The sequence below is a fragment of the Populus nigra genome, chromosome 1, assembly GCF_951802175.1.
Source record: "Populus nigra chromosome 1, ddPopNigr1.1, whole genome shotgun sequence".
Classification (NCBI taxonomy): Eukaryota; Viridiplantae; Streptophyta; class Magnoliopsida; order Malpighiales; family Salicaceae; genus Populus; species Populus nigra.
The window spans coordinates 49,801,340-49,940,395 of record NC_084852.1 but is presented as its reverse complement, the minus strand read 5'-3'; the positions used below and the strand labels follow the sequence as shown (position 1 = coordinate 49,940,395).

General features: G+C 33.9%; 17 protein-coding genes, 1 non-coding gene and 1 pseudogene across 37 annotated transcripts; 8 read left to right on the top strand and 11 right to left on the bottom strand.

Annotated features, from left to right (window-relative positions):
- Positions 1 to 5,378: 5,378 nt before the first annotated feature.
- On the top strand, positions 5,379 to 10,397 carry LOC133694612 (uncharacterized). 5 transcript variants are annotated; one of them, XM_062116317.1, is made up of 9 exons: positions 5,379 to 5,439; positions 6,172 to 6,532; positions 6,856 to 6,981; positions 7,094 to 7,133; positions 7,218 to 7,300; positions 7,970 to 8,047; positions 8,193 to 8,246; positions 8,464 to 8,598; positions 8,750 to 10,397. In XM_062116317.1, the coding sequence occupies exons 2-9, from the start codon at positions 6,212 to 6,214 to the stop codon at positions 10,217 to 10,219; spliced, it is 2,307 nt and encodes a 768-aa protein (XP_061972301.1). In that variant the 5' UTR covers positions 5,379 to 5,439; positions 6,172 to 6,211; the 3' UTR covers positions 10,220 to 10,397. The 5 variants fall into 5 exon arrangements, with proteins under 5 accessions (XP_061972301.1, XP_061972220.1, XP_061972388.1 ...); XM_062116236.1 differs by having other exon boundaries at positions 5,390 to 5,477; XM_062116404.1 differs by lacking the exon at positions 5,379 to 5,439 and adding an exon at positions 5,483 to 5,573.
- A 187-nt stretch (positions 10,398 to 10,584) lies between these two features.
- On the bottom strand, positions 10,585 to 18,363 carry LOC133694310 (E3 ubiquitin-protein ligase BRE1-like 2). Of its 5 annotated transcripts, XM_062115836.1 has the most exons (19): positions 18,057 to 18,363; positions 17,235 to 17,396; positions 17,056 to 17,143; positions 16,682 to 16,912; positions 16,362 to 16,529; positions 15,975 to 16,168; positions 15,753 to 15,836; positions 15,537 to 15,656; positions 15,274 to 15,460; positions 15,032 to 15,192; positions 14,276 to 14,347; positions 13,903 to 13,979; positions 13,111 to 13,305; positions 12,792 to 12,864; positions 12,549 to 12,635; positions 12,055 to 12,192; positions 11,773 to 11,975; positions 11,088 to 11,250; positions 10,585 to 10,983 (listed from the first exon to the last, which is right to left on the bottom strand). In XM_062115836.1, the coding sequence occupies exons 1-19, from the start codon at positions 18,165 to 18,167 to the stop codon at positions 10,852 to 10,854; spliced, it is 2,646 nt and encodes an 881-aa protein (XP_061971820.1). In that variant the 5' UTR covers positions 18,168 to 18,363; the 3' UTR covers positions 10,585 to 10,851. The 5 variants fall into 5 exon arrangements, with proteins under 5 accessions (XP_061971820.1, XP_061971881.1, XP_061972022.1 ...); XM_062115897.1 differs by lacking the exons at positions 17,235 to 17,396; positions 18,057 to 18,363 and having other exon boundaries at positions 16,682 to 16,869; XM_062116038.1 differs by lacking the exons at positions 17,056 to 17,143; positions 17,235 to 17,396; positions 18,057 to 18,363 and having other exon boundaries at positions 16,465 to 16,529; positions 16,682 to 16,697.
- Positions 18,364 to 26,055: 7,692 nt separating this feature from the next.
- Positions 26,056 to 27,490, bottom strand: LOC133683088 (uncharacterized). The gene has a single exon (XM_062106606.1). The coding sequence runs from the start codon at positions 27,315 to 27,317 to the stop codon at positions 26,373 to 26,375; it is 945 nt and encodes a 314-aa protein (XP_061962590.1). The 5' UTR covers positions 27,318 to 27,490; the 3' UTR covers positions 26,056 to 26,372.
- Positions 27,491 to 32,270: 4,780 nt separating this feature from the next.
- On the bottom strand, positions 32,271 to 33,536 carry LOC133703400 (uncharacterized). The gene has a single exon (XM_062127886.1). The coding sequence runs from the start codon at positions 33,466 to 33,468 to the stop codon at positions 32,518 to 32,520; it is 951 nt and encodes a 316-aa protein (XP_061983870.1). The 5' UTR covers positions 33,469 to 33,536; the 3' UTR covers positions 32,271 to 32,517.
- Positions 33,537 to 40,579: 7,043 nt separating this feature from the next.
- LOC133701137 (dirigent protein 19-like) lies at positions 40,580 to 41,360 on the top strand. Its single transcript, XM_062124960.1, has one exon. It carries the CDS (start codon positions 40,665 to 40,667, stop codon positions 41,250 to 41,252), a length of 588 nt encoding a protein of 195 aa, XP_061980944.1. The 5' UTR covers positions 40,580 to 40,664; the 3' UTR covers positions 41,253 to 41,360.
- A 10,076-nt stretch (positions 41,361 to 51,436) lies between these two features.
- LOC133693315 (uncharacterized) lies at positions 51,437 to 52,055 on the top strand. The gene is made up of 2 exons (XM_062114541.1): positions 51,437 to 51,656; positions 51,786 to 52,055. The coding sequence occupies exons 1-2, from the start codon at positions 51,525 to 51,527 to the stop codon at positions 51,861 to 51,863; spliced, it is 210 nt and encodes a 69-aa protein (XP_061970525.1). The 5' UTR covers positions 51,437 to 51,524; the 3' UTR covers positions 51,864 to 52,055.
- Positions 52,056 to 52,846: 791 nt separating this feature from the next.
- LOC133693221 (DNA (cytosine-5)-methyltransferase CMT3) lies at positions 52,847 to 59,115 on the bottom strand. Its single transcript, XM_062114430.1, has 20 exons — positions 58,375 to 59,115; positions 57,570 to 57,607; positions 57,352 to 57,451; positions 57,136 to 57,243; positions 56,926 to 57,042; positions 56,746 to 56,845; positions 56,443 to 56,648; positions 56,228 to 56,293; positions 55,852 to 56,136; positions 55,365 to 55,423; positions 55,205 to 55,271; positions 54,792 to 55,121; positions 54,645 to 54,713; positions 54,448 to 54,534; positions 54,277 to 54,364; positions 54,090 to 54,181; positions 53,895 to 53,999; positions 53,764 to 53,807; positions 53,506 to 53,679; positions 52,847 to 53,166 (listed from the first exon to the last, which is right to left on the bottom strand). The coding sequence occupies exons 1-20, from the start codon at positions 58,990 to 58,992 to the stop codon at positions 52,998 to 53,000; spliced, it is 2,922 nt and encodes a 973-aa protein (XP_061970414.1). The 5' UTR covers positions 58,993 to 59,115; the 3' UTR covers positions 52,847 to 52,997.
- A 7,826-nt stretch (positions 59,116 to 66,941) lies between these two features.
- LOC133693033 (casein kinase 1-like protein HD16) lies at positions 66,942 to 73,618 on the top strand. The gene is made up of 16 exons (XM_062114217.1): positions 66,942 to 67,702; positions 68,368 to 68,496; positions 68,588 to 68,661; positions 68,757 to 68,826; positions 68,903 to 68,958; positions 69,283 to 69,354; positions 69,492 to 69,586; positions 69,671 to 69,737; positions 69,827 to 69,956; positions 70,111 to 70,329; positions 70,413 to 70,555; positions 71,062 to 71,236; positions 71,420 to 71,510; positions 71,752 to 71,909; positions 72,570 to 72,758; positions 73,263 to 73,618. The coding sequence occupies exons 1-16, from the start codon at positions 67,286 to 67,288 to the stop codon at positions 73,320 to 73,322; spliced, it is 2,145 nt and encodes a 714-aa protein (XP_061970201.1). The 5' UTR covers positions 66,942 to 67,285; the 3' UTR covers positions 73,323 to 73,618.
- Positions 73,619 to 74,699: 1,081 nt separating this feature from the next.
- Positions 74,700 to 79,077, top strand: LOC133691368 (protein PHOTOSYSTEM I ASSEMBLY 2, chloroplastic). Of its 6 annotated transcripts, none has more exons than XR_009841668.1 (6): positions 74,700 to 74,883; positions 75,287 to 75,393; positions 75,806 to 75,971; positions 76,141 to 76,277; positions 77,431 to 77,561; positions 77,794 to 77,886. XR_009841668.1 is itself a non-coding variant. In XM_062111865.1 (6 exons), the coding sequence occupies exons 1-5, from the start codon at positions 74,799 to 74,801 to the stop codon at positions 77,559 to 77,561; spliced, it is 582 nt and encodes a 193-aa protein (XP_061967849.1). In that variant the 5' UTR covers positions 74,704 to 74,798; the 3' UTR covers positions 78,888 to 79,077. The 6 variants fall into 6 exon arrangements, 5 of the variants coding, with proteins under 5 accessions (XP_061967859.1, XP_061967849.1, XP_061967828.1 ...); XM_062111865.1 differs by lacking the exon at positions 77,794 to 77,886 and adding an exon at positions 78,888 to 79,077 and having other exon boundaries at positions 74,704 to 74,883; positions 76,141 to 76,233; XM_062111844.1 differs by having other exon boundaries at positions 74,704 to 74,883; positions 76,141 to 76,233; positions 77,794 to 78,055.
- LOC133682821 (metal tolerance protein 4-like) lies at positions 78,527 to 80,389 on the bottom strand (annotated as a pseudogene).
- Positions 80,390 to 81,571: 1,182 nt separating this feature from the next.
- Positions 81,572 to 84,145, bottom strand: LOC133701281 (metal tolerance protein 4-like). Of its 3 annotated transcripts, none has more exons than XM_062125147.1 (7): positions 83,739 to 84,145; positions 83,442 to 83,611; positions 83,083 to 83,281; positions 82,644 to 82,822; positions 82,398 to 82,548; positions 82,194 to 82,324; positions 81,572 to 82,092 (listed from the first exon to the last, which is right to left on the bottom strand). In XM_062125147.1, the coding sequence occupies exons 1-7, from the start codon at positions 83,938 to 83,940 to the stop codon at positions 81,913 to 81,915; spliced, it is 1,212 nt and encodes a 403-aa protein (XP_061981131.1). In that variant the 5' UTR covers positions 83,941 to 84,145; the 3' UTR covers positions 81,572 to 81,912. The 3 variants fall into 3 exon arrangements, with proteins under 3 accessions (XP_061981131.1, XP_061981144.1, XP_061981138.1); XM_062125160.1 differs by having other exon boundaries at positions 83,809 to 83,934; XM_062125154.1 differs by having other exon boundaries at positions 83,725 to 83,882.
- Positions 84,146 to 87,375: 3,230 nt separating this feature from the next.
- LOC133680810 (metal tolerance protein 4-like) lies at positions 87,376 to 90,490 on the bottom strand. The gene is made up of 7 exons (XM_062103807.1): positions 90,188 to 90,490; positions 89,483 to 89,649; positions 89,166 to 89,364; positions 88,676 to 88,854; positions 88,436 to 88,586; positions 88,192 to 88,322; positions 87,376 to 87,831 (listed from the first exon to the last, which is right to left on the bottom strand). The coding sequence occupies exons 1-7, from the start codon at positions 90,393 to 90,395 to the stop codon at positions 87,658 to 87,660; spliced, it is 1,209 nt and encodes a 402-aa protein (XP_061959791.1). The 5' UTR covers positions 90,396 to 90,490; the 3' UTR covers positions 87,376 to 87,657.
- A 1,707-nt stretch (positions 90,491 to 92,197) lies between these two features.
- LOC133692801 (GTP-binding protein BRASSINAZOLE INSENSITIVE PALE GREEN 2, chloroplastic) lies at positions 92,198 to 95,290 on the bottom strand. Its single transcript, XM_062113979.1, has 3 exons — positions 93,906 to 95,290; positions 93,516 to 93,683; positions 92,198 to 93,135 (listed from the first exon to the last, which is right to left on the bottom strand). Exons 1-3 carry the CDS (start codon positions 95,151 to 95,153, stop codon positions 92,746 to 92,748), a joined length of 1,806 nt encoding a protein of 601 aa, XP_061969963.1. The 5' UTR covers positions 95,154 to 95,290; the 3' UTR covers positions 92,198 to 92,745.
- Positions 95,291 to 96,473: 1,183 nt separating this feature from the next.
- On the bottom strand, positions 96,474 to 99,428 carry LOC133692886 (E3 ubiquitin-protein ligase SINAT2-like). Of its 2 annotated transcripts, none has more exons than XM_062114084.1 (4): positions 98,857 to 99,428; positions 97,838 to 98,159; positions 97,334 to 97,720; positions 96,474 to 96,967 (listed from the first exon to the last, which is right to left on the bottom strand). In XM_062114084.1, exons 2-4 carry the CDS (start codon positions 97,988 to 97,990, stop codon positions 96,647 to 96,649), a joined length of 861 nt encoding a protein of 286 aa, XP_061970068.1. In that variant the 5' UTR covers positions 97,991 to 98,159; positions 98,857 to 99,428; the 3' UTR covers positions 96,474 to 96,646. The 2 variants fall into 2 exon arrangements, with proteins under 2 accessions (XP_061970068.1, XP_061970138.1); XM_062114154.1 differs by having other exon boundaries at positions 98,873 to 99,428.
- A 3,537-nt stretch (positions 99,429 to 102,965) lies between these two features.
- Positions 102,966 to 107,765, bottom strand: LOC133703449 (serine/threonine-protein kinase GRIK1-like). Of its 3 annotated transcripts, none has more exons than XM_062127972.1 (12): positions 107,625 to 107,765; positions 107,063 to 107,429; positions 106,815 to 106,889; positions 106,688 to 106,732; positions 105,549 to 105,623; positions 104,853 to 104,940; positions 104,615 to 104,739; positions 104,447 to 104,545; positions 104,169 to 104,235; positions 103,552 to 103,667; positions 103,395 to 103,473; positions 102,966 to 103,220 (listed from the first exon to the last, which is right to left on the bottom strand). In XM_062127972.1, the coding sequence occupies exons 2-12, from the start codon at positions 107,273 to 107,275 to the stop codon at positions 103,132 to 103,134; spliced, it is 1,071 nt and encodes a 356-aa protein (XP_061983956.1). In that variant the 5' UTR covers positions 107,276 to 107,429; positions 107,625 to 107,765; the 3' UTR covers positions 102,966 to 103,131. The 3 variants fall into 3 exon arrangements, with proteins under 3 accessions (XP_061983956.1, XP_061983966.1, XP_061983975.1); XM_062127982.1 differs by having other exon boundaries at positions 104,447 to 104,542; XM_062127991.1 differs by having other exon boundaries at positions 104,447 to 104,518.
- Positions 107,766 to 108,767: 1,002 nt separating this feature from the next.
- Positions 108,768 to 108,840, top strand: TRNAA-AGC (transfer RNA alanine (anticodon AGC)). The gene has a single exon. It is a non-coding gene; the product is annotated as a tRNA-Ala (tRNA).
- Positions 108,841 to 109,981: 1,141 nt separating this feature from the next.
- LOC133692522 (formate--tetrahydrofolate ligase) lies at positions 109,982 to 114,906 on the top strand. Of its 2 annotated transcripts, none has more exons than XM_062113577.1 (5): positions 109,982 to 110,263; positions 110,494 to 110,643; positions 112,058 to 113,233; positions 113,898 to 114,044; positions 114,473 to 114,906. In XM_062113577.1, exons 1-5 carry the CDS (start codon positions 110,102 to 110,104, stop codon positions 114,746 to 114,748), a joined length of 1,911 nt encoding a protein of 636 aa, XP_061969561.1. In that variant the 5' UTR covers positions 109,982 to 110,101; the 3' UTR covers positions 114,749 to 114,906. The 2 variants fall into 2 exon arrangements, with proteins under 2 accessions (XP_061969561.1, XP_061969631.1); XM_062113647.1 differs by lacking the exon at positions 109,982 to 110,263 and adding an exon at positions 111,296 to 111,408 and having other exon boundaries at positions 110,504 to 110,643.
- Positions 114,907 to 115,611: 705 nt separating this feature from the next.
- On the top strand, positions 115,612 to 118,037 carry LOC133692639 (protein trichome birefringence-like). The gene is made up of 5 exons (XM_062113763.1): positions 115,612 to 116,468; positions 116,664 to 116,856; positions 116,948 to 117,141; positions 117,225 to 117,383; positions 117,470 to 118,037. Exons 1-5 carry the CDS (start codon positions 115,729 to 115,731, stop codon positions 117,846 to 117,848), a joined length of 1,665 nt encoding a protein of 554 aa, XP_061969747.1. The 5' UTR covers positions 115,612 to 115,728; the 3' UTR covers positions 117,849 to 118,037.
- A 2,783-nt stretch (positions 118,038 to 120,820) lies between these two features.
- LOC133696641 (peroxidase A2-like) lies at positions 120,821 to 122,487 on the bottom strand. The gene is made up of 4 exons (XM_062118887.1): positions 122,160 to 122,487; positions 121,880 to 122,071; positions 121,473 to 121,641; positions 120,821 to 121,382 (listed from the first exon to the last, which is right to left on the bottom strand). Exons 1-4 carry the CDS (start codon positions 122,370 to 122,372, stop codon positions 120,925 to 120,927), a joined length of 1,032 nt encoding a protein of 343 aa, XP_061974871.1. The 5' UTR covers positions 122,373 to 122,487; the 3' UTR covers positions 120,821 to 120,924.
- Between the last annotated feature and the right edge of the window lie 16,569 nt (positions 122,488 to 139,056).

Below are 139,056 nucleotides of genomic sequence, written 5' to 3'. Positions count from 1 at the left end.
AAAGAATTATTAGAATCTTATAGTTGGCTTGAATTAAGAGAGACTACTTTCCTGAATCCAACATTGGCAATCCAATAGGGAATTTTGTCCTCTATAGATGATGGTTTCTTTCTAGAATCGAGCTCAGTTTTCAAAAGAGAGATGGGTGTGAGCACAGCCCTTTATTTTGTTTGGGCAACCCGTGATACAACCTGGACTCTCTTCTTACATGAATCCGTGATTACATGGATCAAGTCTGTGATTAAAAACAAATTATTCAAGCTCACAATTTGTCTCTTTGCCTGCATGATCATGTGTGACAAAGTTAGACAAGAAATAATGCATGGCATGCTTTATCTGTTTCATTGCTAGAATCCCAGTGATAGGACACAGAATTCCCTTCTGTACATAAGGTATTAAGTCTAAAATAATTAGGTTTACCACCACCTCCCATGTGATAATAACCAATTTCTTTTGTTTTTCTTAACTTAGCTTTTACAGGGGAAGTTATGCCGATAATTGTTAATCTAGCCTGACAGGTCTTTCGAGTCCAAATTAATAATGTGGATAGCAATGATTTAATTATTATTTTTTCAAAATTATGAAAAATATTATTTCTTTCTTTAAAGTCTTGTTGTTTCTAACTTTACCCTCCACTAATTTTTTTTCAATTCAAATATAATGATAACATGGATACCAAACCTAACCTAATAACTCTATAAACCAAGTTTTCAAAAGTCTTATTGTCGTTGTTAACATCATGCTATAGACAGAGTTAGTGATAGATTAAGGTTGTTGTTAGTTAAAATTTTGTTCATTTGCTTAATATCACAGTTATTAAACTTAGCTAATTCAATGGATCGACTCCTGGGTGCTTAAGAAAAAGTTAGCCATGAGTTGATTCATTTTGACATGGTCCACGTGGCGAGACTTAAAATATAGTTTAAATTCTTTTGGGTTTTTTTGAAACCATAAATGAGTTTATTAAATTGTCTGAGATGTTTTTAAGATGTTTTTTTATTAAAAAAATATTGAAAATTTGAGAGAATGAAAACAAAAATAAAAAAAATTAAGAGCCAAGCATATTATCCTACTTTTGTAGGCCTGTGCATGGGCCCTTACTAGATGGGGCAAACATGCTGTTTGGCTTACTAGGTCCAGTAATGTTTAATCTTTTTTTTTTCATTGTTTTTTTAAATTTATATTTTCAAAATAATTTTTAAATTTATATTTAAAATAATACATCTTCTCTCTTTTATTTTGTTTATCTAACATCTTTTAAATAACAATTATTTTTTAGTTATCTTGTGTATATTTAATTTTTTGAGAGATTGTTCTAATTCATCAGTAATTTTTTTATGTTTTATAAAAAATAAAATTTATTTTAAGAAATAAAAAATATTTATTTTCAGATATGTGTAGCTTTGCATGATATGTTGTTGGCTTTTGTTTTTTTAATCATTTTTTTGTGTCTATTTTTATTATAATTGAAATAAAAAAACTAATTTTTGTGAACAAAGTTGTCAAACAAAATTGTGTCAAAGATTCGAGATACGAGGCCAAATATCTTTGTTTATATCTGACTCTTAATTTTTAATTTTTTTATTGTAAATGTATTTTTTTTTATTAACATACATAGTTCTTAATTTATTTTAATATAAAAAACACATTGAAAAAGCTTGCATGTTTCATTTTTTTTAAATCCAACCTACAACACAGCGCGGTCAAATAACAAGTTTCCTTTAAGAATTGATAGATATAATGGTTATCACGTCAAAAATAATGATACAATGTGTCATTAGATTTTCCTCAAATTTTAGAGTTTCGTGTTATCCTCACTTTCTTATTAGTGTTATTAAATTTAGTTTGATTTGACAAGTTAATTTTGTAACTCGTAAAATCAAAGCTAGGTTTTATATTGAATCAAGTGAGAGTTGATTTGATTTGATTTTTTATCAAAATAATATTATTTTAGCTTTTTTCTAAAACATAAAATTTTTAAATAACACTATTTTAAATTTACTCTAATAATCTCGAGTGACGTCATGGCTTGGAATTTTATAAGTATCTTCTTATCCCCACCGCAAGTTTTGATTTAATTTTGGATGATTGTAATATCAATCATCTTATCAACATATTGTTCATCGAGAGAATTGTTCATATGGTGTCTATTTTGGATTTTGTACGTAGTGGGAAGCTTTAGGAGTTCGATAATGAGAAAAAAAACTATTATATTAGCCTCACAACTTTTTCTAAAGTTTTTGCGTGATTAACGTTAATTTATATTTCATAAAATGATGTCTTTGCCCACAAAGATAAGCTGATCAACTGTTAATTATAATAGCAATAATCTTATCAACTTTAATTTAATTTATCTCCCCACCAGTGTTCGTGTATTGATCCTTCCTTGGTCAAGTTTTCGAAAGATCGGGTGGTGTATTTTATCATAAATTTGTTTTTAATATTTTCTTGTTAATCTGAATTTGAACCCAGAGAGCAAGACTCAACATGCAATCTCAATCATATCATACTGCTGTTTATTGCTATAATTAAGCCTTTGCTTGAGAATACTGGTGTGAACTGGGAATGGCTAGACTCCAGCTAATCGACATTGATTTGATTAAAGCAAAGCCAGTTGTGTTCAAATTTATTAATTAAACTCAATCATGCCTAACATATTTATTCGAAAAACTCATGATTTGAAGTTTGATTTATATCATGTTTTAATTTAAATAAAAAACATTAACCTGGATGACCAACTAGGTTGATCCATGATCTATCTAGATTCAGTTTTTATTTTTTTTAATATTATTTTGATAAAAAAAAAATATAAAAGCTACGACTGCTGTGATTATAAGTTCTTAAAAATTATAGCTCCTAAAAATAATATTAAAATATTAAAAGCCACCGGACAAAGACAGGCACAATAAAAACCGGTGATTGCTACATGGACACTTAAATGGGGCCAAAAGCTGACGTGGGGGACCCATTCCCCCTTGATGAAGCATGGGGAATGCAGCCATGCGAACTCGAGATTTCAAGGAAATATGGGAGCCCCTTTTTAATGCAGCCTCACATCAACTTGATGGCAAGCAGTGCACAATGTACAGCAATTAAAACTCAACAACGCAGCCAAGAATTTCCAAAGGATGATGATGCCATTTGTCTGCACTTTGCTATACTGTATGTATGGTGAAAGAATCATGACGGTTTGAATTCACTGATTATATTATCTCCTTATTAGAAATTTAATGTTGTCCCATTACATTAGATGTGATCATTGCATCCATACGCACAGTTGGTTTACCATTGTTGGCAAATGATAGAATCATAGACAACGATTTTCAAATCTCAAAGCTTGGTACCACGGGTTCTAATAACAGTGTTTCTCTGTTGAATAAAGAATTACGTATCATAATGTCAACTCTGTTGAATTTTTTGTCCATGAATTAACAATATTGTGAAAGATCATGCTTGTAACAAGATAACATAATTTTAGGCAGAGGAGGCAGAAGATCAAAGGGGATGATGATGATGATGCACTCCTGTCCTGAATGAATATAAGTTATATAACCCTTTAAATAAGCTAAGCTAGTCTGCCTTCATCCTCCCATGTACTCCGCGCTTGGTGTTCAAAGTAGCCACAGCACTTTTTGTCATGCATGAACAGGCTAGACTGACCCAAACTCACCATGTTTTGCATAATTTGTGGCCCCTGACAAATGGATCAAGTTTTCTAATGTAACTGTGAATCTTTTTGTTCCTGTTGCTTGATAATTAACAGGTTTCCACTCGTTTTTTGTCAGCCAGTCCTCCTCTCTACTGGTTTGCTTCACATTTAATGATATCTCCTGGTATGAGTAAGACATGGCCGGGATACATGATCTGGGCGTATTCAACAGCGTACGTCCTTCTTGGCAGTTTGCTCTTTTCAAACCTCTACCCTTTCACTTAAAGCTTGAATGGAGTGTCCTGTTTAGCAAGATGAAAGCTTCTCTGACTCGAGAATTTTTTCCATTCTACTTGCCCATTAATTGATTCTCTGGGTGCAAAACCACAGTGGAATGGAAGTGCCCATAAACCATCGATCAGGTTCTCGAAAATGGCAGTTGCAAAACTCCCCACGGTTCTTTTTCTGCTTTTCTTGTAAAACCATGCTGTGAGATGCATGAATCACGAGCAGTTTTGAATAGAGCTCTGGCATGGGATTTTTTACATTTTTTGTGGGTGAGAGCAACTTTTGCCAGTGCTAGTGTGATTCAAAGAGAGTTGCTGATAGAACAGTATTGATCAGAAGTTTCATGGGTTCAGATTTAGTTGATGAACTGAGAATTTGTGTTTCTCTGTCACCATCATGGTATAGAATAGTAAATATTGCTGTGATTTCAATCAATAATTTCCCCTGCTTTATTGATAGATATTCTGTGTTATACACAGTGGCAGAGAAGTTAATTTAGGAAACATGTAAACGGTAATGCTAAAACTACGCTGCTATTACAATGTACAGCTATAGAATTCAAATTTAGAATCAGCTCCAAATGTAGAAAAAATGACAGAATATTTGACATGATTTGAGGCTAAACATGCTCTGTTTTGATTTGAGTAGAATCACCGCATGTTTCCCTGATACATGGAATCCATAGCTTTTGTATTAGAAGAAATCAAAAAAACAAGTTGAATTGTAAATCAGTGTTCATTTTCTCCCCATAAAAATTGCTAAAAATTGCCAGTGTCCATGAAAATCGAGTTCATGTGGTAAAATATTTTCCTTTTGGTTCACAGCAGCAATGTGATTTAACTTGCAAGTGTCCTTGATGAGATCAGTTTATTAGGTCTTGAACCATATAATGGAGGAGATAGCATAGCATGTAACTGCTTTGACCAGTTAAACTAACAGTGATTTGTCCTGGATTCATACATTTGACAGGAAACCATAATTATTAAATCCGAACTGAGTTAACTCGGAAAATTTGTTACTTGAAGTAAGTTTTACTCATGTAGGGTTATAATTTAACCAAAAAAATATTGATTTGGTTAGATTCAATTCACCTGTCGAGTTGATACTTGATATCTTAAATCCAGAAAAAAACTTAATTAGGTCAATTTCTAATATTTTTTTTCTAAAAAAAAGAACGAAACAAAATCTTTCTGATAAAGAAATAATTAATAGTGGCTGAGATGGTGATCCAATAACTATTTTTGGACCAGAAAATGGGCCGGGCCGGATATGCATGAAACATTATTGCACCTCTCATCTAACAGGGCCAAAAGTTTTTAAGGAAAGAAGATTATTGTAGGCCCATAGTTTGTCCCAATCAAGAATGATTCACATAGTCCAAGCCCAAAGTCTCCAACGAAATGAAGATGTAGCTTGAGTTTGCACCTATAAAAACCTTACGCGTCTGTTTAGCTCTGCATCGAGCTTTATCAGTGGGGCTCAGACTGTATAGTCTCTCTCAGGTAATCCACCTTTTTGGAATCATCTCTTCCATTTGAAGGTACCCTTTGACTCTGCGTAGATATTTTCTCAGGGCTATGGAAAACAAGTTTTTTTTTTCTTCCTTGAGAAAATCAAATAGTAATTAAGCAGTGAAGTAAGAAGGTTTTTGGCTCTAAATTTTGCAAAGAAACGGTGTAATATTGTTGTTAGCTAAATAGTTTAACAAAATTTCTGCCCTTTTCTTTTCTATTAAGAAAAAAGAAATTTAATTAAATATATATTATGGGATGCTTATTTATTTTTGGTATTTTCCTACTTGCTCTTTTGAATCTCTCCTTTTACATCAAGAAAGAAAACCCAGATTGTGAAAATTTTGAATTTTTTTGGAAACCTGGATATTTTCTTGATGCTGTATTGTAGAATCATGAAGGATTTTTTTTTCTTTCAAGATAATCTTTTTATTTTTTATTTTTTTGTATTTCCATTGATTGAAACAAGTGTAACTTACACATATCTAACAATTTTGAGTTGAGAGTATAGTCTGTATAGCTATTAACTTTGTGGATATAGGGTAAGGATTTAGTTTAGAATCTTTAAGTGGTTATAGTGTCTTAAGAAATGAATTGACTTGCTTGTGAATTTGATGTTTTTATCCTTTTTAGTGTTTTAATTTAGAATTGATAGACAATGTCTTGCTTATGTCCGGGAGTATATTGTCGTTTGATTATAATCAGTTTGTATATTTGTGGCAGCCATGTCTAGTTCGCAGTGCAAAGGTATCCAGAGAATGGAATGAGTGTGAAGAAGGTAGACCAGACATCTGCAGTTGAGCTTCAAAGTATTAAGATGACTGCAACAAGTTCTTCATCCGGTGCGTCGACAACTAGTGGTCCAAAGGTGTCTTTATTTGCAGCCAAGTCAGGGTTTGTTATCCCTAAAAATAAACTTTTGGGTTCATTAGTTTCCATCGTCAAAGGAGGTAAAAAGCCGGGTAGTAAAAATGCAGTGAATGGAGAAAGTACCAATCAGGAACAGGTTCAGAGGAAAACCAAATGGGGTCCTGATTTAACACAAGATGCTTCTGTTAAAAGGGGAAGAGCCTTGGCATACCAGGTAAAATTTGGAATTCATCGCATGTAATATGTTCATTTTTATCCTATTCTTTTGAAGATTATAACCCCCTCATTTGAGTTTTTAATTTCCAATTTTTAGTTGCCTGGTTTTTCATTTTTTGAAATATTTAATCTCTTAAATTTAAAATGGCTTCAAAGTATTTATCGCCTCAGTTTGTGGGAGAATATATTGCTCAGTTGGAGGCAATTGAAGATTTCCCTTTTTCCCATTGTGTGCTAAAATGTCAGTCTTCCCTGTGTGAATGGCTGACATTGAAGCTTCCCATTCCAGGTGCCACTAAGTGATATAAAAATTTTGGGCAGATTCGAGTGGATCAAATTGTGCAACAACTGGAATTGGGAATTCCAGAACCTGGGAGGGATGGAGACTCACATGACTCCAATGAGCTTGAAGATCCCAAATCTTCGATTCCACAAATCCATACTAAGGTAAAGTTGCTATTGATTTTGCATTGATGCTCATCTTCTATTGACCTTATTTAGTACTTTAATTACTCTTTGTTTGACATCAAAAACTTATTGTCGGACTTATTGTGTGTAGAACTCTGAGATCTTGGAACTTGAAAAACAGGAAGCTATAGGCATGTTTGATGTTTCTCATCAAATCATGTTACTTTTTCCATTTTGTTATGTCTGGCTTGATTCTATCTTTCTTGATTTTCCAGGTGAGATACTTATATTGAATCCAAGCTACAAGGCTCCACCCAATTATAAGCCTTTGTTAAGAGAGACCACAGTTCCCATCCCTGTAAGTCATGTTTAGATGGTTTGGTTTCCTGTCTCTCCTTTTCCATACTTCACATCAAAAGATGCCCTTTTTTATGACAAATTTGTAAACTTTCCTGAGAATAACCATGAACATTTGCTTTATCTTATATATTTTATCATAGAATGAAGATAAGGTAAGGAGTTTGGATTAGCAGGAATTTATTGGCAATGGTTTAGCAGTAGGTATTTTTTAGTTATTTTTGTTTATTATTACCTGTCATGTTTGCTTGCTTTCCTATTTATAGCTAGTTACTTGATGCTACCTATTTTTTGGACATAATGTATGTGCCAGCTAGGGTGTCAGACTTTAAGTTATAAACCTACGGATATTGAGAGTAAATTACTTCAAATTTTGAATGGGTACTTCTGAAGCCAGATTGGGATTTAATTTGAGGTCTGCAAAATTCCCTATACAGTCATTAGAAATTAAGCATGCACTAGATATGCTGGACGCCAGTTGCTGGATTGAGCTACCATTATGTCTGTTCTTTACTTTGGTCAATCTGTGTGCTGTTATTGTTTAAAGCCAGCCGCCCATCTGCTATGAGTTCTTTTATTTCATAACCAATCTGTTGCCACAGTCACTTATTTTGAGAGTAATATTGCTACATCATGACAAGTGTAAGGTTATGCTATATTGCCTCTGCAGGTCAAGGAGTATCCTGGATATAATTTTATTGGTCTAATATTTGGGCTTGGAAGCGAGACTCAGAAGCGATTAGAAAAGGTATATCCTTTGGTTGATGCCCCTGTCTGCTTCTGAGAAAACATGGGATTGTATTTTTTTCCTCATCTTTTGAGGGTGGGGTGGCCTCTTTGATATTAGGTGTGCGTTTCAGTTATCCATGTTCAATTGCTGATTTTGTGAATAGGAAACTGGAGCCAAAATACAAGTACATGGTTCCAACGTGCATACAGGAGAGAAGGTAACACGTCCTCTTAGTATGAAGTTATCTTCCTAGGATGATTGGTCATAAACTTGCTCTTCTTGCTCCCCCTCTAATTGTTCTGTTCATTTTAGTCTCCTTTTTGTGAATAAGATTTTTACTCTTATCTAACTGCTGAAACATCTGTATCTAAATATCTTCCTTAAAGTGTAATGTGTTCGGCATTTGTATCCATAATTCTGAACTTTTTTTCCAGGTTGAGATTTCTCCATCTGATGGCAATGAGACTCAGGTTGCTTATGAGAAGTTGAGTGTTCTTGTAACAGCCGACACATTTGAGAAAGTTGACGCAGCTGTTGTCCTGATTGAATTGCTAATCACCTCAGTATCAGTGAGTTTCACTGAACTGAAGATCACGGAAAACTACTTGTTTGTTTGTTTATTGTTGTCCATTTGCATCTTAAAGCTGGATTGTACATGCGTTTTTTCTTTTAACTTCTGCAGGCAATTTGGTCTTGTACTAATCATCACCTTTTGTGTAGGGAAATTTAGCGGCTGGGGATAATGCAAATGTTAGTCAGAATCAGGCGGCCTCTACTGCTTTTATGGTCTCTACTGCTGTAAACCAAGGAGTGGTGCTATCTTTTACTCCTCAACAAGGCCAGTTCCAATATCAAAATTCATGGCTCCCTGCTGCCACACCTCTACATCCATCTCCGGGCTTAATTTCCCCTCAGACTTCTTCAGCACCAGTTTTAAACAATCCTATACATTTACAGTCAGCATCTTTCAATTCTTCAACCATGCCTTCATTATTCGGGCCTAGACTGGCACAGGCCTTTTCAAATCCATATCAGCCTAGAAATTTTCCCATGCCTACTCCACAGCCTCAATCTTTTACTGGTAGCCAGCCCCACCCAACAGGGCTGTACTCTGTTGCAAGGCCACCATTACTTCAACCCTCGTCTAGTGGTTCACATGATGGGCTTTTAGTCCCTTCTGGGTGGTCTGGATCTCCTGCAAGTGTTCCGGCATCATTAGGTTTTGTCAACATGGGACAAACAACAGCTCCTATAGTTCCCTCACCTGGTCCATGGCCTCCTGTTCCACAGCTAGGTTTTCCATCCAATGCACGACCTCCAAATGCAGCTAATATGGTTTCTCCTGTAACCTTCCCACCGGGACCATCCTCTCTGCAATCACACAGTGTTTCTATGAATCATCCTACCCTAATCCAATCTTCACTGGTTGCACCTTTGCCAATTTCATCCATAAACCCGGTACTTGGTTCCACGCCAATTTCAGGAGTTGTAGGAGCTTTTTCTGGAACTACCTCAAATTTTGCTCCCATGAGATCACCCACAATAACAGATGCAAAAATACAGCACTCTGGTCCTGGTGATTTTACTTTTCAACCACATCATCTGCAGAATCCAGCTCCCCAAATAGCTCCCAGGCTCAGCAGTCATCATGCTACTCAAAACGGTCCACTTCCTAGACTCATGATGCAATCGCCAGCACCTCAAGGACCACCTTTCCACTTTGAGGTCCCTAATTCAACTCCTCTACCTGGCAGGCAGATGTTTCCTAGACCACAGGTCAGCAACCAAATGGGTCAAGTTCCCTTTGTTGGAAATCCTACTGGTCCCTCGCTTCCCCCCAGCCTTCCAGCATTTTCAAATGCAAATTCATTTGGACAACCAGTCATGCAGATGGTGTCGAGGAACTTAAGTTCAACTCCCCACATACCCTATTTAACAGGTCCTTTACCTCCCAGACCGGGAAACCCCTTGCAACTTCAGCAGAATTATCCAGTTCCAATAGCTCCTCGAGGACAATCATTTGCTCCGAATCAGCAGCCTTTCATCTCCTTGGCATCTGCTAGACCAGCTTCATTCCACGGAGGTCAGCATGTTTATGATCCATTTTCTCCAACTTCTGTGTCAACTGCGTCTCAACGGCAAGGAGGTAATCTAGGAGAGGGAAGAAGGCCAGAGAATGATCCACTGTAATTTTGCGTACCTTACAGGATGTCCTAGGAGAACACGTGAGGAAATCATGTCACGTTAGCTTAAAGAAGATCGTGTGACCGCCAATCCTAGTTTCTTCTTCATTGAAATAAAGATAAATTGGGCATTCCCCCTCCCTCCGGACTTCGACAAATTTATAAATGCATTTCTTTTCATCTAATGTTCGAAAGGGTAATGGATTGAACAATTTCATGCATAACTCCCTGATGACTAGACTGGGAGATAAAAGAGCTGATCTCATGGTTAGACCATCTATGGCTCAAATTCTACATTTCCCAAAATGTCTACCGTTGCCTATTGAGTCAAATCCACTTGTCGTATACAAGGAATACCTCTACAAAGCCATGAGAACAAAACAAACTGCGACGGTGAGGCCCGGCATCTAGCATTTACAAATCAACTATTGAAGAATAGCACCTAGGGCTTTTCTTTTTCGTGTTATATATTTACAGACACACGATCGGTCAAATAATTACATCGGAACATAAATTCATCTTCAATCTTGTTACATGAGACCAATAGTTCTCACATCAGATAATTAACTCTTGACGTCAAGCTTCTATGACAAGCAATAAATGCTAAACCTAACTTCAAAAACAAAATAAGAGGCTTGTTCATATCTTAACAAACCGAACATCATTCTGACCGAATGCAGTTCCACATCCAGGGCATTTCCGATGGCGAATCTCTAAATTCCTCTGGATACATGGATTGCAGAACAGATGATAGCATTTCACAATCACAACCTGCCGCATATAAAGCGAGTCCAAAATAGTCAGCCTTTCAAATCATCTATAAGAATAATGACAAGGTCATCAGGTGATTAAAAACAGCCAGAAAGTTCACTCACCTCCTTAGGCCGGTCGGAACAGACACTACACTTGAGAATACTTTTACAATCTTTTATCTCATCTTGAAGTCTCTGTATTGCAGCCGCACCAGTTTCAGAAGTCAACTCAGCAACTTTATTGTTCACCTCCATGAGCTCTTCCTCGAGCCTTCTCCTTTCACTCCTGGCATAGCAAAATTCCCTTGTCAGGTAGATATTAGGTTTGCAGAAAGTTCTTTTTCTAAAACATATAAAGGGAAGAGAAGACAAAGAAAAGCAAGAAGGCACAGAAAAGCCAAGTAAAAATACAAATACAGTTAATATGTTACAGTACCAAATGCTTAATGTGCATTTTTTTCTCCTCACACAATTAACAGAACCTACCACACCTTCACCAACCATTAAACTTCAATCATAAACTGTAACACACTCTTGTGAAGTGTAAGAAGTGCACAACAATTACTCAAAAAGCCCAATACATCATCAACTAGACCACAAAATTCAGCTTAACCAAAACTATAATCCATATGCAATGCAAATTATAATTACCTACATGAGCACAAGGCAAAGTTGTTCCCAAAAAAAAAGTCGCATTCTAGAGCAAAAACTATACAGCCCTTGTCTTCTATCCAACGTATAAAACACCATGCTACTCTGCAATGCACAGAAGTTTCATATCTAACTGTCAAAAAGAAAGACACCTCACCTTTCACTGTCTAGTTCTGTTTGGATTTCATTTATCTTCTTCTGGACCTGCTCATACTCCTTTTCAGAAGAAGAAACAGCATACTTAAGCCACTTCAACTCCTTCTCGGCATCCATCAATTCCCACCGTGCACTTTCAAGATTGATTGCAAGACGTCTGTCTTCTTCAGTAGATCTAACTGCCTCTATCAAACAATGCTTCATCTGCAAGATTCAACATCTAATTGATAAGAGAAATTAACAAAAAGACAAATCCTGCAGGATGTTTTCAAACAAAAATTACCTGCTCTTCACTTTGAGCAATCCTCAATTTTAATGATTCCACTGACGCATTAACTTGTTGAAGGTGCTTTGCCAGTGCCTGCTTCTCGGAGAGTAGAAAGTTTTGAGTTTGCTTTGTCTTCACACTCTCAGATACCAGCTGCATGTTTAAACCTCAGTCTAATTAGAGATCAGAAGTCAATATTTCAACTAAACTACTTTGTTTTTTCACCAAAGCTAGCAGTTAGCATTAGCGGTTCAAAGTAGTTGGCAGGGCATGCATAGGGGTGTGACTGGCTTATACTGCCACGGAAGGGACCAAACCGACCACTACAGCAAACTGAAGGGCTAGCTTGGCCACCTCTGGCACGTGACAAAGAAAGGCTGAACATGACATACTGCAAATTTCACTACCACTTAGCCTAGAAGGTCGTCTATTTTTTCCCCAACCAATTAACAAAGTAATAAGCAATGTTTTGATAATCAACAATAAAGACAGATAACTATAAGACAAACCTTGATATTGTAGTCGTCCCTCTCACCGACTTGCTGCAATAAGTGTTGGTTTTGTGTCTGCATATCTTCATAAGCTTGGCCAATGTTCTGGATGAGTAAAGAATTAAGTATCAGGGTGGTGAGATAGGTGAGTATGGAGATTAGAAGGGGAAATGATAGTGGCAAGTACTAAGGAACCAAAATTGCTCGAAGTAACAAGAACTTATGGCTTCATGGGAAACAAACAAGACATTAGCAACATACCTCGATTTCAGAAATGTATGCCTCAGCCTCCTTGTCTTTACTTTTGATGGCTTCTTTAAGCTCTGAAACATCTCTGCATGTAATAGTTTGCAGAACATTGTCAGGTACAGGCAAGGCAATTCCTAGTGGATCTCTATAAAAAGAAGAGGGTGAAATTGTATTTTAAAAGAGAAATGTAGATGTATGAGCAAATACTCCAGGAACAAAAAATGAGGGACTGAGAATTTATTTGTAAACTTAATGCGAAATTTGACCATAACTAAATGAAAATATAGATCTTCCTGCCAATCAAAAGATTTATGATGCAATAGCAACCAACCGCTCAGAAGCATCCAATTTGGCTCTTAATTCAGCTATTTCAGCTTCAGTAGCAGAAAGCCTTTGTTGGCAAGCAGCCTCAGCTTCATTAGCAGCTTTGACTCTCAACTCTAGACTGTGTTCATCCAATGCGCTTTTCAGAACTTCAGCTTGGGTACGAGCTCTACGTTCTGATTCTTTTATTTCATTAAGATTTCTACAAACAACAAAATTCAAAAATTAAAATCATGAGATTTAAAGGACTCAGTGAAGCACAAACAAGATCAGGCATGTCTCAAAAGAAACAGGAAAAAAAAATCCTAAACTAACCAAATTAATATTTGAGCTACCATCATATTTCTGAACTTCTTATTTATGCAGTTAATCAAGTGGTTTTATCCATTTAATTTTGCAAAAATTAAAAATCCAAACAAGCAAACACGCAAAGAGGTACTCTTTTAATTCACCAATTCAGATGAATTGCCAGGTAAACATAATTGTGAAAAAATAGAAAGTTATGCTCTGTTTCTTTAATGGACTATACTGCAAATTAATAATGTCACTAAGGTAAATTGGGAAGGGAGCAAACTGTTTAGCAACAATTATCCGTTGTTTCAAAGGGTTTTAATATCCTTTTTAAATGATGACACTAAAAAAATGTACCATACATGTCTGTCAAATTTAAGTGTTTTAGCCTTCATTGGCTAGAACCAAAAATAATGTCTTGCTAATTTTCAGCTTAAACTATACAGAACCCAAAGGCCATTAGCTTGTTGAATAGGTTGCATGATATCACACTCTCAAAACAATGTACCTGTTGTCATAGCCCTCCTGTCCATACATGTCCAAGACTATTTGCAGTTCCTGTTTCTCCTTCTGCAACTTCTCAATCTGCAACATTAATACCCTTCAGTAACTGTTGTCAATTCAGTCATGAGTATCATAACACATGAATGTTTTTAACATTATTGCCCTAAGCTTTGAATATTGCATTCATCTTAACTATATCTTAATGATCTAGAAGTACACAAATTCCTTGCATGTGCACTCAATTATATGATTCCCCAAATTGGTTGATTCATACAAAGGATATGAAAAGAAAAGGTATTTGTTTAGGTTCATGAGAGAAACATAAACCTTTGAGAATTAGAGATGAAGAGGAATCATGTTCAAAATAAAGTACTTACCAAAGTCTTAAGAGATTTTATGTCTGCCACCTGTTCAGCACATTTGCCTGCTAAGCATTTTTGTTCATTTGTCTGCATCAACAATGAAATGAAAATCATAAATTTCAAAGACGCCCATTAAATCGAGACTGATAGTAGAAGGTAACAGACAAGCAATAGTTTTAGCTAAAAACAGTGAAGGAAAACAAGACAGGCTTTATTTTATAAATATTTAGTAGACTGTGGATTAAGTATTGACTCATCCATGGGAAAACAGCTCACTTTTAATAGATTATTTTCCATTAAAAATATGCAGGCAGTTCCTTCTTTTTCTATAATCATTTACAACACACTTATATAGAAACTCCTTGTGACTTGGCAGTCTCCTCATCAAGCTCATCAGATCAACTAACAAGGAAATTGCCTGGAAACACAAAAACCCATTCACATCTTCTCTTAAAGAAAGCTCACATGTAGAATGCTCAACCACTGAACTGAACAAATAAATGAAGATAGATTCACTAAGTAATCAAAAAACAATTGAAGGAAATGGCTGACCAAGCAAATGGCATTCATCATGAGACATTTTCAAGGGCTCATGTGAATGTCCACCATCTTCAAACTCAGAGCCCTATATTTATAACTATAAAGCCACCTTTAGAATGAAGTACAGAAAACGAAGGGCAAATAGAAGAAATTTAAATCAAGTCATTTCTCTCAATTTTTGTATTGTAATAATTGAAAAGGATATGGCCAATACAAAAAATAGCAGGGAACCTTTTCATTTAACAATGCTTTTAGTGATTTAGATTCTTCACGCAAGGAAACTGCTTCGTGTGCAGTCTGTTTCCATCGGTTCAACTGTGCTTCCATCATGCCCATTTCCTTAGACAAAGCTGAGGCCATAACACGAAACTCTTCTTTAATATCCTTTCTCCCTGCAGCAGGTAACATCTTAATAAACCAGATGTCCCATAAATTACATCTTCCATGGGAACAAATGTAGATATTAAAATCACCTGAATCCTGAACAGCTTCTTCCATTTTAATTTCAAGATCATTTTTTTCAATAATACACTTGCGCAACTTAAGCTCGAGCTCTTCAATCCTAGGCACTGCAGTATCCATGGTATTTCTTGCAGCATCTGCTGACTCTACTTTTGCTTTCACTTCTTTCTCCCTTCTCACAACAAAAGACCTGTCGGCCTGAAATCATACTTTTAAAAGAGAAGTACATGTGACGAAATCATATGGAAGACAAAGGAAAAACAAGGTAAATAACCTGCAAAGAATCTGTCAGTGTTTTGTATCGTTCCACTTCATCATTCCAATGCTGGAGCTGATCATCTACTAAACTGTAGAGACGAGATGAATATATATGTTTGTCATCCTTGAGTTCATTCTGTGCAAAAATAATATCATGAGTTAGGTCCACCGAAACAACAGCTACTTTGCAAAACAAGTACATCATTTATCCTATCAAATCATATTTACAGACTTCAAGATCTTCCAATTCTTTTGATAAGGTCTGATTTTCATCTCGTGCATCTTCAAGCTCGGAAAGACGGTCAGCTGCCAGAATCTGCAGCATTTCCTCAAAAGCATATCCGATCAGTTAGTTAGTTAGTATTGGTGTGTTGTGTGTGTGTGTGTATGCGTGTGTGTGTGTGTGAGAGAGAGAGAGAGAGAGAGATGAATGGACAGATGGTTCAACTAGTACCTTCGTCTCGTCAAGGGAATCCCTCAATTCCCTTAAACGCTTCGACCTATCTGCAGTCTTTTCAGGTGACAAGTTTCCATTTACTGCACTTGGGGCTGGCATATGAATCCCAACCGCTGCATCCTTTTGCATTTTCAAATTGACTAGTTTTCTTCTACTTTCTTCAAGTTCAGCCATGATCTCTTCCAAATCACCTTTAAGCATAAGAAAAACATATGCACATTCAACAGATACTCATCATGTGCCATAATATAGAAGATGGAGAAATTGGTTACTGACCAACAATAAGTTAGTTTACATCCTAGAGTTGTATTTGTGTTTAACTGCATGCATTTGATAAAATTCTTAAAATATATACAAATTGATTTGAAAACCTATCTCAGAGACCTGCAACTCGTTTAATCTCAGATTGATCTGTAGAATGGTTGCTTATACAAGTCTGAATCTCATCAGAATATTCTTTATGCTTTGAGTGGAGAACATCAATCACCTCACGCAGATTCTTAGCCTCATCTTTCATCATATCATCAATCTTGGACAACTGGATGATGGCATCTGAAAATCGCAAAGATGCAACAAAGTAAAAATTAAAAACTTCTGAAGAAAGAACTAAAAAATCAATGAACAAAAAGACTAACCTAATAAATGAAATAAATATGAAGAATGATCAAGTAACAATTGGACTCCACATCAAGATTTCTTCTGACCTTCTGTATATAGCTTTCCATTCAAATTCTCTACTATGCTCTCAGTTTTTGCCCTCTGAGCATCAATAGTATCTTCAAGAAATTTCATCAGCTCCATAGTAGAAGAGTGTCGTGAGGCAAGGGCTTCTTCTACAAATCTAACAATTCCGTCATTTCCATTGCTTTGAATAGAATCAGTCTTTAGCAGTCTGCAGAGAAATATCTGCTCAGCAGGGCATGGTGGAATTGAACCTAGAGATTGTCTCGAGTTAATATAACATATCGTAACATGCAAAATAAATAACTACACACCCATATTCAAGTCTAGTAATTGTATAGATGTGACAAAGACAATAAATAGTCTCATAAAGAGAACCAAAAATGCTGATTAGTACCTCCTGAATGATCTGCATGATCCAAGATTTGCAAAAAATCTTGGCCTCCTCCAGCTCGTATGCCAAGTAGTACTAAATCATCAACCAACTATACAACAGAACCAGGCAAATTAAATACAACAGTAACAAAATGGAGTGAACCATTAGCAAATGTACAGGTGTAAAATTGCTCTTCGAACCTGATTCCATAGTTTGTTCACTGTGATCAACATGCCATCATATGAAGCTTGTTTGTCTTTTAGTTCTTTAATTTTGGCTTCAAGACCATGGAATTCATGTTTCTGAACATCTAATTGCTGAACAAGCTTTTGATTCTGGCATTGAAGAACTGTAACATCAACCTGGATGGAAGCAAAAAAAAAAAACAAAGCTTTTAAATTAAATTTTCTGACAGCCTTTGACATATCATAAAAATGAGAGAGCACAAACAACGGTGCCAACTGACAAAAAAGACTTCCATTTCAAAACCCATAATCCAAAATCCTTTCCAATTACTAACACATGTAATGTCCTTCCATTTTCTATCTTTCCATACAAACCACTTCAAGACTCCTTTTTCCACCATAAGTGCTTGACAAGCTAAAGGGATTTCATCAATAGTTTCATAAAATCTGCCCTAAAAAAACCAATCCCGATATTACTTCAACAGCTCAGCTTAGAGTAAGCTCCGAATTTCCTCAATAATCTATCACGTGATGATCAATCACCATCACAACAACAACAAAACTCAACCCCAGTAGGGTTCAGCTATAAGCATCCTTTTGCACCATTCACAGCGATTATTTCAAATAATGGGTTTCATTCATAAGTTCTAAATCATCTAAAAATCATGGGTTTCATTCATAATCATGCCCTGACATGACCAATCCCAATTACTTCAAAAATTCTAAACACACAAGCAGCAAAACTTATCACAATTACAAGAAATTTATTGAACAAACTGAAATTAGCAAGCAATCATGAATAGAAACAGAAAGGGAGAAAGGGAGAGAGATTTTTACAGATTTGTTATCGGGAGGAGAAGTAGAAGAGTTACGAGCCATAGTAGGCGAAAGCGGGGAATTCAAGTGAGTTCTCTTCTTCTCTGGCTCTTCTGATTCTGAGCTTTCCATTTAAGGGTTTCTTCGTTTACTAAATTACTATATGAATATTTAAGCAGCCTGAGAATTACTGTATGATTCCATTTTTTTTCTTTTGTGAAGAAACAAACTGCAAGAACACAAACCCTAGAGGAACAGCGAAATTCTAAGAGATAAAGCTAAGGTGGAGACTGGAGACTATTGGGACTAACCCGGCAGTAACTTGGCTTGTCCGGTTTGGAAGAAACCTAATCTATTTTTTATTTTTATTTTAAATTAATATTTTTAGATTATTTTAATATAGAATATCAAAAATAATTTTTTAAAAAATAATAAAAAATTATTTTAATATATTTTAAATAAAAAACAGTTTAAAAAATTACTGTTATACTCTTAAAATTAAATGTGATTTGATATATCAACTTAGTGATGCTACCAACAAATCTAATTTAAATAATCCAGATGATATTTAAAAATGTAATGAAAGTATTTTTTTAAAAAAATAATTTTTATATGGAAAAATATTAAAATAATATTCTTTTTAATTTTTTAATTTTATTTTTTAGTATATCAAAACCATTCAAAAACATTAAAAAAATTAATTTAAAATAAATAAAATTAAAAAACAAGAAGCTGGTTCAACTTCAATGTGTAACATATTTTTCTGAGCCATCGACCGAAAGTCTAGCTAGGGTTTAATTTTACATTGAGTTATTTTTTTACCAAAACAAAGTTGTTTTTTTGTTTTTTAAATATAAAATAAACGTGACTGTTTCATGAATTTAAAAAATATAAATTTGAGTTGAACTACTAACTTTACAGTATACTCGTTTAATCCACAAATTTATTCTTGGATGTAATGAATCCTCAAATAAAGTCTTGTAACTACACAAGGGTTGGCTTTGATGAGTGCAATTTTTGTAAGCAGAAAGGTTATTGGAAGGCTCAGTGTCCTAAGTTGAGACAGCAGAATCAAGCTTGGAAGTCTAGCAGTCAGTCACAATCTAATGCTCATCGACCACCTCAGGGTTATAAACCACCACACCACAATACTGCAGTAGTAGCTTCCCCAGGCTCTATTACCGATCCTAATACTTTGGCTGAGCAATTTCAGAAGTTTCTCTCCTTGCAGCCACAAGCAATGTCCGCTTCTTCCATAGGTCAGTTGCCTCATAATTCCTCAGGTACGTCACACTCTGAATGGGTCTTGGGTTCTGGTGCTTCCCATCATATGTCTCCAGATTCCTCATCTTTTACCTCAGTGTCCCCTTTGTCCTCCATTCCTGTTATGACTGCTGATGGCACTCCCATGCCCTTAGCAGGTGTTGGTTCTGTTGTCACACCTCACTTGTCTCTCCCTAATGTTTATCTTATTCCAAAACTCAAATTGAATCTTGCGTCTGTTGGTCAAATATGTGATTCTGGTGATTATTTAGTCATGTTTTCTGGTTCTTTTTGTTGTGTACAGGATCTGTAGTCTCAGAAGCTGATTGGGACAGGCCGTAGGGAGAATGGACTATATATTTTGGATGAGTTAAAAGTGCCAGTTGCTGCTGCTACCACTGCTACTGCTACTGCTGATTTGTCTTCTTTTCGTTTGAGTCTTTCATCTTCTAGTTTTTATTTATGGCATTCCCGTCTAGGTCATGTTTCATCTTCTCGTTTGAGATTTTTGGCATCCACGGGAGCTTTAGAAAATTTGAAAACTTGTGACATTTCTGATTGTAGTGGATGTAAACTAGCAAAATTTTCTGCTTTACCTTTTAATCGAAGTATTTCTGTTTCATCTTCACCATTTGATTTGATTCATTCTGATGTATGGGGACCTTCTCCTGTTTCCACAAAAGGAGGGTCTCGATATTATGTCTCTTTTATTGATGATCATACTCGTTATTGTTGAGTTTATTTAATGAAACATCGTTCTGAATTCTTTGAGATATATGCAGCTTTTCGAGCTCTTATCAAAACTCAACATTCTGCTGTGATCAAATGCTTTAGATGTGATTTGGGTGGGGAATACACCTCTAATAAATTTTGTCAAATGCTTGCCTTAGATGGAACCATCCACCAAACTTCATGTACAGATACTCCTGAACAAAATGGTGTAGCTGAAAGAAAACATAGGCACATTGTTGAAACTGCTCGTTCTCTCTTGTTGTCTGCCTTTGTTCCTAGTGAGTTTTGGGGAGAAGCTGTTCTTACTGCTGTAAGTTTGATTAATACAATTCCATCTTCTCATAGTTTGGGTATATCTCATTTTGAAAAGTTATATGGGTATGTCCCTGATTATTCCTCATTTAGAGTTTTTGGTTGTACTTGTTTCGTTCTTCGTCCTCATGTAGAACGCAGTAAGCTATCCTCTCGATCCGCTATTTGTGTCTTTCTAGGTTATGGTGAAGGTAAAAAGGGGTATCGTTGTTTTGATCCAATAACTCAGAAACTTTATGTGTCTCGTCATGTTGTCTTCCTTGAGCATATACCTTTCTTTTCTATTCCATCCACTACTCATAGCCTGACAAAATCTGATCTTATTCATATAAATCCTTTTTCTGAGGATTCTGGTAATGATACCTCTTCCTATGTTCGATCAATTTGTACTCATAACTCTGCAGGTACTGGTACTTTACTCTCTAGCACATCTGAAGCTCCATTCTCATCTACAGCCCCCAAGCTTCATCTGAGATTGTGGATCCACCTCCACGTCAGTCCATCCGCATTCGTAAGTCCACAAAACTACCAGATTTTGCTTATTCTTGTTATTCTTCATCATTTACTTCCTTTTTAGCTTCTATTCATTGTCTCTTTGAGCCCTCTTCCTATAAAGAGGCAATTCTTGATCCGCTTTGGCAGCAAGCTATGGATGAGGAACTTTCTGCTTTGCATAAGACAGATACTTGGGATCTGGTTCCTCTACCTCCTGGTAAGAGTGTTGTTGGTTGTCGTTGGGTGTATAAGATCAAGACTAATTCTGATGGGTCTATTGAGCGATACAAAGCTAGGTTGGTTGCAAAAGGATACTCTCAACAGTATGGTATGGACTATGAGGAGACATTTGCCCCGGTTGCAAAAATGACTATTATTCGCACTCTTATTGCCGTAGCTTCGGTTCGTCAGTGGCATATTTCTCAGCTTGATGTTAAAAATGCATTCTTGAATGGAGATCTTCAAGAAGAAGTTTATATGGCACCCCCTCCTGGTATTTCACATGACTCTGGATATGTTTGTAAGCTTAAGAAAGCATTATATGGTCTCAAACAAGCACCTCGTGCTTGGTTTGAGAAATTCTCTATTGTGATCTCGTCTCTTGGCTTTGTTTCTAGCAGTCATGATTCTGCTCTTTTTATTAAGTGCACTGATGCAGGTCGTATCATTCTGTCTTTATATGTTGATGACATGATTATTACTGGTGATGATATTGATGGTATTTCAGTTTTGAAGACAGAGTTGGCTAGACGATTTGAAATGAAGGATTTGGGTTATCTTCGATATTTCCTGGGTATTGAGGTAGCATACTCACCTAGAGGTTACCTTCTTTCTCAGTCGAAATATGTTGCAGATATTCTTGAGCGGGCTAGACTTACTGATAACAAAACTGTAGATACTCCTATTGAGGTTAACGCAAGGTACTCTTCTTCTGATGGTTTACCTTTGACAGATCCTACTTTATACCGCACTATTGTTGGGAGTTTGGTATATCTCACCATTACTCGTCTAGATATTGCATATGTTGTTCATGTTGTTAGTCAGTTTGTTGCTTCTCCTACTACTGTTCACTGGGCAGCTGTTCTTTGTATTTTGCGATATCTTCAGGGTACAGTTTTTCAGAGTCTTTTACTTTCATCCACCTCTTCCTTGGAGTTGCGTGCATACTCTGATGCTGATCATGGTAGTGATCCCACAGATCGCAAGTCTGTTACCGGGTTCTGTATCTTTTTAGGTGATTCTCTTATTTCTTGGAAGAGCAAGAAACAATCTATTGTTTCTCAATCATCCACCGAAGCAGAATATCGTGCCATGGCATCTACTACCAAAGAGATTGTTTGGTTACGTTGGTTACTTGCTGATATGGGAATTTCCTTTTCTCATCCTACTCCTATGTATTGTGACAACCAGAGTTCTATTCAGATTGCTCATAACTCGGTTTTTCATGAGCGCACTAAGCACATTGAAATCGATTGTCATCTTACTCGTCATCATCTCAAACATGGCACCATTGCTTTGCCTTTTGTTCCTTCTTCCTTGCAGATTGCAGATTTCTTTACTAAGGCGCATTCCATTTCTCGTTTTCGTTTTCTGGTTGGCAAACTCTCGATGCTTGTAGCTGCTGCATCGTGAGTTTGAGGGGAGATGTTAAATAATATTTATATGGTCTTATTTATTAAGGGTAGAATAGTACTTTCAGTTTGACCTATATATACTCTATTTGTATTTAGGTTAAGACAATGCATTCATAAAATACAGATTATTCAGAATTCTAGCCTCCTTTCTCTATTTGATCTTAATTAATTTAACAGTTCATGTGTCCAGATTGTCTCCATCCTCTCGTAGGTACATGTATTTAAGTTTTTTTTTTTTAAGTATGTAACGAGGTTTAGCATAGAACAAATGAATGTATGATGGAGATTTGGTAGTCTATGATGAGCTCAAGAACAATTTTCAGATCAAGCTCACGCTTGTAGTGAGCTTTCGAGCTGAACAACAGAGCTCAAACAAGAAGCATTTGTTTATTCGTTAGCTTGAAGACATTAATGAATACTGAAAGAGAGGCCATTTTAGGCCTAGAAATATAGGCAATTGTGGGTTCTAGAGAGCTGGAGTGCCTGAATTTGCAAAGGATTTTTTTTTTTTTTTTTTTGTGCGTGGCTTGGAGGCAATAGGGTTGTCTTGTTCACACGCCAGAGGCAGCCCAAAATTGAAACTTTAAGGCCTCCCCTGATAGTGTTCCTCAAGCCCATTTTAAGAAAAATATAAGCATTTAGAATATTTTTTTTGGAAAGTAAATTCCTAAAAAATAAATTATTTTCTATATTTGGTAGTGTCATGAAAAATAAATTGGAAAATACTAAGAGAAAAGCAAAAAAATAAGGAACAAATTTAATAGATAAAAATTTTCAATTAAAAAAATAATAACAGAAACGTAAATAACAATCATAAAAAAAAAGAACAAAGTTAATATAAAAATTAAATTAAATCAAATTCTAAGAGGTGAAATTGAAAAAAATTTATATATAGCAATCACAAGTTTTAGGACTAAATTTGTTCTAATTAATTAGCAAATAATATGATATTTCTAAATTTTTCACAACTTTTAGAAAGTGTTTTCCATTGACTAATTTTTCTAATGGCAAACAAACACGGGAAAGTTTAGAAAGTGGTTTCCAGGAAACCACTTTTCGCTAGACAAACTAGGCCTTAGATGCGTTTGTGTTTAATTAAAGACTTAAAATAGAAAAAAACAGAGATTATAGAGATATAGAAAACATATTTTTTGTATTTTTTATTTTTAAAAAAACATAAATTTACTATTATAAAATAATATAAATCATATATTATAACCTCACCTAACAGCTTAAATTTTTAAGTTGAAGTGGTTCTTTAACATAATATCAGAATCTTGAAGAGTTCAAATCTCACCATCTTTATTCTCTTTACAAGGTAGTATGAGCTTGTATAAGTTTCAAGTTCAAAAAACTTTTACTTGAGGGATGTGTGTTAAAAAATAATTTAAATTATATCTTGAAATCTCACATAACAACTTAAGTTTTTAATTTGAGATGGTCATTTGATACAATATCAAAGTTTTACTAACCAAATGGTCACTAGCATAATTTTAAAATCCGGTCTAATTCGGGGTTGGAACCGGGCCAGATTTAAAAGAAAACAAGGAAAGGTAAAAACTCGGGTTAACCCGCCAAAACAAGTTTTTATCCCTTTTGCATTTCTTAATTATGTCATAAAACATTAATCAAATGCAACAAGATATTCTCTTAACATAAGAATAAGGCCCTGAACCGATAGTTGTTTTTCAATTCAGATTGATGTTGATTTAGGAAAAGATCATTTATAATGGAAGAAGCTTCCTTGATATTTGTCTCTATGGAGAAGAAAGAATTAATGCAAGTCTTGGTCATTTCTCAGGCACCATCTTCTACACTATTATTGAATTTTTTACCATTCAATCTCGTGTTCCCATTTCCCAGCTACCCTCTACTTCTGGAGACTTCCTATTTGTTAATTTCATCGCAAGAAAAGAATGTGTGGAAAGATAATTTTTTTTTTTTTTAGTTTGTATGCCACTTTTTTTTAATGGAAGGATAAGACTAGCAAAAAAAAAAAACTCTCAAAAGTTTCAATTTGAAAATCTAAAAATTAAAATCTAAATTATGAAATAAATAAAAACAATATTATTAAATTTGCTTGGTGTGTTAACTTGATAATTTATTGATTTAAAATCTGATTTTAATTAGATTTTTAATTAAATTATGCACTAACTCAGTGTGACCTAATTAATCCATAATCTAGTTAAAACTTAATATAACTTTTTGTTTTTTTCAATATAGCATTATTTTACTTTTAAATTTTTTTTTGATAAGATACTATTAATCATTACTGGAGAAATTCCTAAAAGCGTTGTTTGAAAACTATAACCGGCTCGGCATAGTTGATTTGGAATTTATATTGATTTGAAAAAAAAAACATAAAATAAAATCTTGTTCATCCGGTTAAAATTCCAAGTTAATTTAAATTTGATCTCATCAAAACTCTTAATTAATTACTAATTCATTAACTATTTATTTTTTAAAAAATTAAAATTAAAATTTCAAAACAACGCTCAAAAAGCTATATATGTAATTGAATACGAAACAATGACCTTGCAAATAATTTTTAAAGATTTTCTATAAAAAAAAAACATAATTTTAAAGATTCTTAATCTAGTCATCTATTTACTTTTTTATAGTCATATTTCTTCAAGCAATCAAGATCTTATACGGCTAGCTATATGACCTTTATAAAAAGCCATAGCATGGAATACATGCATGAGAATAAATGCGCCCTACCTACCTCAAAGCATATATCTTATACTAGCAAAATGAAGTTTTAGGCTCAGGGTAAAGGCCACGGGATATTTGGACAATGAATCAAAGCCCCTATTTAATAAAAGTTTTAAAAATAAATAAGAAATATTTATTAATTATACTTTATTAAATAAAAAGTCCTAATTGCGAAATGAAAATTGCCGAAAAACCTATTTATCAAACATCCATAAAAAATAAAAAGTAAATACATTTTTTAAAAGATTTCTATTCACTCAAGGTCTTCATTCACCTTAAGCCGACTCGGCCTAAATGTCTATTTGTTTTCGTGTTAAACATTAACCGTAAAAAATATAAAAAAAAATTATGCTTTTTATAGTTAATTTGTAATTTGCAAAATAGTTAACGTATGGACAAATAAATACATGCTTAACCCTCTTGTAAAATGCAAGTGGGACGTACCATCATTTATGCTACAACCATGCATCATCATCACAAAGGCTTGACTTGTATATAATATTTATAACTACAATAAATTAAATTTTGTTTTTAATACTACTTCTATTGTTATAATTAAGGTATTTAGGGTTTGGTGTGTTCCAGTAGCCAGTGCATGTCATTTTCAAGATACACAATGTGCTTAGTATAACAAGTATATATATGTCTGAGTCCACGGCAAGGTGGTAGAAACAGCCACCTTTCTGAAATACATGGGGGTTTTATTAATTACTACAAAAATGTCAGTGAAAGCTACTGTTTTAAACTAATCTTTCAACCGATCGTGATCCAAAGTCTAATACTTCAATTAAGAATTGATTAAAAAATAAGGAGATTTGTAGGGCCAAATCAAGTGAAGATCATTTCTGGGAGGATTGAGGATGGTATAATTAAATAAAATAACATCTCATTTTCTTTCAATTTGTTTTTTTCACTCTACAAACAATCAAACACAAACCACTCACCTATAAGCTAAAAACCTTGAATTAATCAATCCAAGCCAAACAATTTTCACACCAATTCCCAGCTCTCAATAACACAATACAACCCTTTCTTCCCATGTCATTGTTTTTCATCAAGCAGACATTGTTGAGGGCTTAAATTGAACAAAATGGGACACCACAAACCTAAATTATCATTTTTTTTTACAAATACCTAATAATCACATTTAGCCCATCAATTTTGATCCCTCCGGTATATCTTTTCCTTACCTTTCCATGTCAATTGGTGCAAAGCCTTTTTCGAAATCCATAAAACTCTTCTTGCCACCAACTTTCTTACTCTTTTGTGATTCTACATCGTCCAAGTCGTCATCTGGAATTAGGTCTTCTTCCCTTGTCAATGTTGAGTACTCAACTTTGTCCCCATAAAACTTGACCAAGACCAAATAAAAGAACATCACAAAAATGGTGATTGCAATCAATAACCAGCTAAATTGAATATTCACCAGTGATTTAGCACGATGCAAAGCCTCGTTATCATGACATTTGACCACCAGGTGACCTTCTTCTAAGTTGAGGAAGCAACCTTTAGGTATCAAAGAAGGGGTCCATAATGCATAGCCCATGACTATGAACCAAACACCTTGGAACATGATACTAGCTGACCTAACAAAGCTAACCATGAAACTTTTAGGGATGCCAATTCCCATGAGAGTGGTGGCTAGAGAAACAACTATGACAATTTGTAGAAGCAAGTGGTATTGCCCTTCAACTCCCATGTGATCAGCTGAGTGAAGGTGGAAGAGGAAAAGTTGTTGGCCAAAGGCTAATGCTCCAAGGAGTTGAGTTAGACCATATTGAGCTTTAGGCCCAATTCTATCGAGAAGAATAGCAAACGCTGCATAAACAAAGAAAGTCATTGATATCGAGGAGTGTTCAAAGTTGTGAAGGTGGTTTGATGGTATGGTTCCATCAGAGTCAAATGGTTGATGCCTTTCAGGACCAATAAAGAGTTCCATGGATATAGAAAGAGAGCTGCTTAACATGATGAGAAAGAGCTCCAAGTACCTAAATTTTGAAGTTGGGAACCATGGTGAAGACGTGTAGGAGTTTGGTTGTTGAGCATGGAGTTTGGTATGGCTAAAGAGGTGCCATAAACCAAGAGCAAGGAAGGCAAAGCCTGGTGCCACATGACCAACTAAAGTACCCATCGTATGTTTTTGTGACACAAGTAGTACAACTATTTCCTTCTTGGTATGTTTTGTCCTAAGGGAAAGAAGAAAGAAAAACAAGTGTTGTCGTCGTTGTTTTTGGATAGAGAGAAACGGAGAGGAGAAAGAGAAGCACTGGCCTGCTAGAATTGGGGGAGAAAGGAGTGCAATTTAAGAGGGAGTTTTATGGTCGAAATTTTTAGAGGCCTAGAGGGTTCTAGCTATAAGGATTAAGCTTTGAATATTTGTCATGGCTTGGGGAAGAATTTTGAATCCATGGTTGACCGTCATGGTACATTGGCTATTGCTAGGATGAGCTAGCAGCCCGTCTTCTAGAATGGAAGTCTCATTTGACAACTATAATCCCTTCACTAATCCAATGACAAATCAACCCCTTTCACAAGTCTAAAATGTCACATCCATGAACTTAATTACCATTGAGATTAATTAATGCCTAAATTTTACAGCATCCATTTATGAAAAGATATACAGGTACCTCAACATTCAAGCACATATTAATTCCAGGACGTCCAGCTACCTCTTGATCATTTAAAATAGAAGAAATATACTATTATGGCATCCATTCAAGCATTTATTAACTGTGATTTGGTAGTTGATCACCAAAGCCCTCGTGGGAAAATCTTTTTCGTAAAGGAGATGATCCTAACCTGGAAAAAAAAAAAAGCTGAAACAATTTTTTTCTATTCTGTTGTCTCTGTATGAAAAATAAATTTCCTAAACATTGTAAAATAAATTAATGATTCTCGAAAGGACACTTAATTACATCGTTATCATGCTATAAATTAATTAGCAAGAAAATCATGTCAAGAAAAATGTTAAGGAAATATACAGCTTACATGACATACCATTAATTATACTCAATGTGTAGAAAACTGGAGTATATAATAAATAGATTGACTTAGATCGATGATCATCTTGCTAATTAATACTAATTGATTGAATGTCAAGATAATTAATTACTCCATAAAAAGGGCTAATCTTTAACAATTATCCTCTCAAGTAAATTCTTGGTCATGATGAAACCTGAAGTTGACTCCTTAATTTATCCATGCATGATTCAATTAATAAAAAACTGTTTTATATATGTGTGTGGTAAAAGGGCACTTTCGTCCATTAAACATTCGATCCATGGTCAAATTGGTGGTCAATTTCCGGCTTATTTATTAATTTCACATGCACTACACAAAAACTAATTTGTTTTTGCCTTTTCTTCTTGGATTAGCACACAATCTATACCTAACACGTATGCAGAAGAAACTCTCAAATAAAATAAAAGGATAGAAAAGTAAAAAATATGGAAAGTTGAACTTGCCAAAAGCATGAACTCTTGAAAGAGACATACCAAAAGGGAGCAAAAACAAATATGTATAGGAAAAAATTATGGATTTTCCAATTTGTTGCTGAACTTGATGAACAAAAGGGATTTAATTCCTAATCATGGTGCTTATGATTTTATTATAAAAACGTTGAAGTAATTTAATATTTTAAATAACGAGGCTATTAATTTGTTAAATGGCTTCTACTCAAGTTAATTTTCGGGGAAAAAAAATCTTGGTGGAATTAATTAATTTGTTCAAAAATTGCCTTTTTTTTATTTCACTTATAAACTTTCTAGTAGATGCTTAGTTCTCTCCCAGCATAATTAATCTAAAAAAAGTTGATAAGTAAGAGATATTTTTTCTAAAATTTCCATTAAAATGCATACATGTGATTTACTGATTTAATGGTTTAGTGTTTACTAGTTCTTTAATCCAATAATTAATTGGTTAACAAATAGTTTTATTAAGGAACCGTTTGTTTTTCTAATACACTGCTAGAGTTTAAAAACCGAATATTTGATATAATTTTTCTAGTAAGTGATCATTTTAGTTAGCAATCATTGATTAAGTAATTCCTTTTATTTCTAGAAATTTTAATTTTTTATATTTTTAAATTATTTTAATGCACTAATATTAAAAATAAAAATAAAAAATATGTTTTAAATAAAAAATATTTTAAAAAACAATAAGTTTCAATACCAAATTAAAGTCACTAAGTCATCAATGATCTCACATTAATGCTTTGTGGAGCTAAGCTTGACAGTGTACATGCATGAATATTCAAGACACAAATTAATAACACCATTTATTTATTATGTTTCTTTTCTATGAAACAAAATTTTAGCAGGATCTGCCTTCATTCCGTGCGTCATCTGCCTGTAATTTTGTTATAATAATAATAATAATAATAAAGAACAATTCGAACTGTATTTTCATTAATTTTCATCCTCATGATTTCCCAGCATGGTTTATTAGATCACGTTTCTAGGGTATGTGTTTGATTGTAGGTGGACCGAATATTATAAGATTATATTAAACGGAAACAATATATATTATTCTATAAATTAAGAATGATAAGATAAAAATATAGTTTAAATTAATAAAATCATTATTGTCTCTAATACAAACGCCAAATTAAATATCAATAAATTAAAGTAAAGTTTTTATATAGAATTTGGTTCAATCTCATGCATCAACGCTATCTCAGAGAACAAATTAATAATTATATTATTTCATGATATAATTAGTTGATTTTTGAGAACAGATTGAAAAATATTTATTGAAGTCCTTCTCTCCAAAAGCGATAAAAATCTATTTCTAAATATTATTTAATTAAATGCAATCAAATTCTTCAACCCTAGCAGGTAGCAGCTAAATTTTATTCTTCTATCTCTATCTATTTTAAAAAAAATTGATGTCACTGAAAATGTCATCAAAGCAGATCATGTGTTTATTTGCTTGCTCAGCCACCGTGGAATTGTAAAGGATTAGGCTCTAATGTGAAAGGAACTTGACCTCAAACCAGCTCCTATCAATTATCTATTTTTCATGGAAATTAAGAAGAATAATAATTCAAGATAGAAAAGAAGAAGAATCATAATTAATTCAATTATTAATTTCAGCCTTTTTTTCCCAACTTTCTTTTTCAGACAATTAAAAGTAGTATTTTTATAATTTTTTTTTTTATCTGTAAGCTTGTTTTAAAATTCGATCTTATCCGGTAAGTTAATTCGTGACTTAAATAACATCAGGTCTAGACTGAGTCTAGTTTCAACAAAAGTAAAAGAATAATTAATTTGATATTACTCAGCTCGGAAAAAACCTATTAACTCTTTTTATTTTAAATGGTATTATTTTTATTTTTAAAAAATAAAAAATAAATAAATTAATCTGAATTAATTAATCCAAATAAATCTATTTTACCCGTGATTCAAGACTTACCTGAATCAAGATGTGTGAAATCTTGATTTTAAAGTCAAGAAATGCCGTGGACTTGATGATGTTAATTTCATAGTTGTGTGATCAAGTAATGACGATGTTCAAAACTGAAGATTTTTCAACCACGAAAAAAAGAAAAGGCACCTTAAAGAGTCAAGACTCAATCCACTTGATTTGTGCTCCCTAAGCATTATGTTAATGTCTTGGACACCAAACTTTTCTGTCCGAAACAAAATCTAGAAGAGCTGTGCATTCCAATTTCAAATCCCATGAAATAACCAGGAAACCCGAACGTGAAACGACCGCAGCAATGTAGGAAGAATGAGGGATCTTGTTTTCTTTTTTTTTTTAAAAAAGAAAAATTAAAGCTAGTGAAATTTAACGAAATTCATACAAATTAGTCTGTGTAATCACATTAATAAAAAAAAAAACAAAAAACAGAAAGGGATCTAGACTACATTGACTAGTTCGGAATTATAACTTCTAGAAAAAAAAAAAAATACAATCCAAAATGAAAAGTTTTTGGGGGTGACCAAAAACTTCAATCAGAGATAGCCAGAAAGTTGCAAGCCTCGAAAAGTTCGTCAACTTTTGGTGAAAGTGAACAATTCTTATAGTTTCCCTTCTTAATTCTTTTAATGATGATGTCCAGTGATTAATTAGGTGCTCAAAATGAAAGAGATGTGTGTGTGTGTGTTGGATAATTGTTTTTTTGTTCATCTTTATTTTGTAATTAAGGATATTTTTAGATCAAACTCTCATGTCAAGAATAAATTCATAATTTTAATCACATAAAATAATAATTATCTACATCTCGATTTAAAATATTCATAAAATTCATAATGCGACCTATTAACATGGCAAAGTATTCATGAATCTTCAATTTGTCAAAAGGGGCAAGCCCGCTTTTCACATCAATCAAACTGATGACCTGCAGGTCGCCCAATTTGTTTTTCTTTGGTGATTCAATCTTCTTCAATGTCTTTCTCATGTTTATTCTAGAAAAATATTTCTTATATTTGTTCCCGTAAAATATTTTTTTACAGGAAAACTAATAAATGTTTTTTAAATTTTTCAATGAAAAAATAAGAATAATTAAAGGCTGATTTGAGGCATGAATATTCTGTTGATGGTGTGTAATATTTCAAAAGATAAAAATCCATTCTCTTTTTAAAATTAATTGGGATTCTCTCTGTGATGTAAAAAAAAAACTTCATTTGTTTTTCTTCTCGTGTAAAATTGAAAATCAAGTTGTAATTACGAGATTGGAAATTTTATATATATATAAAATAATCTTAGTTGACGCACAAACATGACCTAATGATATCCTTATATACATCCAACTAAAAAATATTTTAATGAGATTTTTTTTTCTTGAGAAATGGTTTTTTTTTCTTAAAAAAATGAAAGGAAAGTAAAAGAAAGGGATATAATATTAGCACAAAGTACGTATGGGAGTGAGCTATTTTTGGATGGGCTGATCCCAATATAGGAATCATTTCAAAGGAAGCAGAGAAAGGGCTAGGCCCCCAAAGCTCTCTTTTTTTTCCCCCATGAATTCGATAAAAACTAATTCATTTTTTTCAAACAAAAGTGTTATATTTAATTTTCTGTAGCAAAAGGTTGAAATCACCAATTACTTGAAATTATGGTAACAATCACCAAGAAAAAAGGCTGGTAAAAGAAAAATTATTAATTATGATGGATCCATTACAGAAAACGAAAAGCAACAAAGCTCGTGATGTAAATTATAACCCCTAATGCACAATTAGCCATTAGTGCAAACCATACACTTAATTTGCACCCTACCAGCACATATGTATATATCATTAATTAAATAAATAATATATAGTATACCATTAAGCTAGAAACAATTTGAAAGCATAAGGAAAAACACTATGACTTCAATTTTTCCACATCCTCTACCCATCCATGTCAAAAGGGGCAAACCGGCCTCTTAAGCTTTCCCCACGAACCAAACTCTTCGAGTCGCTCAAATTGTTCTTCTTTTCTGTTTCAATGTCGCTAGAGTCTTCAGGCATTTCTTCAAGTTCCTTTGCCAATGACGAGTACTTGACATTCTTGCTATATTTGTCAACCAAAGCCAAATACAAGGTTATAGCAAAAATGGTGATTCCAATAACAAGCCAGCTAAATTGAATGTTCACTAATGATTTTGCACGATGCAAGGCCTCTTCACTAGCGCATCGAACTATTTTGTGACCATCATCGTTGTAAAGTGAGCAACCCTTGGGGATCAACCTTGGAGTCCATAACATAAAGCCCATGACCATGAACCATACTCCTTGGAACAAAATACTGAGAGACCTAACAAAGCTAACCAAGAAACTCCTAGGGAAGCCAATTCCCATAAGAGTGGTGACTAAAGAAATAGATACGACGAGTTGTAGAAGCAAATGGTATTGACCTTCAAGACCTTTGTGGTCAGTCGAGTGGAGGTGGAACATGAGAAGTTGTTGGCCAAAGGCTATTGCCCCTAGAAGATGTGTTAGACCGCGTTTTGCTTTAGCTCCAATTCTATCAAGAAGCAGAGCGAAAGTTGCATAGACAAAGAAAGACATTGATATGAAAGAGTGTTCAAAGTTTCGGAGATGGTTTGATGGTATGGTTCCATCAACATCGAAGGGATGGTGTTTTTTTGGCCCAATGAAGAGTTCCATTGAGATGGAAATGGAGCTTCCTAACATGATCAAATAGAGCTCTAGATACCTTGGTTTTGTGACCGGGAACCATGGAGAGGAAGTGTAAGAGTTTGGGTGTAGAGAGTGGAGTTTTACGTGGTTAAAGAGATGCCATAAACCTAGTATGAAGAAGGCCATGCCTGGTAATACATGCCCTATCAAACTGCCCATCTCTGCGACTGTGAGTGCAACAAGTTCAGATTCTTTTGGAATGGGGAGGGAGACGAGTGATCTACAAGTGTTTTTATACTATTTTTCTTTGAAAGTTTTATATGAATTGTTTCATATTTAATAAATATAACAGTACCAAATAATATGAAAAGTCGAGAATGGATCTTTCATGAAAAGGTTTAAAGTTTTTAATTTGGATTGAATTCAAAATCAACTATTAAATTCAATATGATATATGAGAGCTTAATTAAAAAAACTATTAATTAGTTTCCGTACGTAGTCTAGTTTGCTTAGCAGATTTTAAAACGTTTGCCTTGATTCTATATGCCATATGCATGTAATTTTGTTACGGTATGGCTACTTTCTAAGTTTAAAAACCCATTATTTAAACCATCTAGATGGTGGTCCAGTGGTAAGAGCCTGAGATTAAGAGGTTTGCTTTCTCTGTAGTCTCAGGTTCGAACCCTGTAGTTGCTTATATGATGGCTACTGAAGGCTTACATGGTCGTTAATTTCAGGGCCCGTGGGATTAGTTGAGGTACGCGCAAAATAACCCGGACACCCACATTAAACTAAAAAAAAACCCATCATTAAAAAAAAAAACAAAATCGTGTTAGATCGATCTATAATTGTTTTTTAAATTTAGTATGATATCAAAACTTTAAAATATTCATTACATTCTAAAGTTTAATTAATTAATTAAATTGCTTGATAAACTTCAAAAAATAGGCTGGGAGCGAAGGAGAAATAAGAAATAGCAATCATCCCATTTACAAAGTAATATATAAGTTCTTAAGGGTTTGATCTTCATGTGATCTCAGATTCGAACCATATGGTTGCTAATATGATAACCACTGAAAACTTATATAACTATTAACTTCAAAGCCCGTAGGATTAGTCGAAGTGCACGTAAGTTGGCCCAGATACTCGCGTTAATAATAATAAAAAGTAATATATAGGGTTGAGAATAAATTACAGAAATGAAATAAAGCAATATGATTCATGAGTTATCAAATTAAAATATTTTGAAAAGAAAAAAAATCAATTATTAAATTTAATTTAAAGCATAAAGAACTTGAATTTTAATCTAGATTTTAGAATTAAAGGTATTTAATAAATTTAAAAAGTTCTATAAAAAAATATATTTTGTTGAATATTGGCTTAATATCATATGGCCGTGAGTACTTCACATGTTTAGTGGTATGTATAATAGTATAAGGGAACTTAAGGCATTATATCTTGAGTTTTTAGGATTGTAGTCTAAGATTCATTTTAAAATAGTTTTTTATTTTAAAATATATAAAAATATATTTTTTAATTTTTTTAATAGTAACGTATTAAAATTATAAAACAAATATTAAAAAATATCAATTTAATATATTTTTAAGTTAAAAATATTTTTAAAAAACATCTAAAAATTAAAAAAAAAAATGCAACTTGATTGCTGTGATGGCTAGCGAGCAGGAACGCCACCTAACAGACTTGAATATTTATTGTTATTAGGCAAGTCTTAAAGGAAATTAAACAAGCATTAAATCTTGGTGCAGTAACAAAGTCAGCCGTGTGGTCATAAGAGGAATTGAGTTCTGTTTGAGTTGCTCAGAGGTTTGTGAGTGCATGAAAGGTTGGGTAATTTTATATATAATTTTGTGTGGATTCTCTTTTATATTTTAACCTTAGATTTTTCCAATATATTTGCAGTCTAAATTGAAGAAATTAAAGAGCTTAGCAATCCCTAAAACGCGTGCTCCTGCCTTCAACCAATTGTATAAAGTAACATAGAATATTTCAAAGAGCAAATATGTGAAAGCAAAGTACTCCCTCTGGACTTCTCTCGCCAGAACCTTACCTTAGTGCTAATAAATCTTCTCCTCATCATATTCCTCTACATGTAGTTGCAAGAACAAACTGTTCAACAAGTCCACAAGTGCTCATTCCTTAATAAGCTAACTGATTAGCTGCAGCTTCCTAGCAGCTTCCTAAATCATTTTCCCCCTCTTACTTGCACAAAAATCTCCATCATTACCCTTTGCCCAGCTTAATTTTGTGTTCAATTTGTTGTCATTGGCCTATCATTATATATATATGCATGTATAATGTGCAAGGAATTAAAAAGATCGAGCAGGGGACTGACTTTCATGAAGATATAAACAGCACATGAGGCCTAGCTTCTTCTTTTTCTGTCTTGAGAATGACGATGGCTTACTAGTTACATCATCAAGTGAGCTACAAAACAAGTTTCATGACCACACGAGATCAAATATCAAACCAGCTCACTAATGGGTCTCTGATCCAGTGATAATAAGTTCTTTTCGTACTTGCAAGAGGCCATTGATTCAGATAACTTCTTTATAGAATCTGAGCTTAAAAACTTGTATGTTACAAGAGGAGGGATCGAGGTCATGGTAACCCCTCATCTTGCTGGTGAAGTGAAAAGCTTGCTTTTGTACTATAGATTTTTCCTCTCGAATTGGACGATATCTCACTTGGAATGTAGTCGATTTGGATGCTCAAGGGATTGAAGATACACTCTTTCATGAAACTTGGTGTTCATATTTGAAGATATAAAGCAAATCAATGAGAGAAGACTTGTTGTTGAAGTAAGGGCTTGAAATCAAAGTACAAAAACTTGTTCGTGCACCATTTTAATGGGATTTTTTTCCTTCGGAAGAAACCACCGTATGGCTGGTGTCAAATACAAAATAAAAATGTTTCAAGAGTGGCCATCACAGCTGGTCCGTTGTAACCTTCCATATGGGTGTGCTAATGATCTTGAGCCAGGAAGCGGCCTGGTGATGCTGGGTCTTGAGAGAATGGACGGTCCCTGAAATAAATAAAGGCTAAATTGTTAAGGAGAAAGGGCTTACTGGCTTCAGTCCATAAGGCATCACCCACCCACTAATGTTGACATATGGTCCATAAGTATTATTTAAATAAAATCAAACAAGATTCTCATTGTTTTTCTCAACAAATAGTACACAGAAAACAAGTGCTTTTACATAGAAGTAGAATTAATTTTTATATTTATTCGGTTTCCTTTAATTGTATCATGGAACAATTATTTATTAAAGCAATCCTTAATTAAAATATGCGCATTTTGGAAGTCAACTAATGGAAGGCAAAGTCAGAGACGGTGTTTGCTAATTTAACCCTGTTTCTCAACATAATCGTCATGGTCATGAAGTCGTAATTTCTTAATGAGAAAATTAAGATTACCAAAATTGACTTCCAAAATTGCACACTTAAACAAGTTTTGCCCGCTCTTAAGGTCCTATATATAAAAATTGCACCACGCTATTGAACAAAGCACCGATTTCCATGGCTGGAATTTCCCCAGCATATGGTTTCAAATTCACCGTTCTCACCCTTTTTTCTTCCTTTTCCATTATTCACGCTACAAAAGAAATAAAATCAATGTTTTGTAAGAGCCTAGACCGGAAGCTACATGGGTACAAGAAAGAAAAGCTAACCCATTTTCGTGTTCTTTGGCATGATATTTATAGTGGCTCGAACCCCTCGGTCATGGCCGTAGTGAAGAGCTCAAACAACTCATCAGCAACTCTTAGAGAAATTGGTAGGAAGGGCTCAAGGGTTTTGTGGATCAGCATCACAACAAGAAAAATTCCCAGATGATGGCAGAATAGAATGAAATATTTGTCAGAATAATTAATAGATGGCAGGCAGCCTAATTAAAGTCTAAATCATTAACAAATAGCACAGCTCTTAAAATTCCCTTCCCTCACAAGACAAATTAATCATGGCAAGATAGCTTCCTTGCTATTAATTAATACGACTTTGACAAATTGGAGAGTGTATATGTATAAGTTGGTAAGCGGCGTCTTGACAAGGAGTACCAAAATATGGAAACAAGGCAAGTGCTTTCGCTTTTGCAAATTGCCTTGCCATTACTAATCTTGTCATTCATTTTTAAACAAGAGAGAATCTAGATGAGTTGTAACATATCCCAATACAGTAAAGAAATTGGTAGGCCTAACATGAAAGGCAAACGCTCTGTAACCCTGCTTCTGCGAGCTCCGACCATATTGGACCCAGTGGTTTCAGTCATGTACCCTCCGGGCCTTCCACAAACAGTGAGCAATGTCCGAGCTCAATTCATCGTCAAGGGGAAGAAGGGGTTATTTTCCTTGGATTTTGTTTGTGCCCTTCTTCATCGCTATAAAGATTAGACTTGCTGGACCTACTGCACTAGCAATCTTGCGTAAGATCCCACGATCGGTTTGAGATTCCCACTCTCCTGCAGCCAGTTGAAAGTGGTGTAATCATTCTTGACATTTAGTCCATTGCCTACGTATAATAAAGGAGTATACGATACCGAATCAAGCTGTGAAGTGGTTGAATTTTCTGGCAATTGGGTCATGTACAAAGTTCTTGAGAAGTGTGGAATAAATAAATAAACAAACAAATAAAAAAAACTAGTCAGACTTGAAAAAAATAGCAGTAGTCTGTGTAGGCAGCCACTGAAATTTCAAGTGATTAGAAAGACGGAGGAGAGAGTAAAAAATAAGTAATGTTCTTCTAAATTAGAAGAAAAGAAAAGGCCTTACTGAAAATGATGGAAATAAAAAGAAAATTCAAGAATTTGGTGGATCTACATTCCTAATCTTCTGTCTTCCATGAAGCTGGGCAATAGCCCTTTCAAGGTTATGGTATTCCTAGCTTTCGTGATTGATTCCAAGAGTAAAACAGCACAGCAAAAGGAAAGGGGAAATGATAGAATATTGAGTTGTAGAGTTTCAGCAATAACTTCATCAAGTTTGCGTAGGCTTTGGTTCAAAGCCTTGTCAGCCAGCCCTGCAAGGATGACTGGTTAGAACACTTGCAGCTTCAGATTATGTCATAATTTGAGATCTGGTTGGACTTACTTTATGGGCTATCATTTTAGCTTCAAATTTAAATCAAAATAATAAAAAGTAATTTTCCCATGAATTTATAAATTCAAATACAAAAAAACCATATTAAGTTTGATTAGAAAAATAATTTTATTTGTTAAAAAAATCATTTCAATTTAAAAACTTAAGTTATTAAGTAAATTTTTAAAGTATAATTTATATTGCTCTTTAACATATTCTTTTAAATTAAAATTTACACAAATTCTTTATGAAAATATTTTAATTTTTGATTATTTGATCATTAAAGCTTTAATACTATAACTAATAACTATTTTCATTTTAAAAAGTTGAAAGCATGATTTATATATATATTATTGTCGGGATTGCATGAGCTTTTGTTTTTTAATGCTTTTCAAGAGTGTATTTGCCTTGAAAAAAGTTAAATTATGTTTTTTTATAATTTTAATATGTTGATATAAATAAAACAATAAGAAAACACTTTTAAAAAGTACAATTACCAAACACACATTAAGATTATCACACGAAACTACGATATCATTTAACATTACGATTCAATTGTGCTTTTTAAAATTAAAAAAAAAAATTTGAAAAAAACTTCAAATTACTTTTTTTATCATTTTTACATCCTCATATAAAAAAAACATTTCAACATACATTCAAATAAAAAATTACTTCAAAAACAAATCTCAAGAATCTCATACAAGCTTTGCATTAGAATATCATATCATTATGGAGAGAAAAAAAAGGTTAAAAACAACACGTCAGAAAGTGATATTATGATGTCCAACCCCACATCCCAGGAAGTTGCTTGAGCTTTAATGCACCGAGTCCTCGCCCTGGGTTCAAAAGACTCGAAAAGTCACCGTATGATCAAAGGCCACAAAATTCACTGTACGCACCAACCATAACGTACTGATTGGCTAAAACAGCTAAAGACACAAGGACAATTACCAATAGAAATGCAGCAGTGGTATAAATTAACTTGAGCATGGACAATTCTCCAGAAAGACAGCAAGAAGGTTTGAACAGATTCTAACGTCAATTGCAAGACTTGTATGAGAAACCAACATGTTACTCCGGCCCCGATTGCCTGACGTGAAGGGCTGGCCGGTGGGTCCCCACTGGCTGGAACGTCTTGCCCCCCCACTTCGACAATGGAATCATCAGACCCTTCTGAATGTTTTACCACCGACATGGAAATGTTTGGTCCAACAAACGAGCCCCTCGAAGTACCATTACATTTTTGTCAAGTCAATCTGATTGAATTAAATTGTAAACAAACCATGATGAATTTGACCTACAATACAAAGATCATGATTTGTTTGCAATTCACGAGTTCAACTGAGTTGAATTAATGAAATGTGACAACAATAAATTAAATAAATTTGATGAGAATTTTTTTTATAGACTTGATTGTTATTGTGGTGCATGGTATTTTTTATAAGTGTTTTTCATCTAAAAATACATGAAAATTATTTTTTGAAAATAAAATATATTTTTAAAATACTTTAAAAAATAAAAGTAATTGATATGCTTCCGAACACTCATGAAATAAATGATTGAGATACATAACCTAGATTGGTGGTGGACTTTTCCAAATCTAGCACTGATATGTTACCATATTTCCACATGATTTTGAGAAAAATCCATCTCTACACCTTAATTTGTTGTTATGCCAAAACTTGGAATATATAGAGCCATAAATATAGACAAAGGGCCGGGGTGAGATCGAAAGTTTGTACCAAATCAAACAATTGCTGGCACCAGTTTCAATGTTTCACACTACAATAAACAAGAGTCTATATATACTTAACAAACCCATTAGAATTGACAAAAATCATTATTTAGGGTATGATTTAGAATTATAATGGTAGGATTTCACGTGTAATATTGTAATTGTTTTTGTGGTACTTATGGTTTAAGAATATAAAAAAAAAATTAAAAAAATATTTTTAAATCAAAATTACTGAAATAAAATGCAAACAGTAGCATATCCAGTATAGAACCAATTAAGCAATCATAACCTTAATTTCAAGTCATTCTTAAGAAAACTAATCCACTTTTTTCCTCTCTGTTTTTTCTTCTTAACATCATCAAGACATCAATATGGCAGTGGAAGTCAGTCACGAAAAGTTTGTGGTTGGTAACTACAGTGACAGGAAGGAAAAAAAAAAGAGTTGCATAATAGTAGATCAACAGTTCTGGAAGAATTTATGCAGAATTCACTATATATATATATATACAAGTTTTAGGCATACACCAGCTACTCCAACGTCACCCCACTAAGATATTTTCCCAAGTTTTTCAATTCCCACAATTTACTCCATGGCTCGATCAGTTCCCATCCTTGCTTCCAAATTCATCACTCTCTTACTCCTCTCTTCCTTTGCCACAATCTTGGTCACTGGAGACCAGGATCATGAATTTGTGAGAAGTTTGGACAGGAAGCTACTAGGCCTCAAGAAAGAAAAGCTAAGCCACTTCAAGTTATATTGGCATGACATCCTTACTGGCCAGAACCCCAGCGCCGTCCAAGTTGTGCCACCGCCATCGAACACATCAAGAACAGCTTTTGGGTTAGTGAGAATGATCGATAACCCATTAACCTTAGGGCCTGAAATGAGCTCAAAGTTGGTAGGAAGGGCACAAGGGTTTTATGCACAAGCGTCGCAACAAGATATTGGGTTATTGATGGCCATGAACTTTGCTTTTATTGAAGGTAAGTATAATGGTAGCACTATTACTGTTCTAGGGAAGAACGCAGTGTTCTCGACGGTGAGAGAGATGCCGGTGATCGGAGGAAGCGGACTTTTCCGGTTTGCTAGAGGTTATGTTCAGGCGAGAACTCACAAGCTCGACATGGCCACAGGAGACGCTACAGTTGAGTATAATGTCTACGTTTTTCATTATTGATGGTCGTCCTTTTTTACCTCTTTTTCTTGGTTTTTATTTAACTATTTGCTTTAATTTATGAGGTCCTATTATATATCTATTTCCAATAATAGTGAACACTTTTGATCATTACTTCCATGTTGGTGGGGAGAATTGATTGTCACTGTCAATCGGTACCTGCAGTGTTTTTACACTTTCCTTTGAGAATTATTAAAAGACAAAAAAAATAAAAATAAAAATAAAAATCAGTTTTGATTCAATATTATTCTGTCTAGCTAGATATGATCCGTGCATGCTAATGAGATCCATCAACACATGTAATGTGTTGGTTATATAATTGTAATAAAAATTAAATGCTACTGATATTTGTTTGGCAATACAACACCAATGCTCTAGTAAAAACATATATAAATAAATAAAATTATCAAATTTGTTTTCATAGATTTTATGTCAGAGTTATTCAAAATATTAAAAATTAAATATATATTCTATTTTTTTTTCAATTATGTTTTAAAAATATTTTCTGTATTTAAGTCAAATTACCATTTATAATCATAGACTTATGAATGATGTTATTATATATGTTTTGGTAGTGTTTAGTATTGGAGGTTATTTTTCAAAATATTTTTATATATAAAATGTATTTAAATAAATTTTTATTTTATTTTTTAAAATCTATTTTTAATATTAGTTAGTATATAAAATGATTAAAAAAACAAATTATGTTATTCTTTTTTAAAAAAACTAAATTTTTAACAAAGACGCGGCGGCGAACGACGTTGACATGGGGTTTTTAAAACCTGCAACTTGCATGTTTTCTCCGACACACTCGGTCTGGAGAGTTAAAGTGGATTGTTACTGGGAAAATGACGTCATTTTGTTGGCAGACATAACCATGAATTATGGGGAAATGGGAAACACGTGGCAGTATGAATTACACCTCGGATTCACTCAATTGACATTGCAATTACATCATGAGCCTGGTCTGGGCCTCACATTATGGGCCTCAATTCTACCTATTTCTCAGGTTCAGGTTGGATCCAATCTTCTTGAGTCCAACTCCCAGATTAATTTATATTTATGTAAGCTTAAAATTTTTAAATTTTTTATTTAAAAATATATCAAAATTAATTTTTTAAAAAAATTATTTTTAATATTAGTATATTAAAATGATATAAAAATATTTAAAAAATAATTTAAAATTAAAAAAAATCAAAATATAATTGGACCATAATACCAAAGGGATATTAAATCACTTTACTTATGTTTCTTTTATAAAGGTTATGGATGTACAATAGATTCCCAGTTATGGCAAAGTAGCAGCTGGTCCATGATGTATGCAATCATAGCAACCTTGAGCTTTCCAAACATTTGTTTTTCTCTTTGCTCTTTCCTCCTAGTAATATATATGATCTCGGGTGCAACACAAGGAACAATCATCAAGCATGTTTGAGTTTTGATTCGAGGATCCATCTTCAAGAAAGTTGAATAATTCGATCATAATTAGCAGATCATCTTGAATGTAATGAGATGCTAATCATTGCTTAAGATCCTTGGCATGTAGAATTCTTACAAAATGTATGAAATAATCACCACATTCCCTCTCCTTCATCTTGAAAGTTCGTAGTTATAAAGTGGCTAAGGAATTTCATTAGAGTTCGGTTCAATTGGGCCATTTTAGGGAAAAAGAAATCTCATGTGGACCATCAAAGATCATAGTACGTCGTTACATGCTTGCAAATGGGAATAAATGTCGTGTAAAATGTATATAATCATCACTTTTTCATTGATCGTGTTGATGATGCCGAAAGTGGATCAATAATCAGGAGTTTAATTATGGGTTTAATACTATACTCGAAAGGAGAGCGAGCATATTGCATGTGAGAAATATCCTAATCCCTCAAGCATACGGCGGCATCCCATTATTTGTACCCAACAAATTAACAAACAAATAGCTTTAATATATAGTTCAAAAACCAGGAATATATATCCACATCCCTTTCCTTGCAATGGCTTTAAAGAACTCAAAGTAAATAGAAAAAGCTAGCAAAGCTGATGTGGACCACCATGACAACTTTCCCAATAATATGACCCTTCCATATTTTTTCACTAAATTCTATGCTTTTGCTTCAATATTCTTCTCATCAACCCATGTTATGGTCCATGGTCGGCTGTAGGTACTACTTTCCAATCTTTAAGATTAAGCGGCGGTTTGTTTTTATATTTTAAAATACATTAGATTTTAAAAAAATATTTTTTAAATTCTTTTTTTATGTTTTTAATATGATGATATTAAAAATAAAATAAATTTTCAAGTAAAAATTATTATATATCATAATACCAAACACACAAACAAATCTTGCCCGTAAAAAAATACACACTTTTCTTGGGATTATCTTCATGGTTAGGCAGAAAGGGGGAAGTATCCCTGTAATCCAAGTAAAAAACTACACATCCCCCCATTTTTTTCCCCTTTCCATGGTTGCTAATGACCTTTTAGTAAAGTATTAACTACAAATAGAATTGCTAATCAATTCCAAGAGTGAGTGTTATGCATGCTCTTGGCTTAATTTGCATAATTATCCGCCATCTCCTCCCTATAAAAACTATAGTCACGTCTATCAACTTTCTTCCTGAAGCAAAAACCAGCTCACTCTAGAAAAATACACTTCAAGAATTCAACATCTCTCAAGTCACGTCTTTCCCACATAATAAATCCACATCCAAAAAAAAGCCATATTCTCCAACCATGGCTAGGAGCTACAATAATCACTCCTTCTTAGACTATATTTCCTACTTCTCCATGCCAGTCCACCTCTTCTTTTTTATCTCCATCCTCTTTTCCATTCTATGTCTCTCATGGTACATAAACTATGAGGACAAGTTTGAGGACTTGATCAACCAAGTGAAACTGTTCCTCATGCTTTCTCCTGTAGTTTTACTCCTCCTTGTTCACTGCTTGTCTAGTTGTTTCCCAGTTTTCTTGCCATTTCCGGAGAGGGATTCGCTTCATAGAGCTGGAGGGTCTCCATGGGGTGTTGCTCTTTTGCTTGTTTTCCTCATTTTCATGATCTCTTACCAATCTTCCTTTCGTGAGCTTTGGTAATTCCCTTTGTACACAAAATAATGTTAATTACAGTGTTACATATGTACAAAGAGGGTGTTGTGTGCTAGCTATAAGTGCTGGCAGCTTGCCTTGTTCATCATGGTATATATACAAGACTTGCTTTTGTTTCTGTATTTTTAATTAACTTAATTTCATGTGCTTTTGATATGCTGTTGCATTAATAATTTGTAATCAAATTATTCACAATTTATGACTTCATATGCCCACTCTCATCTTAATTGTTCTCTCTCTCTCTCTCTCTCTCTCTCTCTCTCTCTCTCTATATATATATATATATATATATATATATATATATATATATCAAATTGATTGTGCTACCCTTTGCCAATGATTTTGTTGAAAAATATAATATCAAATCATATTTAATTCTTTACTGGCTTGTTGATAGTCAAGGATTTGTAGCAAATCCCAAGTCTGGTTTGAAGCTTGTAGGCATGAAGTGGTCCATGATGAGATGTGTGGTCACAGCCCACCCCTGACGAAAAGAGAAGGAAAATGGCATGAAGCATCTCTTCTTTAGATTGTGATCTTCATCTGTTGTCAACCTCAAGTAAATGTACCAAACAGAAAGATTTGACACACTGAGTACAATATAATGGGTAGGCAGAGCAGCTGTGTCTCCGCTTCACATGGCAGTGCATAACAAGTTTAATATTTCACTTTAGATTTCAACAATATGAAGAACATTGATAAATTGAATTATTCTATTATCAATATGCGTTGTTATATAAATATTTCTACCATCATAATATTATGGAAATATTTAGAGTTTTAGTCCCTGCGTTTGGGTTGGCCCGGCAAACAAGAAAGATTTTATTATCAATTTAAAGTGGTCCTCTCTACCATTACCCCACTACTGGTATGCTTCTATCAGCTATATGATGAGTGGTCACACCTCAAAAGGATGAAGCGCTTCTTCAAATTATTTCCAATATTAGTATGCCATAGAGAAATTAGAGTCCAATATGGCATAGGCATAGGATTTGATTATAACAAGTTCAGGTATTAACTGAAGGCAAGAAGAGAGACAATAATGGAGGGCGGGGGGAGGGGAGGGGAGGAGATGGCCCAAGAGGTGAAAAAATCTTCCAATCTTGTGGTTCAGAGGACACAACACTTCTGCCTTATTCTATCTTGTTAAAATGTGGTAGACATGGAGTAGCAAGAAATTATAGCAATAAGCTAGAAGGTTTGGGTGAAAATAGATTCGAGAGTGCTTAAAACATTTTCATGGAATTGAAAGACCCTCTCTACCTCTAGCTATGAGACGGTATATATTTCAAGACTTTTCTTGTGCTACTTGTTTCTAGGAATTGGCATTGGGGCAGAAGGGCATGGAATTGGATTTTTCCATATTTAAGTACTGAAATGCTCATACTTAAGCTCTCCCATGCTAGATTGTGTTCTAAACCTCAAATTAAAGAGGCTCAGACATGTTGCCAAATTCGAAGAAAACACACAGAAAATTATTACATGGAAGACCCTCTAACATTTTCAGCATAGATTGCAGTAGTTTCTTAACAACATGCCCTGCAAGAAGAAAGTACCTAAGAGGGCGAAAGATCATGAACCTGTTATGCTAATATGAAAATAACAAGAGGGCATTTTGACTTCATTAAGTAGGTTAAAAGTTACACCATATCTAGTAGAGGCCAGCTTGCATAAATTAATTCTGCACCCACCCTCGAAGCATGCTTAACTATGCTTGGACAGGAGTACTGTCAAACTAGAAGATGAGGCCGTGCAAGGAAGGCTGGTAAGATATGAGGAAGACAAGAAGCAACAGCACAAAAGCTACACCCCAAGGTGAGCCTCCAGCTCTATGGATGGCACCAGGCTCCGACCCTGGAATAGGAATGTTAAACTGGCTGCCCGCAGAGAGCAAATGAACAGCAATAATCAGAATCAAAGGAGAAACGACCAGTAACCTTTGCAGCATCTCAGATGCTGTGGCCATGACCGCATCGTAAACTACATAGCCCAAGAATCCACAGATGAGCAATGTGGCTGTCATTAGGAGCCATTGTTCCGAGGGGGTGAAAGTTGAAGGTCTTGGTCTTGGAGCTGAGACCATCATGAGTAGAAGAAGAACAGCTCTTTAGTGAATGATGCTAGCTTGAAGTTCTAGCCAAAACACTAAGGCTCGATCGAGGAGTGACTGTTGTGTGGGAGAATAGAATACATGGATCCTTGTCCTTTTATGGACATACTATCCACTACCTTGCTAATTTAGTGGTAAAAACTATTTGCATCTCTGACTCTTGTCCCATGCTCTAATTTCTTATGGGGTCTGTACAGATTCACAAAATCTAGAAGCCAGATTTTGAGTCTCCCAAGTCCCATGGGAAGGAAGGCATGTGATCATCAATTTAAGCAAACTCAGGTGTTAGTACTAGTTAAATAAGTTAATATTAACTTAAAATCATTTAAATCTTAAATTATTATAAAGTCTTAAAAATCATCATCATTTTGTGTTTAATTTTATTAATTTAATTAAAAAAAATAGATTGTAAGATTTGAATTATTAATCACTTGGCTATTAAAAAATTTAATATCATGTAAAAAAATAATCTTAATTAAAAATGTGGAATTGATAATTTAGATTTGCCACAAAATAAGACTCATTCAGCATTAGTAGTTTCCTCTGGGGTGATGAATTATTACATGGCAATCCATTTAGACTACAAATTTAGAGGTTTTAATGGAATTTTATATTTAAAGCTATCTTAAGTGTTAATAATTAAATTTTAAATGAATATTAATCTCTAAAAATAGCACAAAAGTAAATTAGAAATCAATTCTCATATTGCTAAACTCAAAATGAGAAATTAAAATTAAAATTAGTATCTCAAAATAGCTTATTTTTTTAATAGATCTTAAATGTAATAAAATGAAAGTAATAAGAATAATATAGAAAACAAAATCAAATGAGTTCTATTTATTATGCCTCAAGACAACATTATTGAAGCTGCAAATTATTCCAAAACATAAGCCATTACGTACACACAAGATAATGTACTTGGAAGCATAGCAGGTGGCATAGCTTAAGAGGAAGAGAACTCAGAATCTTCATGAATGTTTTGTCTTGAGGAATAACTGTGAGATGCATGTGATCTCACCATGGCTCTCATCGCCAGCAACGGTCCTTCTTCATTGTTCCCCTCCATAAACGACAGTAAATCAACCTCAGGCTATAGGATCTGCTGTCAGATCTCCATCTTCTGTTGTCGTCAAACAAGCAAAATATACTGACTAAAATTTGAAAAAACAGGAACATTCAGTAAAATTTATCTGCCGATAAAAACTAAAAACTTAAAATAATATTAAAAATTAAAAAGTGAATTCAAATAACATTTATCATACATTTTAGATATTAATAATTTACAAGTTTATATATCTTGATATAAATATATATACTAAACATATTAACATAAAATAATAGAATATTACATGTCAGGGATCAAATGATACTCGAAAATAATTATTATAAGAGAATCAGTTATCGCAGGTTGATGTATCTCTTACTAGTTAGGTACACACAATATTATGTGCACCTAAATTATTTATTTTTTTTTTAGCATGGAGTCACTGACAAATATAACGATATTAGAACATGATAGATGCTCGTATGATTATCAAAACAATGTACATCATATCGAATGAAATTTAGTTCAACAAAATACGAGTGCAAATTCATGAAATGATGAGTACTAGGAAAATAAAAAAAAACATATATAAATATTCAAGCAATTAACTAGTTAATTGTACTCATCATATAATCAACATACATATTTATTTATATTACATGCATATTAAAGATTATTTCACTCACCTTAAAAACAAAAACAAAAGACAAACGGATGCAAAACTAGAAACTACTAAAGATCATTAAAAGAAACATCATCAGAATCTTAAACGTATACGGAAAGCACTTAAAAACAACTCGAAGTAAAATAACATAAAAGATTTAAAACTCTAAGCTTAAAAACCAAAACATAATTATAAAGCCAAACTAATTCACCTGATCGATCTCAAACATAACCCAAATTAATCAAACCTTAACAGACCTGAAAAAACTCTATTGCTAGGTCAATCAATCGACCAAAATGTCCAACTAGACAATTGTCATCACAAATCAACCAGTCGGTTGGTTTAGGCCAACCATTCGATCGGCATCACAAATCAATTGGTTGGTCAGTTTAGAACAACCGATCGATCGTCAGCAACTAATCTACCGGTTAATCACGATTTTCAAAATCTCATATATTGGTCTTCAAACCTGAAGAATCCATAAAAATACAATTTATTCTTCAACAACCCATAATTTCAGTCATCTAATTAATTCGTTTAAGACCAACTAACATCCTAAAACATCAATTATAACTCTTAAATCATTCAATCATTAAATCATAATAAAAACCCTCACTTTTTAAAAAAACCTTGTGCAATCAATCCCTAATCAAAAATAGCAATAAGAAGTGAGATACTTACGTGTTCTTTAACCTTTCTTTTCTTGAAACCAAAACTTTAAGTTCAAAACAAATATCTTTGGTGTTTTTAGAAAAAGTTACGGTAGAGAAAATAAAAAAGGAAAAGAAAGAAAAACAATTCTCTAAAAACTTTTATTTAAATACTTAGGTTGGTTGGTTAGGTTTGGATTGAATTTTGGGTTTAGGTCTGATGGGTCAAGAATATGGATCTTGTAGTCATCATCGCCAAGAACAGCATCAGTAGATGATGAATTCTTCTGCTTTGGTGAGTTCATGATGGAAGAAGGTAAGGAAGCCATTCATCCTGTAACGAGTTTGCAATTGTCTAGAGCATTTCTTTCTCTTTCAAGGTTAAAATTATTGTTCTAAACCCCTAGAGAAACAACCCAAGAAATAAAGTTGGTGGCATTTTCTATAATGTCCTCTTATAAATATATATACGAGAAACATGAAACCTATATGTCAAGTCCTGGAACTGATAACACATATTTGGAGCAAACGAAGGTGGTGGCGGGATTTGCCTCGTCTTTCATGCTAATATAAATGGATTTATTTTCCTGAATACTAATTTACTGAAGCTAGCTGAAAAGAATTGCAAGAGATGTTGGACAACAGCAAACACATACACCATTAAACACAAGATAATGTCTCCGTGTAGTTGAAAGCATAGCAGGTAGCATGCTTAAAAGGAAGCCTCAAAATCTTCTTGAATGTTTTGTCCTTGAAGCAGTAAGATATGATCTCACCAAGGATCCCCATCACCAGCAATCACCCTTAATGTTATCCCCGTCGTTAAATGACAATAAACGAACCCATCTTCATCTTCTGTTATCTCAGGATATGCCATTACAATAGCATTCATATGGAGACAGTACTTAACAAACCATGAGAAGCCTCTCTCCATGGTATAGACTACTATATATGGATTGATCAGTACTTTGGTCATGAGACGTATCAGGGGAGACAATACCTTTGTTCAAATCATCAGGATTCTGGTTTCCTGCCAGAACCCCAATAAAATGCAAATGCCCATCAGACTCTCCAAAGTACCTAAAATTTTGCTCCTGTCAATTCTCAGGAAGTGGAGGCCTCGGAATTGTCTCGAGGCATTCATTATCAAGCAAGAAACTGAAACCATCCCCCAAGGACTAACCAATGAACAGCATCATTCCAAGAGACGCCATCCGTAAAGTTGACAGGTAAAAAATCATAACTTTCTTGGCTCACGCAAAGCTTCCTGTCCTTGGTCTCAGATGAGTACACATAAATCTTAAGCTCTGAGGTAAAGAATTGAGTGCAAACAACCCTGTAACAAGATGATTCCGAAGGATCAAACACCAACTGAATCGAATCAAAAAATTGTCCATCGTCAGGTGGTGGAGGTAGCATTGCAAATTGCCTTGAAGTAGGATTGAATATATAATTTATTGGTTGAGACCGCTCTGGAAGATCCCATCTGCATTTAGAACACAAAAGCAAGCCATTGCAGGACTGAGAAACATAAATACATCCCGGGTTATTGCTGGGGTCAAATTAAATCAAGGAAATATATCGTAGGAAAAGTAAGCTGATGATTTCCCATCAAGAGAAACATATTTGTGGGTTGGTGGTTCCTTGGAAAAGAAGGAAACTCTGAGGAGAAGAGCTGAAACGGTATGGGGATTGAGGTGAGTATGGCGGGTAGCAAAACTTGTGTTGGAAATGATAGAAAGCCATTTCTTGGAAACTAACTTGAATCTCAGGAGTACTGCTTTTGCGGGCACACGCAATAGAATCTCAGTGACAAGGTCATTATTACCGAGAACAGCATCAATGGAGGGTGAATTCTTCTGCTTTGGTGAGGTCAAGATGGAAGAAGAGGAAGCCATTGATCCTACCATCGATCAGCTTACAAGTACTGTCTAGGAAAGCATTGCTGGGATACATGGACGGCAGGCACATTCTTTTCAAGAAAGAAACATCAATTACTTTATTTAGAGATTCAATTATTGTTTTAATCGCCTGGACTAATCTAACAGATAAATTCAGTGGCGTTTTCAATATTTCCCTTTCGTGAAAATACAAGGAACTTGAGCGTTACATTTCATGTTATGCGCAAATAAGGTCATGAATGACAGAATTATAGGATGTTATTATTGAGACTGACGATGTGATCAAAGGCCTTCAAAATGAATCCACGGCATAATTAGTTATTAAACCAGCCTGGGCAAGCCCAGTGAATCTACTCGGAAAACCTATTATCCAAATCCCAGCTTAATCCGGATTTTTATTTAATTTAAATTAATATCAATTTAGTCAAACTCAGGTTTTAAATAAAAAAAATCTTAAAAATAATAGCAATTTTATTTATTTAGTGATGCGGTGCATTTTTTAAAAAATATTTTTTAATTAAAAATATATTAAATATTTTTTTATATTTTTTTAATTTCTTACACCATGACGTTGAAAAACACATGGAAAATAACTTGATTACCTAGTTTTCTTTGCTTCCTTGAGCGACATGAGGATGCACCAGTAAACTACCTGTCGTTTTCGCCTTGAAGGGAACCATATTAGATGGCAAACTGAAAAACCGACGACGTTTCAAATCTATATTTTATTCTCACACCGCAACAATCCTCAGTGAAAAGCCACAGAAAACAAGAGCTTGGGTGGGTCACTGTTGAGAGGAGGCAAATGGAAGGGCCAGAGATGTCTTCATCAACACCAACAGCAACGATCAAGACCAGCAATAACAATGATTTTAAGCCACAAAAACCACTGTTCAGGCCAGCTCAAGATGACACCAAGCCTCCACTCAAAGACCCAGTAAGTAATCCCTCTCTTTCCAATGCATGCGCACACACACACAGAAAACCATAGGTCGGAGCATGTGGGCACTTTTTTTTATGGTTATGGTAACACCTTTTGCTTTGGGTTTTTTTTATTTAATGTCAGATTCTGAGATCAGACCCAATTGAGACTGAAGAAGCAGTGCTAAAGCTGCCTCCTTTCCCATTTTGCAAATCAAAATGAGGGGCTTGGTCTTGTTTCTGTTTCTGGGTTTTAGGAATTGGGTTTATGAATGTAGACTATGATGATTTTGTGATTGTTAACATGTTTAGTGTTAAATTGGGGATGATTTCTGTATGTTGGCTTGGAATTCATGGTTTTTTATTTAATCCTTGTATTTCTTTTTATGAAAAGAGAGTAACACTTTCCTGTAAACCACGTCGCCCAATTTCTCATTTTCGTTGAAGGTAGGTAGTTATCATCCAAACAAAAATGTTTTTTTTTTTCTTATCTTGAAAAAATACTCTTCGAAACATCATTTTACTTTTTATGTTTTGTTTTTTTTTTTGTTGTAAATTATTAAATAGTAATATTTAATGTTATACATGTTAGCTAAATTTATATGTTAAGTTCAACTTATTTTTTCATGACATTGTCAATAATATACTTTTTCATGTTTTAAAAGCAAATTACTTTCGAGCTGTTAAGCCGGTCTTAGATAGGATATGCTATTCAACTAACTTTGAAAACAATAATTCCATAAAATTTAGACGCTGTTTCAGAACGTAATTTTCACATAATGTACCATCCATCACACAGCACTTTTTACACCAATGCATTGTTTAATCTAGGACATGGGAGGATCGAACAAGAACCATGCCAGATCTGACCTCACCCAAAACACAAGGTCTCAGATCATGAATTTGCTAGTTGATTGAGAACTACATTTTAATAAAACAATTTAAAAAGAAAAAAAAAAACAAACAAACTCTGAAGTTGATTAATATTGTGGTACAAAGTATATTTTAAAATTGTTTTTTAATTAAAAATAAATAAATAAAATAATTTTTAATAGCATAACATTAAAATTATCTAAATATATCTATAAAAACATTTACCAAGCAAAAACACTCGTCAAATCATTAACCAAGTCAACTAGTTTGTATAAATCATTAAGTTTCAAGTTAACAAGTTGACTATTCAAGAAAAGAGTTAAATAAATATGATGAACCCGCATGGAAATGTTTTGACATTTTCATTTCAAAATAATCTGAAGTTTACCATATAAGCCTTTTAACGAGGGAGCGAGGATATGGTAATCATAAATATTTTGTTGAGTACATATGGAAAATAATGATAAATTACTAATATGAATGTTTAGCATTGAGCTTCAGATGAAGAAGAGGGATCTTCGGTAATCCTTGGGAACTTTTTTGGCAAGCTAAACACAGGATCATCACCGGCAAATCCTTGAAATGCCCTTCCTAAAGCATAACCGAGAGCCCTGGCTACAGGAACCGCCACTGCATTCCCAACTTGAATGTACCTGAATTAGGCGCCAGAAAAAAATGCGTTCCATAATTATTTGTCAAATTATGATTTCTACATTGTACAAGTGACGGCTAACAAGAGTTGATATAGAAACTAAGCCAAGTTAGGTTTACAAACCCAAACGACATAGTTTACTTTAAAAAAACCTAAAAACCCGATTTAATTTTTTAAAAATAATCAAAATGATATTTAAAAAAAAACAAAAAGTATTGAAACGATACTCAACCCCTTAAGGCTCAAGCCTTGAGCAAGGTGATAGAAGAGATGTTTGATAACTCTGTATCATTGCAGATATTCAAAACTTAATATGTTAACATTTAGAAAAACCACTAACCTTTCTTTAATAGGTCCACAGAGCTGGTAATAATCAGGAAATCCTTGTAATCTTGCATTCTCTCTAATTGTTAACACTCGATCTTGCTCAGGATGCATGATTGCCTGATTATGAGGCTCCGCACGGGTCACAACTGTTGGGACAGTTTCATCCCACCATAAACGAGCAAATGGCCTGTTTCACAAGCTCATAATATTTATTAAACCCGAAAAAGAAGAAAACCTTGCTGAACAAAACACATAATGGCCAGATCCTTACTTGGAAGAACTTCCATTGACAAAAGTCATCGCATAATCAGGAACCTACAATACCAATAAGTCAAAGTAATATGAACAATGAGAATAAATAAGAAGATTTATATAAAGATAAGTAGAAAGTATCCAAAATACCAAGGGTTTTCCTGAGCTCAAGTATTGCCTTGGAACTTCCGGATCCCACTCCACCTTCTTATCAGGTCTTACTCGTACACCAGGTAAATCCCTAAAATTTCCTCCCTGATCAAACAAAAATTTGTCATTAAATAAATGACACAATGATATAACAGTGATTTGATTAAAAATAAATAAATAAATGTTAAAGAATACCTTTCTCTTTGGGATTTGACAAACTCGTTGATAGTCATCGTCATTTAGTTCAAGAGGACGATGATCAAACAATAAATCATTTAATTCTAAACCTGCAAAAAGAATTAAAAATGTCGCGTACATTATATTGATACATTACATGGCGATCAGAACACAATCCTAACAAAATAACAAGAAATCCACTCACCCATTTTCTTCAATCTAATCATTCGTTGAAATTCTGTTTTAGGAGATTCACCATATGGCATCTCATCACGCTTTTCATCGTTCGCAACCTGATTACATTAAAATGAATCAAACAGGAAAATGTTTTAAGTTTACAAGATATTAAATTAAATGAACGAGAAACATAACCAACCGCAGGCAGGTCAGATATTGCATCCTCTAAAAACAATTTCCTTTCTAATTGAGGTTTAACACCCTCCTCGTAAGCCACTGTATTGCCCTACATGTCATGAGCAAAATTATTTTAATAAAGATAAAAAATCAAAAACATAAATGATATGGTATTAGTTGTTAACTAAAATCTATTGTGATTAATACAAGCACTCGTACCTCAAACTCTAGAGGAACAACACCCCTAACAAGAACATCATGGGTGGGAAGAGGATACTGTGGCAACTTCTGCAAAACATAAAAGATTTGATTAGAAAAATCACAAGTACTTTCGAAGTAGCATGAAAAAAATATTACATATCGTACCTCAGTAGCGCAAGCACCCCATAGAAAAACTCGCATACGAAACTGTGGAAGACCATATGCCCCGGCAGCCAGCATACCCAACCGAGCTTGGTATTTCATACTTACAAGGCAACCCATGGCATATCGTCCTAGAAATCCATCAGCAAACTTCAGAAGGTCAACCACATTCTCCATCAGCACAAACTTTGGCTTGAGAAAGTCTACTATGTCCATAAAAACAACAAGCTGCTTGTTTTTTGGATCCTCCAAAGGATTTTTAACATTCCTAAAGCGATTGAAGCCACTAATTCCTTGACATGGAGGTCCACCACAAATCACTTCAACATCTCCCTAAATGATATATTTTGAAAATGAATCAATCGGCAATGCATATAAAACAACTTAAAATGTGAGTTAAAGCTAAGTAAGCTTACTGGTAATGGCAGAATATTTGACTTGTAGCCGTGCATGACGAACTTCTTTATAGCTTCCCGACAATTGCTATTCAAAAACAATTGTTGTTAGACACCGTTTAAAGAGGAGAAAAATTAAAGAGCAAATAGAATAAGCATAGTGAGTAGTCTAATTGCATACCTCAAACCACTAATTGGTTCCCAAGTGTCATAATCAGGTCCATAATTTTTCCAACTAACCTACATTGAGCAAATTCAAAGGAAAGCAGGGAAAAAAGTTAGAAGATAAAAGGGTCAAAGCAAATGCAATTTCAGTTCTAACACATGAAAGCACAGAGTAGATTGGTACTCCAGCAATGTCAACACTATTGCAAACAGGCTTGGAACTTCATAAATGTCATAGGCGAAAATTGCAAACACGTGATTACGCAATCATCATTATCTTCTTGGTCTACTCTCATTATAAATATCAGAAGATACCCTCTCACTCAAAGATGCAAAACCTTCGACTCAGTTTCTGTTTATCTGTTAAAGATATGCCGATACAGTAAAAGTTAACCTAGTGTCTGTTTATTTGTTAAAGAAATTCCAAAACGGTAAGCATTCTTCACTTTAAGTTGACCACGTGTAAGCTAACGTATATACTATACGGTATAATTTTACCAAACCTTGAAGTAGAGGTCACGCTGGCCACCAATCTCCTTGGGATCTCCATGGCACACCTCAAGAATTTTCTCCACCTCGAACACTTCAGAATCATCATTATTGTCACTGACATCATTGTTGTCGCCATCCTCCTCCTCCTCATCATCATCATCATCCTCATCATCCATGTCAAAACTATATGTTTGTTGTTTTTCCGGGTCATCATTTTTCACAAGGGAAAACCTTATGCAGAGTTTTTCCCACTCTTTCAGTAGCATTAAGAAGTCTTCAGCAGTCTCATTTCTCACCTAATCCACAAAGTTTGTCGAGTTAAAGTTCAACATCTTGAGTAGGGTGAAGCAGCAATAGAAAGTCCAAATTAAATATAAAAAGGACAACCTGTGTCTCCGGATGATTCAACCTCAAGCTTTCACATGCATGCTTATTCAAGTCAACAGCCCATTTCTGCAATTAGAAAAAAAAAAAAAGCGAGACGTCGATTTCAAAATAAAGTTCAAGACAAGAAATGAAACCAAAACATGTGATTAAATATAAACAATGATGATTGTGGCAACAAATCACACATACATGAAAAGCAGAAAGGAGAAACTTACCGTGACAAGATTTAAACCAGACAAGTTAGCACCAAGACAAAGACCCGTAGACATTGCTCCACAGCCAGAATACAAATCTAATAAAGCCACCTCTGATTTCCTACGGCCACTACTTTCACAAACCTCATCACAGTCAAACTTTACCCCAGCAGCATCAATATCACTGGATATTGTTGATGAACTCTCAGGTGCAGTTGTATTGTTTTCTACAAGTTAAAAAAAAAAAAAACAAGCAACATAAGATAACAGCTTACAGAAGACATGGATTTAAATTAATTTACCCTTGAATAGGAAAATCGTCACCTGATGGTAGCTTGACAAAGGTGGAGTATGGAAGCAAATAAAGCATGTCACAATAGAAGTCGCAATTTAAGGTCTTTGCCCGTCTAGTCTCTGAATCCACCTGAAATGGCAACTCCAAACATTAACAATTTTGTGACAATAAAATCAAATGAAAGGAATAAAATAGGGGAGTCTTCATACACCGAGTGCCAATCTGACAATTTTCAGCTTCCGAGTAAGGCAGTCCAAGGGATTGTCATTTCGAATCTCAGAAAAGAAAACACACTTCGGATCCGAAATGTACTTATCTTTAATAATCTGTTTCAAAACATTATAGTTTTAAGAAATGAGCTACACGTCACACCAAAAATAATATATTATCAACCACCAAATATCCTTCATTTAACTTACCGTGTCAGTAGACCTATAGTACCATTGAGCAGTAAAATGTGGGGTCCTGTCTTCAGCCTCGAACATCTCGATTATCCTACATATATAGTCTGCTTCTCCATCAGAAGCCTAACAACCAAAAAGAAAATCGGTAAGATAAACTTTAACCAACGAAGGACTCAAACAAACTCTGAACTAGATCCAAAACTCAAAAAACCAAGTGAAGAGCAAGCTCACTTGAACATGAGCATCATCATAGAGATTATAGATGATCCCATCAACCTCTGCCCGCTTGTAATGACATCTAGCTTTTATTATCTCTTCAGAATCATCCAAGCTAGAAGAAATTGAATAAAAAGAGGAAATATAAACTAAAACATGTATCAATGCATTTAAGGAGAAGGGAAGTGGAGAAGGAAAGAATGGCTGAGCAGAACAATTGAGCAATAAATTACCTGTTTGAAGGTTTTGAAATTGGTGTTTTGTTCTTTATCTGAAAGAAAAAAGGGAGACGTAAAATCAAGGGTTAACTTAATTTCAACCAAACTGTTAAGCAACTAAAATTATGTTCTCAGTCCTCAGCAAAACATAATTTAAATAATTTGTTCCCGAGCACGACCTTCATTTAATGAATACTTAGCATTACTACATTCAATTTTGACAACGGCATAGAACCCTCTCCTAGACAAAATCCAATTGATTGAAATTTGATTGCTTTCACAGATTAACTACTCAACAAAGCACAAGATGTTTCTAATTTCGACAATCATTCAAATCCAGCGAAGATTTATGGAATCTCAAGATAAATATATAGCTTAATTAACTTCGTCACGTTTATTAAACATGACCGGGCAATTGCACACAGGAAATCCACAACCCAGAATCTGGTTCGGGTCATTCAATGTTAAAACCTAGTTGATTTCAGCAGGACTCGTTAGATATAAACGGAACTTGGCTAGGTCAAACATAAGATAAAAATTATAAAATTAATACTTTTGATAAAATTAATTTACGAGGGCAATAACCGACGCCATAACCTAGACTCTTTTTCAAGTCATAAGAAATATAAACATGTTAAACATAGAAATATTTATAGCGATTATCAACAAAAATATAATCAAGCAGCTATCTCTATCCATGAAACATATTTGCACCAAACACTGTTCTCGAACTGATTTTCTTTCGTATTTCTGCACAAAAAAATAAAAAAATAAAAAGATAATCAGAAAGATAATGACCAGAACAAGCAAAAACCGTAACCTTATTAGCATATCGATGAGGCCACTTCTTTCTCGCTTCTGCATCAGGAACTTGATTTCCGACAAACCTCGCCGGCGTTCCATCCTCCTCCTTAGCCTTCTCAGGAGTCGATATCTTCTTTGTTTTGCCAGATCCGCGTTTCTCCTTCTCTTTCTCCTTCGTTTCAGATCTAGAATCCCCGTTATCAGTCCCCATTTTAGCTCCTACTTCATCAATCGAGTTCGTATCATCCTCCTCTGCATCTAAGAACACCTCCTCTGTCTCCTCCTTCTTCACTTTCTTCTCCCTCAAACGACTCCGATTCGGCGCTGTCGACTGCTCTTCCTCTGCTTCTTTCTCCATCAAACGACTCCGAGTAGCCGTTGTCGACTGCTCTTCCTCTGCTTTTTTCTCCTTCAAACAACTCCGCGCAGCCGCTTTCGACTGCTCTTTCTCTGCTTTTTTCTCCTTCAAACGACTCCGAGTAGACGCTGTCGACTGCTCTTCCTCTGCTTTTTTCTCATTCAAACGACTCTGTTTCGGCGCTGTCGTCGTCGACATCATCTTTCGCGTTTTTGGAGGAGAAGACGACGACGTTTCTGGCTTTGAAGCTGTGCTGCGCTGTCGTTTTCGCGGCATGCTGGAGGAGGAGGAGAAGGATAAGGAGATGAAACGGCAACGTTTAGAGAGAGGGGGGGTTTGGTTTGGAGAGAGAGAGCGAGAGAGGAGTGGGCGGGGTGAACTTTGAACACGAATTAAAAAGAAGGCAAAATAAAGAGGGAGCGGGAAGCGAAAAAATTGGGAGGGATTTGAGGGATTTGATTTTTTTTTTTCTAGAGGGGGCTGATTTGATTGGATGGGATTAAGAGGTATAGTTTTAATGCTTGATTCATAACAAGATTTGAGTCATGGTTTGAGAATTTTAATTTATATTAACTCAAAAGAAATTAAATAATTTTGTTTTAATCATAAAAAAAACAATAGGTTTATTTTTCATTAATAAGTTATGGATTGATTATAATTTTTTATCACATCAAGCTAAGTCAATTTTATTTTATTTTTTTATTTTTTTTATTTTAAATGATCTTGATTTAAGGTTAACTTGTTAGATCAGATCTAGTTTTATAACTATACTGACAATTATATATATTTGGATCTTTCTATTATTTTTTTATTATTTTAATAATGTATATATAATGGATTTGAATTTCAACCTTGTTTAGGGTTGTGTTTGTGTTGAAGTTTCAATAAAATTTGAATTTTTTAAAAAAATATTTTTTTATATTTTTTTATCATTTTAATATGTTGGTGTCAAAATGTTTTTTTAAATATATATATTATTTTGATGTATTTTTAAATAAAAAAATACTTTAAAAACACAATCATTACCATGCTCTCAAACACTTTTTACATCTTTATTTGTGATGCAGAGGGATTTTGTTTTATAGTGATGATGGAATGAGATATATTAGTTGTTATATTTTAATTTTTATATGAAATACTTTTATGGTTTTTTAGAAAGGATGTTTTGAAAATAAAACTGGTTTTGTATTGAATGAACATCTAGGTTTTATTTGATAACATGATTTAACTTGTTTTTAACTTGAAAAAATATAAAAAACAAAGTTTTTTAGGTGGTTTTTAATATACTAATTTTCAAAATAAAATAAAATAAATATTTTAATATATTTTTAATTGAAAATAACTTTTATAAAAACTTCAGACATCATATTAATAAACATATACTTTAGGTGGGTATAAATTTTTCATTTGAATTGACGGGATCAAGATTGAAAGATGCATTGATGTTATTGATAGTTCGAAGTAGATAGCAAAAGTTTTTATTATGTTAAACGATGATTGTGATATTTTATTAGTTATTTTTTAGATTCATTTTATATATATAAAAAAAAAGGAAAAATAAAAAGAAAAACTTGGAAAAAACAAAAAAAAAAAATGTTTGGATGGAAAAGGCCGGAGATAATGGGAGGCTGGAGGGAAATTTTCCCTGTTAGTTTTGGAAAGGAGGGAAATGTCTACGATAAATGAATTTTAGGATGTTTGAAAATATAATAATAGTTATGTTTTAAAGTATTTTTTATATTAATATATTAAAATGATCTGAAAATATTAAAAAATATTAAATTAAAAAAAAACTTAAAAATTTTTAAAAACTCTTTTAAAATATAAAAACAAATTTAATAACCTGGCAAATCATGCTACTGTTACCTCACGAGTGGGGTGTTGTTTCTCTTTCCTTGATCGGCAACCACATTTTTTTTTAATTTTTTAGATTTAAATGTTGAAGTTAATATATATACATCTATTAAATTCATTTAAATGTATTAAATTCATTTATAATTCTAGATTTAAAAATGAACGTCTAGTCACGTTACAATCACTGGAAGAAAAACGGAGAGCTGTGAAAAATTTATTTCTCCAGCAATGATTTATAGTGACTAGAAAATGTCATGGAAAGGCAGGTCCTTTGTAATCCTCCCGAGGGGATTTTACCTTATCCTTCATCCATATAGTAAAAGACTCAAAGCTACTCGTGCAACTGCATCGAAACATCAACACACAAATTGTATGTTATGGTTAATTATATTTATTACATGATGCATAATTTAAATCCCACAGGCATGCACGTTTCTTAGGAGCTCTTTCCCAACCTGTTCTTGTTCTAGCTACAGTGCTAGATAGGTTATCTACGCGTTGACGCGAGCTACTTTTAGAAACACGTACTACCTTTAATTATGAGACAATTAAAATACAAAAAAAACATTTTCTAAACATGCAATCAAGAGCTAATAATATTAAAAAGTATATGATTTGCTATCAAGCAATGGATGAGTAACATGTAGAATACTTGTTTAAACCGTTTCGAGTTTTATATAAGAATCAAATTGTAAAATATAAAGGGACATCGATATAACATAGACATTGTCTGGGCAATTTAAAATAAAACATGACACGATAAACAAAAAGAGCATGGAAGCTTAACTTTTAAGTGATAAGTGAAGTTCAAGCAATTATTAGCAAGTAAATAGTAACAAATGCTTGTCAACTCCTTGTTACTGTAAGAATCTAAATAACTCAGTTAAATGTCTGCAAAAATATTTTATATATTCATTCATATGTTTAGACTCGATGTATAAAATGAGTATGATATATACTTCAAACACTCATCTTATTGTGCAATTTTTTCCTCATAGAGAAAGCGATCTAAAAGCACCTAAAACCTTTAAATTTTATTGAGTAAGCATTGGGCACGCATCTGATTAAATAACCCAATAATTATCATGTAAAGCAATGAAAAAAAATCATCAATAATAAAAATAATTGAAATTGAGAAAACTAAGCAAAAAATGAAGATCAAGATATCTCACATAGCAGCACGAGTAATTTACTTTGTCATGTTTAATAAATTCATCTATAAAAATAAATTTGTAATAGAAAAACACATAAAATTTGCAATATACACACACATAAAATCTACTAAACAGTAATTGTAAAAAAAAAAAAAACAATACAAGGCTGCATATAACACATAAAAACTACTGAACAATAATTAATAAAAAACAATGCAAAGCTGCACATATAAAAAATCTTACAAAAAATCAATATTAACACACCCAATATCATTTTAAGTATTCATAATCTAATTAAAACATAAACTATTTTTTAAGAAAAAAAATAAACACAAATAATATATAAAAACTAAAAAAAATTAATATATAAAAAGGAACCAGGCTTGTGCTTGTGGATCCAGTAAGCTAGGACTGACGCTTGGCCCAATGAATTAACAATTCGTGCGCAGGCCTGCAACGCTAGACCTAAGTGCGAGTATTTTTTAAAAGTTTAAGGTCATCCGCCCCTAATATTCTTCCTGAGCTTAAATTTGTAGTTTTAGGTGTTTTCAATGTAAAAAAAAAATCTAAATATAACCTCTCTCGTCGTATAAAACCTTTTGACACAAAATCAACCGTTTTAGTGGTCGGAATTTTCCCCAACAACCATCTTTTATTTCTAAACCAGAATCCGACTCCTCTTCCTCTCTGCTATCAACAAAAAATGACTGGAAAATGAGGAAAATGAAGTTATGTACAAAAATGTATTGTATTGAAAGTCAAAGGATCGATCACCTTAGACCTAAAAAAATTAAGGATTGAAATGAATGTTTCAATGAAACTTTCAACCCACCCCCATGTTACCCTAGATTTTCACGTCGGTCCCTTAGCTTTCAATTCAATCCTCCTTTATAAAAACATATGTCAGATCCAAGCGCGAGCATTTTTTAAAAGTTTAAGGTTGTCTGCCCTAAATATTATTCCCGAGCTCAGATTTGTTGTTTTAGGTGTTTTCAAAGAAAAAAAAATATAAACATAACCCCCATCATCATATAAAACCTTTTGACACAAAAATCAATCGTTTTGATGGTCGAAATCTTTCCTAACGACTACCTTTTCTCTTTAGATCGGAATCTGGCGACTCCTTCTTTCTCCTCTCAACAAAACAAAAATTGAAAAAAGAGAAAAATAAAATTAGGTATCATACTGCATTGTCTTGAAAGTTAAGGGACCGATCACCTTATACCTGAAAAACCAGGAGGATTAAAATGAATGTTTCAACAAAACTTTCAACTAGCCCCCTATGTTACCCGAGATTTTCACCCTGGTCCCTTAGCTTTTAATTCAATCCTCCCTCGTAAAAAAATATGCAAATTAAGGCTAATTTGGGTTTTACAGGGCCAAATTATATAAAATAAAAGTTTGAAGATCAAATTAAAATTTTTAAAAAAATACAAAGCTTCAATCCACATTAAATTACAAGAAAGTGCATAATGTTTTAGTTACACTAAAAGGCCGATGCCTTTTAGCCTTGTATATAATAAGGCACCAAGGTAGTTTATGTTTTCATATTATTTTTTATTTAAAAAGTATTAAATTAATATTTTTATGTGTTTTTTTTAATGATTTTTGCTTGTTAGTGATAAAAAAATAAAAATAAATTATAAAAAAATATTATTTTTATATATTTTTAATTAAAAAACACTTTATAAAAGTTATAACTCGCACTACCAAACACATACTACATATATAGAATCAAGTCCAGTCATTAAGTTCTTCAATCCTATTTATCAACACAAATATAATAAACTCGTCTAGAATGTATTACCTTTTGCTATTTGTCAGGTATTTTTTAAAAATATAATTGTCTTTAAAAAATATTAAAAGTATATATTTTTTCAGTTATTTTTGTAAGTTTGACGTGTTAATATAAAAATATATAAAAAACTATTTTAATGTGTTTTATAATAAAATTACTCTTGAAAAGCACTATATACCATGATGCCATATACACTCTGGTAAGTAAGAACTACAATTCACCCTATATCCATTGCAACGCAAGCCAGTTTTTCTACAGCGTTCTTCTTCGTATGTTACATGTAAAATCAATTGCATCCGCTCTTCTTTACAGATGATATAGATCGATAGCTCATGCAAAAATTATTATAATTGTTCGAACAGAAAACCTCAAAACATTTTTTTTAGTATTCCAGTCATGGTATCGTAATTTTATCTGTTTTTTTTTTTTAAGAAACAAATTAAATCTATATTAGACAAGTATCAATACGCAGTGACAGACTGAGCACTCCACTTTAAACGAGCGAGCACATGTGTGCGTGTGTGTACATATATACACTTAAAAAAATAAAAAATAAAAAATGGACGACGACGTCGTCTATCCACAGCCCCTCTGTAGAAACAGCAGGAGGAAAAGACCTGCATCTACACACCAGGCCAGGGGATCACGTATCGTGGACTTGACCTTTCCTTAGCCACGGTCCATGGACTAATATATATCTCAAGAAACGACTCTTCAACGTGTCAATCTTCAACCTTCTGCTACTCGTTTCCGTGTGCCACCACGAGTTGGATCCTTCCACCACGATCACACCCTCGTCAAACTCTGAATAAGCTGACGTGGAAACTCGATCGGATTTTTATAAAACAGTAAATTTTTAATAATTCAATTAATCTAATTAGACTTTATTCAAACTCCATCGAGTTGATAAAAAAACAAAATAATATTGTATTAATAAAAATAAGAGAAGGCTACAATGCGGGTTGATTATTGACCAGATAATCGTCCAGAAAATAGCAATTATTACATCTTTGACCCTGTTAAATGTATTAAAGGGTGCATTATATTAGAAGCCATATAACACCAGAGAGAAATAGCGGAGAACTGGCTTGTTACCACATGGATAATCCTATAGGGCTGACGTGGCTTGATGGGTATCTGGTAGGCGACAAATGTCATGTCTTCCTCTACCTGCGGATTAATATTTGGTTTCTTTGCTTTTTTATTTGTTTTTTTTTTATGGCTACTTTACATTTTTTTTAATTATCTGGACCATTCTTTTTTTAATATTGTGATTCTTCCTTCTAATTTATTATTTGTTTCTTGACACCGCCTTAAAAAAGACAAGCATGTGTTTATCACGTGTCAATAGTCATTAATGATAGATTTAATATAAATTAGATGGAGATACCAAGTTAAGAAACAATCTTGCAAGGGATTTAATTAAATAAATAATAAAAAAAGTGAATACACTGCATTGAGAATTAAGAATGCATGAACCAAATGTTTCATTAAAATATTTTTTTGTTAGTGTTGGGAGCACGAAAAAGATAAAGACTAGCACTATATATATATATATATATATATTAAAAAATAAAAATAAAAAATTATCTCGGAACTATTTAAAAGGTGAAAACTGTCAAAATCTATAATTACCTGCGTAGTTACATATGATTATCGACGTAGATATCATCATTTCTTGTTGTTATTCTTATCCACCGCCGAGTGAATGACCGTTTTTTTTTTTATTATTTAATTTATTATATAAATAACAATTAAGAGCCCATTGATTAAATGGGAAAAGGGAGGGCCAAGCTCATCTCTATCTAGTCGGCCCTTTGTTGATTGTCTTCGAGAGAAAGGTATGCAACTTTTGTTTGTATGCTGAAAACCGTTTTTTTTTTTATAAAACTAAATTTATGGAAAGTGAATTATTTATTGATATTTTATAGTGTAATGAAAAATAAATTAAAAAATATTTTTCAGTATTTGGTTATGTTAAGGAAAATGAGCTGAAAAATAACTCATTAATATTTTATTTTTTTTCAAGTTTATTAAAATAATGAGGAACAAATCTTACAAATTAAAAGGTTGAATGAGAATGAAATTGGAAAAAAATTATAATTTTATAAATTATCTCAAATAAAATAAATAATAATAAAAATAATAAAGATCAAATCTAAAAAATAAAAATATTGAAAGATGAAGAAATTAAAATAATAATAATTAACATTTCATAAATTATTTCAAATAAAATAAGTAACAATCAAAAGAACAAGAATTAAATTTGATAGATAAAAAATTTCAATTAAAAAATAATAAGAGAAAATAAAATAATAATTATAAAAATAAGGATCAAAATTAATATAAAAATTAAATTATAAGGGATGAAATTAAAAAACAAAATATATATAGCAATTAAAAGTTTGAGGACCAAATTTAATATAATCAACAAATAATATGATATTTCTAATTTTTTCACAATTTCCGAAAAATATTTTTCGTCTAAAATAAAAAGAAAATATTTTCCTGGAAGTCAAGCTAAATTTTTTTTAATTAAAAAGTGTTTTCTATTAATTAATTTTTTTAATAATAAATAAATATAAAAAAATTTAGAAAATGATTGAAACAAAGATAGCCTTCAAAAAAAAAATTACAAGTGCAGTAGAAGGCATGCTTTTACTGTGCAATGCAAACATTTGTTTCTTTCATGATATCATGAAAAATTACTTGCCTTGATGAAAAGATGTAAAGTAACTAAAATTTATTTGTTTTGTGTTTTAAAAAGAAATTTTTTTTTAAATTTTTTTTAAATTTTTTTGAATTATTTAATTATTTATATTTTTAGAGTATTTTTATATGCTAATGTTAAAAATAAATTTTTTAAAATAATAAATTTTTAAAAATAATAATTTTTTAATATATTTTTAAATAAAATACACTTTGAAAGATACTGCTATCCTAATATCAAAATCTTCTTTTATTATTTGATTACTACAAGTTAACAAAATAAAAGGAAAAAATAAAAAAAAGGCATCTGTTTTTTTGATTTTTTTAGTTAAAAAATAGTAAAATACATGTAAAGAAAAATCATGAATAGCATTAAAAATGTATTTTTCAAAACCAATACAAATTTGAAAAATAATGAGGAGATACTGTATAAATATATATGACAAAAAAATAAAAAAATAAAAAAATTTATATCTCTGGTAATTTCAAAGTGAATCAACAAAAGACATGATATCCCTTTAATTTTTTTTTTTATATATATATATATATATATATATATAAAATACAAATAAGCTCAAACTATATTTAACAAATATATTTTTTCAATCTAAAGATAATCCGCGTAAACAAAAAAACACAAGCACGTAATCTTGCATGTAAGCGTATTTGCCACCAAACTTACCTTCACCCCACAACCAAACCAACCAAGCAGACCACTACGACCGTTCCCCCTCTTTCTGGTCCCACCATAACCCAAAACTCCATTCCCACTTGCTTTCACCATTTCCCTTCCTCATTCTTTTGTCTCTTTCTCCGCCTCTCTCCCAATCTAACCCTAACCCTAAAAAGATCCCCAATTTCCACACCCTTTATTTCTCTATTTCTCTCTCAAATTGATCTTCAATCTTATAATCGAAACCATAAAAAAACCCTATCTAATCCGTTTTTTTCCTGAAGGAAGCCATGGATTATAGTTCGATTTCACTATAATGATAATCAGAGTAGAAGTGCTAGGGTTTTTAAGGGACGGATTGCATGGGCTTGATCAGCTATTATGCCTGAGCTCAGGAAGAATCGCGCAAGGTTAGCGCGAAATCAACAGCAAGAGAAGCAAACAGACACACCAGTTGCGAGAAATCACGCAAAGACCCGTGCTGCTGTAGCCAGAGAAACGAAGAAGAGGCCGAGGACAAGATTGGAAGCGAAAAGGTTGAAAGAGAAGGAGGAAGAAGGTGATCAGAGTAACAGCAAGAAAAGTAAACGAGTCGAGGAGGAGGAGGAAGAGGAGGGTAAAAAAGTAATATTGATATCAGAGAGTGATAAGAAAGGGAAGAATTTGGTAGTTGATACCGAACAAGAAGAGAAAGTTGAAAGAGTGAAGGGTGTAATGGCTGATGACAGTGGAGGTTTAAGTGCTAATAAAGCTGGTGCCCAAGAAGAGGAGGGGAGTACTGCTCCTTTTCCTGATAAGGTATGCTTGTTTTTTTGTTTTTGTTTTTATTTTGTGGCTGATCTGATATTTTGTTATCGGGGTTTACTTTACTTTGTTGTGATTTTGCTGATATATAGAGTATGATGTCATTTCGTTTTTAAATGGTATGTTTTTGTGTGTGAAAATGTGCTTTTCAAGCTGGGTTCTGGTTGTTGGTATTGTAAGTTGCTGAAGTAATGGTCATTTAGTGGTTTTTTAGCTGAATGAGTGGTCTGTATTCTGTGGGGATTTTGATTTTGTGTTGGCTAGGTTTGGTTGATGGTTTTTCCTGAAGTTTGGCTTTAAATGCTGGTTTTGTTTAGTTGTTGTTGGTCATTTATACTTGTAGCTACAAAAGGATGGTTTTGTTGGAGGTTTAATATGCAATCTCATTAGCGTTTCTGATACTCAGTGAAATAGAATTTACATTTTTTTGGAATGTTTGAATCTTTTCTGAAATGTTTTACGGTTTTTTGCTGCTAGTTCTGTACATGCATTTATTTGTTCATGATTTAAGTATACAAGCCTGGGCTGAATTTTTTGTTAGTTTCCATGGTTTTGTTTTATTGATGCATGGATGGCTTTCTAAATTACAACTTATTCAGCTTCTACTATTGGCTTTTGTTTTTATGGTAATTAGAGTGTTTGTTTTTTTCTTATCTAAGGTTCAAGTGGGAGGGTCACCTGTATATAAGATAGAAAGGAAGTTGGGTAAAGGTGGTTTTGGTCAGGTGTTTGTTGGTCGTCGTGCTAATGGTGGAAATGAACGTGCGACGGGCTCTGGGGCCCTGGAGGTAAAATTAATGTGGCTACTGCATTTGTCTTTTTGGATATACAAACTTAATCTTCCTGTAATTTTATTTTTCCTGCCTGTGTTTCCTTTAGGTGGCTCTGAAATTTGAGCACAGAAACAGCAAAGGCTGTAATTATGGCCCCCCATATGAGTGGCAAGTTTACAAGTACGTACATTTTCCCTCTAGATTAGGTTGTACTGGTGGTTTTCAGATCTATCATAAATATTTTATTGACTCTGCAATGTGTTTTTGTTTGACAGCACGCTTGGTGGCAGTCATGGAGTGCCAAGAGTACACTATAAAGGAAGGCAAGGGGATTATTATGTAATGGTATGATGTTCAAGCCCATCTTTTCTCACCTGTTTATCATGTTTCCTGGTTTAACTTCAGCTCATATATTTTTCAGGTTATGGACATGTTGGGCCCTAGCCTTTGGGATGTATGGAATTCTTCTGGGCAAGCGTGAGTATTCATGCATTGATGTATGCATTTTTTTAATAATATTAATATTTTTGGGCAGGGTTGAGTTGTATGCTTTTTTCCATGGAATTGGTTTTGGGGATAAATTTTGTGAAGTTGTTTTTATGTTCACCATAAAACATGTTATGCTAAATCTCGCATGCATTGTTTTATCCGATTTGTCAATTCGCTACACTTTTTCCTTCAAAAAAATGGAGGAAGAATAGGGAATTTCTTTTATTGCCAGGCTGGATTCTTTTTGACGCGAGACATATTTGCTTTCTTTGTTCTACATGTTGATTGGTTTGCCATTCTTTTTTAATGCAGGATGTCCTCGGAAATGGTAGCTTGTATTGCAGCAGAGTCTCTGTCAATTTTAGAGAAGATGCACTCTAGAGGGTATGCTATTTAGCTGTGTATCAAATTGTTTTCTTGGTTATGTTGTCATAAGGATATCCATTTGGTAGCTTTATTAATTCTTCATTCCACTTTTTCTGTGAAACACTTACGAATTATGCAACCTTTTTTGATTTTAGCTATGTGCATGGAGATGTAAAGCCTGAGAACTTTTTACTTGGTCAGCCATCAACAGCTCAAGAGAAGAAGTTATTTCTTGTTGACCTTGGATTAGGTGAGTCAAAGTCATTTATCATTGAAGTACTTTTATTGCTATTTTTTGAAATTCCTTATGTGTTATTGGTACCCAAAACTGCAGCAACAAAGTGGAAAGACAGTGGTACAGGACAGCATGTTGAATATGATCAGCGCCCCGATATGTTTAGGTGAGACTTGATGATTTTTCTTCTTTGGTCTTGTGGACAAAATGTGAACCTGACCATTATTTATAATACTGTTCTATTTAATTCCTCAGGGGAACTGTTCGATATGCTAGTGTTCATGCTCATTTGGGAAGAACTGCCAGTAGGAGAGATGATCTTGAATCTCTTGCGTATACACTTATCTTCCTTCACAAAGGCAGATTGCCATGGCAAGGCTATCAGGTACTACAATGACATACAATCACACATGCCATGCACATGCTCATATTAATAAATGCAAAACACACATGCTTGCAAGGGCAGTGCCATCCTCATGCATTTCTTCGATAAAATGATATGTTGACTCTGTTGTCTTTTCTTGTCAAACTAATCTTAGGGTGACAACAAGTCCTTCTTGGTTTGCAAAAAGAAGATGGCAACGTCACCAGAGATGCTGTGCTGCTTCTGTCCTCCTCCTCTTAAACAGTTTCTTGAAATCGTGGTGAATATGAAATTTGACGAGGAGCCCAACTATTCCAAATTAATATCTTTGTTTGAGAGCTTGATAGGACCAAATCCAGCTATAAGGCCAATAAACACTGATGGTGCTCAAAAGGTAGGGGTAGTGCTTAAATCCACAAACAAGTATTACTTTTACACTCGCCCTTCTCTTGTCAATAATAATGCATCCTTTGGCAGATCATTTGTCAAGTTGGTCAAAAACGTGGTAGGCTGAATATCGAGGAAGATGATGATGGGCAACCTAAGAAAAAAGTCCGTCTTGGAGTTCCTGCTGCGCAATGGATTTCTGTTTACAATGCCAAGCCACCAATGAAACAGAGGTAAAATGTTTTGATTCGTGATTCTTGGTCTTTTCCCTCTAAAAACTTGCTTTGTTCTTTTGGATTCTAGTTTACCTTTATTAATCTGAGGCAACAAGAAATCATACAACTCTGGGTATGTAAGCAAAGAGAAAATCGTTTTGTAACAGTGAAGTGGCTGTCCTAAAAGGACTGCTACATGCCCTACCTAAGCAAAGATTCGAAAATGATTGTTATTGCATTTATCTGTTTGAAAAATCCTTTCACAATTCCATTGTGTCGCATGGTTTTTTTGGTCCCCTATACAGCCACCTTGTCTATCAGGTTTGGTGGTCTTTTGCTTGGCAATTGGCGTAAGGGTGAACCACCCATGGACATGCCTCCCCAACTCCCCTCCTCCCTCTCCCTGCTTTCTTAAAAATATTTGACACTGGGGATGCTGGGCACCCCTCCTTTGCTTCACTGCACTTGAATGTGGTTTCCTGACTTCATTGAGGCCTGACGACATCTGTCTGTTCTTTATATAGGTACCATTATAATGTCGCTGATGGAAGGTTGGGTCAACATGTGGAGAGAGGAATTGCTGATGGTCTGCTTATAAGTTGTGTGGCATCTTCTTCCAATCTTTGGGCATTAATCATGGATGCTGGAACTAATTTTACAAGCCAAGTTTATGAACTGTCACCTTTTTTCTTACACAAGGTGAATCTCCACTGTGCATAAGTAAATGCAAAAATATAAACTCAAATTCATACACGCATTAGCATAAGTATAAATATGTTACATACATATGCATGTGTAAGTATGCTCTGGTTTCCTTTTCTTAATCATGTTAGTAATTGAATATGGAGACAATAATTGAAATTGTTACTTCCCAATTAACAGGAATGGATAATGGAACAATGGGAGAAGAACTATTACATCAGTTCTATTGCTGGTTCAAACAATGGAAGCTCCCTTGTGGTCATGTCCAAAGGTTAGTTCACATTTTCTCTTAAGTTCTTTGTATTAACGTGCAGCTATTGTTAGTCTTTGGGCCACAGTTTAATGGTTTATTATGACTTTTCTGTGGTTGTTGCATTTGAACATGAGCCACTTGCTTGCAACTTTTCTCTCTTTTTCTTTAGGCATGGGGGTCAAGGTGTTGCTGTGGTGCAAATTTTAGCAAACTTTTCCTTTTGGCAACTAAAACAAAGTGATGCCTTTAATTTATGCAGGCACCCAATACACTCAACAGTCTTACAAAGTAAGTGATTCTTTCCCCTTCAAGTGGATAAACAAGAAGTGGAGAGAAGGATTTTATGTGACATCAATGGCGACTGCTGGAACCCGCTGGGGTGTTGTCATGTCACGCAATGCAGGCTTCAGTGATCAGGTCAAATTTCTTGTCATGTAGACAATTGAATTCATTCCTAGGCTATGCCCATTTCAAATATATAAAAGCAGCAGCCACTGCTCTTCTCACTAATTTGCATGAGCATCGAGCCCATGAATTTTTACTGTTCATAAGTCTGACCAAACTTTCAATGGTTTGAATGTGAACTGCAATTCACCTTGTACCTATTAGTTTTTGGTATTCCTTTTTATTTTTCAAAACTGTTGCTATTCAAATGAAAGCTTGATTAAAAATAAATAAACAATTTGTTTGAACTTGAACAGTGGATTCCCAGTTAAATACCTAGCCTGAAAGCTCTTTTTACCTTGCCCTCTAGATTTCATTTTTATTTGTGATCTCACAGGAACAAATTGCAGATTTAGTTAGAAATTAACATTGATTAAGAAGTTTTAGATAGTTATGGATGGCAATAGACATTGATTTAGAACCAAAATATAGAATAAAGTGACCTTGGTAACTTGTCAACCATATTTTTAAACGAAGTACTTTGAAACAAACTCTTGTGGTGGTTTGCAGATTGCTCAAGTTTAAACCATATAAAGTATGTACATATCAGCACTATATAAGAAGTTTATATGTTTTCTTGCAAGTGATTCACTCGAGAGTGGGTTCTGTGTCACTTACCACTGGCTTCAACAGGTTGTGGAGCTTGATTTTCTCTATCCAAGTGAGGGCATTCACAGAAGGTGGGATACTGGTTTCAGAATTACATCAACTGCTGCAACCTTTGATCAAGCTGCTCTTATCTTGAGTGTCCCAAAGCGCAAACCTGGAGATGAAACCCAGGAAACTTTACGTACATCTCAATTTCCAAGCACTCATGTTAAGGTAATACATTCTGTTTGATCATGGAGCTTTTGACTCTGTTCTTCAATTATCTGAATGCTTTGTTTGTGCTTGAATCCACCTCTATCACAGAAACAGACTGCACCTTTCTTTTCTATTGTTTGAATCATCATGCAGTAAACCAACAGGCCTAAACTGTTTTCTTCATCTCTTCCAAACTTTTCAACTGCTGTAACATCTCGATATTTCACCACTACATAAACATAGTGCCTTAGCTAATATACAAAAGTTTGTACCATGATTTCATGGCATGCTAACTATGAGTTGTGACAAATTCTAGAAATTGAAGAAGTTTGCATAACATTTCTTGCTTGTATGGGCATCTCTCCTGTTTTGATATCCCACCAGTGTTAAATTTTAGTCATTTTTACGCCCCCCTGATGGGAGTAGTATGAAATTTATGTACACTGTTTATTCTCATTAATATTTTATTTGGTAATGAATTACGATACAATATCTCACTTTGGTTTTTCTTTCAACGCACAGGAAAAGTGGGCGAAGAACCTCTATCTTGCATGTTTGTGCTATGGGAGGACTGTTTCTTGAAATGTCAAATTGTCGGGAGCAAGAAAACAAACAAAAAGAGATTTTGATGATTCTTGCCCACCCCACCTCGGTTATTTTGTTTCTCATGTTAATTATACAAATTGGAGTAGAGAGCTTTAGTTGCAGCAACTGAGAATTGTAGTTTTGTGTATGGTTGATATTGAAGCTGTAATTTTAGCTCTTAATACAGAAGGTTTTAGTTTGCACTTCTTTACTGCCTTTGATTTTATAACCTAAGTGTTCCAAAAGATTGGTGTAAATGATCTGCAAGCCAGAGTTCAGGATTTGGAGCTTCATCGGGGCCAAGGCTTTATTTTTTTTTCCTTGTCATAGTATTAAACCTGTTTTTGATATTAGTATATTAAAGTAATTTAAAAATATAAAATTAATTTTAAATAATATTTTTAATTTTTTTTAGGAGTTTCAATTGTGTTCTTAAACAATCAAGACTTAGAGCTTGATCCAAGTCAAATATTTAGTTGAACATGATAAGATACAATTTAGTCAGTCCAATTGGGTTAATTGTGGGTGTTTTTGCCATGTTTAATTAATTGATACTAAAAAGTTGATTTTGTTTTAATAAACATGGTTAATGAGTGAGTTTATTCAATAATCTAGTAATCTGGATACCCTTTGAATTAATTGTTGAATCTAGAGTATTTGGTGTATCCTTGGCTTAGTGGATTGATCGGGATCTTGATTGGATTTCAAATAAAAAAGCTTGAAAATGCAATTAAATCTAGGTGACATGTTAAGTAAATCCAAATCCAAAACTTAGTTGAGAACTTATATTTTTTAATAAATTATAAAATTTATGATTAAAGTTTTAACATTTTATATCAAAAACTTTGAAATAATATAGGTGTAAGTAGACTATATATATAAAATATGATGCATGAAGTGTATATGATGCATGAAGTGTAGTATAATTATTTTACATTAAAAATTTAAAAAATAATTTATATGAAATTAGGTTATAAAAAAATACAAGGCATATATATCTACCTGTATTATTTCTTAACTTTTTAAAATTGAATAATTATATTATATTTCATGTTTTATATTTTTTATATAACTTATATGCACATATATTATTTTATAACTTTTAAACATAAAATATTAAAAGTTTAATTTTTTTTTATTAATCCGAATTACCTTAAGATTGAGCCACTTGGCTGGTTCAAACCCTACGAAATTAATTTGATTTTCATCGTCAATATATTATTGGACGTATAATTTTAATTTTACAAAATTAATCACCATTTCTATCTATATATTACTGGCAGGAAAAATACCAGCCATCCAAATATCCAATCAAATGGCTGATACATGATTCACGTCACCATTTTTTTTAATTATCTGAACAGCCATCTCCCTCCACAAGTTCTCGTCTCCCATGTCCTCCGTAGATTACATTTACACACCCAATATGAAAAGAGAAACTGATTTTGTCACAGAGAGATAGAGATAGAGAGAATGGCATCGTCATTATTATCTACTTCTCATCTCTCAGTTTTCCCAGAACGCCTGTCTTTGTACTCTAAACCCTCCCAGCACCACTGTAAGACTAAACTCTCTCTCTCTCTCTGTCTCTTTTTTAAGCACCCCCATAAGTTAATTTCAGCTTCTTGAAAACTCTCTCTTACTTTCTTTTATATGTATGCTGTTGAATCTTCTTGGCTTGTGAACTTTGTTTTTATTGCTTAGGTTTTGCTTTCCTAGTTTTGTTCTTGTTTTCGAGTCGTCTATAGTTCAGTTCTTGTCAGCATGTATGAGAATTTGCCACATAGTAACAATAATTATGTGAGAACTTAAACATGTTTGAACTAGCTTCCATCTGTTTCCTCATGGTGTTTTTCCTAGTTCAATTGATGGATATCAGTGTTTGCTCTCATGTACGGTTTGTTGGTAGACAAGACAGTGTTGTTCTAACTATGATGCCTGTTTTTAACATGTATACATAGTACTTAATGTGAAGCCAGTTGGGATTCGTGTGAAATCAAGTTTGGAAGATGAAAGCTCCTCGTCCTCTGGAGGTTTCGATGACCCATCACAGTCAATCAAGATGAAGGTTTGTGTCTTCTCTATGTCGAATTTGTCTTTCTTTGTAATCAATTTTCTTAATTTTTGAAACAATGTTATTCATGATTTTACTTATATTTATGCTTGTAGGTTCTTCTCATTCTTAAGTGATGTTCTTAGGGAGAAAACCACACTTTTCAATTTTAGGGGGCATCGAAGCCAGCCCTCGATGAAATGGGATAATAGAGGAATCACTTTTAAATCTTAACAGATTAGCTATTGTATAGTAAAAGAACAGAATACTTGTAATGATTTTGTAGCGGAGAGGTTGTCTTCGTTAAGCAGAAAACTTAGAATGCTTATGTTTATAGTTCTTACTGATGTACAAGGTCTCCAATAAGTCTATGATAGAATACGAGATGTTGATCTTCTATTCAGCAATATCCCATTTTTTGCAACAGGAATCTCAATTGTCAACATCAAGGCGCCAGTGTCTTTCTTGCTTGTGTTCAACCTTAGTTTTAATCAGTACTTCAGCAACTTCCATTTCGATCCCAAAAGCAATTGCCATGGATGGAAAAGAAAGACCTGTATGCCGGAATTGTTTGGGCAGTGGTGCTGTACTTTGTAAGTATTCTTTTGCTTTTATCTTGTGTTCTCTGCATTTTTCTTAATGTGATCTTAGTTTTGTCAAGTTTGCGTTTTTTTAGCATACTAGGGATCTTTAAAGTTTTAATTCAAAATTCATCTCGCCTTTTAAACTGGCCTGCAAGATGTTGATTTACCTTTTATATAGGTGATATGTGCGGTGGTACCGGAAAATGGAAAGCCCTCAACAGAAAACGAGCTAAAGATGTTTATGAGTTTACAGAATGTCCAAATTGTTATGGTACATATTCTCTGTCTGATGTACCTGAGATTATATATATTCCGGTACTTGTTTTTACGCTTTCTCCTTCTTTGTTTTCATTTTGCATTACTTTGAGATGAGAAATATTCCATTTTTTATCAGCATTTGAATGCAGGAATGATAAACCGGACATAAGTTAAGTATATCTCGGCATGTAATATGTGTCATTCTGAATATCCCTGAATTAGAAAATCCAGACATGCCCCATTTCAGCAAGCTTCTTTATATCGCTGCTCTATAGAAACATGTTCATAGTGGTTCTTTGAGCATCTGATTTCTGACGATGAATGAACCAGAGATTAAAGATCTTTGGACTCCAAAAGTATTTTGAAGATATAAGAATTAGGGAAACATTTGGAAAGTTTGGAATTTCCCTCATCAGAAATTCTGTGATAGACGTATCAGCCAGCTGTTGACGGAAGTAACCATTATGCGTCAATGAGACCAGCCTTATAGTTTATTGAATATAAGGTTGCTGGATAAACTGGGACTCAAACTAAAGACACGTTTTAGCAAAACTTCCAAACATTGTCGTCTCAACAAGTTGTTGGTTTTCAAGTTTAGAGTAAAATATGTTGGAAACATTGCTGCATATTGGTGTACAAGATCTAAGAGCTTCTGTAAAAGCTACATCTTCCAATCTTTATCATGAGTTGCAAACAAGTCCCATATACCAGTTGAGTTTTCTTATAGCTTACTGCTCCTCCCTTTAGTTCAAAGTCAGTAGATATCACACCCTCTTATTCATTAGTGGAACATCACAAGAAGCTAAATTGATCCCTAGAAATTATACAAACAATACTTAAGAACCTATTTTTTCTGTTCAACATGCTGAAATGTGAAAAAGATTTAACAGCCAAGTATCAAGTCTAGAACTTTAGCCTGTACCTGTAACTTATGGTTAGCTAGACATTTTTAAAATCACATGCTGCATATTTTTTTTCCTGTTTGAGAAACTGGTCACGCTGCTATATAGCTTCAAAAATGTTTGTTTTGACATTAAAGATCGTTGTATGGTAAAAGTTTCTTATTCTCCTTTTCCAACACCAAATGCATAACTGTTATCGTTACCGCTTTTAGCCATGAATTCTTTACCCTCTTCTCTCTTTTTGCCTACAGTATTCTTGATAGTTTATTTTTCTGTGAGAAATGACCACCAGTGCTTGGCGTGTGCAGGTCGAGGGAAACTCGTTTGTCCTGTTTGTTTAGGTACTGGTTTACCAAATAACAAAGGTCTTCTAAGGAGGCCTGATGCACGGCAATTACTTGATAAGATGTACAATGGTCGGATACTGCCTGGTTCTTAAGTAAGTCATCATTTTGTTCTTCTCTACAACTCTCTCGGTAAATTTTTGTTTGTTGTATTCTAGGAACAACCGGTACTTTATAGCATTCTTCTTTTCATAGAGGGGTAAAGAACAGATTCTAACCAGAAAACTATAATTATGTGGCAATTTTCATGAGTACGTAAAGCCATAATGGTTGATCAACCAACATCTTTTCATGGGCTTCACTCTTAATTAGTCCTTTGATCAACAGCAAATCCAAAGGCTATGTTAGATTGCAGCTTGACCATTAAAAAGAGATGGGAGGTCCAAGGCAGAAAATCAAATTTCACATCTTCAGACAAAATTCTTAAAAGGAGTTTTGAACACTCCTGTTATATATAATAGGTTTGAGAGCTGTTTGAATTTGACACCATTAATTGAGAGCTTGAAATTTTTATATTTGTAATAAGTTTGATAACACATTTTTTTTTATGAGAGCCCCCTAATTATAAGGTTTACAAACTGTTACTGAATTTCTGGAATTTGAGCAATTTTTTTTTTTGTAATGGATTGTTTAGTTGTAGGAACAACTAGAACTCGAGGCTTTGATACTAAAAGCTGAATCGGGACAATGTAAGATTTGAATAGAAAAGAAAGAAGAGGAGAAAGAAGAAATGGAAAGAGTAAGTGGGAGTTGGAGAGGAGAAGAGAAGAGAAAAGGGAGGAGGTGAATTCTGCAACTCTGCAATGTAGAAAAATAGCATATAAATAGTATCCCTAAACACCACCAACGATTTTACTCATAGCCCACTAAATAAAATTGTCAAACTAAATAACAAAAATTAAATCTAATTAATAAACTCAAATAAAAAACTAATAACATTGGCTTGTACGTGCTCAATCTCCCAATAAATAAGTAGTGGGTCGGGTAATCTTCTGCCATCTTTGTTCGTACACGTGCCGTAACATGCGGTGCGGGTCTAGTATTCCCCACTAGACCAGGGCTATCCATTAGGTAACCTGTTGAGAACAGTGTGCTCCAGTTTGTGTTCACATTCGTCATCAAGATGAACGAATGCCCGCTCAACTTCTGGGAGCTTCTCAATCTTGCTCTGCAATGTCTCTCCAATAGCGTGTGCTTCCTTTAGAGGTAGCTCTTCTGGAAGTTCATTGTCAACCTGTTTCAAGAGGGGGAAACAGAAGTAGAGATGTTAAATCATACATATAAAACCTGGCAAATTCCCCTCTTGAAAATTTGATTAATAAACCCTTTTGACTTCACGAAGGTAGACAGAAGACAGTTCAAAGGCTTGCCAATTTGATGACCAAGTCTAATTCGAAAGCAAAACTTATGTCATACCGCAGGCATCACAACATTTGGACAAGGACGATCGAGTCATAACAAGCCAAAAAATCCAGTGTTCAAATCAGAAGAGTGGAAGATCCTTATTGCAAGACAATTCACTCAACAAGCAATACTAAATAACAATTATGTATGGCATGCTTACCTCTACGAAATAAAGAACTCCAAATCAACAAGCACGGACTGTGCCTACACGCTCGACTTGAGGGTGCCTTGTGACAAGATATGTCAATTTCTGCAAGATTTCGGGAGAAGCTGATTTCCCAGCAAGAGAAACTGCAACAAGCAGCCCATCTCTAGAATGCTGGCAGATATGTCTAACAGGAATAACCTTATCTGCCTATCACTCTATCTGCTTCCTTCCAAAACAACCACGAATGAAAAGTGATACCTGCATTTTCAAAAGCAGTTCCAGACCAATTTGTAATTTTGTAAATTGCAAGAAGAATGGCTCCAGCAGGGTCAATCCACCAGTAATATTTATCCCCAAGAACAGCAGCAACTAATCCTACCGCATTCGTCACCACGTCAAAATAGTGATCCAGGATGTCAGGATCTGATCAATAGCAGCTCAATAACAAAAAGCTAATTATTTACAAAGTAGAACCGAAAACCTTTGCATAAGCACGGGCAATACTGTTTCCTGAGCTTCTACAGTAAATCCAAAGTGCTAGTTTCCCCACAGTAGCAGTTACCAATATCATGTAAAGCCATTATAGTTGATATGAGAATATCTTTGGACGTGGTTCATTTACAATAAGCTCTTCAGCAGCTTGGATCAATATCTGAAAAGCCTATGAAGAATGAGTGTTGGGTACCAAAATTCTACTCCTTCGAAAGTCTATGCTTATCAAGGGAAGTTAAACAAAGATCGTGATTGATGAAAAAAAATTATCAACACAATCGAGTTTAAATTTTCATTTTCTGCCTCACACAGATCATTGTGTGTTTAAATTTTCATATTCTGCCTCACTTAGATCATTGACCGATGGACCACAAACACACCCTTGTTAATTTTATTTTTCATCATCTTCTTCGCAAATTGTATCAGTTTCCATCAAAGTATCAACTTCCTCGAATGATTTTAACGTGGCGAATTGTCTTTCATAGTGCTCCTTTTCCACCATAAATTCCATAACAAAAGACAAGAACTCAATCACTGTAAAACAGAAATTAATCTCTATTTGGTTTCCAAGAAATTAAACAGAATTCTAAGAGCAGAAATCAAAACCCGTGAAAAAACAATTAACAGCAAGACTTGATCAAAATTACTCTTTTCCCTTTCATTCTCTCTATAGTTTCCAAACAACGAAACAAGTCATCAACTTTTTAACCCATTTTATACATAAAAACACTTATATTAACCCTCATACCTTTTCAGCTATCTTTGCTCTCAAAAGCTTTTTTTTTTTTTTGTTTTCACTTTCTTAGTAACCAAACAAGTACTAAACTTTTACCAACAAACACATACACAACAACCCAGCAAATCCGAATTATCCTCCATTCGGATTCTTATCAAACTCTTGACCCGGTTCTTGGATTTCCTCTGTCTCTAGCGCAAAAGAGTCACGGAAGCTCACTGTCATTAACTCCAGCAAAAAACAGGCTAGCTACAGAAACCTAAAAAGATATATCTTGTAGAAACACTGTTGACCAAAACTCGTTTCACAGTGTTTCTCTGTCTTTTTATTCTTTTTGGGATTTTTAATAACTAAACATTTTTTTTTAAATTTTATCCATCTAGATTAAGTTGACTTGAATTTTAAATTTGATAATTTAATTTGATTTTTATTGAGTTATTCCAGTGTTATGCATTGAATTGAAATATTCCTGTGAAAAAAATGATAATTTAGAGATCAAATTTAACAAGGAGGCAACCGTGCAATTTTAATTTTTTTTTTACTGTTGAATACCTGCCTTGTTAAAATTTTAGCCTAAAGAATTTTTCGCCCTTTTGTTTTTGATCCTTTTAGTTTGAAAGCTTAACATTTTGATCTTAAACTTTATTTTATTTATATTTCAGTTCTTACTTTTTAAAAAATTATCCAAGAAGAATGCTGATCTTATATTTTTTTTTTATAAACAAAATTATTTTTGAAAAGAGCTTAATTGTTAGATTAAGCCCTTAATAGTATCATGATATTTGATTTTGAATTTAATAATTTAAATCAAAATATAAAAAAATCTAAAAAAATAATGAAATTGACCGATCAATCTAGATTATAGACTTAAGTCAACTAATTTTTTTTTTCTATTTTTCTTTTAACCCGGGTTGGTTCATGCCTTAGATAGACCAAGTCCTGAGTGGATCTATTAAGCCGGTCTGAATTTAAAATTCTTACTAAACCCTAAGATTCTATTTATGATTGATCATGATGGTAGAAAGTGGAATAAAATTGAGTGGAAATTTAGAACATTCCATATAAATTGATTTATAACTGAATTGTTGCTTAAACATGAATCCTTCATTTTTGTATTGACAATAATTCTTCAAGATTACAACTTAAAAATTTTCAACTGGATACAGCAGCAATCTCTCTTTTTGGCCCCAATTTGTTTTTTTCATCCCTCAACCCAAAACCCTTTTCCCCTTTCATTACAAAAATATAATTCTTTCACCATCATTATTAATTATAGTTCATTAGCATATGAAAAGTATAATTTATAGTTAATTATACAAGTAATATTACTTACCAAACCCTAAGATCCTATTTGCATGTCCTACCCCATGTTGCTTTTTTATTGTACAAGAAGCCTAAGGTTGGCTTAATTAGTCCTCTGATCAACAGCAAATTCACAGGCTCTGCAACAGCCTTTAACCAGAGAATACATATTACTTGTTTCAACTCCAAAAACTAAATAAATTTACAAAAAAACCCACAACAATAATACTGATTTTACAAGCCTGATGTAAATTACAATCATCCATACTCCGAAAGTAGCATTGCTTTGCAACATAGATGACTGCGGAAACAAGTAAGAAAAGGTAGAAATATGGGCAAGTATGCATGGGAGGAGCTCCAAAAGTCAAGGATCATTGCCAGGCAGCTTGCGTAGAACTATATGTTCTGGTTTATGGTCACATTCAAAATCAAGATGAACAAATGCTCTCTCAACCTCAGTCAATTTCTCAATCTTATTTTGCAAAGTCTCACCAATAACATGTGCTTCCTTTAGTGGCAGTTCTTCCGGGAGTTCAATATCTACCTGTTCCAAGGTAGCACAAATCGTTACAGGCTTAAAGAAAAGGACGCGCTATAACTTGTAACGATTCGATGTTAATGAGAATTCCATATAGCATAACTAACCTCTACAAAATAAAGAACACCAAAGGTGTAGGCTCGGATCATCTCGACGCGCTGGACTAGAGGATGCCTGATGACAAGATATGTCAACTTCTGCAGGAATTCAGGAGGTGCAGATTGTCCAACAAGTGAAACTGCATAAAGAGGTGCATGCATGGTTAGAAAACTTGGTGTATTCAAGGAGGACTATATTGGTGAAGAAGGTACCTGCGTTTTCCACAACAGTTCCAGACCAATTTATAATTGTGTAAACTGCAAGGAGGATGGCACCTGTAGGGTCCATCCACCAGTAGAACTTATTGCCAAGAACAGCTGCAATCAATCCTACTATATTCGTTACTACATCGAAATAGTGATCCTGAACATTGGCATTTGATTTAGTTAGAACTGGTGACAACAAGTCCAGAACTAAAAGACACAGAAATTTTTCAGTGACAAGGTCAGGAACAAAACCTTTGCATAGGCACGGACAATCTCATTTCTTGAACTTCTGCAGTATAACCAAAGGGCAAGCTTTACTGCCGTTGCACTTAGCATTATTGCATATAACCACAATAACTGATTAGAAGACATTTTCTCAGTAGTTTTGTGTTGAATTAGTTGTTCGAGGGCCTGTGTCAAAATCTGAAACCCTGTAAGGAAATGAATCAGAATGACGAACCCTGTTCTATGAAGAAATCAATTTGCCATTCACATTAGTTAGTTTTTCTGTTCCTAGTTCTAGCTCCTTGTTTTGCCAAGTTATCACTCACTATGAAATCAAACATGTCAAGATGCAGAATTTTCACGTTACAAACAAAGTTGTATCGAAAGAAACTAAAAGGATATATAGATTTGATACGCAAAAGGAATAAAAAAAGAAAAATTTGCTAGTTGCAGCTGGTTAACATACCAAGTGTAGCCATGATAGCAGCAAAGACAACAATCCCCACTGGCTGCACCCTCAATTTTCCAATAGGATACTTGTAGATATTTATTTTTTTCATTGACAAGTGAGTGAACCAAAGAATGCCACCAGCCATAAGATCAAGCAGAGAATCCAGCGTCGACGCTGCTATGGCCAAAGATCCAGTCTTTATAGTAGCATATATCTGCACGCTATGCATATCTCCATCTTTAACAATTGGAATAAGAGATTGATCACACAGGCCTAAACCAAGTTTTTAACAAAATAAAGTGCAGAAAATGAAGAAACTAAAACTTTTTGGAGTTTGATTGACCTTGGAGAACCAAATGGTGATAAAACTACACCTTAAATGCTAGCAATACTATGTTTGCATAGTTAGATATCTTCATAGCCTTTTCATGTTGAGCTTGCTCTTCATCGTCGTCCTCATTGTCGTTGTCATTTCCCATTAGAATATCAACATCCTCAAAGGATTTCAGCGCATCCATTTGCTTTTTATAATATTTCTTTTCCCCTGTAAAAAGATTGAAACAACAAAACATTCAAAAACTTGTGCAAAGAGTCAACAAGTTCTGTTCTTGGATTGAAGAACTAGTGAGTATGCAACCCTGAATAATTATCACATACCAAGGACCGATTACCTTCTGTTAAGCCTGTTGTTTTGGATAAATTGATCTGATAAGGGGACTCAGTATCCAGGCCAGATCTTACCTTATCAGGCAATTTTGCCACAAAATTAGACCTCAGCGAGTTCACTGAATTCCTTCTACTCAGTCTCCTGCTTCTTCTTCCTTCACCCATCAACAATGATGTTTTTGGGCCAGAACCTGAATTCCCCTCCATCTGGTTCCAAACAATTGATTACAATTCCAGCTGAAATATCTATAAATATAGGTATATCTTTTGCTGATATTTTTGTACTCAGAGGCGGCATGAAGATGCTCGCCTTGTTGCTTAAAAACTATCATATGATGCCATTGTAGCTGTTGACTTTTTTAGCGGCATATGCCTTCGCAAGTTTTTGACTATTGCAGACTACTTTAGGAACATACCCAGAATGTAAATTACTTGTGCAAGATTTTTTCGCTCTTTTTCCTGATAAGAAGTCATGGACCCCGAAAACGGTTCATTTTTATTTCCATATTTACCCTTTAAAGTCCAACATCAAGTTTTACATTAAAAAAATATAGAATATTAATTTAATATCGGTCCCTGCCCATGTGATTTAAAGACAGAAAAATAAAACAACGCGCAACATAAAATTCTATCTAATTTATCACCACAAACTTTGATTCAAAATTTTATCATGAATATTTCATCACATAATAAACTCTTTATTACAATTCTTCTATACTACTTATATATTATTAAAAAATCCTATACAAAACTGAAAAAACAAAACAAAAAATTGTAAACTGAATAGAAAAAAATAATATTAAATTAACTAGAGAAAAATAACAAATTCGATACAGTAACTTCTAGGTATTATTTTGAAGTCTCTTTGATCTTTGTTTATTATAAAATTTTAACCAAAAAAAAATCTCTAGAAACTTTTAGCAAAATTTTAACCCGTTGTAAAGACTAGATCAAAATTTATACCAAGGAAAAATCTCAAACAAATCCATTGCTTTGATGCAAAAAAATCTAAACCTAATAATTTCCATTGCTTTGATGCAAAAAAATTTAAACCAAATTAGTTCTCATCAAAGACTAGCTAAAATATTTGGCCCAGGAGAAATTTTGGTAAAGAATATTAATGACAAAACCAAACAAAAGTAGCTATAAGAACACACGAGGCTTGCAGCTCAGTGGCCTTGGCAGGCTTTGCCCTGCCTGTGCGTCCTGGGTTCGAGTACTCGTGTGTACCCGCACTTGAGGGTTTAGCTGCTGTGGTCAATTCGTGTGACTTGTTCCGCCCCCGTCCCGGGTTCGATCTTCTATGTGTACGCCTGTCACCCCCGCGATGCCTTACATGCTCCTGGGCTTGCAGGATGTCCAGCGGGCCGTGGGGAATAGTCGTGGTGCGCGTAAGCTGGCCCGGACACCCCACGTAAAAAAAAAAAAAAAGTAGCTATAAGAAAATAGGCTTTCAAGTTCCGCTACAAATATTGTACTTGTACTAGATGTCATGCCCGCATGATATTGCGGGCTTGTAGTATACTTGTATATTATTGTGGGTTTATAGAAAAAAAATTATATTGAGAAAAAATATTATAATTCATTATGTTTTCAAAAAAAAAACTATAAAGTTAAATTTTTAACCAGCTTAATATTAAAAAAATAAAACCAACAAAGAAAATTTTAGAAAAAATCATAACAAAAAAAAAACAAAAGAAAAAAAAACCATGCAGGGAAATCCTGTAGCAATCTATAGTGTTTCATGAGGAAATATACAGTTGTAATTCTCAATCAGCTCAATATTAAAAATAATAAAATCAATAAAGATAATTTTGAAAAAAATCATGTGGGAGAATACTGTAGCAATCCACAGTGTTTTAAAAAAAATTACAAAACTAAATTCTCAACCAGCTCAATATGAAAAAAATAAAATCGACAAAGACAATTCTGGAAAAAAAAACAAAAAAATCATAAAAAATAAAATAAAAACTATGTGGGGAAACACTATAGCAATCCACAGCGTTTTAAAAAAAAAACTACGAAGATAAATTCTCATTCAGCTTCATATTAAAAAAATAAAATCAACAAAAACAATTTTGAAAAAAAACACAAAAAAAATAATAAAAAAAAGACAATTTTGAAAAAAAAAAGCAAAAACAAATTAAAAAAAGAGAAAAAAAACATGTGGGGAAAGTTAAAGCTAAATTCTCAAGCAGCTTAATATTAAAAAAAAATCGACAAAGATAATTTAAAAAAAAACATGTGGGGAAACACTGTAGTAAAAAAAAAACTTAATATTGTAACAATCCACAGTGTTTAAAAGAAAAAACTATAAAGCAAAATTCTCAACCAACTCAATATGAAAAAAAATAAAATCGACAAAGATCATTTTGAAAAAAAAAAGAAGAAAAAATACCCGATACTGTAAGGCTTGTGGCATGTTTGTGCGTTGTCGTGGGTTTGTGAATTTTTTTTTTAAAAAATTATATGGATAAAAATTGTTGCAATTCACAATGTTTTTAAGAAAAAACTATAAAGCTAAATTATTAACCAGTTTAATATTAAAAAAATAAAATTAACAAAGAAAATTTTAAAAAAATCATAACAAAAAAAAAACAAAAGGAAAAACAACCATGTAAGAAACACTGTAGCAATCTATTTCATGAGAAAATCTATAGTTATAATTCTTAACCAGCTTAATATTAAAAATAATAAAATTGATAAAAATAATTTTTTAAAAAATTATAACAAAAAAAATTCATGTGGGGAAATACTGTAGCAATCCACAATGTTTTAAAAGAAAAAAACTACGAAGCTAAATTCTCAACTAGCTTAATATTAAAAAAATAAAATTAACAAAGATAATTCTGAAAAAAATCATAAAAAACAGAAAAAAATTATGTGGAGAAACACTGTAGCAATCCACAATATTTGAAAGAAGAAAAATTACAAAACTAAATTCTCAATCAGTTCCATATTAAAAAAAATAAAATCAATAAAAATAAATTTGAAAAAAAACACAAAAAAATGAAAAGAAAGAAGAAGACAATTTTGAAAAAAAAAGCAAAAAAAATGAAAAAAAATAAAAAAAAACATGTGGGAAAAGTTAAAGCTGAATTCTCAACCATCTCAATATTAAAAAAAAATAATTAAAAAAAAACATATAGGGAAGCACTGTAGCAAAACAAAAACCATGCGGGGACACATTGTAACAATTCACAGTTTTTTTTTTTTAAAAAAACTATGAAACAAAATTAACAAATAACATATTGAAAAAAAAAATAAAAAAATTCATAAAAAAAAACTATATAAAAAAAACATTATAGTAATTCATAAAAAAAAATTAAAATTAAATTTTTAACCAGTTTAATATTAAAATAAATAATTAACAAAGATAATTTTAATAAAAATCAAAGATGCTGTTTTGTGTTTGAGCTTGAATTTCTCGTCTTGGGTTGTGCTTGGATAAAAAGGTGTTGTTTTCTTGATCTGGTCTCAAGTACTTGGTAAAGATTAGTTCAATTTTGAAAAAAAAAAAGAAAAAAAATATGTAGAGAAAGCTACAGTACTTCCTCGTGATTTTTAGAGTATCGTTAATTGTTTGAGGAAAGTAACAGGAAGAACGCATAAAATGGCAGAGTGAAAGTGCTAGAAGAACCATCAGCCAAAGCATGTCAACCAAACATGTATAACAACAACTTAACTTTTGTGGATCAAACTAGCTGTCTGCCCTGTTTAAAACGCTACAAGTTCCTCATTATACAAAAGTAGGGTTCCCTTGTTGTATAGACTTCGTTCAATTCCTTAACTGGATAAACTGATTCACCATGACAGGGAAAAAAATGAAACCAAGTTTGTAACCTTTCACGAAACAAATGCAACCAACGGCAACTCTGACTGCGCATTTGCACATGATGTTATCTATCTATATATAGACCAATGCTAACTGTTGGGTAACCTGCTGAGAACAGAGTGCTCTGGTTTGTGTTCACATTCAAAATCAAGATGAACGAATGCCCGCTCAACTTCTGGGAGTTTCTCAATCTTGTTCTGCAATGTCTCTCCAATGGTGTGCGCTTCCTTTAGAGGCAGCTCTTCTGGAAGTTCAATGTCAACCTGTTTCAAGACGTAAAATATAATGACAAATTTTTATTGGCTCATTCTTAAACAACAGAAGTAGAGATGTTAAGTCATACATATAATATAGACTTAAAACATTTCCCACTAATAGTTAAAACCGTTTGACTGTACAAAGATAGATAGAAGACAGTTCAAGGGTTTGCCAATTTGATGACCAAGGCTAATTCGAAAGCAAAACTTATGTCATACCGCAGACATCACAACATCTGGACAAGGAAGATTGAGACATAACAAGCCAAAAAAATTTCAGTGTTCAAATCAGAAGAGTGGATGATCCTTATTGCAAGATAATTTCACTCATCAAGCGATAATTACAACTATGCATGTCATGCTTACCTCTACAAAATAAAGAGCACCAAATGTATAAGCACGGACTGTGTCTACACGCTTGACCTGAGGGTGCCTTGTGACAAGATACGTCAATTTCTGCAAGACTTCGGGAGATGCTGTTTGCCCAACAAGAGAAACTGCAACAAGAAGTCCATCTTAAAATGCTGGCAGATATTTCTAACAGGAATAACTCATCTGTGTATCACTTTATCTGCTTCCTTCCAAAACAACTAGGAATGAAAAGTTGTACCTGCATTTTCAATAACAGTCCCAGACCAATTTGTAATTGTGTATAGTGCAAGAAGAATAGCACCAGTAGGGTCAATCCACCAGTAATATTTATCCCCAAGAACAGCTGCAACTAATCCTACCACATTTGTCACCACGTCAAAATAGTGATCCTGGATGTCAGAACTTGAATAAGTTAAAAAACTGATAATTAGCAGCTCAGCAACAAAAAGCTAATTATTTACAAAGAAGAGCCGAAGACCTTTGCATAGGCACGAACAATACTGTTTCCTGAGCTTCTACAGTAAATCCAAAGTGCAAGTTTCACCACAGTAGCAGTTATCATGATAATGTAAAGCCATAAGAGTTGATTTGAGGACATCTTTGGACGTGATTCATTTACAATAAGTTCTTCAAGAGCTTGGATCAATATCTGAAAACCTGTGAAGAATGAGTGTTAGGAATCCACGTAACACTCAAAGAAGCAAAATCAACACACTTTTTGTTTCCCTAAGGTGTTCAATGCTGTTAAATAGCTAACTTACTCCATGACAAGAGAGTTTGTACGTACCATAATTCAACTTCCACGAAAATTCATGTTCATTAAGGGAAGTTAAACAAACAATTGAGTTTAGGTTCGTGATTGATGGAAAAAATAATCAAAACAATCGAACTTAAATTTTCATATTCTGCTTCATAGAAGTAAAATCAACGGACCACAAGAAAAAGGTTACTAGGCAAAACAAAATTACCAAGTGTAGCCATGACAGCAGCAAAGATGATTATCCCCACTGGCTGCACCCTTAATTTTCCAATAGGATACTTGTAGATATTTATGTTTTTCATCGATATATGAGTAAACCAAAGTATCCCACCAGCCAAGAGGTCAAGCAAAGAATCTAATGTCGAGGCAGCAATGGCTATTGATCCAGTCCTTATTGTTGCATAAATCTGACCAGTACACAAAATTATCAATCTTAACAACTTTGAATAAAACTAACATTAGAACATGCAATTAGAAGACTTCTTTCAAGTTCGAGTATCTCAAAAACAAGCATCGGTCGGTCACCTTAAACACCAGAAGCAAAACGTTAGCATAGTTAGAGATCTTCATAGCCTTTTCGGCTTCCACTTGTTCTTCGTCGTCTTCTTCATCCATTGTAGTTTCCATCAAAGTATCAACTTCCTCGAATGATTTCAAGGTAGCGAATTGTCTTTCATAGTACTCCTTTTCCTCTATAAATTCCACAACAACAGACAAGAACTCAATCACTGTAAAGCAGAAACTAATCTCTATCTGGTTACCTACAAATTAAACAACATTCTGAGAGAAGAAATCAAAACCTATGAAAAAACAATTAACAACAAGACTTGTTCAAAATTCCTCGTTTCCCTTTCATTTTCTCTGTAGTTTCCAAGCAACCAAACAAGTTCTCAACTTTCTAACCTTTTTATGCATAAAAACACTTATATTCAATAACACTCATAGTTTTTCGGCCATCTTTTTTTTCTCAGAAGCCACCACCACAACAAAAGAGGTAACAAACTCCATTCTTTTTCACTTTCCTTTACTTTCTTAATAACCAAACAAGTCCTAAGCTTTTACCATTTTCATACGAAACAAACACATACGCAACAACCCTTTAAAGTTTTAGTCATGCATCTTTTGTACAGAAAAAAACATAAATTCCATCTCTTTCTTCATTTCCTTAAATTTCCTCAGCAGCCAAACAACATTTTTAAAGAAAGAAAAAGGGAAGGCCAGACTACATACCTTGGCTAAGCCCTTTGGTTTTAGAGATATCAACATGAAAAGAAGACTCAACATCAAGACCAGAGCGAACCTTATGAGGCAATCTTGATAAAAAATCTGTCCTGAGGGAGTTGTACGAATTAACTCGACTAAATCCATCATTTTTCCACCTCTCGTTACCATTCAACAATGGCTCTTTAGGACTCAAACAACCCGTATTATCCTCCATTATTCGGATTCAGATCAAACTCTTGACCCGGTTCTTGGATTTCCTCTCTGCCTCTTACAAAAACAGGCAAGGAAGCTGACTATTTATATATTTAAGAAAAAGAGATCAACCGGTGGAATTGTCCTGTCTAGTTGCTGTGTTTTTTTATTTTTTATTATCAAATTATTTGATTAAGAAAGATAATAATTACTTCATTTGTTTTCTTGTTGGGATTAATGTAGGCAAGTGACACGTGGCACCTTTAAAATTTGACAGCTCTGAGTTTTGGTTTGGATTTTTCAGATTTATTACCACTACTAGCAGCCTGCTTTCCAAATTTTTGTCAGCATGTAAGAAGCATATTTATTAATTCAAAGCACTTGGCAAGGTGAGATATCCAGAGCTTGACTTGGCTAAAAATGATTTAGGTTCTTAATTTAATTTAATTTAATTTTAAAATTGATTTAGCTAAATTATAATGATTAGTGAGGTAATTCAAGGTTAAGTGATCTAATATGATGTAGACCCACCAAATTAATATCAATAACTTTCTTTTTATATAATTATTCCTATTTTTCTCCCTGTTACCTATATAGTAGACTAGACTACTATGATTAAAATGTTTCGGGAACTATTGATTCTTAAAATGTTTTTTTCAATTATTTTTTTTGTTAAAAAATATTAAATTAATATTTTTAGATATTTTTATAGTTTTAATATGATAAAAAAATTTAAAAAAATATTTTAATATATTTTAATTAAAAAATATTTTAAAAAAACACCCTGTGTTACATTGCATTACCATGTAGAGTGAAAAATGTTAATCTTATATAAATTTGGTTTTTAGATTTTTTTTAAAATATTATTTTTGAAAAAAGCTTAATTATTAGATTTTAGAATCAACATGATCATGAGATAGAAAAAAAAACAAATAACTAGATAATTATTTTTTTTTCTTGTCATATATTAAATTATATTCACTGCAGAATTTAAAGAATGTGAGGTCTAGCATTTCAATCTATTTTAAATGTATGATTTTGAAGAATTTTGAATTTTTAAACAGAAGAATTAATGATGTTACACATGGGGATTTTAATGTAACAACACAAATAGGTCTATTGTACGCTTTCTGTCACAGGACCATGCAAACACAAATAGTTCACTTCAATGCTATACAAGACCATGCATTGGCGTTGAGCCCATAGTATCAATGGAAAACAGTCTCTCAAAAAACAAAGCTATTAGGGTTTACCAGGTTGGTTTGGTACAATTTTAATTGTTTTCAATGTTAATACTATGGGCTCAATGCTATACAAGGCCATGCATTTGCATTGAGCCCATAGTATCAATGGAAAACAGTCTCTCAGAAAACAAAGCTATTAGGGTTTTCCAGGTTGGTTTGGTACAATTTTAATTGTTTTCAATATTAGAAAACCTATATGAAGGATTATATTGAATCTTTTTTTATGTGGAAAGTGAAGTTCTAACCTCCCAACACGGAAACCATCAGGAAAAGGAGCTCTGATTAATTTAACTTCATTGAACTTTCTTGTCTCTCTTGCTGTATGCTTCACAATCCAAAATTTGACTCAGGCAGCATTATTCAAATGATATTGGAAATATTCAGAGTCAGTTCTAAGATAGTTCGTAGAATATTTTAAGGGCTCTCACCCACCATAGTTGTGCCTGCATTTGCCAATTGGTCAGCACATACGATGCCTTCCATGAAAACATCACAAATCCTCATCCAAATCCCACTTGTTGTTACAAGCTATTTGCCGTGAAAAAACATCTGCAAATAAGCTAAGCTAAGGAAAGAGAGATTAAAATTTACAAGTCCACACGAAAATCTTGAGGTAGAACTGGGTTGCGAGGCGCATAAATACAGGAATTGCTACAAACTGTAGCAGTTTTATCACACAAGTAACCAAACCCTTCCTGCAGAAGAAAAGCTGTAGAGAGTCCTACAAAACAGTGGTGGCATCCTTAAAATTAATCATATGCCTGGTTGAATATTTTTAGTGGACAAACAAACTTTCAAGTTGCTAAATAGATGAACCCTTTGTATCCATGTTTCACGGGGACAATGAAATAAGCCCCTTTCCCGACTAGATCCTCCAAAAACTTTGGTTTGAAAAGGGAATAGGCCTCATTCCCATATACTCCTCAAAAGATTTTGGTTTGGCAAGGGGGCACGAAAATTAAAGATCTTCCCTCTACAGATGGTGTATGTCGCCAGCTATTTCCTTCATCTCTTGAAATAGGTTTACAGTTGTTTAATTTCTACCATCACTAGTTTGTTAATCACCACCTCAGCTCAGCTCAGCAACAGTTTTACATACTGTTCCTTTTTTTCTATGAATCTGACATACTAGCAAGAATTTGCATCTTCATGAATTGCTGATACTAATAATTCAGCTGATGCAGCTACTTCTTGGTTACTTCGTTTCCTCTTCTTTTCGCTTTGGCTCAGAGATTTATTCAAAGCCTGGTCAGCCTTTGAGACAATTTTTGACACAGTAAATCCTGTTACTTCAAAACTCTGGGCTCTATAAGGAATCAAAGCATCACGAAGAACAACACCAACTCCTTCGTATGTCCAAACACCCAAGATTGCCTCTCCTTTGAGTCCAATACCAAACCAACCAAGACCAGCAGCAGCAACATCTACAGAACTTGAGTCCCACCTGTTCCCAGAGACACGGAATTCCTGTCTCACCCATTTTCCAAGATCTTTAACTCGCTTATCCCCAATTGGAGGCTGAACAAGGACCAAAGGAAAAGAATGCCAAAAATCATACATTATATATCATGCAACTTAATCAGAGAATATGAACAAAAAAATATCTTTTGACTAATCTCAGGCCTATCATATGAACTTTGTAAGCACCACAGCCATGGATAATCTTTTGGGCCCTCAATGATTTTGGCTAGAGTCAGGGACATGTCTACAGAAGTCATGGTGATTCAATTATCTTGGCCAATTTTCATTCAAAATTTTCTCTAGTAGTACCTCAAAATAATTTGAATAGTTAGTCACATAGTGTACTCATTCATTATACCACAATAAATAGGACTTTAAACTGGAAAACCAAGAGAAAATAAAAATAAAAAACGACTATTTATTAACAATGACAGTACCTGTAACTGACGACCGAAATGGTCTTCTACCATGGTGCTTACATTTTCCGTTTTCCCCATATGTAACGGAAGATATGGAGATGCCCACACTGAGACATATAGAGAATCTACTGATAATTCTACAATATCCAGTCTCATGAGCCCGCCAATATGAACTGAGTGACCTTCCTGTCACAATCAAATGATATTAACACGAGCCATAATGTATACAGGCTAAAACCAGTCATGATTTTTTTTTTATGATAAAAGTAAATCATAATTGATGTTCTTTAGCCTATATATGAATCAATAATTTGACGCCTGTAATGTTTTCACAAGCCCTACAAAAAGCTTACACTCACTTGATCACCAATTCATTATCATAACTGGTCTTGATTCAAGAAAACTAACCTTGATTCTGTATGTCCTTGGTTTCAACTCCTTGCTGATATGCACAAGCCTCTGCTCCTCCCTATTCAACCTTGTTGTAATCTGCTGTGGATTCAAAAGCCCTGGAGTGTCAAATAGCTTTGCCTGCCCTGGAAGAACACCTTCCACCCTAACAATCCCCAACGTCGTACCAGGCACAGGAGCCTCCGTCAAATAACTAACCTTCCTTTCATTTCCACCAACACACTTCGCCATTGCATTTAACAACGTACTCTTCCCTGCATTCTGCGCCCCCACAGCCCACACATGACCTCTAGCCCCTGCCAATTCAATCACATCCTCAGCCAAATTCTTCAATCCCCAATTCCTCACCGAACTCACTAAATGCACTTTCTTAATCACACTAGCACCACCTTCCCTTGCTCTTCGCCTAACCCATTGTTCAAATCCTAAAGGCGACAATGAACTAGGCAGCAAATCAATCTTAGTCACAACAAGCACAATCCTAGCTACATTCCCCGACTTCCCTTCTTTCCAAGCAGTGAAATTTTCCTCAATCGAATCCGAAACTAACTTGGCTACTTTTTTAGGAAACGACCCATCAAAATCCACAGCATCAACAACCAAAAGAACCACAGTCCTGGCTCCAGAACTCGAAACCAAACGCCTACCAACTGTATGATAAAAATCAAACTCAGGCAACAAATTCTCCACGGTTGGATCCTTAACTTTCCCATAATGTCTCAAAGAATGACACCTAGCACACACTACAGGAGGCCTTTTCCCCAAAACTGACTCATTTTCAGCCAAATCAAGATCTGGGTTTTGGCTATCAGGTTCAACAAAGAAACCCCTCTTAAGGGAACCTGGAAACTCCGACTCTAGTGAAATGGGTACTAAGTGGGCGTCAGACTTGTAATCCGGGTCTTTAACTGATGGCTCTTTGTAGAAACCAGGGTGTTTTGGGTTTGTATATTGCATGTGGACCCCACAGCCAGGGCAGACGGTGGCCGGAGGTGTTGCATCGTCGTAATTTCCATCTCTGGTGAGATGCAAAGAAGGAAAAGTTTGGTGCTTTGGTGGGTTTGGATTGGTGGGTTTTGAAGAGAAAAAATACTGGAAATTGGTTTTTGTAGGGTTTTGGGGATAGAAATTACAATATGAATTATGGGTTTTTGATGGTGTTAAGGGTGATTGAACAAGAAAAGAGAGAGATAAGAGAGGCTTGAGTTTTGTTTTTGAAGCAGGGAGGTTTCTAGCTATGATCATTTCTCTGTGATGTTTGGTGGTGCTGATTGATTTTTGCAACTGGAGAAGAGGGTTTAAGGTTTTAGCAGCTGATGATGCTATGAGGTTTTGGAAGTTAAAGTTGGTGGAAACGGGGTCGTTTGTTCAGCTTAGTGCCTTAGCAATCCTTTTCTCTCCTTTTTCCTTTAATATTTTTTTTTAACTACAAGAATATGATCGAGCCGACTGCGATATGTAAATCATCCTTGTAAAAGGTGCGTCCTCTTTATTAAACTAGTTCGTACTAGTATGTGAATCGAAATTATGGTTTTAAAATTCAATTGGGGGCTAGAGTCATGATTGGAAAGATTGATTTAATTTTTTTAAAATAAAATAATATAGTTTTGATTATTATTTTAATAAAATTAATTTTACAATCGAGTTTTAGTCAAGTTAAATTTAAAGTAATTAATTTTTTATTTTTTTTCTAGATTCCAGATCAACTTCTTATCAAGTAAATCCAAGTTTTATAAAAATTAGATTGATTTGTTAGAGCGACTTGCAAGATGCATTCTTGCATCAAAGTAGTTCATTTGTCAAATAAATTTTACTTGCTCTTCAAATCTACTAATACCTTTGACCAAGCGATTTTTCTTTTCTTTTTGTGGGAATTAATGTATGTTCATCCTTACTAGAATGGAAAAATAGATACAGATTGTAATAGAATCGAGCCTAGTCTTGGTCCCTTGTCTTCTATCTAAAGTAGAGGCTGGAGGATCTAAGTTGCTTTTGATTCTAGGTTTATATTTTATAGCCAATTTCCCATTTGAATGCCAAATCCAAGCCTCTAAGTGCAGGATGTGCTCAATTGTTAACTTATTTTAGGTTTAAGTTTAAATTTGAATTTAGTATTGTGGTAATTTTTATTATTGTGATTTAAAAAAACACATTAAAATAAACTACAAATTATAGTTTCTCAAACCTAAGTTTTTACTGCAATTTAAGATGAAAAGCAGGTTTAAACGATAAAAACCAAGCAGCTTTTGAAGTTATGATGAATTTAAAAGCATCTTCAACCATACTGCAGAAAGTGGAGAAGGGTTATACAGGGAGTTGCAATCTGAGCACAATAAATATTGCAGATATCATAAGAGGCATTTCCATGACTCCATTCTAGCTATTTGGATGGATCCCTATTTATCTATCTTTGCTTTGATAATAGAAATGTTAGGGTACTGCAATTTTGCTTGAGCAAGGATTGTTTCATCTTTGAAAGAATAAAGCTTTGAGCAAGGTTCTTGCTGCCATACTGAGCACATAAATATAACCCTATCCCTCAAGAATTTTCACACCATCCCAGAATGAAAAAACTAACATGAATTCCATTTCAGAAGTTAGCCACCCACTTGAACCTGTCAATATAGATAAAATCAATTCTCTTGAAATGTGAGCAACTTATGCTACTCATTTACAGTGCATATAAATTTCCTATCTTCCATTTATTTCCCAAGTACATTAAGTTTCTATGCTATAACTCACTGTTCTTTCCAAATCCGTCCTGAAACTTTCAGTTTTAACTCCTGCCGATCCCCTCCGGAGAAGAAAAGTGCCAAGTTTCTCTGAATGATCAGTCCATCTTGGCTGTCTCTAACTTTCTGATGGCTATCCCTTATACTTCTGGGAACTCCTTGCCATGTAAGCTTTCTTCCATTACCACCAACTTCAATACTATAACTGAATTCCCTTGCCTCGTCTTCGGTGCCCATGAATCTTAGGAAGGCCATGTAAACAGGTGACATTCCTATAAAAAAAGTCTCAAAGTGCAAGCAAAACTGTCGGCCAAAACAATTAAAAACCTGTTGGAGAAAGAGACCATTAAGATTTACAGATCAAAGTGCAGTCCAAACAAATTAGACTATGAAGAACATGTTTAACGTCTATTCCTCTACTGATTTGTTTTACCTAAGCATGTTGGAAGACGGAGAACAACAAACAATGCCTAAAAAAAACATGGTTTCTGATAACTTCGCTCATAATTTTGTGGTTTAAATACAAAAATGAGTTTATTGGGGAAACAAAAACTGAAACGGGAAAGAGTTGTTGAAATCCTAGAAAGTTTTAAGAGTTAATAATCTCATCATTCAGATTAGTCAAATCATTAGTAATTCCATCAGATTAATCACATAGACAATCAGATTATATAAATTTTTGAGAGATCTTACAGTTAACATCCATGTGGCATTGTCGATTTCTCCGGCATCAGACTTGACATATCTGTGATTGAAGGTGCATCCATCATGCATATCAACCTTATGATCATTCTTAAGATGCTTGATGAGAAGTGAAATGTCACCAGTGACAGAACATTCAGCTCCAGCATAAGGGCAGTTGTAAGGACGATATTTGCAGTTCTCTTCATGTTTTGGCTTGCTGTAGTAGGGAAATATGTCACAACATCCCGCACTTTGGTACATGCAAGGAAGTTCTATTGACTCAGCAATTTTTTCCAGAGCCAAGCACCTTATATTTCCTAGCTCTCCTCGGCAAATTGGGCAAGAGTTCTTTACTCTGGCCCTGCATTGTGAGCATAGAGTGTGGCCATTTGGACACTGAAATACACCGAACATTAGTAAAAATGTCATTACAATAATATAAAACCGGAAATTTCTGGTGTTATAAGTACTATGCTTATGATCAACTGGCATAATATTCTGGCAGGAGCATACCTGGAAAATTGGAGGGTACATCATAGTGAAGCAAACAGGACAGTCAAGAAGGTCTTGCATGTTACTAGTTGATTGTTTTCCCAGATTTCCAGTGTTAGGGGTTGCAGCTTTTCTGAAATGGGAGCCTCTTAACTCAGCAGCAGAAGTTGCCATACGCCCGTATCATGATCCGAAATATGCAATGCGTGACTCGATCTCTTCCTAACTGATGATACCTCCTGGGGCCCTTGTAATATTTCTCTTCCCAATTGTCAATGCTAGAAAATTTTTCTCTATCTCTGAATAAGGAACCAGATTCTATATCTCTTCTCAATTGTCTATCCTGTTAAACATAATTAACTTAAAATCAATTTTCCGCAAGCTATTATTTTCGGGAATTCTATGCTGATTAATCTGCCTCCTTGAATGATTATACAGTAACTTGGATTTGCAGCATGGACTGAGAATCAAGAAAAACAACAAAAAGCCCTAAAACACAGCAGGAATTGAAAAGACCTGGCAATACTGATATATCCTTATATGGCTGTTATATGAGCATCATGCTTCTTCTTATATGAACAAAAAGCAATGCATCTTCAACTAGCAAAGACAAGTTTCAGTCACAAAAGAATCGTCAAATAGCTGCTGGTACTTGCACAACTATCTCAATTTCACTATTGATGAAACAATTGTTTGATCAAGCAGTTGGACTATACCAAAAATCATTGCAATATCCAATTACTTGATTTCAAAAATGAAAGGAAGGAAAGACAGAGTTATCAGCAAATCTAACATCCCAACATGGAGTTAATTCTACATTTTCAAGCAAATTCCAGGAAAACAAAAACCACCCAGATGAAAACTAAGGCTGAATTACAATCCCAGACTCCAAACAAGCAATTGAGCACTCAATCGAAGCCAAAACTGTTCATGTAAATCATAAAATTGAAAAATACCAATCAAAGCAACCCATGTATGTAAAATTTGAGTAACCCAAACACTATTGAACAAAAAAAAAATTAAAATTAGCAAAATCTAACCAAGAACTGCAGCAACCTGATGAGAATTTCAGCCCATAAACTTGATAAACAACCAACAAAGGCAAGAAAAAAGAGAAGAAGCAGTGCAAACTGGCCAAATATTGGTGGCACCCCAGATAAGAAGACACTAAGTCCAAAATCTTGAATATGCAATCCACTTGAGCCTTCCAATAATTGTAAGAAAGAAACTGGTTACGTGTAACCATAAGCAGTATTTCAGGCCCCGGAAATTGCGTGCCTTAAAAATTGACTAGAAGCAAACTATGATACATACAAGAGTCAAAAGATCCATCTTGATGTGCTATCTTAGGTTGCAAGTCTGTTTGCTTTTCAAGTCATGTAAATGGTGTAGGTTGTTCGAATAAAAAAGGGATTTAGTTTCCTCAGGTAATGATAATATATTTTTTCATCGTTGGAAAAGAAATAAAAAAGATTTATAAGAAATAATTTCTTCATGAATGTATTGATTCGAGATGTATAAATTCGGTCTAAAATCCTAGTTATCAAGCCTAGACTCGGGGTGGCCAGGTAAACTCATGTATCCCAAAATAACTGTCCTTCCATGTTTCTCTCTCTCTTTTCTTTTACGAAAAACAAAAAATAATAATAATTTAGACAGAGATAAAAAAAAAAAACGAAATAATTTACTGAGTCGATGAATTATTGGATTATTTCATCGAATGGGATTTGATAACTACTCATATAACAAGTGAAAATAACATAGAAAATCTGCAAAATATATTTTTCATTCATTCGTTAAATTAAAAGACAGGTGCCCTATCCGGTGATAGGAGCAAGGGAGGAAATATGTGTACAGCTTTGAAAGCATATGCATTATTTTATATTATTTTTTGTTGTCTTTTACATATTTATCAACGGCCCTGCCTGCCTGGTCTCATTTAACTAGTGGCTGCTTGTGTTGCTCGCACCTTTTTTCTTCGGCTTTGGATTTCCCATTGTGGAAGGTGACATTTCCTCCACGCAACGTTTCTTAATGAGTTTTTGATTGATTTGAGGTCGGATCGGACCGTTAAATGCCTGATAAAGGACTCTAAGACCCTGTAGAACAACTCGCTGATCATTAGTTACTCTGAGTCTATAAACAAAAAAAAAAACCTAATTTTCCTTTTTCTAAATCAACATTGTTATAGAGATTTTAGAAAGAAATTCAAAACTAGGGTTAATTTACCGATCTACAAGTCAATCCTTGTAATCTCATATTCAAATTTCGAGTCAACTCAAATCTTGAACTAAGTCTTGTAAGAGCATGGTGAGGATCTATACATAAGTGAGTTGTTGAATATTTATTGGTTTGTGAGTTAAAGGTCAAAGACTCAAGAAAGAAAAAAAGAGTTGATTTGGGTTTTTGAATTTTGACACTACAAATAAATATATGTGATAGAAAATTCTTCAAAAAAAAAAAATAGCACATATCTTACCCTGTAATCTACTAGTATATTTGATATTGTGATAAATATTGATTTTTAAATTGTTTTTTTACTTGAAAATATATTAAAATATTTTTTATTTTTAAAAAATTATTATCACAATGAAAAAAAGAAAAAAAAAAGAAAGAAAACCGACCATGAATTCGAACAAACATAAAAACTTAATGCTGATTAAATCTTATTAATCTTAATTAATTTGTAACCTTGGTTTAGAATATCTCTTTTTAACCACAATAAATTCTAATAATTAAATATAAATTCATGTACGTCTTGTCAACTTAAGCACTGCCATATAAGTTACGAGAGCAAAATATAGAAGAAACTAGTATGGATTTCCGTGTAATGACAAAAAAAAACAATTTATAAAAAAACGAAATAAATAAATAAATACTAATCAAACAAGACAATGAATGCTGATAGAAAAAAAGAGAGATCATAACAAGAGAATTCAAGTGGGAAGAAGATAAGATTTAGGGTTCCAAGCATACGAGTAAATTAATGTTGTGGTGGTGGGGATAGAGCAACAACAAGTATTTTCTTCTTCCTTTTCTCCCACAGCCATAGAAGAGGTTTATGCCGTATCATGAGGGGAAAACGTTATCCTTCTTATTACATACGCATGCATATGAATTACCTAATAATGGCCACGTGCTTATTAATTTTTGGGGTTTCTAGGCTTGTTTTCATCAAGCACTAAGGTCCATTTGGCGACGGCCCACCATCGGCCCAGGGAGTTTTGTTGGGTTTTGACACGTTTTCATCAATCCCTAATCTAGAGATGAAGCCCTGGGGCCCGTTTGAAAACTGCCCACCGCTGGACCGGGAAGATGCTTTTCTTGTAGTTTTTGTTATAGGGTTTAGGGTTTTAGCCCAAAGAGAGCTTTATGGTGTTGTTGTGTTAGTAAGGACGGCAATATTGGTCTAGACGACGAGAGTTCTTAACAAAGATTTGTGCTCTAAATATTTATTCATAAAAATGCTCGAAAGGTCAATTTATAAATTTAAATTCAATTTTTTTTTTCATAAATGCTCGAGAGCTCATCATGTATCATGTATATGGATTATGTAAAACTTATTATATAAAATGATTATGAGACTCCTCATTTTACGAGGGTGGATTAATAGTGATTCTTACTAATCATGTAATAATCTTTCATTTAGTATGGTGTGTGTTTTAGTTTGTAATTGGTAAATTTTATGGACTTGAAGTGAAACTAGTAGTAGGGTGCATTTATTTATTTGAAAATTAAGTTGTGATTTCTTTTTTAAAATCAATTTGTTTGTAATAAATGTTGCTGCTTGTGGTGTGCTAGTGATTGTGGGTGTATATATAGAAGATCATGTCCACCTTACAAATTTGCCCTTAGGATGGATTTCTTGCTCATATATGCTTTAAGAAATTATTTGGGTAAAATTTGACTACTGTTTTGAAATAAAAAAGATAAAAATAATTGGGATAAAAGAGAATTTTTATTTTAAAATGATATAAATTTATTTTAGATGTATATTTATTTTTATGTCTTTTTCTTATTGTTTTTAACTAAACATATATGGCTCTGTATCTAATTAAATGCATTTCTTTTGTGTATTTAGCTTTAAGTACCCATTTATGGCATTGATTATTACGATAAAGTTCATTCCATGAAAATGTTTGGTAGAGTGCATGACTATCGCACGTTTTAAGCCTTCAATGTACTTTATATATAACTAAAAATTATCAATGCGTAGACGGAAGGGAAAAGCCACAGCTAGCATGCTTTCTCAAGGCCAAATCAGCTTACAGCACAAACTTCTTCTGGGTCGCATTTTTCATCACCTTCGGCAAGGTCACCTTCCTCTCTTCTTCCATGGCGTTCTTTTGGTCTTTCTTTCAAGGTCCCACATCTATCCATGCATTGAAGTTGAGCTGGACTCAACCTTTAGCTTGGCCTTTTCTTTATCATTTCTTTAGGTCGGTTTTAACGTTTGTTTTTGTAATACAATGTGTATTTTATTTGTAAATTTTAAATTGTAATAGCAAAAGCTATAGAATATTAATTAAATACATACTTTTGTCCTAGTAACAATACAAATTATAATCTAATGATAGTAAAGAACGATCAAGGCACATGGAAGTATCTTCTTACACGCACCCACTTATTTTCTTGTAAGAAACCAAAAAGCATTCAGTTATGGATATGGCAGAAGCTTCCTTTTCAATTTTCTTGGCGTGCGGTCAATTCATTACTTCTATGGCTTCAACCACAAGTCAAATGTGGCTTCTATAGCAACCCTTCAAGTTCTTCTCTATATAAGCAGCATCCTTAAGCATCATTGTCATAATATTCAGATTGATCACACATTCGAGCTAGTATCATCAGGCTAGATTTCTTTCTTCACTTGAGTAATGGAGGTAGAGGCATCATTAGCTGAAATCTTGATCAAGGTGGCCATGTTTGTGCTTGTACAAGTCTTGGTTTATGCGATTCTTTCAAATTCTTCAAATATCTTCTCCAAGAACAAGACAAGATCATTCAGTTTCAAACCTGCTCGTTCTCTTAGCATTCGTGGTTTCTTGGATGCTATTTCTGACATGCCACTAGGCAGCAGTGAGCCATCACCATTATCAAGGGGTTCGAGATCATTCACCCAAGATTCCATCTTTGATGATTAGATCTTGACTTTAGCGAGTTGAAAATATCATTGAAATTTATGTAATTAGTTCTATTAGAAAATGCTATAATCATGGATTTCTTTTTTAAATTGAATAATTTAATAAATCTACTAGAATTTTGAACTGATATTTGCTTGGGCCCTTTACGCTGTGTCATCTACTCTTCCTGCAGCTTTAAATGCAGTTTATAGGGACTGGACCTCCCTCTTTGACCATCCATGGATGCTCAGCTGCACCATTCAAGGTAATTCTTTGGGTTGGATCTGTATATAACAGGATAGCAAGAGGAGATAATAAATTGGCAAGTTCCGACATTTCATGGCTAGTAGAAATTCTTGCAAATTCATTCAAAATAGGCAGCAGGAAACTTGGTACTTCCCAGTATTTTCATAGCTCTTTATCAAAAGTAGACTAGTAAAATTGTAGGGATACATTACCTTTACAGAGAAGGCCTTGGAGCAGATCTTTGAGGTCAGGATTTAATTCTTCTGGGAGTGACAAGGGACCATTAACAATCTGTCACAAGATTTCTAACAGTTTAATAGACATTAAAGATAAACACACACGCATAAGAAAACAAAGTGTGAAAATTACCTTGTCATAAGTTTCAGGTGCACTATCGGCAAGAAAAGGGCAGCAGCCCACCACCATAAAATATAAGGTAACACCAACAGCCCATGTATCAGCAGCTTTCCCATGGTAAACTGTATCTGGTATAATCCAAGAATTCTTATTTATAATTAATTCCACAGTATTGGACTATGCTTCTTTTCATGGAACATAAATAACTTATTTATGTCATTTCACATTCATGGACTAGCTACTGAAATTCTGGATTCTGGAAGTATGTGAAAAAGTTGTTTCCAATATGATTTTCATATGCATTCTAGACATAACGATAGGCGATGATCGTAGGTCGTAACCACTTCTGCTGACAAACGAACCCTTAGATAGAGAACCCTTACATGGAGTTTAGTTACTGTATGTTTCAGAATAAAATTCATGAAGATAGAAGGAATACGTCTTCTTGTAATTTTTATTTTGAAAATATAAACTTAATTTAAAACTGTTTTAAAAATAAATTTATTTTGTAGTTTTATCTGTGTTTCTTCAATCAAACACTTTTCTATCTCTTTTATATATATCCGTTATGTCATGAGATACAAACCCAAATGCAACCTTAGGGTTCATGGAAATTATAATGAATGTACCTGAACAGCACTCAGGTGCTGTGAAAGCTGGAGTTCCAGGACATCTCAATAACCCATCATTGTCATCCTGAAAATTAGAATTCCTAAATAAGATGAGTTTGGTAGGTCTGCAGAAGAAGCTTAAATTCACAGTTTGAAGGAGTCAAAGTGGAAATTTGTAGAGAAGATTTAGTAGAGTTCTTGACCTGTGAAACCATTGATTTTATAACAAAAACAACAACAAGAAGAAGAATCATTAATAGATTAGTAGATGAGTCATAATGAATAGCATTATATACCTCAAAGGCATGGCCAAAGCTGAAATCAACTATCTTCACCCTTCCACTTGTAGTGACCAAAAGATTTTCTGGCTTAATATCACCATGCACGATGTTCTGCTACAAATAAGGGAGAAAGATTCAACTTTTTCTACAAAGTGAAACGGCTTCAAGATATTGGCAACTTACATGGTGATGCAAATAAATGAGGCCAGCAATTACATCCTTGAAATATCTTCTTGCAGTTGTTTCATCAATCTGTCCTTTCGTCTCCGAAATGTTGCTCATACAACTGCTTTCCACGTATTCAAGAACTAGATGATAACAACCATGTGCCAAAAGAGAGATAGAAGTGCATCAAAACAATAGTCCTTGTAAGATTTTTTAAAAACATGCTTTCAAAACATATGGAAGAGGCTATCCATACCCATATACATATAATCAGATTTTTGGTCATCAATCACCTCAACTAGGTTGATTATGTTTGGATGTTCCAATGTTTTCAATATGGAAACCTGCAAGAAACGCACATTTCAACCATCAACTTCCTTACTATAATATGGACATGGCGCAACCAAGAATATGGAGTTGGTGATAAAATGTTCCACAGTTTCCGAAGACTAATAGACCTATTCAGAATGCATCAAATGGCCAACCATTATATTTTTCCAAAAAACACAATATTCTTCTGGGAAATTTTGTGTCAATCAGATTGCATATTGGGGCTAGTTGTTCTTGTATGAGACAGAGTGAGCAGCTCTATCCACAATCAGAATTTGTCAAAAACTGGACCGTGCCAGGCAAGAAAATTCTCACCAGATAAGGTACTTGCGTCTAGAGAAAATCTTTATGCAACAAATCCAGAACATGTTCTTGAGAATCTAGAGGAACCGCTGATGAGAACTGAATATAGATATCTGAATTATTACAACTCATAGAGCTTTTAGCCTGCTTCAAGAAAGTAGTGCAAGATGTGGAATCACAGTAGATGGAATCCTAAATAACCTTACTAAGAAAAAAGAGAGAATAAAACAACATAACAGCATGATCAAAGAAACGGCAAGCCTTGAGTTTGAGCATACATAAAAACAAAGAAATACATTAATGAGAAACGAGTTCTTACTTCTCTGAGAACATCAGTCATGGCTGTTTCTGATTGTGTGATGCGCAACTTGCGCAAACGAGACTTACAAACAACCTACAATAACGATGGAATGATATTAATCATGGTGATCATATATGAATGTGCAGTTACAGAAAGAGATCATTCATTATGGTTCAAGATATTAAGAAAATTAATTGGTGGGATTAAACCTTAGAAGGTACGTAGGTATGTTAATATTGTTTGATAAATCAAAGCAACCAATCCAAGCACCATAGTGCAGGACCAAGGCTATGGAACCTGGCTGTATGATCAATGAGTAATACCAAGTTATTTCACTCCTCCTTGATGCAGGAGGTTTTGATTAATCTGAAATGGATTTATTATATTTGTATATGTGGATAGTTAGCAGATATGTATAGGTCCAGGATCGAGGAGATATATATCTAGCTAGCTAGTTATAATGCCAAGTCTGATAGAAAATTTATAATTTTAGATTTTATATTGGATTCAAATTTTATCTTTCTTCTATAATGGGTTTGCTATAATCAACTGCGGTCAGGAAGACTATTGACTTGTTGTTTTTAGTATTTTCATTATTTTTCTAATTAATTTTGGATTTCTAACTTGATTTTTGATTTTTATGTTATTTTTATATTTGAATTAGATTTTTAATTATTCTTATCTTATAAAAAATTAATACCGATTAAAAGGCATAATCCATATTATTAGAATTATTATAAGAGAATTATTGAATAATAAAATTGCAAATTATGTTCGTATATGCCATCCATTCTTCTAAAAATTTTGACTTTCTTTAATTCCTATTCTTTAACTTCAACTGCGTCACCCCTGGTACCATCTTGATTTACGTAATATCCGTCAAGATAACGCCAAAGAATTATGATTTTTAAGCATGCATGGCTAATCTTGTTCAATATTGCTTCGTTTGGATTCACAAAACTTTCTAGGTAGTTGGTGGTTCACAGGACAGAAATTCTGGACTAACAAAGAGTGAAATCCATAGCAATGAATTCAAGAGAAGACGAGTGCATCGACGCTGTTTTGAGGTTAATTTCCCTTTTCAATCATAGTTATGCTTGGAGGAGTAAAATTATGGATAATTAAAACAAGTAATCATTATAACTAGGTGTATTTACCTTAATAGCATATGGGATTCCATCGTTACTGTTTCGATAAAGAACCTGAACCAAATACACTATTACCTTACTGTTAAACAGACACAGAGTAGAATACAAGGAATTTATATGTTGTTTACATGCTTACCACTCTACCATAGCTTCCTTGGTTGATCTTCCTTTCTTTTACATACTCATTGATCATCTTTCTTCCATTTGAATGCTACAAATCAACAAACAAGTACCAGTAAACTCAGTTTGATAGTTTCCTAACAGATCAAGCTTGAATGAGATCGGTCACTATCTAGTCGTGCTGGATCGATGCTTTGGACACCAACACAGGCAATAATTTGTGTACTTGAGAGTGAAATAAGTTTCAAATATGTAAATCTTTACCTTAGAATGCTTGACAGAGGTGATTACTGTAACGGGAATCTTCTTACAAGCTTGAGCCGTCCTTGGTGTGCAAGGAATTGATTGTTCTTCCATGTCAACAAAAATATTTCTGTAGGATAACTTTTGGTAGAAAATGTTTTCTCCATCATCTTGTCGACATGAGTGATCACTTCCTGCACACTCTTGAGAGAAGGGACTGGATGTGCAGTCCATAGGTAAAACAGACTTCTTGGGATTCTGAATAATTTTCGGCGAATTTATTGCAGCAACCTGAATCCTCGTTAAACTTGGAACAAACCTAGGTAGACATCATGTGACAAGCAGAAATATCCCTTTACAAATACGTACTAGCTTCCAGACTCATCTTCTGCAACAGGAATCATGGACTTGTCAATATTCTTATCATACTTGAAGCTATAAATAAGCAAAAAGTATAACCAAAAAGGTCACTATGCATCTTATAATCAGCACAAAACCAGGGATACTTGCCTTTTATAAAGCATTAGGCACAAAAATGTAGGTAAAGGCAATAGTAAATGCCCGTCATGAGCTAAATTCTTACCCACAAAGAACTGTCCTCTTTCAGCACAGAAACATCAAGAAAGGCAGAAGGTGCAGCTGACCACAGCACTTCATGAGCTAAATTCTTACCCACAAAGAACTCTCCTCTTTTAGCACAGAAACATTAAGCTTTGGTATTGACTGGTAGCTGAGCAAAAGCTACCAACTTAATTAGAAAAATATCTCTTATTATATCTAATCATCTAGTAGATAGTCTAATGATAATAACTTGAAATTAAAAAATTTATTTTTTTTATTGGTTTCAGGTTCGAGCTATATGGTTATTAATATGATAATCACTTGAAACTTACATAGTCGTTAACTTCACGGTTTGATCGTGAAATCAAAGTACGCGTTAATTGACCCATGTTACACACACACACACACACACATATATATATATATATATATATATATATATATATATATATATATATATATATATATATATATATATTACACATCTACATTATCTGAACTGATGTATATAGTTTTCATTGAATTTTTAGTACGATTTTACTTGTTTCACAATCAATCAAGTGTGTTTTTTTAAAAAAGATTTAGTTATCATATGATACATGATTACTTCAATATCGGATGAGATTGACACAAGTAAGTTGCTTCAAGAAGTCTTTTGCCTTACCCCTTGTTTCAAGAAATCTTGTTCCTCGTCTTCTTTTCTGACTTAATTACAATACCGATATTCTACAATATTATACTTGTTAAAAAGAAAACTAGCACTTATTAAATGCAAAATGCTAGCTAGGTATAGTCAAAATCCAAAGTCATGCACACATCATTTACGCATGGTTACGTCACCCCACTCTTAAAAGACTATAGTTATCTCATCCAATCAAAGATTCAAGTCTTGAAATATCAATCTTGATTTATTTTAAAATAATGTTATTTTGGATAAAATTCTAAACTCAATCAAGTTAATCATGTTGCTAGTTTACCCACCACATCATCTAAAAATATTATCATCAATCATTAATTATATCTAATAAAATTCATATAAAACTAATTAAAACATAAAATTAAATTGAACTCAACTAAACATCCATTTCATGTCACCATCACAAGAGATTTTTTTCTGTTTATTATTATTTATAGTATTAATGAAGTAACATCTTAGACAGCAAACGGGGATGTAGCTCAGATGGTAGAGCGCTCGCTTAGCATGCGAGAGGTACGGGGATCGATACCCCGCATCTCCATTTTGTTTTGTTTTTGTTTTTTTTTTTTTTTGTAAAAGTCAATTGGTTCTAAAATCACAGCACGTTTCTCACAACTCCAATCAAACACCAATCCAATCTCATTTGGGACCCACATGTCAACGCTTCTTATTCGGTCACAGTCTTAAGCCAAGCTGTTATTTTATCACCTCTCACCGGGCACTCGTCCCCTTCCTCAGCCACAGCCTTAAGAGCCGCTTTCTGTCTCCATTTATTTTATTTCATAAATAAAAGGGTAAAGTTTATTTTAGATCCTATAATTTACAAATATCTATACTTTGATGCCCTGGGTCTTGGTGTTTCAATGACCCTTAATTTACAAAAATATTCAGTATGGTCCTTATATTTGTTAAGTTTGAATTTGGAAGTGACTATAAGTTGGTGTTTAGGGCTACTTTGAGAACACGAATTGCACCACTTTTCAAACCAGCTCTAAAAATTCTAATATCAAGTTTAAAAATAAATTTTCAAAGGCTTGTTGAATTTTCATGTTCAAATTTTGAATTTAAATGCTACACTTTATTTTGAAAACTTATTTGAATTTTTAAAAGTTATTTTATTTTATTCAATGAAAGTGGATATAATATCTATTCAGTTTGAATCTGATTTTTTATATAAGTGCTTATATAATATTTATATGGATTTTTAATATACAAATGCCACGTAAATCACATTGTAAAATTATTATTTTTAATTAAAGCTGGAGTTAGATTTATTTATTAATATTAATAAATATATTATAATGTTAGTATTATATTATAAATATAATAGTTAATCAAATTTTTTTTATACAGTTCATGTTTTTATATATAGTTATTATTAAATATTTAACTCAAACAAATTATATCTATCATCATTAATTGTTATTTTTTTTAGATGTTCATATTTATGTTGTTTTAAGAACTTGACGTAATGTTATTTTATTGGAAATAGTATGAAAATCAAAACATGAACATCTAAAAGAAAATGATTAAAAAGGATAACATTTTGTTAGATTTTCTTAGTTATTGAACATTTTCAAGGGTCATTTTTAAACTAATAGTTGATAAAATAATAAAATCCAACCTATATAAGCCAGCCAAAGTGAAACTGTGCTAAATTTAAAGGGACTAAACCTGATTTTTCTTTAGTAAAATGGTTTCTCTCCACTGGTCCTCTAAATAATATTCATGTAAGCAGTTGATTCAGCTATAAAAGATTTGGAATTTCTAGCATCAGATTCACAGTACTGAAACAAAAAACAATGAGTGCATCAAAAACGTTGAGGAAGTTGGAGGTGGTGTCACCAGTACCAGCTGACATAGACATTGCTAACTCAGTGGAACCTTTTCACATATCTGAGATTGCTAACGAGCTGAATCTTAGCCCTAAACATTATGATCTTTATGGAAAATACAAGGCCAAGGTGAGTTCTTTTTTTATCTTCTTGTGATGGGATTTATGTAATATTATGAAGTGATTGTTTTCTTGCTTTCTTTTGATTGTTTATGTTGACCATCTTGATTGGTGTAGATGTTTTTCCTTTGAAACAATGGTTTCCATGGATTAAATTCTTGAAAATCCAATCTCTCTTAAAGGGTTTTTAGACATTTTTAGGAGAGGCTAAGAAGATTGATTTGTTGGTTGGTTTTATAGGTATTATTGCCTGTGCTTGATGAGCTTGAAGGATCAGGAGATGGGTACTATGTGGTGGTTGGAGGGATTACTCCTACACCACTTGGAGAAGGAAAGTCCACTACTACTGTTGGCCTCTGTCAGGCTTTGGGTGCATTTCTTGATAAAAAGGTAGCCTTTTGTTTTGTTCCATTCTTGCTTTTTACTGGTTTCATTTCATTTTCCCCTTCTGTCCATGTTTTGTGCGGTCAATGTTGTTGAGTTTTACCTGGGCAACAAATTTTTAAACTTTCATTCCATCAGTTTCAAGCTATCAGTTTGATTTATGTTTTTATGACGTAGTCAAGAATCCATACTGAGTTTTTGGACTGGCTGATAACAAGGAAAGTGCCTTATAGAATCTGTGGAACAGAAATAATAGAAGAAATAAGAAATCAGCTCCAAAACGTTTTCTGTTTTAAGTAGAAAAGGGGGCAATTATCTAGTTACGATCCCATCATATGAGGTCCTAGAAGGATGACTGTGGAGACAGTTCTACCATCTAACACGTTTTGTGAGGACTCTCAAGATTCAGTTTTGCTCAGTAGTGATTGTATGGGTATGATTTTAAATCCCGGTAATCACAGTTTATTGAAAGGCTACTTCTTTTGTTGAAGATTCCTTTGTGTACGTTGGCCAAGCTTGCCCAGTTGTTGATGTAATAGAGCTTTCATTACAGTTTATTGAAAGGCTACTTCTTTTGGCTGCTTTATACTGAGCTTCATGCTGTTGTCATTGTTATGTTTTGTCTTTCTAATGGTAGACTTTATATCAACATCTGAAGGTTGGCATCATTTTATTGGTGAGGGCCTTCACGAGCTGAGGCAGAGAGTGTCACAAACTATTTTAGCCTGAGATGTGCATGAACTAAGATATTTTTCAGAAGGAATGTCAGTGGTAATGAAAAGCCATAAACTCTTGTTGGAATACCCAAATGTATGTTGACTCGAATTGCTTGTTAGAATGAACTTGACTTGAACCATATATTTTCAATGTTTGTTCATGTCCAATTGAAAAATTCCCACATTCTGTTATTCAAAGTCTTAATAAGTTAATACTTCCCATTACCTTCACACACATAAATTTGCTGGTTTTTGGTATTTGTACATCTATGTTAAACAGCTGCATTTGTATATGGTAGAACTTTGGCAATTTTTCCTCGCACGCCCTTGCAATGAAAGGTGAAAAGAGCAGTAAAGTTGGCTCAGGCTTTTGTTTTTTTCAAGAATATAGATCTGAAATTTGCAATCTTGAAAGCTACCACAATTCTTCCGTAGCTTTTAGTCAACAACCCAGGAAACTGATCTCTGGTTAAATAGCTGCATTGCCAAAGTCAAATTTTAGTTCTTTCCACTCTAATAAATTTCTTTTTTCTTAGTTTCTTTAGTGCATGAGGATGTTTAGGAAACTAGATATGAATTTGTCTTTATAGCAGGCAGTGGTGTTTCTTGTTTTCTTTACATTTTTGGTGTAAATGATTGTGTGGATATCATAATTCCGAATATGCCTCTGTTTTTGATAGGAATTCTTTTCTTTTTGATGCTAGGTTGCTACCTGCCTTCGTCAACCATCACAAGGACCGACTTTTGGAATAAAAGGGGGTGCAGCTGGTGGTGGTTATAGTCAAGTTATTCCAATGGATGAATTCAATCTTCACCTAACAGGAGATATTCATGCAATAACAGCTGCAAATAATCTCCTAGCAGCTGCTATTGATACCCGGATTTTCCACGAGTCTACACAATCAGACAAGGCTCTTTTAAACCGCTTATGCCCACCGAACAAAGAAGGAAAACGAAGCTTTAGTGACATAATGTTTCGGCGTCTGAATAGGCTTGGTATCTCCAAGACCAAGCCTGAGGAACTCACACCACAAGAAGTAAAAAAATTTGCAAGGCTTGATATTGACCCAGCTTCCATAACATGGAGGAGAGTAATGGATGTAAATGACAGGTTTTTGAGAAAGATTACTGTTGGACGAGGTCCTGAAGAAAAAGGGATGGTGAGAGAAACAGGATTTGATATATCTGTAGCTAGTGAGATAATGGCAGTTTTGGCCCTCACAACATCTCTAGCTGATATGAGAGAGAGGCTTGGTAAAATGGTGATTGGCAATAGCAAGGCCGGGGACCCTGTGACAGCTGATGATCTTGGTGTTGGAGGTGCTTTGACTGTACTGATGAAGGATGCTATCAACCCTACTTTAATGCAGACTCTTGAAGGAACTCCTGTTCTTGTTCATGCTGGTCCTTTTGCGAACATTGCTCATGGAAATTCTTCCATCGTGGCCGATAAGATTGCACTGAAGCTGGTGGGACCGGGTGGGTTTGTGGTCACAGAAGCAGGTTTTGGTTCTGATATTGGAACTGAAAAGTTCATGAACATAAAGTGCCGATACAGCGGTTTGACTCCTCAGTGTGCTGTTATTGTTGCAACAATTAGGGCCCTGAAAATGCATGGTGGTGGGCCAGAAGTGGTTGCTGGGAAGCCTCTTGACCGTGCCTACACAACTGAGAATGTGTCTTTGGTTGAAGCCGGTTGTGTGAATTTAGCTAGGCATATTTCTAACACCAAGGCTTATGGTGTAAATGTTGTTGTTGCTGTGAACATGTTTGCAACTGATTCAGAAGCAGAACTTAATGCTGTCAGAAATGCAGCTTTGACTGCTGGGGCATATGATGCTGTTGTCTGTACACACCATGCTCATGGTGGGAAAGGAGCTGTAAGTTTCTTCTTCCTGTTTGTCCATTCCCATACTGAACCAGGATGAATTTGTGCATCACTCTGCTCTCTGTGAAACCAAATAAGTCAAGATAGAGCTGCATGGTTCTTACTTTTTCACCTAGAAAGAACTACCACATGTTTACCGAGCTTTGAGCTTTGCTGAAGATATGTCCTTTATCCTCATTATAAACACCAAAATTGCCGTGGTGTCTTAAATGTTACTCTATCAATTCATTGGTAGTGCTCCTCAGTTTCCCTTCTATCATAGCCCTAATATAGAATTCGTACTTTATTTAATGTGTTATATCCTTTCAACTGCTGGTGTTTGGAGTTGATTAACCTGCAAGTGAAATCTTGCATGTCTGCTTCACCCCCTTGCCTGTATCATCTGGTTACATCCTGTACAAGAAATAAATAATTCTAATTATATTTTGGACCGGGATCACGGAATATATATATCAGTGGATGAAAAGTTCACTGCCTGATATGAATTTATTATCTTGTCTAGTTGCCTTGAAGCTGGTAAATGGTCCTCTTTTGACAGTAGCACAAATCTGATTCTAGCTTCTTAAGCATGCGTCTTTAGACAGAATCAGTAAAATATCCAAGAATTGGTTTTAACTTTTTGTTGTCTGCTTATCTCACTGCGTTGTGTTCCTCAGGTGGAACTTGGAATTGCAGTTCAAAAGGCATGTGAGAATGTGACACAGCCATTAAAGTTTTTATATTCCTTGGACATTAGTATTAAAGAGAAAATAGAGGCAATAGCAAGGTCATATGGTGCTAGTGGTGTCGAATACTCAGAGCAGGTAAAGAATTTGTTTCTCCTTTTTATCTTTCAATTTCCATTATGGTTCTTTTAATTCTATCTGAAGGTTCATGTTTTGATGCGTACAGCAGTTCCAATTGGTAGTTGCATTCAATCTTAATTTTTCATTTTTTCCCCTTTTTTACCAAAAATGACTGGCGTAACTGGGCTGAAATGGTCTAACTGTGAAAGGATTAAAAAGTTTTCTTGCAACGAAAATCATTGTGGGAGATGTTTGATGTATTTTTCTAGGTATGAAGTTTGTTTAAAATAGAAGATAATTCAGAGAAATCCGTTTTCTCTCACATTCAAGTCATGCGGGGTTCAGAAATTTGCCAGCGAAGTGCCCATGACTGAAAATTTTAAAACATGGACATTTGTTTAAATTCCATGTTCTCTGACGTTCTCCTTCACTTTATGTCTAACCAGGCTGAGAAACAAATTGAGATGTACAGCAGGCAAGGGTTCTCTGGTCTGCCGATCTGCATGGCTAAAACCCAGTATTCATTTTCACACCAAGCGTCTGAGAAAGGAGCCCCCACTGGATTTGTTTTGCCAATAAGAGATGTCAGGGCTAGCATCGGTGCTGGTTTCATCTATCCTTTGGTTGGGACTATGAGTACCATGCCAGGACTTCCAACAAGGCCTTGCTTTTATGACATTGATCTCGACACTGCAACCGGCAAGGTTATTGGTCTCTCTTGATGCCAACTCAACTTTTCATTTCATGTGCTTTTGCATAGGCTTCCCGGGCCTGCCCTGCAGAATTACAAAGCCAGAGTGTAACTTATATATGATTTTTTATGTAACTTGATACACAAGCAACTGATTAAATGAAAAGCTTGTTTTCTTTCTGCTTTTAATCCGCAGTTAACAGTCTCGTATCAATGATGGCTAGTAATAATTCAGGTTTCTCTTGCGTTAGCTTCAGAGCTGTGGAAATTGGAACTCATGCTTGTGTTACTGTTAGTTAGCATGGCTATCTCCCGGGCGACACTCATTCCATTTTTAAGTTTCACAAATTTCAAGCTGTGGTTTCAGCCATTTAAAATTAAAATTCAATAGAAAGGAACACTCCTCTATTGATGGTAATTAAAGTAAATATGTTAAAAAATATATATTTATTTGTATAGATTGGATTATGAGTATGACAAGTTGAGTTTGATCGAAGTTTTTGTTAATTTATGGAAGAATTTCTTATGTTCTGTAAAAATTAAAATGTAATTTGTGAATTGAGATATTACTATTTCATGTGTTTTTGATAATTTTATATGCTAATTCTTCTTAGCTGTAAGAATATAAATTAGTTTCTTAATCAAATTGACATTTAACTATTTTTAAATATCTTAATTTTACTAATTGCAGTATGATATTTATTTATAGTGAATGATACTAAAAATATGGTTATAAATGAATGCTATTTTAGAAAATAAACAATTAAATTGTCAAATAAAACCAACACAAATGCTAAGTTACAAACAACTATAAAAATAGCGTATTTTATTTTTTAACCAAATATATATATATTAAGGAAAATGAGAAATCAAACACATCTTGGTTGACGCATGCAATTACTTGCATGAATCTCCAAGAACCCAAAAACAAAACACATAAAGCGCCAAGCAAGTTCTTACACAGGGCAGAGATCTTCCTCCATCCCCGCACAAAAAGCTAGTTCTTTGACGATGACAGATTCATCATTACCAATATCTTCAGCAAAACACCGTCTACTCACGAAATCTGCAGACACATCAAAGCCTAATTTCATTCCTTTCACGGGAAGAAAAAGTTTGTCATTTGCTTTTGGATTCACGTTTATCTTTATACCATCCACTTTTCTCTTGCTCTATATTCAATCATTTTCTGGCTATTCCTTCCCTTTTTCCTCCCTTATCTCTCACTTTCTCTCAAATTCTTCATCTCTTTCTCACCAACACCACACCCTTCTTCATGTTCCCAACGAATCTCCGTTAGCTGATGCTAAATATGGGGTTCATTCTTGGTCTCAAGAATACAATCTCACGTCTGAAAAGAGCCCTTTATTAAGTGCTGGTTTAGATGACACTGTAGCACAACATGGGAAGGTGGATGCAGGAAATGATTCTCATGGTGAGGAGGAGCAGTATGCTTTGAAGAGAGAAAATGGGGATAAAAAAAGGGTTGTGGAGAAAGAGAGAATTGAAAGCAATGTGCTGGCATTGGATTCAAAAGGGAGAGATAGGAACACGAAAATTGAGAAATGGGTGAGGAAAATGGAGCAGTGCGATTGGTTTGATGGGAAATGGGGGAAGGATGATTCTTACCCTATATTTGCACCAGGATCTTGTCCTCATATTGATGAACCTTTCAATTGTTTTATTAATGGAAGGCTTGATAGTGAGTATCAAAAATATAGATGGCAACCAAGGCATTGCAATATCCCGAGGTAAACATATAATATGTTCATATGTTTTTATACCTTCTCAATTGTTATGATATATATATTTTGAGCCTGTATTTATAATTTCTAGCTATAATATATTTGATTTCGGATAGCAATTGTGTTGAGAAGTGCAGGGGGTTTTCTCCCTTTTTCTATCAAATATTAATCCTTGAAACACATGTCAACTTCAATTTGCAGAATGAATGGTAAGATTATGTTGGAGATGTTAAGAGGGAAGAGATTAGTCTTTGTCGGTGATTCTCTCAATAGGAACATGTGGGAATCTCTGGTTTGTATTCTTCGAAATTCGGTGGAAGATAAGTCTAAAGTATTCGAAGCCTCTGGCAGAGAAGAATTTCGATCAGAGAGTTCTTACTCTTTCATATTCGAAGTACGTGGTTTAGTATTCTCCTTTTCGTCTCATATAAATGCCACAAGAAATCTGTTCATTGTTTGAAAACTTAATTTACATGGATTGGTAGGATTACAATTCCTCGGTAGAATTCTTTCAATCACCATTTCTTGTTCAAGAATGGGAAATGGAAGGTAAAAATGGATCAAAGAAGGAAACTCTCCGCCTTGATATGCTTGAGAGATCATCCGACAAGTACAAAAGTGCAGATGTTCTGATATTCAACACAGGACATTGGTGGACTCATGAGAAAACTTTGGACGGGTGACATAAATGTTCCCTCTCTTCAGGTATCATTCTTATTAGGAAATCATCCAGGAACAAATTATAACGTCAGATACTTGCAGGAGGGGTTACTATCAAGAAGGTAGCCATGTCTACAGTCAATTGAATGTCGACAAGGCATTTCGGAAAGCTTTGAGAACATGGGCTAGATGGGTGGAAACAAAGACGGATCCGTTCAAGACCCTTGTTTTCTTCAGGGGATATTCTGTTTCTCATTTTAGGTATGTAACGAAGAACCTAAGTTATCCGTGGATTCGAAAACAGAGGCTCACATAACAATCTTGTAACATTTTTGTTCCATTCACAGAGGTGGAGAGTGGGATTCTGGTGGGAAATGTGACAGTGAGACCAAGCCGCTTATGGAGGAGACTTATTTTGAAGAAGATCCCCCAATGGTGAAGATTCTGGAGTCGACACTCAAGCGTATGAAGACACCAGTATTCTATCTAAACGTCACAAGAATGACAAATTTCCGGAGGGATGCACATCCTTCAGTATATAGGGAGCAAAATATGACTGAAGAGGAGAGGTCATTGTCGAGAGTCCAAGATTGCAGTCATTGGTGTCTCCCTGGGGTTCCTGATACATGGAATGAGATCGTATACAGTCATTTGCTCTTCAAACATAAGCAGAAGGAACTAAAGCAGACGCAGCGTCTGGTACACAATTCAATGAGACTCCATTAATCGGAGAGTAGCCCAGCAAATCGACAAGCTGTAACAGTTCAACATTCATGTTAACTTTGTGATTGTCATGACATTAACTATTCATCACACTGGTGAATTTTATGTTAATATATATATGTCATGTAGCCAATCCAATATTGGTTACACGTGGCCATGAATTTATTAATGCAAGCACAATGTTTAGAGTAATCTGTTTCCACTGAATACTTGCTTCTGAAGATTCTTGTGCAAAGTTATTGCATGTTGAAAGATCGTTCAGTTATCTCTTAACCAAAATATCCCTCATCTCCTCTCTTCCCTGCGCTCGCTTACCCATCTCCCCTTGGTTTCCAACAACAATTCATGATTTCCACAGACATCTTCACTCCTTCAAACCTCTTCTCATCGTCCCCTTGTTTCCACCGACCTCTTGTTCACTCCTTCAATCCTCTGTTACAAATGATTTGTTTCTTTTTTTTGCCCATGCACCAACGATAACAAAACCTTGGATTCATCGTTTCGACATCAAACACCATCCACTTCCAAGATCTACACAAATAACCATAAGATATGCTTTACTTTTGTCCGCTAATCCCCTCTTCATGTACAACCCAGTGTTATCTGCTGGAAAATCTAAGTGAATTTCAATTTCGACAACTATTCATTATCTACTGTGCATGTTGTTCACAATCGAGAAACTAACCATATTTTCTTCTTTATTGTTACTGTATCCTAAACATATGTTGGGGAAGTAATCTTAGGTCTGCCCTTTATATTTTAGTAGCTGTGCCTCGTCCTTTGGGACTCTTGTAATATTAACGTTCCCTATTATTTTTATTTTCTTCATTTCCATAACTTCACCAAAAGAGTTAATTAAAACTTCCTCTAATAGCCAATTCATTGGAGTACAATGCGAGCTGCAAATATGATGACAGAAGCATGCATGGAGATTTTCATGCTGTGGGTGGTCACATATAATTTTCTCACATTTGTTAAGCAACAGTAGCACTAGAATGCCATGAGAAAACATTGCTGTTCACAAAATCAGAGGCTTTTCTGTCACAGACTCACAATCTTGCTTTTAATTATAGGTTGTAAATTGTCTAACCATTTGATGATATGACTTTACATATGGTATTGACAAAAAGGTTTCTTGTCCATCACTACTCTTGTAAAGTAAGAGCAGTCAAGACGACGGTGAGTTAGAATCCCTCATCTGTACTTTCTTTCTTCTTCTTATAGGAGTTATAGAATTCCACATATGTCAATTCATAATTAATGAAAAACAAAAACACTCACGGTGGTAATAAGGTAACCTAGATCGAATCTTGTTCGTACCAAAACAAGATGAGAAGGATTATTAGCAAGAAAGTTATCTTGTCTGTTTTTTTTTTTTTTAAAAATACTGGAATGAAAACATGATCGGTTGCAAAATAACATCCGGACTGATTCTTTAAGAGATTTTTACTGGAACTAATTAATCTTGTCTTGCACAGAACAGATACATCAAAAATATAGCCATTATTACCAGGCTTGTTCTGGACGGCTGAACCTGACTTGACGCTGGGTGCCGTCAACCACACGAACATTGAAATAGACATGCATGTTAATAAATTTAAATAATTTATTTTATTTTATCTATACTTATCTTTTAATTTATTCAATTTTATTTTTAGTAATCATTAATAATTTTTTTAATTTATTAACACATATAAATTTTTATTTATTTAATTATATATATGTATAAATTTTTCAATTTATATTTAAATTTTTTTATATACAAAAATACATTGAAAAAATCTATATATATATATATATATATATATATATATATATATTAAAAATCTAGCATGCCACATCACGAGGAAAATAACTGGCTACATTTTTGTTAAAAAAAAAGAGAGTAGAAAAACACTATAACATGTGATAATTTTATTTAGTATATTTAATGCTACGTGATTCAACAAAATTAATTGCAGCAGGACAACGGAAGAAAAAAAACAAACAAAATTAATTTAATGCGAATACTCTTCTATGGTCAGAAATAGAAGGGGCCCGTGGTGAAAGTGATTACTGAGATAATTGACAAACGGACAGGCAAATGGAAAAGTCCACAACCTTGGAAAGCAGTCTTTCACCAGCACACATATTTCTGGGTAATGGCAATAATTGTCCAACAATTATCACATGATTTTCAGCTTGGTCCCCAAACAAAAACAATTCCCAATTGGATTTGTTATCTATCAAACAATACCCAATTAGGGTTAATTGGGTAGTTTTCAAAACAGTTATAAAACTTGGCTTCGTAAGTCAATCCAGTGACTCGCGGATTTGAAGTTCGACTCGAGCTATATTTTACCTTGAAATATTATGTTTTTTAAACTTAAATGATAGTTTTTTTTTTTTAAAGAACCATAGTTTTAATTGACTTGTTAATTTATGTGTCATCCTGTGACTTGGTCTTTGGCTGAGTTAACCCTTGAATTGGGTGTAATTATGGTTTTTAATAAATTAGGGACTTGATATGACATGTTTTTATTTACAGAATTAATTTAAGATTTAATGATAATTTAGGGGGAAATATGTAATTTGGAGGAAAAACCCGAATTAATAATCAATAATTCAGCCACTCATTCTAATTTTTATCCACCGATAGTACGTTAGAAGGCATATAATATAATTTAGCTCATCTCTTCTTCAAGAATAAGCACAAGTAAAAATAGCAATATCATCATCAATTACATCAGAAAAGATCACAGAAAAATTAAAAACAATTCATTTTAGCACAGCTGTTAACATGAAAAAAAACAAATTATTTTTTTATTAAAACAATATTGTTTTATAAAGTTAATCTAACCAGGTTTAGAATAGATTCTACAAGACTCTCGGATTATATTTTTTTTTATTTAATTTAAAACTCAATCAGGTAAGGATCATAAATTTATCGAATCAATAAGACTTAACATATACGCATTTTTTACGCGTGAGAAAAATGTCAACAAGACTCCATTTGGTATTCATTTTTCATCACTCTGATATATATTACAGCGCATATGATCGCTTATTATCACCTGCTTCTTGGCACATAGCCTTTCATTCAAATTGAGCTAACAAGCATGCTATCTGGCCCAGCCAGGTTTGCATTGACTACCCTGCAGTTCAATCTGATCTCTCCTTCAGTTCCTGTCAGAGGGCTGAGATTTCCCATTCTTATCATGGACTCCGCAAAGCTTTCAAAGAAAGCTGTTTGATTAGCACTGAAAGCGTTAACAATTGCAATGACATCATCTGCCCCAGGAGTTGAAAACAGTTCTTGATCAGTCTGAAGCAGGCCTCGGTTACCTTGCAGATTGGAGTAGTAGTTACTGTCAAAGGCATCAGGTGTTGTGAGATCAAGATCTGTTATCACACTCCTATTTCCACCTTGGGGACATAATTCCTGAAGAGCTGCTAGAAGAGTTGGGTCCAGTGATGGGTCAGGAGCACCGGTGCTGTTGAAATCAAACAATCGGAAGTCGAACGTAGAACATTGTGCCCTCCCAAATGTGTGAGCACCTGAGAAGATAAAAAGGAAATTACATCAAAGGAGAATCAATTATAACAGAGTTTTACAGTTTAGAGTCGAGCCTGACAAACAATACTTACCGGATAGAGCTACCAAATCAGTATTATTATTAAGGCCGACATTAGTGAAGCTCTCTCTGAGTTGATCAAGGGGTAAAAAAGGGGCTGGAAGGGAAGCATTTGCTGCAGCTCGGCTTGCTGTTGTGCTATCTCTTCTTCCTAATGGAACTGTCCAATTTGGACCTCCTGCCTGCAACCATGCATAGTTAGGGAATTAGTACTTTTCAACTCTAAACTTATTTCTATCTCAACTCCTTTTTTGTCCAAACCCCCAAAAAGTCATGCTAAAAAATTAAGTAAATCTCAGCTTCTTTCTTTTATTCAATGATGATAAACTATGATATTTGTGTTCTACGTTCTTTGACTAGAATTAGACAACAAGATATTTATTTTATAATTTGGGGGGTTTAGGGATCATCTTAAGATACCAAAACAACAGATTCTTCAGCTGCAATAGTGAGTATATCAGCACAGGAAACAGTAGCAGGACAGGCACTCTCCAACAAAGCCTTCATTCTATCAACAACTTCAAAACCTCTTGCAGAATTGTTGTTCCCTGCGGCTTCCTTTTCGCTCTCGATAGTATCAGTATTGTCCAACAAAAGCGAACCATCACAGCCCTGAAAATAAAATAAAAAACTTGAGAATCACAACTTTAGATAGACGGTTAATATAATTAAGCAATATAAGATGTTTCAAAGCAATTACATTAACAAAGCAGTCATGGAAGTGGAGCCTGATGAGGCTGGCTGCAATCCGAGGATCGGATACCAATGTCTCCGTAATGACATCACGGATAATGCTGCTCACATTTGGACATGTCTGGTCATAAAATGTTGGAGTAAGCTGGCCATGAGCCAATGTTCCTCCAAGCAAAACTACAAAGAAAAAAGCTGCAACTATAGCCTTAGAAAGATGCATTTTTCTCCAATTTCTCCTATGAAAATGCTTTTGTCAATGTTAAAACTTGCATGGGAACCCAACGTTAACGATCTTATAGTTTATATAGTGATAAAGAGGTTTGGAAGCTAAGACGCGGTTCTTTGAATAGTAGGCATACTTGCTTCTGAAGATTCTTGTGCAAAGTTATTACACGTTGAAAGACTGTTCAGTTATCTCTTAACCAAAATATCCCTCATCTCCTCTCTTCCTTGAGCTCGCTTACCCATCTCCCCTTGTTTCCATCAACAATTCATGATTTCCGCAGACATCTTCACTCCTTCAAACTTAAGACATTGCAAGCCGGTTATATTATGTCCTGGTAATTTGATTTTGAGTGAAATTTTGCTTAACATGCCAACAATTTTTATTATTGAATCACCAAAATTACATGGTTAGTAAGGATAGAATATTTTTTTTTTCATTTATTGTATTCTTAAAGAGGTTTGTAAGATGATGCAATGGATTGTGGTCCTTGTGGATTTGATAATTCCGCATCTCTGCATATATTAGTTTAATAGGAAGGAAGTCTGAAATTGAAAAACTAAAAATTCAAACTAAAATAATGTGGACAGAGACTATGTGTTAGTTTTCAAAATATTCTTATTGAAACACATATGCTTGTCTATTAGTTAATTTTGTAATTCTGTTTCTTTTCTATTCTTTTTTTTTCTTTTTTTTTTATTAATATATATGTCCGGGCTATCTTATATACATCCCAACTAATCTTATAGATCCTAAAGTTAACGATTATATAAACATGTAATAATCATAAAATTTATGAAACTCGAACTAATAATATGTACAAAGTAAATTTAGAATCTGAACACACCCATCAAAATTAATCTTTTTTTTTTTTATATTGCTAGGTTGCTGTCATAGGGAGGTAATCCCAGGTCAACCTTTTATATTTTAGTAGCTGTGCCTCGTACATTGGGACTCTTGTAATATTAACGTTCCCTATTTTATGTGATGCCAGGAATCGGGGCTATGAATTGGGACTTATTATTTTTATTTTCTTCATTTCTATAACTTCACCAAAAGAGTTAATAAAAACTTCTTCTAATAGCCAATTCATTGAAGTACAATGCGAGCGGCAAATACGATACTGACAGAAGCATGCATGGAGATTTTCATGCTGTGGGTGGTCACATATAACTTTCTCGCATTTTTTAAGCAACAGTAGCACTAGAATGCCACGAGAAAACATTGGTGTTCACAAAATCAGAGGTTTTTCTGTCACAATCTTACTTTTAATTATAGGTTGTAGATTGTCTAGCCATTTGATGACATGACTTTACACATGGTATTGACAAAAAGTTTCTTGTTCATCACTACTCTTGTAAAGTAGGAGCAGCCAGCTGACCTGGAAGTAAAACTAGACCCAAGAATTCTGTTGCTCCGATAAGAAGAGAGAAAAAGGAAAAGGGAAAAAAGCAAAAAGGAAAAAGCACAAATGAGGGATTCGATAAAAAGAGAAAAAAAAAAGGAAAAAAAGAAAAGGTGAAAAGGAAAAAGCTCAAACGAGGGATTCGTGAAAAGGAAAAAGCTCACGAATCCCTCGTTTGAGCTTTTATCCTTTTCACCTTTTCCTTTTTTCCTTTTTTTCTCTTCTTATCGGAGTAATAGAATTCTTGCGTCTGGTTTTACTTCCAGGTTAGCTGGGGGAGCTAGATTTGGGTTTAGCTTTTTTAATCTTTCATCACATTAAAATAATATAAAAAAATTAAAAAAAGTAATTTAAAATAAAAAAAAATTAAAAATTTTCAATATTTTTTAAAAGCATTTTTAAAATGTAAAAATAAACATGCTTTAATGAAAATTCAACTCAATCTTAAATGAAAAAAATTTATCATCACCTAACTTTTATACAATATAAAATAAGTCATATTATTTTATTTTCTCTTTCCAGTATAAAAAAAATTTAATAAAAGAAGAAAAAAAATTAAAATTAAAAATATCTTAAAAGAAAAAAAAAATTAAAGGGAAAGAAATTAGTTGTTGGTGCATTGGATGCTTCTCTGCTATGTGTTATTCATAGTGCTACTATAAAAAAAATACTTTATTTGAAGATGGTGATGATGCAAATACAGTTCATACTTTTAACCCAACTCAAGCAATTTTACATTTGAAAAAAATATTATTATTGATCCGCTATGGAGCACGAGCCAATATGTTAACTATCATATTATTACGTAATGGTTATTTAAAAAAAATATTGAAAAAATATTTTTTTTATTTTTTAAAATTAATTTTTTATATCATCACATCAAAATAATACAAAATATCAAAAAATATTAATTTGAATTAAAAAAAATTAATTTTTTAAAGCTTTTTTACACATAAAAACAAATATGCTTTAATAAGAAAATTCAACTCAACCTCAAATGAAAAAAAACATATCATCATCCAACTTTTGTACAATATAAAAAAAAATCTCATTAATTTTTTTTTACCGTATGAAAAAAAAATTAAATAAAAGAAAAAAAAATCTAAAGAGACAAAAAAAATTATAAATATCTGGCAGCCCAGCTAGACCCAATAGCGTTGGGTCGGGGTGTCCAGCCAAACCCAATAACATTAGTTCCGGCTAAACCCAAAATCGATGGGTCTGGTTAGAAGCTAAACCCAGCAGCATTACGTCGGGTGACCAAGCCAGATCCAATAACACTTTTTAATTAAAAAACAAAAAAAATAATGCTTCCATGCATTAAGTGTCATCCATAGTATAAATACTTTATATATATATATATATATATATATATAATTTACAGTATAATAAATCTATATTCACCGTACACGCACAATATTTTTTCCATTACTTATAAAATATAGTATACTTAATGGGAAAGAAATCACTCATGGTAACCCAGAAGGATTATGAGGAATAAAGTTATCTTTCACCGTTTGAACGACAAGAATAAATGAATATTTTGACCTATCGTACATCTTTTTTTAAAAAAAAAAAAAACTAAGTCCTGGCTTACAGGCTTGTGCTTGAAGGCTTCTCAACATTTCTGGGTTTTTCATTGCAGAGTTAGGCCTCTTAAGTCTAGGTATTTTAGGGTTTTTTTCTGGGTTAAGTATAAATTTAAAATAAAAAATTTATTGAATCTAATTGTATTGATATTTTGAATCACAAGTTTGATGAGTTGAGTCATAATATTTATACTATTTTTTTTAATTTGATATTTTTAACTAATATATTTTTTAATATATTCTAAATTTATATTTCAATTAATATCATTCACCTTTGATTTTATTTTTGTTTATTTAACATTTTTTAGATATAGGTTGTTCTTTATGGTATTTTGCGTAATTAATTTTTGAAAAGATTATTTTGAATCATTTATAATTTTTTAATCTTTTGTATACAAGAAATTTATTTTTGAAAATAAAAAAAAATTCCAGATAATATTTTTAATATGCATAACGTTGCTCGATATTTTTTTACTTTTATTTTATTTAATCAATTTAATATATGTGTCTAATTTTAATATCAAATCAATTTAAATAAATTTAGTTAACACAACCAAATAAATATCTTGTTATGCAAGATTAAATATCTTAATCTATACTTATCTTTTTATTTGTATTTTTAGTTATCAGTTAATAATTTTTTTTATTAACATATATAATTTTCAATTTATTTCATTATATATATGCATAAGTTTTTCAATTTATACTTATATATTTTTATATATAAAAATACATTGAAAAAGTTTTTATATATATATATATATATATATATATATATATAACAGGCAACAAATCACAAGTAAAATAGCCAGCTATAAAAACAAATGCAGCTTTTAGGGAGAAAAACACTATAACATGTAATAATTTTATTTAGTATATTTAATGCTATGTAATTCAACAAAATTAATTGCAACAGGCTTAGTTTTGAAACCCAACCTAGTGGTCGACCCGGTCTTATGATTAGGTCACGGATCAGATGAGTTGACTCAGGTCAACAAAAAAAAACCAATACAACACCTATAGAAAACATCTAACTAGTTACAATGCAACACTTATATAAACCAAATTTAAATTTTAAACCAACAACATAAATTTAATTCAATATCCGAAACACAAACCAAATATAAATTTTAAAATATTTAAAACAAAACATCCAAAAACATAAATTCTAAATCAACAACAAATTCACTTTAATTGAATGAACACATTAAGTTTTTATGTGTTCATAGGAGCAAAATTTGAATTAAATATCGATGGAATTGAGTCAATCTCGTCAACACCTAATAAATCATCAGCATGCACCTTTAAAACTTCATCGTCACAATCATCTTCAATCTCATTAATCTTTATGACATCTACATTTCAAACACAATTAGCAAATAAATATTATGTGTTAAACAATACTTTATTTTCAATAATATTTATCACTAAATAATCAATCATTAATTACCATAATCTAAAGTATCTTGTATGATCATTGTTGATAGAGCATGGTGAAAACTCTCTACTTTTTCAGTTGTCAAAATTGACGAGTCATCTTCTATTGCCCAATTTTCAATGTCACAAATTGTCTCAAAATTAATTGGATCATAATTTCATCCTTTCCAATAATTCCTATATATTAAAAGTGAAGGTAAACATAATATAAGTATTAATAATGTTATTAAATAAGATAAAATAATATTTAAGGAATTAGAGAAAAGAAAAATAGTTTTATTTTAATCTTAGATTACAGCGGACGTAAACAAGGTCATTAAGCCTTTAGTGCTCCAATCTATTTCTTTTCTTATAGTGAATATGTTAAAACATACTCCAATTTCTCTCGCATCATGAAGAACTACAAGTTTGACTTAACACTCGTATAACCAAAAGTTGTAGATTTGAAGCACCGGTTTCATATGTCATCCACCATTCATCTATACAAAAAAATAACAAGGCTATGTCAAATAATATTTTTAAATATAAAAATTATATACTTAGAGGCATAAGGGTGCGATTATTTATTGCGGACACTCAACCAAAGTCATGTTTAGCATTTCTAAACAACTTCATCTCACTTGTAATCTTACTTTGCAATGGTAGATTTTCATATGCATATTTCTCAAGAACATCTAGAAGTCCAGAAATGATGCTCATATGTTTATCCATTATATTTGTATCATATTGAAATTGAGGATTCAACCAAAATGCCACAGCATAAAGATTTCTATATAGTTGTCCATCCCACCAATTATTGATAATGTCTATGAAAGGTTTCACTCTAGCCTTTCTCTTTTGAAATCTCCTCAACATTTCTTCTTTTGCATGACGAATATCATCATACAAATATCCCATCGAAGGTCTATCATCACCATCAACCATTCGTAGAACTCAAACTAAAGGTTTACTCATTTGCATAATTATTGCACATTCTTCCAAAAATAGAGAGTCTAATACACTTTCAACAAACTTTTTTCCTTTGCTATATTTAGCATAAGCAGATGAGACCCATTCCCTAGATATCACCATAGCTCCCAACTCATCTTTATGAGCTAAAATGCTTTGCAATGCAATGAAATTGGTAGCAAAACGAGTAGGAGTTGGATGAAGTATTTCTTTTCCTCCAGTGAACTTCCTCATCAAATACAATGGATAACAATAATTATAAATGTACTTTATGATACTAGAAGCATGCTCAACAACAGAACAAACTGACTGCAATTTACCAAAATATTGAAGGAAATTCTTCCATCAATAACTTGCCAACAGCAACATAATTTGCAGCATTATCAGTCATCATATGCACAATCTTTTCTACCCCAACATACAAAACAACCTCTCTAAACAACTGATGCAACAATCTAGCAGTCTTTGAGACATCTGATACATCCACAGTTTTCAAAAAATTGTTCCCTTAAGACAATGTACTAAGAAGTTAATTAAAGTCCCCCTCTTCTAATCTGTCCATCCATCAGCCATTAATGTACAACCAGTCTTCTTTCAAATCTCTCAATAGCTATTAATATAAATCTTCACTTCATCAATCGCTTTTGCCAAGTAATAACCACGAATAGCATGCAAGTTTGGTCCTTTATAACCAGGACCTATGGCTGTTACAACATCTATGGCATGCTAATAATACACAGAGTTAACATCATTAAATGGCACACATGCATCAATCATCCACTTCCCTAAAGCAAGATCACACCGTTCAACTGCTTCCTTCTTTTGCCAATAATTCTTAAGAGACTTTTGAGCAGCAGGAGTTGTTCTCGGAACAAAATATATCCCTAATATTATAGATTTCTTCTACTTTCCATGACTTGTAGTCGATAGTTTTACAGTGCTAGTGCTTTGAATCTTTTTCTTTTTTGCAACCTTCGGTGGTAACATATGTTTTTTAGTATTGACATCCTCATCATCATCAACATCATCATCATCATCATCTAATTGCCTAATCATCATCTCTTCATGCTCCCTTTGTTGTGCATTAAATGGATTAAAATCTGCTTGCATTTCTCTAACTTTTTTTTTGTTTCAACATTTCTTTTAAAATTCAAAAGCATTTGATGTTGAACATCAGGAGGACATTTGTGACATTGTTCAACTTCTCATTTAGCTCCAGTTAAATGTTGCTTAAATCGATTAATGCCACCACCCGCAAATACTTTAGCACAATATAAACATACTAATTTAGTTTTTTTTACATCCAACACTAAGTTCAGGAGCTTCTCTACAATGACCCCATGCCAAATCTGTTCTTCCTCTACTACCACTTAACATGGAAATTGAAGGTTGAGATGATTGGGTCGTTGATGGATCACTACTTAGAGTACTACTATCATATGAAGACATTTTAAGGACCTGACATAATTTATAAACACATAACCATAACGAACCTGACAAAATTGAAAGTCGCATCTGACTATAATAAATAGGTATACCATGATAGAAGAAACATATCCAGCAATTAGAACAACAAGATAATTTGTTCTAAAGATTTGGGAAAACATGCTTCTCACTCTCCCTGTTTCTACTAGAAAATCAAAGAATTTATTCTTATCATACAAGAAAAAGACATTATGTGACATTTTGTGCCAGATATATTTCCATAGGCATTGAATTTGGAAGCCAAGCTTAGGCAACTTGACAAAAATCAATAATTGTAGGTGTTTAAAGTTCAAGTCACTAGACAATTAAAGACACAACAAGGAAGAACTATAAATATATGTAAAGAAATATAGAAACAGAGAAATATCATAAAAAAAATTTAAACAATTCTTATCGTTTCCAAGTGCATAAGTTGCTAGTAACAAGTAACCTAATTTCATAAACCAATTTTACAGTTACGCATCTTGCTTGTTAAGACTACATATCCAACCGCTCCATCTGGGATATCCATTTCTCATTCTAACCATAGAAAAGGAAGGCAAAAGGGTGCATCAGGCTTCACACATTCATTCAATGTTTCATATGGTTGAGATCAAAATAAATATGATTCCAAAACAAAATAAGACAAATATAATTTAAGGACATCATACCATGCACAATGTCTTACATAATCCATTACTTCTTCACAGTATTCATTACAAGCTTCTTTCAAGCGTCTTAATTTCTCACAACAAGCATGTTCTCTTATTTGTTTGTCAGTTTTTTCACTACTTCCTAATCCATTTTCTACACGTCTTCATTGCTTCAATAAACTATGAAGCAGTACTTAGGAGTTTCTAATATGCAGCTTACGAAGAAATAACTGAAATAAATCAAGAAAAATAAGGCAGAGGCTTTATTAAATGGTAGAAAAGAAAAGAACAGAGAAACATACATGTGGGTGTGAGCTGCGAATCGATGCTAGATCAAGAACTGCAAGTTCAAAAAAAGGCAAAAAATAAAGAAAAGAGAGAGTGAAAGAAGGAGATTCATGAAGAGAAACAAGAGTCTAACCTTATTCGTAGATTTGAACCAGTGATTAAGAGTCTTCTGCTCCTCTGCTTTTCGCGATTGAAATTGCTTTTTCTTTAATTATGTTTTCTTTCTGTCTGCAATTCTGCATTGTTCATCTTCATCGGTTTGGTTTTTTAAAAGGCCAAAACGATGTCTTTATAGACTATATATATATAGAGGCCAGGTCTTAGCCGGGTTTACCCGGGTGGCTGACTCGAAGCCCAACTCGAGCCATATTTTACTTTAAAATACTATGTTTTTTAAAATTAAATGACATAGTTTTTTTTCCTAAAAAACCATAGCTTTAATTGACTTGTTAATCTACGTGTCAACCTGTGACCCAGGTTTTTGGCTGGGTTGACCCCTGAATTCGATATACTTATGGTTTCCATTAGATTAGAGACAAATGTTTTTTTATCTACATACTTAATTTAAGATTTACTGATAATTTGGGAAGAAATATATTATTTGGGAAAAAAGCCAAATTGATAATCAAGAATCCATTTACTCGTTCTAATTTTTATCCACTGATGATGTTAAAAGGCATTAATAGAAAAGCTAAATCATGTGGTAAAAGTCATGTTCATCAAGACTCGTGAGACTGTGGATTGGAACATTCCCTTGGGACATAGACTCATTTTATTATTATTATTCTTTTATAGATCAGTGCCCATGTTACTATTTACCTAGACACAGTTCACTGTGGATTGGAGCAATGTAATAATAGAGTTGTCCTTACCACTTGCAAAGACTGTAGGGGGGATTGGGGTTGTCTTTTCACTGGGATGCATTTGGCATTGAATGGATGGTTGGAGAGAAAATGGTCAATTTTGATTTTGGTGGGGCATTGTAAGGCTACAAGCCCCAGGCTACAGACACCTGACGTGAGGACGCTTCTGGGTCAGCAGGCTTGTGCTTAGGGCTCGGAAGCCCTGGGCACTTGACTAGAGTCGTGCGCCATGTTGGGCTGCAGACCCATTCGCTTGGGTTTGCAGTCTTGGGTGTTAGGGCCGATCGCACACATGGCTGCGAAACCAGGCAAGCGCGTTTGTAGACCCGCGTGCCTAGGGTGCCTTTGTCTGCAAGTCACACATCTCGATGGCAGATCCGAGCGTCTGGGTCTAGAGAGTGTCTGGGTCTAGAGACTGCGTGCATGACCCAAGAGAATTGGGTCCTGACAAGGACCCATTAGCTTTGGGGCTTGACGCAGGACCTGTTAGCCTTGGGGCTTGACGCAGGACCTGTTAGCCTTAGGTCCTGACGCGTGATTCATTAGCCATGAGTCATGACCCCAGACCTAGGAGCATTGGGTTCTAACATCGGAACCAAGAGAATTAAAATAAAAATTGTCATAACCCAATTTTGGACAATATGAATGAAAAAATGAAATGAATGAAAAATTAAGGTTTTGACTCATGACAACACAAATTGAAAGCTTTGAGGTGTTAATCATGTTGGATTTATGACTTTGGAAGTTAATGTTGAAAGAAATGGAAAGAATTTACCGGTATGGGGTTCCAATTAAACTTTGATTGGGTTTAATTAATGATATCAGGAATTTGATTGAAGAATGAATAAGTTTAAGGATTTAATTAAGCTTAGAATTAGTTTAATTAACGAAATTAGGGGCATAATCGAATCAATATTAAACTTCTGAGTTACTTAAGGACAAAATTACAAGTGATTAAGGTCTAGGAACCATTTTGTAAAAGGCGTTGAAATTCTGTCTAAGGGCCCGATTAAAATGTTGAAACTTGCAGGACCAAATTGAGAATGGTCATTTTCAGTCCAAAACGCACCTTTTCAAGCATGAGTTGTTTCTCTTCTTCTTCCTTGGACGCTGAAAGCTCGCCTGTAAAGAAGGAATGGAAATGTTAAAACAGCAACATCCCAGTCCAACCAGAACTCAATTTGCAAAGCTTATCTTTAAGGCCTCATCATGATCCTAGAAAGATAAGCAGCATGACAGCCTATAAAAGGCAGGGATCGCAAGAACAAGGGATGGAGATCGCAAAAAAAAGGACCAGAAAACAGAGGAATAAAAAAGCCCAAAAGAAAAGGAGAACCTAGAATAAATAAAAAACACAAGAGCAAGGGAAAGAAGAACATTCTCCGGACAAGACCATCACTTTCATCTTCGTCTCTACCTTCGCCATCGTCATCGCCGGGTAAGGCCTTCCTTTTCCCTTTGTTTCTACGTCTCTAGCTGCAAAAGAAGAAAACAGGGCGAAGGTAATTTAATTACCTTTGCCCTGTGTAGCACACGCCTGGTTTGAACCACGCGTGCCTGTTGCCCAGCCGGGTCACTGGCTTAGGCCAGTGACAGCGCTGGGCCGGCTGAGTCTAACCCATCCCATGTGGGCTGGGCTAGACTCAACTCCCCATAAAAAAAAAAGAGGGAGTGGGTCGGGTCTAGGCTTTAGGCCTAACCGGGCCAAAGTGTGTTTGCTAAGGGTGTGTTTTTGCCTTGACCATAATTTTTAAACTCATTCTAGTTTGATGTGTGGCCAAACGAGCCCCTTTTTAGCATCAGAAAATTCTAAAAATATTTAGGGGTCTTCCTTGATTTATTTGTGGCCCCTTGCACTTTATTTTATTTTTTTCTTTGTGCTTGTATTTTTTTTTTGTTTTAGCTATGTGCTCAACCTGTGGACCATTACTATTGAATGCAAATATGTCACGCAAGGCTTTTTTTTTCATCTGAAAAGGGTCAATAAAAATAAAGGATAAACAAGAAAAATGGTATAAAAAATTTCTTCTTTAAATTCTTTTTTTTTTTGTAAAAATATTCACTGACACCATAGTCAGGAGTATCGTGTTTTTTTGGATTTGCGCGATATTTACCAATGCCAGAGTTGGAAATATTCGTAGGAATTGTTCATTGGCGCCAGAGTCAAGAACATGAAAGGAAGGATAAAAAAGGAAAAAGAGAACAAATTCTTAGCAATTTTAGACAAAACCGGCAATGCAGTCCGCCTTAGGTATGACGCTTAAGGGGTGATAACATCTTCCCTTGTGTGTAACCAGTCTCGTACCATAGAATCTCTATTGACCAGTTTAGGGTCTCTAGTGACCATAATATTAGGTGGTGACTCCTTGAACATGACATTTTCTCCTAAAAGAACAAGATACCATATATCTGTTCTTTTTCCAATCGAGTGTTAATTTGTAATCGGTCGTCGTGATGTCCGGGTGTGACAAAAATAATAATATTTATACCACAAATAATAATATTTTTGATATTAATACTTTGAATTATAATAAAAATAATAATTTTATACCACAAATAATATTATTTTTTATATTGATACGTTCAATTATAATAAAAATAAAAATAATATTTATATCATAAATAATACTATTTTTAGTATTAATACTTTCAATTATAATAAAAATAATAATATTTATAACACAAATTATACATATATATATATATATATATAGCACAAATAATACTATTTTTAATATTTATACGTTGAATTATAAGTTGTCCTTGCAACATAAAGTTGCAAGGACACCAGAAGAGAGGGTTTGGTTATCTTTTTCCTAGTATGCATATGGCATTGAAGGGATGGTTGGGGAGAAAATGATCAATTCAAGTTTTGGTGGGGCTGTAGGCCCCGACAGTGTACACCTGGCATTGAGGCACACAAGCCCTGGGTGTTTGGCCAAAGCTGTGCTCCACGTGGGGCTGCAAACACCTGGCGCTGGGCTGTAGCCCTGGGCGCTAGGGCCAACTCGGCACATGGTTGCAGCCCCGGCAAGCAGGTTTGCAGACTCGCGTGCCCGGGGATTGCAAACCCGCTCCCCTTGATCTGCAAGCCATGTGCTTGGGTGTGTAGACCTGCAACATGACCTAACATAATTGAGTCCTAACAATGATCCATTAGCCTAGGGGCCTGACGCAGGATCCATTAGTTGTGTGTCGTGACCCCAAACTCAAAAGCATTGGGTCCTGACACCGGATCCAAGAGTATTGGGTCTTGACACAGGACCCACAGCTACTGGGTCTTGACGCAGGATCCAACGGAAAAGCTAAATCATGTGGCAAAAGTCATTTAATCAAGACTTATGAGACTGTGGATTGGGACAGACCCTTGGGACAGAGACATATTTTATTATTATTATTATTATTATTATTATTATTATAGACTCAGTGACTTGTTGCTGTTTACCTAGACATAATTCACTGTGGATTGAAGTAGTGTAATAACAGAGTTTCCCTTACCACAAAGAGTTGTAAAGATTGTAGGGGGAGGGTGGGGTTGTCATTTATTGGCATACATTTGGCATTGAATGGATGGTTAGGGAGAAAACAGTCAATTCTGATTTTGTTGGGGCATGGTAAGGATGCAGGCTGCAGACACCTGGCGTGAGGACGCGCCTTGGTCAAAAACCCGTGCCTGGGGCTCGGAAGCCCTGGGCGCTTAGCTAGAGTCGTGCGCCACGTGGGCTACAGGCCACCTGGCGCTAGAGCCAACCACGCATATGGCTACAGAACCAGGTGAGCGAGTCCGCAAACTCAAGCGCCTGGATCTGGAGACCGCGCACAGGACCCAAGAGAATTGGGTCCTGACAAGGACCTATTAGCTTTGGGGTCTGACGCAAGACCCATTAGCCATAGGTCGTATGCAGAGTTTTTAAACCCTACCCGGTGGTTGACCCAGTATAGTGAGCTGGTCACAAGTTAGATGGGTTGACTCGGGTCAACCCTAAAAAAAAGCATATAGTTTAGTTAAAATATTGGTTAGCAACAGCCCTTAAGGAATGCTACCATGGCAAGATTACAAAGCAATGTCTTTTACTCAATATGTAAGTGATGCATATTATAATTGTCCTTAATTAATCCCCTATTATCCATGGCACCCACGAGTACCACCAAGAGACCTTGAACAATATCAGGATTGCTATGCAAAACACCAACATCCTCTCTGTTGTCATACTTGATACCAAGGTCTCTGCTCTTTTTTCCATCCCTCACTCTCCCAATTAATTACTCCTACTAGTAACCTAATTTTTTATTTTTTTATTACTGCTAATCTTAATCATCGTAGTTTTTATTTCTTTCTATCCATCCACTCATCCATCTACCACTCTCTACCTGCCTTTCTAATATGTATTATACGCAGTTGATGATGCATTTTTCCTCGTCAATTAGGCATCTACAATCACATCAGTTTTATTACTTGGTTTTCATTGATTAAAACCATTTGGATCTAATCATCTATTGATTATAATCATAAATGATTAGCTTCTCTCAATCTGTTGTTAACAGGAACAAAAACAAGGCAAGAAACAGAGCCAGATTCAAGCAAAACACAGGCAAGGAACACAAAAGGATTGACATATAAACAGGGCAGAAATAGGGCAAGGAACAGAAATCTATCTTACATAAATGAAAAGCCATTGAATTAAACAACCTATCTTACATCCATGAAGAGAAACGAAACCAATGAAGAACAGAAATCTAAAAGAGAAGAAAATCAAAGCGAAACAAAAAATTATCTTATATCAAATCAGTGCTTTCATAAACAAAAAAAACTAAAGAGAAACAAGTAACAACAGCTTCATTTGACCTTGATTTGCAGATCTTAACTAAAGAGAGCCAAATCAAGAAAAGAAACAAACACCCTGCAAAAACAAATTTAAAGTTTGCTGAGGGTCTCTTCTTGTTATTCTAACAAAAAAAAAGACGGGGACTTACCTGGTATGGCTTGCGTGTGACTTAAATTTCTCTACAACTGATATGGCTATGAACTTTGAAGATTGAAGGGATTAGGTTTTCTAATTATGTGAATTGTGATTATGTCTTCACGTTGCAATGCAAATGATTTGGTTAATTGACAGTAAAAAGCTAAAGCCAAAAACGACCAGTTCTCAATTGGATTTACCCGGGTCGACCAGGTTTTGCCGAGCCAAATTCCTTGCTGGTTTTTTCATCAACTCGGCCTGGTTCCAGCCCCGAGTCCAGGATCGACCCGCCGGACCAGGTTTTAAAACTAATGGGTCCTACGTCAGGACCCAAGGGTAAGGGATCCTACGTTAAGACTCAGATCCAATTCTCTTGGGCCCTGCTTTAGGACTCAAGGTTAATAAGTCCTGCATTTGGACCCAAGGGTAAGGGATCATACGTCAAGACCAAATTTTCTTGAATCTTGTGTTAGGATCTAAAGGCAATAGGTCTGGCAGGACCTAATTCTCTTGGGTTTAGGTTTCTAAATATAATTATTTGTATTATAAATATTATTATTTTTATTCAAAATATTATCATTTGTGTTATAAATATTGTTATTTTTATTATAATTAATATTATTAATAAAAAAATAATAAATTTGAAAAACAATTATATTAATATTGAAAAACAAACATAGATTTGATTTGAAGAATTATCATCATCATCATCATCATCATCATTAATAAATTTTAAAAAATATTATTACTATCGAAGAAAAACCATAATTTTTTTTAAAATATAAAAATTTAGGTAGACAACTTAAATATAATATTATAAATATTATTGTTGGATTTGGCGTTGCGACCAGACTCAATGCTCTTGAGTCTGTTGTTACAGCCAGACCCAATGTTTTTCGGTCTTAAATTTTTATGATATTTTTTATGAAAATAAAAGGTGAGCCCGCGGCATAGTGCGAGCATCTAAATAGTGTAAAATGTATTATAAAACCCAACCTGAATTCTTAATTGAAATCTAACCCAAGATATATATTTGTATATACACACACTTCAAATATGTTTTTTCATTTTATTTTATTTGAATAATAAATAAAAGTTGGATAATGAATATTTAAATGGATATTCAAAAGTTGATGATAAAGTATGAATATTAAAAAATTTTATTCAATAAATGATAAATAAAATATAAATATAAAAAATCTTGACCCGTGAAGGCTACGGTCATTCGTAGTCCATCACCTAAATTTTTATTCATTTCTCTAAACATTTTTAAAAGTAGTATCATGTAACAATAAAATTGGATGTATTGAATAAAATTAATAGGCACATGGAATCAACTTCAAACACAGAACATAACTAGCATGAGCTTGTAATGAATAAAACCAAAGTGAATTTTGATGGCTTTGGACGAAAGAAGGTGGTCAAGAGATTCTGAAAGAGTGAAGAAACGGAGGGAAAGATGGAGTTGTACTCGTGTGAACCTAATGGACGCGTGAAATTCTTCTATGGCAATTTATTAAAATCACAATTATTTTTTTCTGATGTTAAATTAGACCTCAAACTTTTTATGTAAAAGTTTAACCTTTATTTTATTTATTTTTTAAATCAGAATGCTATCATTTTATTTTAAAAATAATTAATAAGTTGATAGTTGAGTTTTTGACTGGGTTAGCAAATCAATTTAAATTTTTTACCAGATTAACCTAGTTTTTTCATATATTTTTTCTCCAACTTAGACTAGTCTAGCACTCAAATTGATGGTCCAGGTTTTACAATTATGAAAGCTAGAATGATAGTAACTTTTATATAATTAGATTTATTTAAGTAATACTAGATTATATGCTGTGCTACGGTCTGATTAAATATTTTTTAACATAAAAAATTATATAAATATTATTAATTTTTTTTCCTAACAAAAAAAATCATGTGGGAATTGCTGTAATAAAATTTAATTGACTTGACAGGTTAAAAACAACTCAAACAATAAATAAAAATATATTTCAACTAAAAAAATATTAAGTCTATGTCTTTTTTTTAAAAAAAAAAAATACTGGAATGAAAACATGATCGGTTGCAAAATAACATCCGGACTGATTCTTTAAGAGATTTTTACTGGAACTAATTAATCTTGTCTTGCACAGAACAGAAACATCAAAAATATAGCCATTATTACCAGGCTTGTCCTGGACGGCTGAACCTGACTTGACGCTGGGTGCCGTCAACCACACGAACATTTATATTTAATGCTACGCGATTCAACAAAATGAATTGCAACAGGACAATGGAAGAAAAAGGACAAACAAAATTAATTTAATGCGAATACTCTTCTATGGTCAGAAATAGAAGGGGCCCGTGGTGAAAGTGATCACTGAGATAATTTCCAAATTGACAAACGGACACACAAATGGAGAAGTCCACAACCTTGGAAAGCAGTCTTCCACCGGCAAACATATTTCTGGGTAATGGCAATAATTGTCCCACAATTATCACATGATTTTCAGCTTGATCCCCAAACAAAAACAATTCCCAATTGGATTTGTTATCTATCAAGCAATGCCCAATTAGGGTTAATTGGGTAGTTTTCAAAATAGTTATAAAACTTTTTTAGCTAAGTCAATCTAGTGACTCGCTGATTCGGAGTCCAATTGAAATACTATGTTTTTTAAACTTAAACGACAATCTTTTTTTTTTCCCTTAAAGAACCATAACTTTAATTGACTTGTTAATTTATGTGTCATCCTGTGACTCGGTCTTTGGTTGGGTTAACCCCTGAATTGGGTATAATTATGGTTTTCAATAGATTAGGGACTTGATATGACATGTTTTTATTTATGGATTTAATTTAAGATTTAATGATAATTTAGGGGGAAATATGTTATTTGGGGGGAAAAACGGAATTAATAATAAAAAATCCAGCTACTCATTCTAATTTTTATCCACCGATAGTACGTTAAAAGGCATATAATATAATTTAGCTCATCTTTTCTTAAAAAATAATCAGAAGTAAAAATAGCAATATCATAGTCAATTACATCAGAAAAGATCACAGGAAAAATTTAAAATAATTCATTTT

Coding starts and splice junctions, on each gene's coding strand:
- LOC133694310 (XM_062115836.1), bottom strand. CDS start 18,167: ATGGAAAGCTCAGAATCAGAAGAGCCAGAGAAGAAGAGAACTCACTTG. Junction 16,530..16,681: donor TGGAAAGCTATATACAGAAG/GTCAGAAGAAAT, acceptor TGCGATTTTCAG/ATGCCATCATCCAGTTGTCC. Junction 14,348..15,031: donor AAGCATTGTTAAATGAAAAG/GTTCCCTGCTAT, acceptor TTGTTGATGCAG/ACAAATGAACAAAAATGCTT.
- LOC133701281 (XM_062125147.1), bottom strand. CDS start 83,940: ATGGAGGGGAATTCAGGTTCTGGCCCAAAAACATCATTGTTGATGGGT. Junction 82,549..82,643: donor TTGTCCGTGCCTATGCAAAG/GTTTTGTTCCTG, acceptor GCCAATGTTCAG/GATCACTATTTCGATGTAGT. Junction 82,093..82,193: donor GTGTTCTTTATTTTGTAGAG/GTTAGTTATGCT, acceptor ACCTTGGAACAG/GTAGATATTGAACTCCCGGA.
- LOC133703449 (XM_062127972.1), bottom strand. CDS start 107,275: ATGGACTGCACATCCAGTCCCTTCTCTCAAGAGTGTGCAGGAAGTGAT. Junction 103,668..104,168: donor AGCACCTGAGTGCTGTTCAG/GTACATTCATTA, acceptor GGATTATACCAG/ATACAGTTTACCATGGGAAA. Junction 103,474..103,551: donor CACCTGAAACTTATGACAAG/GTAATTTTCACA, acceptor ATCTTGTGACAG/ATTGTTAATGGTCCCTTGTC.
- LOC133701137 (XM_062124960.1), top strand. CDS start 40,665: ATGGCTCGATCAGTTCCCATCCTTGCTTCCAAATTCATCACTCTCTTA.
- LOC133694612 (XM_062116317.1), top strand. CDS start 6,212: ATGAGTGTGAAGAAGGTAGACCAGACATCTGCAGTTGAGCTTCAAAGT. Junction 7,134..7,217: donor TGAAAAACAGGAAGCTATAG/GCATGTTTGATG, acceptor TTGATTTTCCAG/GTGAGATACTTATATTGAAT. Junction 8,048..8,192: donor CTCAGAAGCGATTAGAAAAG/GTATATCCTTTG, acceptor TTTTGTGAATAG/GAAACTGGAGCCAAAATACA.
- LOC133691368 (XM_062111865.1), top strand. CDS start 74,799: ATGGCATCGTCATTATTATCTACTTCTCATCTCTCAGTTTTCCCAGAA. Junction 75,972..76,140: donor GGGCAGTGGTGCTGTACTTT/GTAAGTATTCTT, acceptor CCTTTTATATAG/GTGATATGTGCGGTGGTACC. Junction 76,234..77,430: donor AGAATGTCCAAATTGTTATG/GTACATATTCTC, acceptor TGGCGTGTGCAG/GTCGAGGGAAACTCGTTTGT.
- LOC133693221 (XM_062114430.1), bottom strand. CDS start 58,992: ATGCCGCGAAAACGACAGCGCAGCACAGCTTCAAAGCCAGAAACGTCG. Junction 57,244..57,351: donor ATGATGATGCTCATGTTCAA/GTGAGCTTGCTC, acceptor TTTGGTTGTTAG/GCTTCTGATGGAGAAGCAGA. Junction 56,846..56,925: donor TTGTCAGATTGGCACTCGGT/GTATGAAGACTC, acceptor TTGCCATTTCAG/GTGGATTCAGAGACTAGACG.
- LOC133693315 (XM_062114541.1), top strand. CDS start 51,525: ATGGAAGGGCCAGAGATGTCTTCATCAACACCAACAGCAACGATCAAG. Junction 51,657..51,785: donor AGCCTCCACTCAAAGACCCA/GTAAGTAATCCC, acceptor ATTTAATGTCAG/ATTCTGAGATCAGACCCAAT.
- LOC133696641 (XM_062118887.1), bottom strand. CDS start 122,372: ATGCATCTTTCTAAGGCTATAGTTGCAGCTTTTTTCTTTGTAGTTTTG. Junction 121,642..121,879: donor CTGAAGAATCTGTTGTTTTG/GTATCTTAAGAT, acceptor GCATGGTTGCAG/GCAGGAGGTCCAAATTGGAC. Junction 121,383..121,472: donor TGATTTGGTAGCTCTATCCG/GTAAGTATTGTT, acceptor TTATCTTCTCAG/GTGCTCACACATTTGGGAGG.
- LOC133680810 (XM_062103807.1), bottom strand. CDS start 90,395: ATGGAGGATAATACGGGTTGTTTGAGTCCTAAAGAGCCATTGTTGAAT. Junction 88,323..88,435: donor GACTGTTATTGAAAATGCAG/GTACAACTTTTC, acceptor TTCTTGTTGCAG/TTTCTCTTGTTGGGCAAACA. Junction 87,832..88,191: donor GTGCTCTTTATTTTGTAGAG/GTAAGCATGACA, acceptor GTCTTGAAACAG/GTTGACATTGAACTTCCAGA.
- LOC133692886 (XM_062114084.1), bottom strand. CDS start 97,990: ATGGCAACTTCTGCTGCTGAGTTAAGAGGCTCCCATTTCAGAAAAGCT. Junction 97,721..97,837: donor TGTACCCTCCAATTTTCCAG/GTATGCTCCTGC, acceptor GGTGTATTTCAG/TGTCCAAATGGCCACACTCT. Junction 96,968..97,333: donor ATGCCACATGGATGTTAACT/GTAAGATCTCTC, acceptor TTTCTCCAACAG/GTTTTTAATTGTTTTGGCCG.
- LOC133693033 (XM_062114217.1), top strand. CDS start 67,286: ATGCCTGAGCTCAGGAAGAATCGCGCAAGGTTAGCGCGAAATCAACAG. Junction 69,355..69,491: donor GAGAAGATGCACTCTAGAGG/GTATGCTATTTA, acceptor TTTTGATTTTAG/CTATGTGCATGGAGATGTAA. Junction 72,759..73,262: donor TTCCAAGCACTCATGTTAAG/GTAATACATTCT, acceptor TTCAACGCACAG/GAAAAGTGGGCGAAGAACCT.
- LOC133683088 (XM_062106606.1), bottom strand. CDS start 27,317: ATGGGTACTTTAGTTGGTCATGTGGCACCAGGCTTTGCCTTCCTTGCT.
- LOC133692801 (XM_062113979.1), bottom strand. CDS start 95,153: ATGATCATAGCTAGAAACCTCCCTGCTTCAAAAACAAAACTCAAGCCT. Junction 93,684..93,905: donor CAAGGACATACAGAATCAAG/GTTAGTTTTCTT, acceptor TGATTGTGACAG/GAAGGTCACTCAGTTCATAT. Junction 93,136..93,515: donor ATTTCGGTCGTCAGTTACAG/GTACTGTCATTG, acceptor GTCCTTGTTCAG/CCTCCAATTGGGGATAAGCG.
- LOC133703400 (XM_062127886.1), bottom strand. CDS start 33,468: ATGGGCAGTTTGATAGGGCATGTATTACCAGGCATGGCCTTCTTCATA.
- LOC133692639 (XM_062113763.1), top strand. CDS start 115,729: ATGACAGATTCATCATTACCAATATCTTCAGCAAAACACCGTCTACTC. Junction 116,469..116,663: donor AGGCATTGCAATATCCCGAG/GTAAACATATAA, acceptor TTCAATTTGCAG/AATGAATGGTAAGATTATGT. Junction 116,857..116,947: donor CTTACTCTTTCATATTCGAA/GTACGTGGTTTA, acceptor ATGGATTGGTAG/GATTACAATTCCTCGGTAGA.
- LOC133692522 (XM_062113577.1), top strand. CDS start 110,102: ATGAGTGCATCAAAAACGTTGAGGAAGTTGGAGGTGGTGTCACCAGTA. Junction 110,264..110,493: donor ATGGAAAATACAAGGCCAAG/GTGAGTTCTTTT, acceptor TTGGTTTTATAG/GTATTATTGCCTGTGCTTGA. Junction 113,234..113,897: donor CTCATGGTGGGAAAGGAGCT/GTAAGTTTCTTC, acceptor TGTGTTCCTCAG/GTGGAACTTGGAATTGCAGT.